Source organism: Aquarana catesbeiana, linkage group LG08, assembly GCF_042186555.1.
Source record: "Aquarana catesbeiana isolate 2022-GZ linkage group LG08, ASM4218655v1, whole genome shotgun sequence".
NCBI classification, from domain to species: Eukaryota; Metazoa; Chordata; class Amphibia; order Anura; family Ranidae; genus Aquarana; species Aquarana catesbeiana.
In genome coordinates this window covers 285,161,805-285,265,337 of record NC_133331.1, presented here as the reverse complement: position 1 = coordinate 285,265,337, position 103,533 = coordinate 285,161,805, and the positions used below count along the sequence as shown (strand labels likewise).

General features: G+C 44.9%; 5 protein-coding genes across 6 annotated transcripts; all 5 read left to right on the top strand.

Moving 5' to 3' along the window:
- The first annotated feature begins 13,973 nt into the window (after positions 1-13,973).
- LOC141104630 (gastrula zinc finger protein XlCGF66.1-like) lies at positions 13,974-17,885 on the top strand. The gene is made up of 7 exons (XM_073594284.1): positions 13,974-14,059; positions 14,777-14,890; positions 15,455-15,586; positions 15,673-15,796; positions 15,914-16,011; positions 16,122-16,278; positions 16,537-17,885. The coding sequence occupies exons 1-7, from the start codon at positions 14,030-14,032 to the stop codon at positions 17,253-17,255; spliced, it is 1,374 nt and encodes a 457-aa protein (XP_073450385.1). The 5' UTR covers positions 13,974-14,029; the 3' UTR covers positions 17,256-17,885.
- Positions 17,886-24,436: 6,551 nt separating this feature from the next.
- Positions 24,437-30,752, top strand: LOC141104627 (oocyte zinc finger protein XlCOF8.4-like). The gene is made up of 7 exons (XM_073594280.1): positions 24,437-24,508; positions 25,021-25,137; positions 25,546-25,668; positions 25,755-25,878; positions 25,995-26,092; positions 26,251-26,401; positions 29,330-30,752. Exons 2-7 carry the CDS (start codon positions 25,042-25,044, stop codon positions 30,142-30,144), a joined length of 1,407 nt encoding a protein of 468 aa, XP_073450381.1. The 5' UTR covers positions 24,437-24,508; positions 25,021-25,041; the 3' UTR covers positions 30,145-30,752.
- A 2,941-nt stretch (positions 30,753-33,693) lies between these two features.
- LOC141104638 (uncharacterized) lies at positions 33,694-39,820 on the top strand. The gene is made up of 4 exons (XM_073594298.1): positions 33,694-35,023; positions 35,565-35,649; positions 36,264-36,395; positions 36,472-39,820. Exons 2-4 carry the CDS (start codon positions 35,569-35,571, stop codon positions 37,198-37,200), a joined length of 942 nt encoding a protein of 313 aa, XP_073450399.1. The 5' UTR covers positions 33,694-35,023; positions 35,565-35,568; the 3' UTR covers positions 37,201-39,820.
- Positions 39,821-46,940: 7,120 nt separating this feature from the next.
- LOC141106767 (uncharacterized) lies at positions 46,941-103,288 on the top strand. Its single transcript, XM_073597694.1, has 15 exons — positions 46,941-47,007; positions 47,591-47,691; positions 48,183-48,314; positions 48,401-48,524; positions 82,003-82,100; positions 82,180-82,273; positions 84,686-84,822; positions 84,907-85,021; positions 86,627-88,466; positions 91,342-91,400; positions 99,356-99,477; positions 99,564-99,687; positions 99,809-99,906; positions 99,989-100,103; positions 102,020-103,288. The coding sequence occupies exons 1-15, from the start codon at positions 46,965-46,967 to the stop codon at positions 103,225-103,227; spliced, it is 4,410 nt and encodes a 1,469-aa protein (XP_073453795.1). The 5' UTR covers positions 46,941-46,964; the 3' UTR covers positions 103,228-103,288.
- On the top strand, positions 60,086-75,971 carry LOC141104602 (uncharacterized). 2 transcript variants are annotated; one of them, XM_073594236.1, is made up of 7 exons: positions 60,086-60,535; positions 60,720-60,896; positions 61,447-61,518; positions 72,066-72,137; positions 72,254-72,351; positions 72,456-72,663; positions 74,330-75,971. In XM_073594236.1, exons 2-7 carry the CDS (start codon positions 60,827-60,829, stop codon positions 75,538-75,540), a joined length of 1,731 nt encoding a protein of 576 aa, XP_073450337.1. In that variant the 5' UTR covers positions 60,086-60,535; positions 60,720-60,826; the 3' UTR covers positions 75,541-75,971. The 2 variants fall into 2 exon arrangements, with proteins under 2 accessions (XP_073450337.1, XP_073450336.1); XM_073594235.1 differs by having other exon boundaries at positions 60,087-60,423.
- Positions 103,289-103,533: the final 245 nt, after the last annotated feature.

Here is a 103,533-nt window from a genome sequence, read left to right as displayed (position 1 = left end):
CTCTCTGAGCAAAATCACATACCTGTGCGTGATCCACAATTGCAGGCAGCCCAACGCTGCTCTGATTCGGTTCAGAACTCTTTAATCTGCAGTGTTTTTTTTATATATTTTTCGGGTCTGTCAGGTCCGTGATTGAAGATGGATGGACATCGCGGGACACTTTTTTATTTTTTAATAAAGGAATTGTCAAAAACTGTGTATTGTGGTTTTTACTTTTTGACACTTTTTTGGTGAATGGGTAGGGGTACCCCATACCTATTCACATGGGGGGGCTTCCAGATTCTGGTAAGGCCCTTGCCAGCAGACCCCCACAACCACTGGGCAAGGGTTGTGGGGGTGAGGCCCTTGTCCCCATAATATCTATACCAGACCCGAGGGGGCTGGTATGGACTTGGGGGGTGGGACCCACACTGATTTTTTCCTCTATTTTTTTATCTGTATACGACAATACATTATAGCCACAAGCAATTTTACATGAAATTTTTTCCTTTTAGAAATGTCATTTTTCTGCGGCACAGTAAAACACACGAGGCAGATGCGCCACTTTATAGGCAGACTAAGGACACCCCCAGGCGCGATATTTAAAGGAATATTTCTTTTTTATTGTTTCACTTTATTATTAAAATTACTGCTCCTGAAAAAACAGCCATTTTAAAAACTTTATTTGCATTGATACATGTCCCCTGGGGCAGGACCCGGGTCCCCAAACACTTTTCATGGCAATAACTTGCATATAAGCCTTTAAAAGGAACACTTTTGATTTTTCACGTTCATACGGTGTTCACATGTTCGCACAAATTTTTTGTTTGTTCGCATGTTCTAGTGCGAACCGAACCGAGGGGTGCACGGCTCATCCCCATTCATATACAAGCACTCGATTCACAACTTCACATTGCTTTGCTCTTTATAATTTCATTTTTTGTTACTTGGACTGTTTCAGTACAGTTTGGACTTTTTCTGTCATTTTAGAATTTTTTTGCGGAACTTTTTCTGTTTCATTCTCTGTTAGAATTTACTGCACTGTTTCCCTGTTCATGTTCAACTCTTCTTCCGCCATTTGCACACTCAATCTTCGATCTGAGCATACGAAGGTTCACACTCTGTCCACATTTGCATCCGTCCTTTGTGGTTTTTGTTGCCCACTTCTTGTGTCATTGTGGAAATTTTCCTGCACCTCCTTAAACCGCCTTTGCCATTCACGAACACTTAATTTGTTCATGGAATGTTCCAAATAAGCCTGTTGTAACAAAGCAAAAATTTCACTCTCACTTTTGCCAATTTTCACTCAAAATTTTAACTCATTCTCCACCAACACGCAACCCACACACATTATTTCTTTTACTACTCTGTAAAGACTGAGTCAACTGGTCAGGGAGCAGGGGCGTACCAACAGGGGTCACAGGGGTTGCAATTGCGACCCGGTCCCCATGCTGCAGGGGGCCCACGTGGCCCCCTTGTACACATCGATAGGAGGAGCGGCTGGGGTGGCTACATATAGAAGAACCGATCTCTTCATTTTCTTCCTGCCACTGAATGCTTGTGAGAGGGAGAGGAGGAGAAGCGGTCATTCGGCTGAGGAAAACAGAGAGATCGACTCCTCCATATGCAGCCGCCCCCCCCCCCCCCACCTCTTCCTCTGTCCATCTTCTTTCTCCTACCCCCTGTACTCTCTCCTGCCCCCCCCCCCCCCCCCCCCCCCCGCTGCTGCAGAGGATGTGTCAGGATGAGGAATGGGCAGGGGTCGGTAATATGTCATTTACCAGCTTCTCTTTTTTTTTTTTTATTAAATTTTATATTTAACGAAACAAACAAAGTGGTGACACTCGCCATTGAGATGTCCACGCAGGGCCGTAAAACATACAACAATTTGGTAGGCATCCTAGAGAAAACAAAGACCTGCTGTTCTAATCGTACCAAAAGTAACCCCCCCCAGTGATCCATACCAATCACTGGCTCTGTTCATTCATAACTGAAACATAGTAAACAGTGTTTACTATGTTTCAGTTTATGAATGGAGGGAAGCCTCTGTACAGAGCTATTCCTGTCAATTCATTCAGTGTAGCTGAAGCTGCTGAGAAGGACATTGAGGGCTGTGTCCTCAATCTCCTTTTTTTTCGCAAAGGTGAAACATCAGAGGTCTGTTTAGACCCCTGATATTTCACCAAAGCCCCCCAAAAGGGTTCCTACATTTTTAAAAAAAATTAATATTGTAAAAAAAGAAATAAAATAAAAAAATTGTAAAAAAAAAAAAAGAAAATAAAAAAAATACTGACATCAGTGGTTAAACTACCAGGGTCACAAAGGTCGCACTTGCGACCATGCCCTGGCGTTCCACCACTGGTCTTAGAGGGAAGGGCCCCGGCTGGGGGTCAGGGGCGCCCTTCATGGTTTCTTGCACTTCTTGTGTCCTCATTCTCCTTTCTCTGTCTCAAAGGTGAAACATCAGAGGTCTGTTTAGACCCCTGATATTTCACCAAAGCCCCCCAAAGGGGCTCCTATTTTTTTTTTTAATTAATATTGTAAAAAAGAAATAAAATGAAAAAATGGTAAAAAAAAAAAAAAAAACATAAAAAAAACTACTGACATCAGTGGATGAACTACCAGGGTCATAAAGGCCGCACTTGCGACCATGCCCTGGCGTTCCACCACTGGTCTCAGAGGGAAAAGCCCCGGCTGGGGGTCAGGGGGGCCCTTCATGGTTTCTTGCACTTCTTGTGTCCTCAATCTCCTTTCCTGTCGCATCATGGCAGCATACACGTTGGGTTGTGACTCCGCCTCCACAACCTGATAGGACCACATAGCTATAAATTAGAGAGTAGACACCTGCCCCAGTATTCTCTTATTTTTCCTCACCTGTCAGGACGCACGGATCAGCACCCCCTTACCGCTTCGCCCCAGCCAGGTTCTAGCCTCTCCTGGATGGAAGTCCTTCTTGTACAGCCTCTAAACGAGCTAAATGGAAGGAGCCCCACTCTGGTGATCTCAGGGGCATACTCTCATCTCATTCAGCTGTCTGACCACAAGTATAAGCCTTAAACAGGCTTCAAGTGCAGCAGCCCACAAAAGCCTTAAACAGGCTTGCTGGAGGAATGGCCAGGAAAACTTCATTGTGGCCTCATGAAATAAGCCTTAAACAGGCTTAGTTGTGTGCAGCGGTCTCCCCCCCTCTTTCCCCCTCTCCTACCAGTGCCTCTGCCCGTCTGCTGGGCTCTGTGGTTCTCCTGATTTGCTCTCCGGAGCGCCGAGCGTTCTCGGCGTCCTCGCGCATGCGCGGTACGTCGTTTTGGGCACCGCTGGGCTGCTTTCCAGCTTCCAAGATGGCGCCGGGTGTCTCGCGGCGCTACTGCGCATGCGCGAGCGTCCGACGCTGATGGCGGCGGATTTAAAAGCCCAGCAGTAGCTGCATTTGCTGCTGCTGATTATGCATGACAGATTGTCTGTTTGGACTCCAAAGCGCTCTACAAAGGTAAGTGGCCTTCCTTTATACTGCCTTTAAGTCAGGATTCCTGCTCCCTCTGAAGCCTCCTCTGCATAGCGCTGTTTATTGTTTCTCACTGCAGGTTTCCAGTCCGCTTTCTCTCCATGGAGACCGCTGCCCCAGCAGATCACCGTCAGCCTATTAGGTAAGGGGGGGGAAGACAAATGTAAGTATTGAAGATCGAAAAAGAGAGCACTACTAACGCTGCCTAAATTGGTCAGCCCTACCAGGTCTTCAAGAACGTCTGCCTCAAGACAAAGAGAGTCCTCACGCAGGAGAAGTCGCTCCAGACATAGAAGGAGCCGCTCCTATCACAGAAGAAGCCGCTCGAGAGGAAGCCGCAGAAGAAGCCGCTCCCGGTCGCGCTCTAGACACGGCCGATCCCGCCACAGAAGATCGCCTTCACGCAGGCATCGTTCCCCCGCACGCCACTCCCGTCCTGCCGGGAACGCATGCTGGGTTTGCGGCGCAGCGGCTCTTCCAGGAAAACTGGTCTGTCAGACATGCCGGGAAGAGGCCGCAAGAGAGAGAATCTCGGAGGTCGGAGATTCAGCAGGGGCCGTAGCCCCCCAGGCCTCGGTATCCGAGGTGGATTTCTCTACCACTACCTCTCCAGCCCGGGCTAGCACATCGAAGGAGCAAGACTCCCTGTCGGATAATGAGGGTCTGGAGGTATCGGCCGGATTCGACTTCAGTCTGGTAGAACCGTTTATAAAATCGGTTAAGGAGGCGATAGGTTGGGAGGAACCCCAGCAAGCCCAACCGAAGCAGAGGAAGTATTTTCCTCAGCTTAGAAAGGATCCGGAATCCTTCCCGTTCATTGAAGAACTTGAGGACCTGATCAAAGAAGAATGGCAGAGACCAGAAAAGAAGTCTAGTCTGAATAACAGACTACTGAAGTTATACCCACTCAAGGAGCCTAAGGTGAACCCTCTGGTGCCCCCTCCGGTAGTGAATGCATCCTTGATGCGCCTAGCCAGACATGTTACCCTCCCGTTAGAAGACGCGGTAACGTTTAGAGATGTCCTCGACAGAAAGATCGACACGGATCTCAAGCGGGCTTACCTGTCGGCTGGAGGCGCCTGCAGACCTGCAATAGCACTTGCTGCAGTAGGAAGAGCCATCTCGAGCTGGTCCACAAGCACGGAAAAGCTTGTATCAGAGGGGGCAGACCAAGAATCAATAGTAAAGGCGTTGCAAGAGTTAAGCCTGGCGGGCGACTTTGTGGCTGAAGCTTCAGTCGACACTATCAGGTCTGCATCTAAATCTATGCTGGCTTCAGTAACAGCCAGAAGAGCATTATGGCTAAAGCCCTGGACGGCGGATCCAGCTTCCAAATCCAACTGGTGTCGTATTCCGTTTGATGGTGAGCACCTCTTCGGAACAAAACTAGACACAGCCATCTCCAAAGTAACCGGCGGAAAGTCCGGGCTCATCCCCTCAGACAGGAGACCCAAGCAACAGAGACCTCCTCCCTTTAAGCGGAACCTCCCAGAGAGGTATAGGGATGCGAGAGCATACAGACCAGGCAAGGAGTATAGAAGGAGCTGGAAGAACCCTCAAACCTCCTTCATGAAGTTTCAGAAGCCTAAGGCGCCTGCTTCCAGTGACCAGAAGCCCTTTTGAAGGTGCGCCCGTCCGACCAGCGGTAGTGGGAGCAAGACTCTCCAGTTTCAAGCTGGTCTGGGCGGAAACCATAAGGGATACCTGGACCCTGGCCACTATCACCTTCGGCCACAGGTGGTCCTTCAAAAACCAGCCCCCAGGGGATCAGTTCTACCCAACCCGTATTCCCCCATCTCGAGAAAAAAGGTTGTCGTTACTGAACTACATCCAAGATCTTCTCCAAAAACGAGCAATAGTAGAGGTTCCACTGGCACAACGAGGCAGAGGATTCTACTCTCCATTATTTCTCGTCAAGAAGAAGTCAGGAGACCTTCGTCCGGTTCTAGACCTAAAGAACCTCAACAGGTCCATCAGAGTGGAGTCATTCAGGATGGAGAGCTTGCAGTCTATCCTGCAGGCCATAAATCTGGGGGACTGGATGCTCTCCATAGATCTCCAGGACGCCTACCTGCATATTCCGATCCACGGGGCATTCCAGAAATTCCTACGATTCTCGGTGGGTCAGGGGCACTTCCAGTTTCGAAGCCTTCCCTTTGGCATCTCAACAGCCCCCAGAACATTCACGAAGGTGCTACTACCAGCAATAGCTTTTTTGAGGGAGAAAGGTCTAAGGGTCCACCATTACCTGGACGACATCCTCCTCCTCTCAAGCAGCCAGGAATCACTCGTCCAACATCGCGAGATCCTGGTTTCCACCCTAATGAGTTTAGGATGGATAATCAATTGGCAGAAAAGCAACACCCAACCTACCCAAAGGATGGTCTTCCTGGGAGCCGAACTGGACACCCGAGCGAACACAGTGGAGTTACCAAGGGAGAAATCGTCCCTACTCATTCAGAAAGTGAAAGAGGCTATCCCAGCGTCATGTCTGCCGGCCAGAGCATACCTCAGCCTCCTAGGTTCCCTATCAGCAACCATTCCAATGGTCAGATGGGCGCAATGGAATACCAGACCCCTACAAGCCTCCTTCCTGCGCCAGTGGGACGGATGGTCCATGTCCCAATTGATTCGCATCCCAGAGGAAGCCAGGCTATCTTTACGGTGGTGGACCCACCCCGACAACCTCAGCAGGTGCAAGCAGATAGTCACCCTCCACCAGGAGGTAGTAACTTCAGACGCCAGTCTGGAAGGATGGGGGGCACACTACCTACACTATGCAGCTCAGGGCCGCTGGCCCTTCAAAACCAAGGATGTAGTATCGAACATCCTAGAGATGAAGGCAGCCTTCCGAGCCCTCTTGGCATTCAGTTCACTCCTGAGAGGGAAACAAGTCCTCATTCAAATGGACAACCGAGTGGCGGTAGCTTATATCAACAGGCAGGGGGGTACCAAGAGCATCTCCATGATGCGGGAAGTCGGTCCGGTGATGCAATGGGCTCAACTGAACCTGTGGGACCTGAAGGCGACCTATATTCCGGGGGTTCAGAACTTACTGGCGGACTCCCTCAGCAGAACATTCGTTTCCAACAACGAGTGGTGTCTAAGCCCACAGGCCTTTGCCCTCATATGCCAGACATGGGGTCATCCAGACATAGACCTCGCAGCAACACCAGAGAACAAGAAGTGTCAGAGGTTTCTGTCGAGGAATCCCTTCCCCACAGCGGAGGGTACGGATTGTCTCCAGCACGCCTGGAACTTTCACCTAGGCTACATTTTTCCACCAACCCCACTGATAGCCAAGTTCCTTCTGAGGCTCAAACACTCAACAGCTCTAGTACTAGCCGTGATTCCCTTTTGGCCATGGAGGCCTTGGTTCACCACCCTCCTGCAACTGAGCACAGCGGATCCACTTCCACTCCCGGTAACAACGGATCTACTAACCCAGGGCCAGCTACTACATCCGAATCCAGAGAGATTGCACCTAGCGGCCTGGAGACTGAAAGGTCTAGGTTCCTAGAGCAAGGATGTTCTCAGAAGGTAGTCGATACCCTGCTTCAAGCCAGGAAATCCTCCACGAATAGCACCTACGAGAGAATCTGGGAAAGATTCTCTTCCTTTGCTCAGGAACAAGGTTGGGACCCGTCTTCCCCATCAGCAGTACAAGTGCTTGAGTTCCTTCAGTCAGGTCTAGACAAAGGCCTTAGGTCCAACACCCTGAAAGTCCAAGTCTCTGCCATCTCTGCCTTGACAGGGGTCAGATGGGCACTTAACCCTCTGGTGGTGCAATTTCAAAAAGCCTGCCTGAAGCTAAGACCACCCAGGAAACCTTCATTTCCAACATGGGACCTATCAACTGTCCTAGAGGTTTTATCCGGAGAACCATTCTTCCCCCTTGAGAATACCTCCCTCTGGGACCTGACTCTAAAGGTATCTTTCCTAATTGCCATCACATCAGCGAAGAGGGTCTCAGAAATGCAAGCCTTGCTGATCAAAGAACCGTATCTGATGGTTTACCCAGACAGACTAACCCTGAAGCCTTCAGACAGGTTTATCCCAAAGGTCTCCTCTGCGTTCCACTTTAACCAGGAGATTGACCTCCCGGCTTTGATCACGGATCAGGGCGTCCCTCATCCCTTGGATGTCAAGGGCAACATTCTCCATTACCTTTCGGTAACCAAGCCATTCAGGAAGTGCGAGAACCTTTTAGTCATCCCACATGGGTTCAGGAAGGGCCAGGCAGCTTCTGCCCGTACCATCGCCTCATGGCTCGTGAAAGCTATCAAGAAGGCCTACTCCTTAAGCACCTTGCAGATTCCGGGAGATCTAAGAGCGCATTCCACCAGGGCAATGGCTACTTCATGGGCAGCTTACTGTAAAGTCTCAGCGGAAACCATTTGTAGAGCGGCCACTTGGTCTTCGAGGAATACCTTCATTTCTCATTATAGAATAGACGCTGCACGTTTAGCAGCAGTTGAATTTGGGAGGGCCGTTATACAGGCCAATTCTTCTGTTTCTTGTCAATAAATTTTGATTTTGCATTCCCACCCAGTTTGGCGAGTTACTCCCCAACGTGTATGCTGCCATGATGCGACAGGAAAACGGAAAATTGTATACTCACCTTTCCGTAATTTTCCTTTCCTGTCGCATCTTCATGGCAGCATACAATCACCCACCCTCTAAGGTGACATGTGTATATATTTACAGAGAATACTGGGGCAGGTGTCTACTCTCTAATTTATAGCTATGTGGTCCTATCAGGTTGTGGAGGCGGAGTCACAACCCAACGTGTATGCTGCCATGAAGATGCGACAGGAAAGGAAAATTACGGAAAGGTGAGTATACAATTTTCCGTTTTCTCTGTCTCAAAGGTGAAACATCAGTACAGAGACCCATCAGTACAGAGACCCATGACCTAGTTGCATAGTTCGGGAGCGTGGAAGGAGTTAAGTGAGCTCACACATGAGGTCCACGCTAGTGTTGGGCAGCACCCCATTCTGTCACTGGTGAGGTGGCAGAGGTACACTGGACAGGTGGACAGGGCATAGGCTCAGCGGTATCCCTCCTAAATGCGACATTCAACAAAGGAGGTGTGTAGTGACATAGAATGGAACGCTTCACAGCGAACTCCGTAGGTCACACAGCTACACAGTGTACGGCCCATTTCTAAGTCAGGTACCACCATAATGTAGATTCCACATGCCTGTTGGGCATTGGTGAGCCCATGCACAGGCAAAAAAAAAGGTACCCCTACGTGCACAGGCACGATGGCCCCGCCTACAGGTACAGTGGTAAGATCACACCCTCCTTCTCTGCTACTCTGATCAGTGGTAGCAAAACTACAATGGTTCTTAGGGTATAGCTGTCCCTGGACCCAAGGCCATTGGTAAGAAATGTGCAATCAAAATACCTGGAGAATGCCATCTCTTCAACACACAATTTTTTCCTAACCATTGTAAAGAGATTTAACTATATTAAACTCCTCCTAGGAGGACAAGTGAAGGGTGGCTAATTCTCCATCATGACGTCCTTATTGAGATCCTTGTGTCCCTTTCTTTATACTCCCACTCCTCCATGGAGAAATAGACAGTGACATCCTGACACCTTATAGGAACCTGACACACACAATGATACAGTCACCATCCAGACACAGATCTCTGGTCTGTAAATTGGATATTATGAAATGTCCCATAATTCCCGACACAGTTTACCTCTCCAGTCAACAACTTCTATTGGTACTATTGCGGCCATTGTTTGTCATGGATTGAGGTGTGGCAATGTGATGGGGTTCAGTGTCCTTCTACATCCTCCTGACACATCTAACCTAACGTCTATGAAAAGAATCCAGGAAGTATGATTTTTCATTTTGACATGACATAATTGTGGATTATGAGGAATCCTAAGATTCTAAATGTCCTTAGAGGCCAGTTTCAAAAAAGCAGCTGCATTGTGATTGGAGCCAGGTGGGGGATACAGAGCTGACTTCTTTCTTTCGCTGGTGCCGTTCGTTTTCTGGGAGGTCCTTGTGGATGCTTGGTGGTCCGCTCTGGATGTCCTCCTTCACACCCTGGGAGGGGGCTACATATTAGCTCCATCCAGTAGGATATTAGTTGGTCCATTGGACCCTCTATGTATGTGTACCTAATCATTGTAAGTATTTGAAATGGCCTTAGCTGTGCATAATGTCTTCATATACATACTTTATATTTATAAACAATTACTATTTATGCAGTGATGTGTATGGGTTGTTAAATACAGTAAAACCTTGAATTGCAAGCATAATTTGTTCCGGAAACGTGCTTGTAATCCAAATGCACTCGTACTGTATATCAAATTTACACATAAGAAATAATGGAAACTCAGATGATTCGTTCCACAACCATTTATTCATATAAAAATGATTACAGCAATACAAAATACAGTATAAAGTAAAAATAATAATAAGACAAATTAACCTGCACTTTGCCTTTGAAAAGAATCGTGGCTGGTGTGGGGGAGATGAGAAAGAAGCGAGGAGGAGGTGGAGGAGGGTTTTTGTGTAGGACGTCTATCACTAATTTTAACAAGTAATCTATCCAATGACACTTGCTTTTGTCGCCTTTTGAGGATTTGGCGGAAATGTGACATTGCATTGTCGTTAAACAGATTTATCGTTTGCACTGCTACATCCTTATTCGGGTGGTACTTTTCGACAAAACTTTGCACTGTTTCCCACATTTTACACACCTCCTTAATCTCATTTGAAGTGAGGGATTCCTGTGCCCTTTTATCCTCCTCTTCAGAGGAGAACTCCTCTTTAACCTCTTGCTGTTGATCGCGATGCAGATCCATCAGTTCGTCGGTGGTCAGCTCCTGGCCATATTGCTCCACCAGTTCTTGAATGTCGTCCTCATTCACCTCCAGTCCCATAGTCTTTCCCAAGGACACAATTTCATCGACAACTGGCAGCTCCTGTTCCTGATCAAACCCGTTAAAGTCATGTCCAAGAACACAATCAGACCACAGATTTCCCCAAGCAGAATTGAGGGTTCTCTTGCTGACCCCATTCCAGGCGTTATCGATGAGGTTAAGGCAGTTTACGATGTTGAAATGATTTTTCCAAAACTCTCGGAGGCTAAGGTCTGTTCCTGCGGTAACCTCGAAGCATAGCTGAAATAGTGCTTTGGTGTAAAGCTTTTTAAAGTTGGAAATGACCTGCTGATCTATGGGCTGGAGTAAGTGAGTGGTATTGGGGGGAAGGAACTTGACCTTTATGAACTTGAATTCCTCCAGTAAGTCGTCCTGAAGGCCTGGGGGATGAGCAGGAGCATTATCCATTAGCAGCAAAGCTTTGAGTGGCAGATTATTTTCCAAAAGATAATTCTTCACTGTAGGACCGAAGACCTCATTGATCCACTCAATGAACAAGATACGAGTGACCCAAGCCTTGCTGTTGGACCTCCACATAACATTTAACTGGCTCTTCTGCACCTTGTATTTCTTGAAGGCTCGTGGATTCTCGGAATGATACACGAGCAGGGGCTTGATTTTGAAATCCCCGCTTGCATTAGCACAGAACAAGAGGGTGAGACGGTCTTTCATGGGCTTGTGACCAGGCATTGCATTCTCTTCTGCTGTAATGTAGGTCCTCTTTGGCATCTTTTTCCAAAAAAGCCCCGTCTCGTTGCAGTTAAAAACTTGCTGCGGCAGGTAACAATCGAAAACCATGAGCTTTTGGAACTCCGCGGCGAACGCCTCAGCTGCCTTAGCGTCAGAACTCGCAGCCTCTCCGTGCTTCACAACACTGTGGATGCCACTTCTCCTCTTAAAGTTATCAAACCATCCCCTGCTCGCCTTGAAGCCGTCTTCGTTTTCTTGCGATGTACATGGCAGTTTACTCACAAGGTCCCCATACAAGGCCTTTGCCTTCTCGCAGATTATGTTCTCGGACACATTATCACCTGCTCGTTTCTTCTCATTTATCCAGATGAGAAGCAACTTTTCGACATCTTCCAGAACACGTGGCCTTTGCTTTGATACTCGCGTGACTCCTTTTGCTGCATCTAGCCCCCTTATTTCTTCTTTCCTCTTTAATATCGTGCAAATCGTCGACGTAGACTTGTTATAAAATCTTGCGATGTCGGCCACTCGCATACCTCGTTCATGCTTCTCAATGATTTTCTTTTTAACTTCCACTGTAATCATCTCCTTCTTCTTACCGCCTTCCTTTTCCACCTTTTTTTTCTTACTCGGGGCCATTATTGGTGATGCACGCCGACGATCCTGCAGCGAGAAAGAGAGAGAAGAACCATCGGCTCAGTTGTGACTTGTATAAGGAAGCGCAAAAGATGATATTAATAATAGAAATACTTCTGTGGTGAAAAAAATGTCAATAGGGACACATAGCACACAACAGCTGTCTATATAGACAGTCCTCCGCGCCACCGGCTCTCACCGCTGTCAGTCTGCAATCATGACCGGGAAGACTACTCTGAAGCAGAGCGATCTGAAAGCGAGACTTAAAGCACTCGTGGAGCACAGCGTGGAAGGGAGGATGTCCATGGCGGTGCAGAGGACGGTCTATGTGGACAGCTTTACCCCGGATGCCTGCATACTTAGATGTGCCTGTTTTAATCATCAACCATGTAAATTGCTAAATGTTGTACCCTCATTAAATGTAACCATATTGCTACACCTAGAGGCACAAAAAACACAGGTTATTGGCGCACTCCAGCTTGGGTTGTTTCTGTTAAAAAGTCCTAATCAGGTGGTGATGTCACCACCAATACATTGTCCATAGGTCAACAATAGATCCCCCCCCCTGTGAGCAACAATAGATCCCCCCTTCTGAGCAACAATCGATCCCCAACCCTATGAGCAACAATAGATCCCCCCTTCCGAGCAACAATAGAACCCCCCTTCCGAGCAACAATAGATCCCCCCGTCCAAGCAACAATAGATCCCCCCGTCCGAGCAACAATAGATCCCCCTCTTCCGAGCAACAATAGATCCCCCTTCCGAGCAACAATAGATCCCCCTTCCGAGCAACAATAGATCCCCCTTCCGAGCAACAATAGATCCCCCTTCCGAGCAACAATAGACCCCCCCTTCCGAGCAACAAAAGATTCCCCTCCGAGCAACAATAGATCCCCCTTCTGAGCAACAATAGATCCCCCTTTCCGAGCAATAATAGACCCCCCTTCCGGACAACAATAAATCCCCCCTTCCGAGCAACGATAGATCCCCCCTTCCGAGCAACAATAGATCCCCCCTTCCGAGCAACAATAGATCCCCCCTTCCGAGCAACAATAGATCCCCAACCTTCCGAGCAACAATAGATCCCCCCTTCCGAGCAACAATAGATCCCCAACCTTCCGAGCAACAATAGATCCCCCTTTCCAAGCAACAAAATATCCCCCCTTCCGAGCAACTATAGACCCCCTTCCGAGCAACAATAGATCCCCAACCTTCCGAGCAACAATAGACCCCCTTCCGAGCAACAATAGATTCCCAACCTTCCGAGCAACAATAGATCCCCCCTTCTGAGCAACAATAGATCCCCCTTCTGAGCAATAACAATAGATCCCCCCTTCCGAGCAACAACAATAGATCCCCCCCTTCCGAGCAACAATAGACCCCCCCTTCCGAGCAACAATAGACCCCCCCCCCTTCCGAGCAACAATAGACCTCCCCCCTTCAGAGCAACAACAATAGATCCCCCAGCAGCTAGCATCATTGAACCCTCCAGCACACCTCACTACCCCTTGCCATTGCATACATTCAGTGCTGGAGATGTCGGAACTGCGTCCCCCCCACCCCGCGTTACCGCTGACAAAAAGCCCCGGCTATTCCTATATAATAACTACAGTACAAGGGCCATTAATACTGTAATAATAAAATATTATAACAACTACAAAAGTAAATAATAAATATGCACTGGTGGTATAATATGATGAATAGACAGACAAATAATAATAATATAAAACAAATAAAATATTAACAAGATAGCCATATTGAAAAAAAAAAAGTAATAATAAATGACTAAAGTATAATAAGGCAGGCATAAAATATTTGTAGATTGTGACAGACTAAAGCAGGGTTTCTCAACCTTTTAATCACGAAGGAACCCCCTCCAAATAACGTTCCAGTCTCAGGGAACCCCCGCTAAAAATGACTATATCTACAACTCCTGATACATTGGTGCGATGGTCAATGGGAAGAACGATCCTTACAGATCGCTAAAAAGATCAGTGGTGTCAGTGGGAACTTATCTGAGAGGCAGAAATTGCTCATGGCTCAGGGAACCTCTAGCAAACTCTGGAGGAACCCTAAGGTTCCATGGAACACTGGTTGAGAAACCCTGGACTAAAGTATGTAACATCATTACCTGCTCCGATATATAGCATAATCCCCCCTCTTTACTTCCTCCTGTTTCCCCTTTGACCCCCGCACTGCTGCTGTTCAGGAATCACTTCCTGTTTGTGCGTTCCAGAGACAGGAAGTCATGTGTTCTATCCATTATCAGCTTCCGGGTGAAAGGTGAACTGGGACGGAGTACAGAAGACATCAATGTTACTGGCAGCAGGTAACTATTTAATTGTATGTACTGTATTTATTGTATGTATCCTACTGAATTCTAATTTAAAGAATAACATTTAATATAATATAACAATATATATTTACCATATATTAATTATTTTGTATATATATATATATCGGTTATAGTATAATATATATAGATTGTAGCCTATGATAGAACATGCCAGGACTGTTGGGGGCTCAGAAAGTCCTTCATTAGGAAAAACAGGACAAGGATGGGGAAGAGCGGAGCAGTACGATATTGTAGATCGCCATCATCTGGTTATTATAATACGGGAAGTGGAGAGGGCCATTATATGTGTTCCTTATGACGTAGGAGTGTACCCCAGAGTCCAGTCATTATAATACCACCAGGAGGTTCACAAAGGGACTCTGATTTGGTGACCATAGTCCTCAGACTAGGGTTGGCACCTCATCCCTTTAAACCTGAACATATATGAATTACACAGGTTCTGAGGCTGATTAAGGTGGTAAATAAACTCACTTGGTGCAGATAAGGCACCAAGTGAGTTTAATTACCACCTTAATCAGCCACAGAACCTGTGTAATTCATATATGTTCAGGTTTAAAGGGATGAGGTGGCAACCCTACCTCAGACCCAGGTGAGCAATTCGTAAAGTGCATACCGGAACAATATATCTGCTTATGTAAAATGTCTGCCATATCAACAACTATCGTTTTCTTTGTTTTCATGGACCCCAACTTCTGAATAGAAAGAAATACCACGAAGATCACATGACAGCCTTAGCGATGATGGAGAAGGGCAAGGGTCACCTGCATGAGACACTATTAAACCTCACCCTGGAGATCATCTACCTGCTGACTGGAGAGGTGAGGAGGATACTGGGAGGTCACATGACATCACTCTTATCTCTATTAATAAAACACAGACCTGACTGGAGAGGTGAGGAGGATTCTGGGAGGTCACATGACATCACTCTTATCTCCAATAATAAAACACAGAGCTGACTGGAGAGGTGAGGAGGATTCTGGGAGGTCACATGACATCACTCCTATCTCTATTAATAAAACACAGACCTGACCAGAGAGGTGAGGAGGATTCTGGGAGGTCACATGACATGACTCTTATCTCCAATAATAAAACACAGAGCTGACTGGAGAGGTGAGGAGGATTCTGGGAGGTCACATGACATCACTCCTATCTCTATTAATAAAACACAGACCTGACCAGAGAGGTGAGGAGGATTCTGGGAGGTCACATGACATCACTCTTATCTCCAATAATAAAACACAGAGCTGACCAGAGAGGTGAGGAGGATTATTGGAGATCACATGACATCGCTCTTATCTCTATTATTAAAACACAGACCTGGCCGGAGAGGTGAGGAGGATTCTGGGAGATCACATGGCATCATTTTTACTGTATTTATACAGAGTTATCCAACACTGACATGTGGGGACCGTTTGACCATCAAGGTACTTCCATCTCATTCCCTGACACTGAGAAATAACAAGCAGAAGATTCTAGAGGTGACCAAAAGGATGACTACACTGCTGACAGGAGAGGTGAGGTGTGCCGGGAATTCTGGGACATTATCCAGTAACAGACAAGGGATGTGTCTGGATGGTGACTGTATCATTGTGTGTGTCAGGTTCCTATAAGGTGTCAGGATGTCACTGTCTATTTCTCCATGGAGGAGTGGGAGTATTTAGAAGGACACAAGGATCTCTACAAGGACGTCATGATGGAGAATCAGCCGCCCCTCACATCACCGGGTAAGAGGAGACTTAGGAGAGAAAGTGGGGGCAGTATGGAGGGTCAACCTAGATCCCCCCATCATCTGATAAACACATAGAAACAATGTATTCAGTCAGTGTGTGTGTTTCCTACAGATGGATCCAGTAATGGGAACCCACCAGAGAGATGTCCCCGTCCTCTGTATTCCTGGGATTCCACACAGGAAGATCACACCATCCCTCACCATCATCAGGTAGATGGGACTGAGGAACCTCAACAAATATTAAAATGGCTCCACACCTAAAATTCTAAATACTATAATGCTATGTGTTTTGTTTTTTTGTTTTTTTTTTTGTTTTTTAGACTAAAGGTGTGATTGCTATTAAAATTGAAGTTATGGATGAAGAAGAAGAAAATACATTGTATGATCAACAACATGCCAGGAAGGAGGAGAAGGAAGGTTTGAGTGCAGTAAAGGTGGAGGAGGAGGAGGAAGAAATTGCAACCAAGGCCCACACAGGTATATTAGAAACATTCAATACAGGAAAAGTGATGGAGAGGAGAGTTGGCCTTTTCGTAAATGTAACTCTAGTTCTAGGGATTTTGGAACTGGAGTTGGTTGGTCAGGATAAGTTTGAGGTCCAGAAAACATGTGGGTCCAGTGATGATAGCAAATGGGGGGATAATTTTGTGTTTTTAGGCAAAAAAAGATGTTGATGGAAAAAAATTAAGGATTCAAAAACATATTTTTGTAATATATATATTTTATTTTTGGCAGACAGAGATAACTTGAAAGGAATCCAAAGGAAACATGGGGATTGTAGTACAGGAGGTACTACAGAAGAACCTTCTCAAAATGGTCAGCCTGTCTACCAGAATGTTCAGGAACCCAAAATACCTTTTAAATGTTCTGACTGTGGGAAATATTTTTTGAAACGTTCAGAGTTTATCAAGCACGAAAGAGTCCACACTGGAGAGAAACCTTTTCGTTGTCTGGAGTGCGGGAAATGTTACACCAATCGGTCGGTTCTCATCAAACACCAGAAACTCCACACGGGAGAAAAGCCGTTCTCCTGCACGGATTGTGGCAAACGTTTCACCCAGAAGGCCCATCTCGTTCGCCACCAGATGCTCCACACCGGCGAGAAGCCTCTTACGTGTCCAGACTGCGGGAAAAGATTCTCACGTAAGTCGAATCTGATCGACCATCAAAGAATTCACACGGGAGAAAAGCCTTTCCCTTGTCCTGAGTGCAATAAAAGTTTCACCCAGAAGTCCATCCTGTTCCGTCACCAAAAGACTCATCGCGGTGAGAAGATTGTCATCTGCTCGGAGTGTGGGAAATATTTCACCAATAAGGCCTTTGTGATACACCAGCGCATTCACCGAGGGGAGAAACCATTTCCGTGTTATCAGTGTGGCCATTGTTTTACCCAGAAATCCGATCTTCTGGCACATCAAAGACATCACTCAGGAGAACACACTGGATTTTCTTGATGGCAAATTATTTTTTGAACTACTAGATAACATTTCTAACATTAATAAGGATGTGGAAATTGTAAAAATAGTGTAAAGGCAGCTAACGTATAAGCAAATCATTTGCTTGTACATCGACGACACTAAGCTGTACGTGAAGTAAACCTCCATTAATATATAGAAAATATATATGAATGTTATCATTAATGACCTTCCACCTTCACTTCTATTAAATTTCATCCTGACAGGTGCGATTCATTTAGTTACGAATCAAAATTTGGATGAAATTTGCATGATTCGGAGATTCGGATGTATCCGGGGGGAAAACAGCATTTGAGGCAATCGATGGGGCTTTGACCGTGGGGGGGAACTACCTTCAGGTGCCTCTGCCGTGCTGCTATTATTTATTGGTCTATCCGTATGACAATGATTGACTCCTCCTGAGGAAGCGGTCCAGACCGCGAAACATGTAGAGGACCATGTCAAGATCTACTACATTCGGAATCCCCAGTACTTATTGGGGATTATGGATCCTTTGAGTTCAGTAATAATGATGCACGGCTGTAACCACTGATTTTACATAGGGTTTGAACTTATATGTTTGTTTTTTTTAAAAATGTCTCTCCACAAATAAATTATTATATTTTTTAATGCTTTTGAATCATTATCAAATCTTTGGGTACCGAGATAGTCCCTTTTTTTCCTACTTTTGCCAAGGGCATGTTTGGGGCAGCCCCAGGCTTCTCTCCTTTCCGAATCACAATAGTAACAAATTTCAATTTATCTGAACTAATTTATAACAAAAATTACTAATACATTCGTATTAATTTGTTTAATTCGGATAATCATGGATGTGATAGTTTTGGCCTTTTGTTAATGTTTGAAGCATCCGAAATATCGTAACGTCATAATGAACAATCCGAACTGATTTGGATCCATTCGTTTTTATTTATGTGAGTGTAGCGTGAATATCCTAATAAGATTGTGATGGACTCACCCGGGACAGAGGCTTTTGGAGGGGACTGAATGCTGGCCTCTTGCCTACTGATTATGGGCCCTGTATTTTGGGGGAATGGTGCTCTTTGTGAACTGTATGCCTGGGGACCCTTGAGGTGGTGTTACTTTGGTTTCAGGTCCATGTTCAGCAACCAAACGAGTCTTGTCTTGTTTGTTGTTATCAGCGGTTGGAATATCTGATGTCTATATTCAGACTGGGAGGTAGCGGTATATGATGAAAGCACTCAAGTGGAGTGTGGGACGTTTCGTTACAAAGATTATATTTGTATCTGGGTTGAACTTGAGAGACTATTCAGTACATGCAGGGCCCAGCAAAGTCAGTTGGGAATGGGTAAATGAATTCAACTGAATAACATTACGAATGAATACGTATTAATTCGGATTCGGATGGGAGTGGCGTGGTAGTCTTGGATAATCAGCCAATTCTTTTTCTAAAAAAAATGCCCTACATATGAAATGGAAACATATTGCAATAAATACAGTAAGGAATAAAAGTAAAATAAGATGATTCCTATATATCGTGTTTGGGTTGGATGGAGGTGGACCCATCAGAATCCCTGAATCATAACATAACGAATGAATCCAAAATTAACTTTGTTCTATTCGTTACTTTCAGATGCAGTCGATATCGCCAAATCAGCTAAAAATTTAGTGGTAAAAAGATTAGTTACACCCAAGCACATAAAATCCCCGCCCTCCAAAAAAAATTGTAAGGCCCTCCCACCCCCACATTTACGCACGTACTGTCCCAAAATAACAAAAACGTTCTGAAAAGGAATCATTCTAACAACTATATATTGTAGTGAGTAAGATGAAACAAAATTTTGGATCATGCACATCTCTAATGTAATGTCATCAAATTTCATTGGATATTTATAACAATGCTGTAAATAGGAAGACTGCTTTTCTAAACTAGGCTCTGTTCCTGGATATCCGGGAGATACAGCAGAAAACTTGAACATTATTGTACTGTATAGAATATTTATACAACACTACAAGAGTACAAAAACCTCTGAAAAAAAAAAGTTTTAACGTGTTTTGCCTCTTGTTTTCTCACTTTATATCTCTGGGCTCGATCACTACTATTTTTGCTTACAGCTCAAAATCAATACAAATAAATAGGATTTTGGTACTCACTGTAAAAAGCCTTTTCTTGTAGTTTATTGAGGGGCCCAGGAATTCAGATACTGTTGCATTATGCTGCCACCTACCGGAGGACTGGACACAGGCAAACCAAAAAAAGTTTGGGTCAGACTAAGAATAACCCCTTTCCTACCCAGCATGCCTCAGTTTGTAAAAAGCAGTACTAAGTGCATACAACATAAACTTATAGTGGTTGTAAAGGCTGAAGGTTTTCTTTTTTTTTCCAATCTCTACTTGCAACCGGGACCTATTCGATCATGTGACTGATGTGACAGCTAATCGCATGATCAGAAATCCCACCTCCCGGCATCAGAAACCTTTTAAAGGCCTGGGAGGCGCCAGCGTTAAGGGGTAAAGAAAGAAAATGGTTTACAATTACTTTAACCCAAAAAGGGTGGACCCTGTGTTCCTTAATGAACTCCAAGAAAAGGATTTTTTACCAAATTCAAATTTTCTTGCTCATCTTTTGGGCGGCACAGGAACTTAGATACTGTTGGGACATCCAAATGCCATCCATCTGAGAGGTGGGCAAAACAGCAACAAGCACTAACAAGCCCAAAGGAACTGCGGACAACCTGCAGCCCCGAAGCCACCCAAGGAAATAATTCCTGAATCTGAACCAGATAAGGCCAAGGCATTTACCAGATGGGGCAGCCACCAACATGATCAGAGGGGGTAGAGCCTGGAGAATCAACCTGATGCTCAAGACCAGGGTAGAAACATCATTGCCACGGCAGAATGACTCCACACTGAAGGAAACACTAAAAATGTGTAGTGCTACCCCTGTATGGTCCACTGGTAACAGATGGATCTTCTATAATAGTACAGAGGCTATCAGTCACCCAAGCACCAGTCCATACACTCCGACTCAATTGAATCAGTCTAGGGGATGTCTTTTTGTAATTTATTGCATTAAGAACTTTAACAGCGGAGGGGGGGTTAGGGCATGGGATACTTCTAAATGATTAGCACTCAGTGATTAGAGGACAATTTTCTCCTTGAGTAATTGTGGATGTTCAACAGTCTAATGACTCACAGCTGGGGACCATAAGGCAAGTCCCTTTGGCATCTGGTTACCTTGCACTGATACACAACTGCTGGTACCCAGTGCAATCTCCAGAACACTGCACAGTCACGGGGATCAGTTCAGGATCTTTACCTACAAGTCCCCAGGACAGCTGCCACCTTTCAGTTTCCTCTTCCTACACGTTCCAGTGAGTGAGACAGTTCCTCACTGGACCAGATCCCGTGTGGTGAGGTTCTGTAATCAGCTTCTAGCATAGTCCATCCAGGCCCTCAGCCCTATCACCGCTGAGGCCTCTAGAATGGCGGTTCAGTCCATGGGCTGCCTGAGGGCATCAGCCCCTCCAGCTTTGGAACCCTCCTGGGGAGAAAGAACCCAGCTTTCCAGGGCTTCAGACTACTTACCTTCTGGACACTCCTCTCCAGGGATTGGCTGGAACCTGATAAATATTCAGGCTAGTTATTTTGAATCTCCCACCCTAAGCTCTAGAAGCTTCTTCCAGAGGAGGTAGGAAGCAATTAAACTCCCAGCCTGTGAAACCCTGAACAGAGCAGGACAAATAATCACTGCTCCCTTGACTGCAAAAGGAGCCAAAACTAAATTAACCTAGAATCCTACTCTATGAGGGTGCTACAAATGAATTAGTGAAACCCCATTAGCCAACACCCATCGAAACAGGTGGAACAACAACAATTTCCCAAGTAGAAAAAAATGACACGCAACCTGATGTGGTCAACAGAAAAAGTCCCAAGAGGAACCTAGGACAAAGCATGTCCAGGTGAGAAAGACCAGCCAGTTTACATAGGAAAGCCCAAGGCCTTCCACCCCTAACCCTTATGATCAAGGGAATGAAAACTCTGTCACTAGCCAGACATCCAATCCCACTAAGTGAGACAGAGTATTTTTCGGCAGCAGTACATGATGTGAAGTAACTGCAACTGCTACAGAATTCAAGGGCTTGATCCCACAAAGTCAGTGTGACTGAAGGGTAGGGTGCATGGGAGTCAGTCATCTCCACAAGGGCAGGCAAAAATTAAGATTAGACCTTAGCTCCCAGACTGTTAAGATAGGAATCACAAGAACAAACTGAGGATGAAGTTGATGCACCATCTCTGACGTTTCAATGTGTCACTTGGGCCTTGCATAACGATCCTGTTAAGCCTTCCCAACCTTTACCACCAGCCATGGATATAAGAAACTCCTGATTCCCCCAGATCCAGCACAGGGTCAACAGCCTTGGAGCAAGGGACATGAATCTTAGCAAAAATGCTAAGAGCATTCACCCAATTAAGGGTAGAACAAATTAAGGCATCCGGAGGACCTTCCTCAAAAGGCTGTTGATTAGCCAAAGCAGGAGGACCTACCCCCAAGTAGGCAGGTCTCATTAAGTCCTCTGGCTGAACCCTAGGGTTTTTCTGCCTGCTGATATTCAAGGAGATCCAGGGTCCTCCAGCCATGATTTCCACATGCCAGATAGGATCTAATGCCGTGTACACCCGAGCGGACTTCTCGTCCGCCTGAACTCCGAAGGACTTTTCAACGGAGTTGCGACGGAGTTCCAACGAAACGGACTTGCCTACACACGATCACCCCAAAGTCTGATCGTTTCAAACGTGATGATGTACGACCAGACTAGAATAAGGAAGTTCATAGCCAGTAGCCAATAGCTCCCCTTGCGTCCTTTTTTGTCCGTCGGACTAGCATACAGACGAACAAATTTTTTGATCGGACTCGAGTCCGTCGGAAAGATTTGAAACATGTTCTATTTCTAGGTCCGTCGGAATTTTCGACAGAAAAGGTCCGATGAAGGTCCGATGAAGCCCACACACGATCGGAATGTCCGATGGAATCGTTCCGTCTGACCTTTTCTGCCGGACAGTCCGCTTGTGTGTACGTGGCATATTATACACCTAAGTGTGCAAGTTTCTCCGCTTAGGGCTGAGGCTACTAGTTAGGAAGAGGCAGCTCCCAAGGCAATGTCCTTAGGGGAGAAAGTATGAGCAAAGCTAAAACTCTCAGCATTGTCCAGCACAGGGACCAGACAACCTCCCCTGTCACAGGGAGGACTCCTGCTACTTCCTAGAGGAGAAAGCTCAGCTAAACCTAGATGGTGACCACCCAAAATAGGATCTCTTGATGTTGAGGGGATTTGTTTAGAGCAGTGGTCTCCAAACCGTGGCCCAGGGACCAGATGTGGCCCTTTGCTTGCCTTTATCCGACCCTTGGGGCACCATACCTCCCACTGATACGAGAGACTATTGCTCCCACTGACACCAACAATGGGGCATAATTCCTGCCACTGATGCCAAAAATGGGGCGCTATTCCTCCCCCTAACATCAAAGGTGGGGCACTTTACTGCCACTGACACTAAGACAATTTCTACACCACTTGGCCACAGTCTTGCCCCCCTAAAGTTTGAAGGACAGTAAACTGGCCCTTTGTTTAGAAAGTTTAGAGACCCCTGTTTAAGAAGAACCAGATGGTAGCCCCTGGGATGGAGGTTCTATACCAAGTGACATACACTAGATACAGAAATAAGAAACTATACCAGTGGCCTGTAGAGGCTGAAAGATCATGCCAGGGACTACCTGGTCCACAGAGAAATGCCTTTTGATATGCCCAGAATACAAAACCCAAGACAAAGGGGGGGGGGGCTGAAATTGGCTGGAAGGAATTCTCTCTCTATCTGGTTACAAGGTCTCAAAGGGTATACAAAATGTGGACCTTTTCAGCAAGGGCCTAAACTTACCATCCTCTCCCAGCAGTGACAGGTTGGCTACAAACGCTGAAACCTGGTGAAGCCTGACCTGCCTGAATCTTGCAGGTGTTAGGCCGGTTGAGAAGGAAGGCTCTGGCTACATGGATCAATAAATATTACCCTCTTCACAGGAGATTGTCTAAACTTACCACAATGTAGATGCCATGAAAGGAAACTAGGCTGGACTCAAGATCCAGTGCTAACAAAAGCAGCAGGTATGCCCTGGAGAAACTGAAGATCCAGGTCCTTATCCAGGAAAGGGACAGTCAGAGCTAGTTGTGGTCAACCTTGTAGGTCAAGGAGTCCCACTGACGACTAAAATGTACTGGAGATTTTAGCCAACTAAATACAACTAAAACTAAAACAATTGCAGATGACTTAAATGGGACTAAATCTAAAATGGCATTTTAGTTAAAAGACTAGGACTAGAAGTAAATCGAAATTTGCTGCCAAAATTAACAATGGCGACGAAACGAAAATCCTCAATCAACGAATGCATTCGAAATGAAACATGTCTAAATATAGTAAGCAATATAATACTTGTAGATTGTGACAACAAGACTAAAGTATGTAATATGAGGTTATATTAACCACTTCGCGCAAATCGCCGTACCTGTACGTCGGTACTTTGACGCTAACTACCATTGTTATGGCAGCAGCTAGCTGCTATAACCACCGTATTTCCAGGAACGGCGTGTGTTTCTCTTTAAAATATAAGCTGTGTCTGCGGCGGATTCACCGTAAGATCACTTTTATCGGTGGCGGGAGAGGGCCCCCTTCCCTCCCGCCATGCTCCGATCGTCTTCGTCACTTACCAGAGCCTTCGGTAGCAGCAGAGATGCTGCTCCCCTCACTGCCTGGATTACTGTTGTCTTACTATTTAATTTAAATAAGTGTATTTTTGTATTTTTTTCCCAAAAAAAGTGCGCTTGTAAGACTGCTGCATAAATACGGTGTGACAGAAAGTATTGCAACGACTGCCATTTTATTCTTCAGGGTGTTAGAAAAAATATATATGTTTGGAGGTTCTAAGTAATTTTCTAGCAAAAAAAAAACTAATTTTAAATTTGAGTTAAAGTTTGAAAAATAGACCTGGTCCTTAAGTGGTTAAACAAATAATTGCGTGCTACAATGATAGCAACGCCCCCCTCCCCCCTTGCTTCTTCCTGATTCCCCACCCCGACCCAGAATTTCCTTTCTGAGCGTCTCAGGAGTCACTTCCTGTTTGTGCGTTCCAGAGACAGGAAGTCACGTGTTTTAACCATTATCAGCTTCTGGGTTAAAGGTGAACTGGGACGGAGTAAAGAAGACATCAATGTTACTGGCAGCAGGTAACTATTTTATTGTATGTATTGTATTGTATTTTTTGAATGTTTTCTATTGAATTTCAAATTAATGAAGCACATTTAACATAATATGACAATTTATATTTATCATATATTAAATATATATAGATGTATGTGTTATAGTATGTATTTGTAAATGTAGATTGTAGTCTGTGATAGAACGTGCCAGGACTGTTGGGGGCTCAGAAAGTTCTTCGTTATAAAATAGAATAAGGATTGAGGGGACCAGCTTAGTCTGGTATTGTAGATCACCGTCATCTGGTCATTATAATATGGGAAGTTGAGAGGACCATGTTCCTTATGACATAGGAGATGGGAATGGACCACAGAATCCAGTCATTATAATACCATCAAGGGGTTCACAAAGGAACTCCGATTTGGTGACCATAGTCCTCAGACACAGATAAGCCTGTCAGAAAGTGCAGACAAGAACAATGTCTCTGCAGTACCAACAACTGTCATTTGTTATATTTCCATGGCACTCAACTTCCGAATAGAAAAAATACCACGAAGAGCACATGACAGCCTCAGCGATGATGGATAATGTCAAGGTTCATCTGCATGAGATGCTATTAAACCTCACCCTGGAGATCATCTACCTGCTGACCGGAGAGGTGAGGAGAAATCTGGGAGGTCACATGACATCACTCTTATCTCTATTAATAAAACACAGACCTGACCAGAGAGGTGAGGAGGATTCTGGGAGGTCACATGACATCACTCTTATCTGTATTAATAAAACACTGACCTGAATGGAGAGGTGAGAAGGATTCTGGGAGGTCACATGACATCACTCTTATCTCTATTAATAAAACACTGACCTGAATGGAGAGGTGAGGAGGATTCTGGGAGGTCACATGACATCACTCTTATCTCTATTAAAAAAACACAGACCTGACCGGAGAGGTGAGGAGGATTCTGGGAGGTCACATGACATCACTCTTATCTCTATTAATAAAACACAGACCTGACTGGAGGGTTCTGGGAATGTCACATAACATTTTTTTTTTGTATTTATACAGAATTATCCACCAGTGATATCAGGTGACCATGTGGCCATCAAGGTACTTCCACCTCACTCCCTGATACCTGAGCAGAAGATTCTAGAAGTCACTAAGAAGATCACTGAGCTGCTGACAGGAGAGGTGAGCGGTGCCGGGAATTCTGGGACATTATCCAGTAACAGACAAGGGATGTGTCTGGATGGTGACTGTATCATTGTGTGTGTCAGGTTCCTATAAGGTGTCAGGATGTCACTGTCTATTTCTCCATGGAGGAGTGGGAGTATTTAGAAGGACACAAGGATCTCTACAAGGACATCATGATGGAGAATCAGCCGCCCCTCACATCACCAGGTAAGAGGAGACTTTATTGTAAAGGAGAGAGCAGTACGGAGGGTCCACCTAGATCCCCCATCATCTGATAAACACATAGAAACGATATACTCAGTCAGTGTGTGTGCTTTCTACAGATAGATCCAGTAATGGGAACCCACCAGAGAGATGTCCGCGTTCTCTCTATTCCAGGGAATCCTCACAGGAAGATCACACCATCCCTCACTTTGATCAGGTAGGTGGGACTGAGGGACCTCAACAAATACTAAAGTGTTTCCACACTGTATGATCTCTGAAGAAGCTAATTGGAGCCTTTAATTATATACTGTATTTTGTTTATTCATAGATTGAAAATACTATAATGTTATGTTTTTGCTTTTTTTTTTGGCTTAGGATAAAGATCTGATTACTATTAAAGTTGAATTTATCGACGAAGAGGAGCAAAATACATTGTATGATCAACAGCATGCTGAGAAGAAAAATAAGGAGGGCTTGAGTGCAATAAAAGTGGAGGAAGATGAAATTGCTATACAGGCCGACATAGGTAAACTAAATAGAACTAAATACAGGTAAAGTGATGGAGAGCAGATTTGGCATTCAGGAAAATATAGCTCCGGTTCTAGGGATACTGTATGTTTCACTGTATTACTGCATATCACTTTAGAGTACCGTTCTAGTTCAGTTTCAATGTGGGGGTCAAGGGGGCCTTAAATAGGGTCTGCCTGACCCAAGATGGCGGCTAGAGTCACTTGGATAGCTTCCCCAGTGACCCAGGAAACCATAGAGGAACCATATTCCTCTTGGCTTCCTCTCCCATTGCAGTGCCGTTGCAGAACAGCGCCACCTGCAGTGGAGAAAGTAGACTGCACCTGCCTACAGTCTTTGGAGTATAGAAAAATTATGGCTCCTGGAACCATAGCAAAAGGCTGGATTATTTATGCATCACAGCAAAAAGATGTTGATTGATGAAAATGAAGGATTCAAAAATGTACTTCTTTCTAGCCCATTGAGGGGCACTGGAATTCAGAGACTATTGGGTTATACTGCAACCTAAGATGGTGTTGAGACCCAGAACTTCCTTCTTCCTAAGGTATTTTCAGCCTTTCACCTCAATCAGGGCATCATTCCCTCACCCCTTTGTCTGGCTTCAGTTTATCAGAAGGAGATCTCGCTCTATGGTATGGATATGGTTTGGGATGTGGAAGATGACCTCACAGCCGCCACTTCCATTAGATGGACTCTTTCCTCATTTTTCATGGTCCCCATAAGCTTGAACTTGCCTCGAGTTCCATCTCTTTTTTTTGCCTTCATGCATTTCCTACATTAACCACTTCAATACCGGGCACTTTCACCTTATTCCTGCCCAGGCCAATTTTCAGCTTTGATCGCTGTTGCACTTTGAATGACAATTGCGCGGTCATGCAATGCTGTACCCAAACAAAATTTTTACCATTTTGTTGAGACAGAAAGAACTTTATTTCGGTGGTATTTAATCACCACTGTTTTTCTTATTCTTTGCTGAACAAATGAAAAAATACCGAAAATTTTGAAAAAAAAAAAGTTTTTCTTCTGTTATTAAATTTTGTAAATAAGTAAGTATTCTCCTTCATTGACGGGCACTGATGAGGCAGCACTGATGAGGTGGCACTGATATGCAGCACTGATGGGCATTGATAGGTGGCACTGATAATCAGCACTAATGGGCACTGATAGGTGGCATTGTTGGGCAGATTTTTATGGGCACTGATAGGCATCACTGATGTGCATAGAAGGGCGGCACTGATGGGCAATAATCGGCACTGATGAGGTAGCACTGATGAGGTGGCACTGATGAGGCATTGATATGCAGCACTGATGGGCACTGATAGGTGGCACTGATAATCAGCACTGATGGGCACTGATAGGTTGCACTGTTGGGCAGTCATTATGGGCACTGATAGGCGTCACTGATGTGCACAGAAGGACGGCACTGATGGGCAATAATCGGCACTGATGGGCAGCATTGATGGGCACCGATAGATGGTACTGATAGGCAGCACTTATGAGGAGGCACTGACAGGCATTACTGATGGGCACTGATTGGCATCGCTGAAGGGCACTAATTGGCATCACTGGTGGGCATCACAGTTGGGCACTAGTGGGCATCGCTGATCGGGCTGCACTGATAATCACTGCACTGATAATCAGTGCAGATCTCTCCCTTATCAGGAGAGCCACTTATTGGCTCTCCTCTACTCACGCCCTGTCAGCGTGACTAGAGGAAGGGCGATAACTGGCACTTCCTAGTAATGCTGTGATCAGCTGTGATTGGACACAGCTGATCACATGATAAAGAGCGAACATCATAGGCTCTTTACCATGATTAGAGATGCGGTGTGTTGGAGTGACACACTGCACCACCACTCGCCACGCTGTACTCCTTTTGGGGCACGTACGAGTGGCTTGTTCTACTGGATGTCATATGACTTCCAGTCAGAATGGGAGAGCACCTGCCCAGCTGTCATTGTGCTATAGGGAAGGTGTTAAGGTAAAAAACGTCTCACTAGTTATTGAGTCCCCCCTAGACACCTACCTGGCTCCTGCACTGATCCACTCGGCAGATAAAGAAGTGGAGAACACTGATGGGGGATTTCAGAAGAGCAGGTACAGGACCATTCAGTGCAATACCATTGCACAGAGCAGATAAATATAATATGTTTTTTGTTTTATTAATAAAAAAAATGCCTTTACAGCCACTATAAGGATTGAGTGCCTCTCTTTCCGGTCATTGTGCACTCTAGTAGATCTGTGGGAAATTCTTGGTCTTTTCAGCATCAAGCAACTGTTTCCTAGATTTGCAAGCCTGCCTTCTGGTCTTCTGTTTACATATTTTCCACATTTTATCAGGTGGATGTTCAGGCTTGATCTGATGTCAGTTTCAGACGTAAGTTCCTTCAGGCAGCACTTTGAGCTCTTAATGTATTGTTGCCATTGTCCAGCTTTTATTTGGACTGCTTTGGCTATCCCAAAAGCCTCTGAATTCCTATTCAACTCCCCGGAAGACATCATATGTGACGAAACGCATAGGGCGGAGCCGACGTCCATGACTTCATCACGCATCCCGAAAGCGGCCCATCTGAATTCCGGGACTGGCTGTTTAGTGGTGATAAATGTGCTATTGTTTTTATTTCTGTGAGTATTTTGATGATTTTAAATAATTTCTTGGAGTTCATTGAGGGACACAGATCCCACCTTCCCTGTGTTTATGGTCATAATTTTGGTATGTCTTTACCATAAAATGGAGGCATGCTCGAAGTAGGAGGGATTATACAGGATTGGGTTACAATTATTTGTTTGCCAGTGTCTGGTTCTCCTGTAGGCAGCAGTATAAAACGACAGTCTCTGAATTCCTGTGTGCTTCACATGGACTCCAAGAAATAGATTTTATGGTAAGTACAAAACTGATTATTTCTAAGATATATTTTATTTTTAGCAGACAGAGATAACAGAAAAATAACCCTGTGGAAACATGGAGACTGTAGTACAGAAAGTAAAGACATCATAAGGGATTTCCCTGGAGAAAATACTCTTACCCACAATATCGATCTAGGACTTCACAGTGTGCAGAGATCACCAGATCCCTCCATTCCAGAGGAATCTTCTGAAAATGGTCAATCTGTCCACCAGAATGTTCAGACAGCTAAAAAACGCTTTAAATGTCCTGACTGCGGGAAATGTTTTGTTAAACAATCAGAATTTATCAAGCATGAGAGAGTTCACACTGGAGAGAAACCATTTCGGTGTCTGGAGTGTGGGAAATGTTACACCAATCAGTCAGTTCTTGTGAAACACCAGAAACTCCATACGGGAGAAAAGCCTTTCTCCTGCTTGGATTGCGGCAAACGTTTCACCCAGAAGGCCCATGTACGTCGCCATCAGATGCTTCACACCGGCGAGAAGCCTCTTACATGTCCAGACTGCGGAAAAAGCTTCTCACGTAAGTCGAGTCTGATTGACCATCAAAGGACTCACACGGGAGAAAAGCCTTTCCCTTGTTCCGAGTGTGATAAAAGTTTCACCCAGAAGTCCAACCTGATCCGTCACCAAAGGACTCATCGAGATGAAAAGACAGTCATCTGTTCAGAGTGTGGGAAATATTTCACCCATAAGGCCTTTGTGATACACCAGAGCATTCACAGAGGGGAGGAGCCATTTCCTTGTTATCAGTGTGGTCAATGTTTTACCCAGAAATCCGATCTTCTGGCCCATCAAAGACGTCATGCAGGAGAACACACTGGACTTTCCTGACACCAAAAAAATGTTTTTGTGACTTTTTGGAAGCTGGAGATCTTCCTCCAGAGAGGGTTTTCCACTGAAACCTCATCCAATGAGACATTTTATAATTCCCAATGGTGGAAATAAAAATTCAACCAACATCAGAAAAGGAAAGAGGATAAAGAAATTCTACAAATACCGTAAAGGCACCTAATTTATTAGCAAACATTGTGTAGGTATATCGACGACACATTTCGTGACTAAAGATCATCCACCTACACAGCATTGCTGCACCCAATTTTGCTTTTTTTTAGATATTTATACCAGAACTGCAATGGGAGGACTTCATTTGTCTTTTATAAACTTGGTCCTGTTCCCAAATATCTGGGAGATACAGCAGAAAAAAAGAACACTGTGTTGTATTGTAGAATATTGTATGTACTGTATGTATAGAATATTTATATAGTGCCACATGTTTACACGAGCCTTGTAAAATTGTGTTCTGCCTATTGTTGTTTCTCTCTCTCTCTCTCTCTCTCTCTCTCTCTCTCTCTCTCTCCCTCTCTCTCTCTCTCTCTCTCTATATACTATATTACCAAACGTATTGGGACACCTGCCTTTACACGCACATGAACTTTAATGGCATATCAGTCTTAGTCCAAAAGGTTCAATATTGAGTTGGCCCACCCTTTGCAGCTATAACAGCTTCAACTCTTCTGGGAAAGCTGTTCACAAGGTTTAGGAGTGTGTCTATGGGAATGTTTGACCATTCTTCCAGAAGCGCATTTGTGAGGCCAAGCGCTGATGTTGAAGAAGAAGGCCTGGCTCGCAGTCACTGTTCTAATTCTATTCTGTTCGGGTTGAGGTCAGGACTCATCTGCACTATATTGGCAAAAGTATTGGGCCACCCCTCCAAATTATTTGCTGGAGGGGGGGTTATGGTGTGGGGTTGTTTTTCAGGGGTTGGGCTTGTCCCCTTAGTTCCAGTAAAGAGAACTCTTAAGGTATCGGCATACCAAGACATTTTGAACAATTTCATGCTCCCAAATTTGTGGGAACAGTTTGGGGATGGCCTCTTCCTGTTCGAACATGACTGCACACCAGTGCACAAAGCAAGGTCCAAAAAGACATGGATGAGCGAGCTTGGGGTGGAGGAACTTGACTGTCCTGCACAGAGTCCTGACCTCAACCCGATAGAACTCCTTTGGGATGAATTCGAGCGGAGACTGCAAGCCAGGCTTTCTCATCCAACATCAGTACCTGACCTCACAAATGTGCTTCTGGAAGAATGGTTAAACATTCCCATAGACACACTCCTAAACCTTGTGGACATCCTTCCCAGAAGAATTGAAGCTGTTATAGCTGCAAAGGGTGGGCCAACTCAATATTGAACCCTACAGGCTAAGATTGGGATGCCATTAAAGTTCATGTGTGTGTAAAGGCAGGTGTCCTAATACTTTTGGTAATATAGTGTATGTTGTTTGCGCAATAACAGCTATTTTTGCTAATGCCCCTGACTAGATACTTGTAGATAGCAATGATAAAAAAATGTTTTTCACTGGTTATTTAGGCTGAATTAAACATCTCAATCATTTTAGAATTAATTTGTATGGTTTACCACAATGTCTACACCATATATTTATTCATTTTGTATACAGTATACAACATGGGTCTCCAAGATTTCTAAACAGAGTGCCAATTTACTGTCTTTCAGACTTTGAGGGGGAAGGACTGTGGCCAGTGTTAGTAGAAAATGCCCTAGCATCAGTGGGAGTAATAATGCCCCATCATTAGTATTAGTAGGAGGAATAGTGCCCCATTGCTGGTGTTGGGGTGAAGGTATAGTGCCCCATCATTGGTATAAGTGGGAGGAATAGTGCCCCATTGTTGGTGTCAGTGTGAAGAATAGTGCCCCATATTGGTATTGGTGGGAGGAATAGTGCCCCATCATTGGTATAAGTGGGAGGAATAGTGCCCCATCGTTGGTATTAGTGGGAGGAATAGTGCCCCATCATTGGTATTAGTGGGAGGAATAGTGCTCCATCATTGGTATAAGTGTAAGGAATAGTGCCCCATCATTGGTATTAGTGGGAGGAACAGTGCCCCTTCATTGGTATTAGTGGGAGGAATAGTGTACCACCATTGGTATCAGTGGGAGAAATAGTGCCCCATCATTGGGATTAGTGGGAGAAATAGTGTCCCATTGTTGGTGTCAGTGGGAAGAATAGTGCCCCATATTCGTATTAGCAGGAGGAATAGTGCCCCATCATTGTTATCAGTGGGAAGAAAAGTGTCCCATCACTGATATTAGTGGGAGGAATAGTGCCCCATTATTGGTATTAGTGGGAGGAATAGTGCCCCATTGTTGGTGTTATTAGGATGAATAGTGTCCCATTATTGGTACTAGTGTGAGGAATAGTGCCCCATTGTTGGTGTCATTGGGAGGATAAGTGCCACATCATTGGTATCAGAGGGAGGAATAGTGCCACATCATTGGTATCAATGGTTCCAGGCCAAGTTCACTTGCAAGGTTGGGAGGGAAGGTGTTCCCCCACTTTTATAATTGAGGGATGTTTGTTAATTGTTGGAAGGTCCTAGGAAGTTTGACCTTCAGGCATTTAGATGCAAAAGGTGCTCCTTCAACATTACAGCTCTCCCTTCTGCTTCTTACTTCTACCTTCATGTGCCATCACACAGTCTAGCAGACCTACATCTGTCTCCTTGGGGTCTCCTGGCCCTGTATATCCATGCCCTAGCTTGGTCTTAATAGCTGCATCCCTACCTGTCCTTTGATTCTCTCTGTCTGAAAGGAGATCTGTTTTTTGGGAAATATAAGGCCAACAGTTTTGCATGGTATCCACTGCAGAAGACTTACCAGGAAGATGATCTCATAGTGGAGCACTTCAATAGAATAATGGATGGGAGTGGTACAATGAGTCCGGAAACGAGAATGGTGCCATCAATAGCTGAAACCCATAAGGTCTAAGAAAGTTGTTTTACCATCTTTCCCCTCTATACTTTGATATGTTTTAGCCAAACTAGAGCCCGGGAGTACACTGAGGGCAGTGGGAGTAAATGATGCCCCATCGTTAGTGTCGGTGGGAGTGAATTATGTCCCATCATTGGCGTCTGGAGGTTAAAATAAACCCCACCGATTGGTGTCAGTTGAAGGAAAATAAACCCCAAATCGTTGGTGTCAGCAGGAGCAAGAATATAAATTGGTATATTAAGTGGTTATTTACCTGGACGCACGCCCCCGCCTTGTTTTTATACCTCTGATGATGCCGCGACTTTACTGTGACTATCAAGCAGGAGATAACGTTTCACATTCCAGCAATTACCACCATGCTACCATTCTGCATAGTGCCACGTGTCCAGGATCCTGCGGGGTACAGGTACTGTGGAATCTTCTAGGACTGTGGATGGATTAGAACACCTGTCAGATTGTATTGCTGTCTGTGCCCTCATTAAGGAGACTCACCCTCTGTATTTGTCCTGTTTACCATTATCATTGAAAGTGAAAGTAAAAGAAAATCCCAAATTCTGGGTTGTCCCCAGAAAAGTGGAGAATTCTTTTAAAAGGAGACGCTAGTTCTGGTGACCCGGAATTCGCTTTCCCCGACTTGTTCATTCCCAGACTTAGTTGGGGTAGGCAGAACAAATTTGGTGGGGGTGGGTCAGCCACGCCTCTTGACCTTTGACCTCTGGGGACACGCCTGCTGACCTTTGACCTTTGGTGGAGGTCCCTATTCAAATCCATGGGTCCTAACCTTGTTCTTCAAGGGGAAACCCTACCCCTAACCCCAATCCCTAACCCCAACCGTAACTGACCTTTGACCTATGGATTTTAACCTAACTCTAAGTGCATCTCCACTTTGTGACTTCCCCACCCTAAAACCCATACCTTTCCCAGATCCCGCTCGGTTTGTCGGAAAAAGGGTAAAAAAAAAAATTGACTCTTTCTCGCCCCGTAGAAACTCGTAGGACGCGCGGGCTGACTCGCTCCGCTCGGTAGCCTTATAAAAAATATTTGCACGAAGCGCAAATGCGCTCGCGAAGCGCGTTCCCCGACTTGTTCATTCCCACGACTTATTTGGGGTAGGCGGAACACTTTGGTGGGGGTGGGTCAGTCACGCCTCTTGACCTTTGACCTCTGGGGACATGCCTGCTGACCTTTGACCTTTGGTGATGGTCCCTATTCCAATCCCTGAGTCCTAACCTTGTTCTTCAAAGGATTCCTTCTCATGTCCTGTTTGCCTATGGGACAGGAAGTCAAGGGAAATCTCCACAATAGGACACAGATGGTAAAAAAAATATGACAGGGGTTATAACACTTCCTTGCTCTATCCAAAATTAAAAAATACGTTTTGCCTAGAGTCCCTACTTTAAAGCGTTAGTTCACCTTTTCAGAAAAAAATGACGGGGTGGGGAGGTTGTACGTTGTTAGTTCACTTTTTAATTTTTTTTCTTCTGAAAAGGTGACTAACACTTTTTTTTTGTTTGTGTGGTGTAGTATTTATCTTAAAACTGGGCTCAACAAACCAATATAAAAGAAAGCGAACTAACACTTTAAGGGGCTTTATGCCTAAAAAACTGTATATGGGAGGCAGTAAAAAAAAAAAAAAAAAAACAACAGTTGAAAATAATTTCAGGGAGAAACATTTAAAATTCGGCAAAGTTAGGTTTAAAGCTTTATTGCCGATATATTATATATCACACTTTGACTAGCTGCTTCCATTTTGTTGTAGCCTGTCCATTGTAAAAAAAAAAAAAAAAAAAAAAAAAAAAAAGAAAAAAAAAACGCAGACAGGAAGTGAGGGACAGGAAGTAGTAGCTAATGGAACAGGAAGTTCCGGGTTAAAAGGAGACAAAAGAGGAAGTACAAAACAGACATTGAACTTGCTGGCAGCAGGTAATGGTGTTCCTTTAACAGCTTGTACTGTAGTTTTAGTTGATAATATGGGAATACTTTTGGGTTTTTATCATGTGGAAATGCTTGTAGGATCAGGAACCCAAAGAAAAAAATAATAAAATCTGAGCTTGCTCCAGATTACAGGAAAATACCCCAGAAATGGCTACTTTCAGATATATTTCGATGTTCATCTGTAAAAGTTATTAAAAGCTATAGACAGACATTCCTGCAATGCTTTTCTGCTGCTGAAAAAAAATCAATATGGTGGAATTTGGGCAAAGTTTACATCCAATAATTACGAAATTTAGCTGTTACCCCATCCCACTTCACTCGAAAAAACATCCATAAAGTTCTCAGAGGACCATTCTAAGTCCCTCTCCCCAAACGCCCAATGTTTCCCCAATATTGCCTTCATAGAACCCGATAGTGTCCACATATGATATCGTACAACAATAATGCTCCACATATCATCAGAATTCCCCCATAACATCCATGGAACAATGTCCGATCTTACTTACTCTTTACTTCTATCCATCTGCAGTGGCATGATGGAGGAGGAACGGAGTCACATGACTGAGAGGATATTAGACCTCACTCTGGAGATCATCTGCCTGCTGACCGGAGAGGTGAGGAGGATTCTGGGAGGTCACATGACATCACTCTTATCTCTATTAATAAAACACAGACCTGACCAGAGAGGTGAGGAGGATTCTGGGAGGTCACATGACATCACTCTTATCTCTATTAATAAAACACAGACCTGACTGGAGAGGTGAGGAGGATTCTGGGAGGTCACATGACATCACTCTTATCTCTATTAATAAAACACAAACCTGACCGAAGAGGTGAGGAGGATCCTGGGAGGTCACATGGCAGCACTCATATCTCTATTAAACAAAAACACAGACCTGACCGGAAAGGTGAGGAGGATTCTGGAAGGTGACATGACATCACTCTTTATTTATAAAACACAAAGATGACTGGAGAGGTGAGGAGGATTCTGGGAAGTCACATGACATCACTCTTTATTTATAAAACACAAAGATGACTGGAGAGGTGAGGAGGATTCTGGGAGGTCACATGACATCACTCTTTATTTATAAAACACAAAGATGACTGGAGAGGTGAGGAAGATTTTGGGAGGTCACATGACATCACTTTATAAAACACAAAGATGACTGGAGAGGTGAGGAGGATTCTTGGAGGGTCACCTGACATCAGTGTTGCTCTTTCAATGCAGAGTTTTCTCCTTACGAAATCTGGTGACCACGTGACCATCAACGTGCCTCCACCTGCTTCTCTAAAATCTTTGAGAAATAAGAGAAAGATTCTAGAAGTCACCAAGAAGATCACTGAGCTGCTGACAGGAGAGGTGAGTGGTGCCAGAAATTTTGGCACAATAACCGAATAATGACTGAATGGTGACATTGTCATTTTGTGTATCTCAGGTTCCTATAAGGTGTCAGGATGTCACTGTCTATTTCTCCATGGAGGAGTGGGAGTATTTAGAAGGACACCAGGATCTCTACAAGGACGTCATGATGGAGAATCAGCCGCCCCTCACATCAGCCAAGAAACCCTTTAAATGTCCAGACTGCGGAAAATGTTTTTTCAGACAATCAGAGTTTATCAAGCACGAGAGAGTTCACACTGGGGAGAAACCTTTTCGCTGTCTAGAGTGCGGGAAGTGTTTCACCTATCAGTCAGTTCTCGTCAAACACCAGAAACTGCACAAGGGAGAAAAGCCGTTCTCCTGTTCAGATTGTGGCAAATGCTTCGGCCAGAAGCCCCATCTTCTTCGCCATCAGATGCTTCATACCGGCGAGAAGCCTCTTACATGTTCGGACTGCGGGAAGAAGTTCTCCCGTAAATCGAGTCTGATCGACCATCAAAGAACTCACACAGGGGAGAAGCCTTTTTGTTGTCTTGAGTGCGATAAAAGTTACAACCATAAGTCCAACCTGATCCGTCACCAAAGGACTCATCGAGATAAAAAGACTGTAATCTGCTCAGAGTGTGGGAAACTATTTGCCCATGAGGACTTTGTGATACACCAGAACGTTCACCGAGGGGAGGAGCCATTTCCTTGTTCTCAGTGCGGCCAATATTTTACCCAGCAATCCGATCTTCTGGCCCACCAAAGATATCACGCAGGAGAACACACTGCACTTTGCTGATGCCCAAAATATGTTTAGAAGAGCTTGAGGCTTTTTGGAAGCTGGGGATTTCAGAGCCCGCCTCTTCAACTGGAGAATTTTTTCCACTGAAACGTCTTCAAATGAAAAAAAAGTCCAACCAACATCAGAAAAGGAGCAACGATATGGAAATCATAGTACTGCGAAGGGCAGTTTGTTTATTAGTAATTTCTATTTAGATACATTGACGACGTTTTATAAGCTGTAAATTATTATGTTAAAAGGGCTTTTTTTCCTCAGAAAATAGGTGCAAGTACAACCCCCTTTCCAAGTCACCCCTCGTCTCTGTCCCCTACCCACCTCCGAGCAACATCCCCTGGTTCCTTCTACCCACCTCCTAATGTTGCCCCTTTTACGGATTACAGAACCAAGTAAGCTAAGTGCCAAGTAATTTGTATGGAATTTGTTAATGATAACAAGAAAAGCAGTAAAATAGATCCCCTTCAGGCAGCAACAATAGAACCCCTGAAACAAAATAACCTCTTAGCAACAATAGATCTGTCCCCGCAACAATAGACCCCACCCGCAACAATAGATCCCCCATCAGCAACAATAGATCTCCCAGCAGCCAGCATCAATAGACTCTCCAGTAGCCAGCTACTATAGACTCCTTCTTCAACCGTAGATCCCTCCCAGCAACAAATGACCCCTTAGCAACAAGAGATCCCCACCAGCAACAATAGATCTCCCAGGAGCCAGCATTAATAGACTCTCCAGTAGCCAGCAACTATAGACTCCTTCCTCAACCGTAGATCCCTCCCAGCAACAAATGACCCCTCAGCAACAACAGATCCCCACCAGCAACAATAGATCTCCCAGTAGCCAGCATTAATAGACTCTCCAGTAGCCAGCAACTATAGACTCCTTCCTCAACAGTAGATCCCTCACAGAAACAAATGACCCCTCAGCAACAACAGATCCCCCACCAGCAACAATAGATCTACCAGCAGCCAGCATTAATACTCTCCAGTAGCCAGCAACTATGGACTCCTTCCTCAACAGTAGATCCCTCCCAGAAACAAATGACCCCTCAGCAACAACAGATCCCTCACCAGCAACAATAGATCTCCCAGCAGCCAGCATCAACAGATTCTCCTGTAGCCAGCAACTATAGACTCCTTCCTCAACAGTAGATCTCTCCCAGCAACAAATTACTCCTGAGCAACAATATATCCCCCACCAGCAACAATATATCTCCCAGCAGCCAGCATTAATAGACTCTCCAGTAGCCAGCAACTATATACTCCTTCCTCAACAGTAGAGCCCCCCAGAAACAAATGACCCCAGCAACAATATATCCCCTACCAGGAACAATAGATCTCCCAGCATCAATAGACCTTCCAGTAGCCAGCAACTTTAGACTCCTTCCTCAACCATAGATCCCTCCCAGCAACAAATGACCCCTCAGCAACAACAGATCCCCCAGCAGTAACAATAGATCTCCCAGCAGCCAGCATCAATAGACCCTCCAGTAGCCAGCAATTTTAGACTCCTTCCTCAACAGTAGATCCCTCCCAGCAACAAATGACCCCTCAACAACAACAGATCCCCCACCAGCAACATAGATCTTCCAGCAGCTGGCATCAATAGATTCTCCAGTAGCCAGCAAATATAGACTCCTTCCTCAACAGTAGATCCCTCCCAGCAACAAATTACTCCTCAGCAACAACATATCCCCCACCTGCAAAAATAGATCTCCCAGCAGCCAGCATTAATAGACTTTCCAGTAGCCAGCTACTATAGACTTCTTCCTCAACAGTAGATCCCTCCCAGCAACAAATGACCCCCAGCATTAATAGATCTCGCACCAGCAACAATAGATCTCCCAGCAGCCCTCCAGTAGCCAGCAACTTTAGACTCCTTCCTCAACAGTAAATCCCTCCCAGCAACAAATGACCCCTCAGCAACAACAGATCCCCCACCAGCAACAATAGATCTCCCAGCAGCCAGCATCAATAGACTCTCCAGTATCCAGCAACAATAGATGTTTCCCAAAAGGGAATGCCGCTCCCAAGACTTCCACACCTGAATTGATGCTCCTGCCCTACTCAAACTCTCGAGTGCTGGCTCTGCACTTTTGTGTAGGAAAAGGAAAAAGATCCTGGACTGCCGCACTCCATGAAAAATAGCATCTTTATTGGCAAAAATAGATAAAAATCCAAAATACAGTCACAGCAAGGGTGGATAAGACAGAAATAAATTGCTAACGCGTTTCACATAATTTCTGCTGTACCTCCCAGATATTCCATAGCAAGTTCATAAAAACCAAAATGCAGTCTTTCTGTCAGTGCCGGGACAATGTCATCCAGTGCCCGGGGCATGCGTAAGCATCAGTTGATGTGAAACGCGTCAGTCATTTATCTCTGTCTTATCCACCCTTGATGTGACTGTATTTTGGATTTTTATCTATTTTTGCCAATAAAGATGCTATTTTTCATGGAGTGCGGCAGTCCAGGATCTTTTTCCTTTTCCTAAACAGTAGATCTTTCCCAGCAACAGTTGACCCCTAGCAACATGTTATCTCTCGCCAGCAACAATAGATCCCTATATTCCCCAGTAGCCAGCGTCAATAGACCATCCAGCACTCCTGGAGCTGCCAGGACTACGTTCCCCAGCGTTCCCATGAAAAAAAGCCCTGGTTATAATTAATGACCTTCCACCTACACAGCTACAACATGTCCTCACTGCTCCTAATTTTATTTTGTTCCATATTTATGTCACTGCTGTAACAGGAAGCAGGGCCAGGACAAGGGGTGGGCGCAGTTTGGCAGCTTTGCTCCGGGCACTGGATGACATTGTCCCAGCACTGACAGGAAGACTGCATTTTGGTTTTTATGAACTTGCTATGGAATATCTGGGAGGTACAGCAGAAAACTAGAACATTATTGTATGTACTGTATGTATAGAATATTTATTTAGCACTACAAATGTACAAAGAGCCGTCTAAAAAAAATAAAAAAAAAGTTTTAACATGCTTTGCCTCTTTTCTTTTGATATATCTCTTCTTGATAACTGCTACTTCCAAGTAGATACATAAAATCAGGAATGATAAAACTATAATATATATTTTTTTCCACTAGTTGTTTAGGCTGAATAGAATATTTACAATTGTTTAAAATTAATTTGACTGCTTTATAATATCTAAACTACATCCCAACAAGTCATATTTTCAGGACATGATAGACCTCGCACAAGTGTTTTAACCACTTTACACCCAGGCCAACCCTGACATTTCTCTCCTACATGGAAAAATCATTTATACAGTATCTCACAAAAGTGAGTACACCCCTCACATTTTTGTAAATATTTTATTCTATCTTTTCATGTGACAACACTGAAGAAATTATACTTTGCTACAATGTAAAGTAGTGAGTGTACAGCTTGTATAACAGTGTAAATTTTCTGTCCCCTCAAAATAACTCAACGCACAATCATTAATGTCTAAACCGCTGGCAACAAAAGTGAGTACACCCCTAAGTAAAAATGTCCAAATTGGGCACAATTAGCCATTTTCCCTCCCCATTGTCATGTGACTCGTTAGTGTTACAACTGGTCTCAGGTGTGAATGGGGAGCAGGTGTGTTAAATTTGGTGTTATCGCTCTCACTCTCTCATACTGGTCACTGGAAGTTCAACCTGACACCTCATGGCAAAGAACTCTCTAAGGATCTGAAAAAAAGAATTGTTGCTCTACATAAAGAGGGTCTAGGCTATAAGAAGATTGCCAAGACCCTGAAACTGAGCTGCAGTACGGTGGCCAAGACCATACAACGGTTTAACAGGACAGGTTCCAATCAGAACAGGCCTCGCCATGGTCGACCAAAGAAGTTGAGTGCACGTGCTCAGCGTCATATCCAGAGGTTGTCTTTGGGAAATAGACATATGAGTGCTGCCAGCATTGCTGCAGAGGTTGAAGGGGTGGGGGGTCAGCCTGTCAGTGCTCAGACCATATGCTGCACACTGCATCAATTTGGTCTTCATGGCTGTCGTCCCAGAAGGAAGCCTCTTCTAAAGATGATGCACAAGAAAGCCCAAAAACAGTTTGCTGAAGACAAGCAGACTAAGGACATGGATTACTGGAACCAAGTTGTGTGGTCTGATGAGACCAAGATAAACTTATTTGGTTTAGATGGTGTCAAGCGTGTGCGGCAGGAACCAGACGAGGAGTACAAAGACAAGTGTGTCTTGTCTACAATCAAGCATGGTGGTGGGAGTGTCATGGTCTGGGGCTGTATGAGTGCTGCCGGCACTGGGAAGCTACAGTTCATTGAGGGAACCATGAATTCCAACATGTACTGTGATATACTGAAGCAGAGCATGATCCCCTCCCTTCGAAGACTGGGCCGCAGGGCAGTATTCCAACATGATAATGACCCCAAACACACCTCCAAGACGACCACTGCCTTGCTAAAGAAGCCAAGGGTAAAGGTGATGGACTGGCCAAGCATGTCTCCAGACCTAAACCCTAGTGACTATCTGTGGGGCATCCTCAAACGGAAGTTGGAGGAGCGCAAGGTCACTAACATCCACCAGCTTCATGATGTCATCATGGAGGAGTGGAAGAGGACTCCAGTGGCAACCTGTAAAGCTCTGGTGAACTCCATGCCCAAGAGGGTTAAGGCAGTGCTGGAAAATAATGGTGGCCACACAAAATATTGACACTTTGGGCCCAATTTGGACATTTCCACTTAGGGGTGTACTCACTTTTGTTGCCAGTGGTTTAGACATTAATGGCTGTGTGTTGAGTTATTTACACTCAACACAAATTTACAGCAAATTTACACTGTTATACAACCTGTACACTCACTACTTTACATTGTAGCAAAGCGTAATTTCTTCAGTGTTGTCACATGAGAAGATATAATAAAATATTTACATAAATGTGTGGGGTGTACTCACATTTGTGAGATACTATACTATATAAAAAAAATATATACCGTATTTATCGGCATATAACACACACTTTTTTCCCCTGAAAATCAGGGGAAAATCGTGGGTGCGTGTTATAGGCCGATCCCCCCCCAATTGTGTGTGATCGGAGCGATCGCGGCAATTGCCGCGATCGGCGCCGACATACACAGCCGTGTGGAAATTCAAATACGGCGCTGAGACTGCAGGGACTCGGCGGAGCGGAGCTACACATAGCCGAGAGTCCTCGGGTTTTCTCGGCGCCGCTTACAGTCCCGCCCATAGGGCGGAACTGGGCGGGACTGTAAGCGGCGCCGAGAAAACCCGAGGACTCTCGGCTATGTGTATCAGCGCTCCGCCGAGTCCCTGCAGTCTCGGCGCCATATTTAAATTTACACAGGGCTGTGTATGACGGCAGGGATCGCGGCGATCCCACAAAGCTGCACGGGGGCAAGGCTGCACAGGGGGGCAAGGCTGCACTGGGGCAAGGCTGCATGGGGGCAAAGCTGCGCTGGGGCAAGGCTGCACTGGAGAAAAGCTGCACTGACAAGGCTGCACTGACATGGCTGCACTGACATATCTGCACTGACAAGGCTGCACTGGGGCAAAGCTGCACTGACAAGGCTGCAATGGACACTGGGGCAAGGCTGCACTGACAATTCTGCACTGGGGCAAAGCTGCACTGACAAGGCTGCACTGACAAGGCTGCAATGGACACTGGGGCAAGGCTGCACTGACAATTCTGCACTGGGGCAAAGCTGCACTGACAAGGCTGCACTGACAAGGCTGCAATGGACACTGGGGCAAGGCTGCACTGACACTGACAAGGCTGCAGATGGACACCGATAACGCTGCATTGATGGGCATTTTAATGTAAGTTTTTCTTCCTTAAACTTTACTCCTAAAAGTTTTTTTCCTTAAAATTCCCTCCTTAACTTGGGTGCGTGTTATACGCCGGTGCGTGTTATACGCCGATAAATACGGTATATAATTTTTTTTTTGCTAGAAAATTACTTAGAACACCCAAACATTATATATTTTAGCAGAGGCCCTGGAGAATAAATTGTTGGGTGTTGCAATTTTTTTATGTTACACCAAGATCAGTTTGATCAGATGCTGTCCAAGCCGGTAACGGCTTGTCAACTTCCATTCCTTCCACTATTCCTAGGGAATGTGACCAAACCAGTTCGCCTTTAGTCTATGTGGGTGGACGTCATATGACAACCTCCCGGATCGTGTCTGGCTGCGGCGCGATCTGTCACAAGCTCAGTCAATGAGGCTGCGGCTTGTTGCTGGTACCATGTGGCCACTGTGATCAATCACAGCAGGTCACATGACAGTTGAATATAATGGATGGCTTCCTAGCTTGACAATTGTGTTGCTAGCTGTGACTGGTCAATGTGATCACACGGTACGAACAGGGCCAGTTACAGCCCATCTGTACCATGTGATTAGCTCTGGCCAATCACAGCTAATCACAACAAACCGAGCTGAATGAATCAGTTTCTTATAGCAATAAAATTCACTGCTAAAAGCCATAATAATGTGTAAAAAATAAAAATACTGATCAATTCCCCAGAGTAGTACAATGTAACTATGGTAATTTAATTACGCCCTGGTCACAGTGTGTTAAAAAAAAAAAGAATGTAAAAGAAAGTTTGAAAAAATTATTAAAACATCTTTTTTCTGTACTGTCACCAGTCAGTTTTCCTGATCACCACACCAGTTATATGATGACGCTGTACTGTACTAATGACAAAGAAAAAAAAAAATTGAGAATTTTTTTTTGTTTAATTTCTTCATTTTCCAAAAAAATATGACAAGAAATGACAACTTCAAAAATACTTGCCATGCCTCTTACTAAATCCCTTGGACTGTCTATTTTCCAAAAATGGGTCATTTGGGGGGCATTTGTACTGTCCTGGTGTTTTTTGGGCCTCAAGAACTGAGATGGGATAAACTTTCTGATAAAAATATTATAGTTTGTGGACTCTATAACTTTCCTACAGACTAAATAATATACACCTATTTTGGTTATTTTCACCAAAGAAATGTAACAGAATACATTTTGGCCTAAATTCATGAAGAATCATTTTTTATTTTTTTTAAAAAAACATTTTCAGTCTTTTTTTAGTTTATTTAGCAAAAAATAAAAAACCCCAGCCCCACTATAAGTCGCTGATTGCTGCCATTACTAGTATAAAATAAATAAATAAAAAATGCATAAATATACCCCATAGTTTGTAGACACTATGACGTTCACGTAAACCAATCAATATACGCTTATTGGGATTTTTTTTACCAAAAATATGTAGCAGAATACATGTTGGCTTAAATTTATGAAGAAATTAGATTTTTCAATTTTTTTTTATTGGATGTGTTTTAAAGCAGAAAGCAAAAATATGTTTTTTTTTTTTTTTTTATCAAAATTGTCGGTCTTTTTTTGTTTATAGCACAGAAAAAAAAAAACAGAGGTGATCAAGTACCATCAAAAGAAAGCACTATTTGTGGAAAAAAGGACATCAATTTTATTTGGATACAGTGTTGCATGACCGCACAATTGTCAGCTAAAGTAGCACAGTGCCGTAGCGAAAAAATGGACTGGTCAAGAAGGTCATGAAATCTTCTGGAGGTCAAGTGGATAACAAGAGGTTTTGTATTAGACTGATCTTCAGACAGGTGGCCCCTTTATTTGTTTTTCTTTATTTATCCCAGGTAGACTGTAAGCAGAGTTTTACTTTAGCTTTTGGGTACAGGTCCACTTTAATGGCAGGAGATTTTGTCTCATGGGAGTCAGACACTCATTTTTCTTGGCTCAGTTCCTCATAGATGTGTTAGGAAATGGACCGGAGTGCCTTATTGAATTCCTGGGATTTGACCTGGACTCCTCCTTAGTACTGTCCCGTGAACTGACCTGGGTTTCCACTTGCTGTTGTAAGAAGCAACATGGGCTCCTCATGGTTGACCTAGAAATTAACCTGGGCTCCTTACTACTGTTCTACGACTTGACCTGGGCTCCTCACTGCTGTTCTACGACTTGACCTGGGCTCCTCACTGCTATTCTACGACTTGACCTGGGCTCCTCACTGCTGTTCTACGACTTGACCTGGGCTCCTCACTGCTATTCTATAACTTGACCTTGGCTCCTCACTGCTGTTCTACAACTTGACCTGGGCTTTTCACTGCTATTGTACGACTTGACATGGGCTCCTCACTGCTGTTCTACAAGTTGACCTGGGCTCTTCACTGCTATTCTACAACTTGACCTGGGCTCCTCACTGCTATTCTATGACTTGACCTGGGCTCCTCACTGCTGTTCTACAACTTGACCTGGGCTCCTCACTGCTATTCCACGACTTGACCTGGGCTTCTCATTGCTATTCTATGACTTGACCTCAGACACTCATTTTTCTTTGCTCAGTTCCTCATAGATGTGTTAGGAAATGGACCGGAGTGCCTTGTTGCATTCCTGGGATTTGACCTGGGCTCCTCCTTAGTACTGTCCTGTGAACTGACCTGGGTTTCCAGTTGCTGTTGTAAGAAGCAACATGGGCTCCTCATGGTTGTCCTAGAAATTAACCTGGGCTCCTCACTACTGTTCTATGACTTGACTTGGGCTCCTCACTGCTGTTCTACGACTTGACCTGGGCTCCTCACTGCTATTCTACGACTTGACCTGGGCTCCTCACTGCTGTTCTACCACTTGACCTGGGCTCCTCGCTGCTATTCTACGACTTGACCTGGGCTCCTCACTGCTATTCTATGACTTGACCTGGGCTCCACACTGCTGTTCTACAACTTGACCTGGGCTCCTCACTGCTATTCTATGACTTGTCCTGGGCTCCTTACTGCTGTTCTACGACCTGTTTAATCTTGTGCTGTGACCAGAGCCCCAGGTTTTCTTTTTCAGGATGGTTCTTTTCTTTCCCAGCATCTTATGGAGCCACCCTTAGATGCAGGGAGTGAGCAGAAGCCAGCAGCATTGAAAGTTATAAACTGCAAGTGCTAGGGTAGGAATTTTAACAAGTTTACTGGTGGTGGTGGTGCTTATTTTTTTGTGCTCAGTAAGATAAACCTCTTAATTGGCATAACCACGATGCCTAATAAGGGGACTGCCTATATTTTTAGAGGTAGGCATACCATCTAAATCGGCTTTTCTCAACCTTTTCAACGCAGAGGAACCCTTGAGATAACTTTCCAGTATCAAAGAACCCCTCCTAAAAATTACTATATCCCCAACTCATGATATATTAGTGTGATGGTCAGTGGGAAGAATGTTCCTTACACTTGTGGTCATTGGGAAGAATGCTTCTTACAGATAGCTAACAAGATCAATGGTGTCAGTGGAAACTTATCTGAGAGGCATCAATTGCTCAAGGAACCCCTAGCAACCTCTGAAGGTTGAGAAACCCTGCTTTAGACTGTCGAAATGGAGTCCTAAGTGTAGTAAAACTTCTAACCTCAGTTTTCGAGCCAAATGGGAAAGTCAAACCAAAATCTATATTTGGCAGAGGCAGAAATTGCTCATGGTATCCCTTGCAAACTCTGGGGGAACCTTAGGGTTTCATGGAACCTTGGTTGAGAAACCCTGGTCTAAATAGTGCAAGGGGAGATGGGAAAATATATTTGCATTTTGGCAGCTTTTTAAAACAATCTTTAGGAACAAATCTGGGAAAAATCAGAAACAGCTGGGAGCTATACCACCAAATTATTAAAGTGACTCATTCATCAGCTGCTGCCATTTAGTTGTAGCCTGCCCAAGCACAGACAGGAAGTGAAGCCCCTAAAAACAGGAAGTAGTAGCTCTGTGGCAAAGGAAGTTCCGGGTTATAAGGTGACATGACAGGAAGTAGAAAGTGGACATTGAAGTTGCTGGCAGCAGGTAATGGTGTTCTTTTTACAGCCTGTACTCTAGTTTTAGTTTATAAGATGGTAATACTATCAGGTATTATTCATGTGGATATACTTGTAGAACCAGAGAACCAAAGAAACAAAAAATAAATATAGGATCTATGATTGACATAATTGGATGTGTTTAAAGGATAAGTACTGCATGAAGGAGGAGATATTTCACATTTATAATACTCGGTTCCCAGTTGTCCAGTTTGCAGGACAATTCCCTGAAAATGGTTGGTTTTGGATATCTTTTGATCTCATGAGACTTTTACGTGTTTATCTGTAATTGATGAATGTTACTAAAACCTGATACTCAATGTGGTGGAATTTCGGCACAGTTCGCATTTAAAAATGGTGAAATTTAGCACTTACCCCATCCCACACCACTGGAAAAAAGACATCCATAAAGTTCTCAGATGACCATTCTAAGTTCCTCTTCCCAAATGCCAAATGTTCTTCAACATTAACTTCATAGAACCACATAATGTCCACATGACCTCACAATTTCTCCATAACATTTGTGTAACAATTTCCAATCTTACTTATTCCTTACTTCTATCCATCTACAGAGGAACAAGGTCCTAGTGACACGATGGAAGATGACCAGAGTCACATGACAGAGAGGATAATAGACCTCACTCTGGAGATCATCTACCTGGTGACCGGAGAGGTGAGGAGGATTCTGGGAGGTTACATGACATCACTCATATCTCTATTGATAAAAGACAGACCTGACTGGAGAGGTGAGGAGGATTCTGGGAGGTCACATGACATCACACTTACCTCTATTAAGAAAACACATACCTGATCAGAGAGGTGAGGAGGATTCTGGGAGGTCATGTGACATCACTCTTATCTCTATTAATAAAACACAGACCTGGCCGGAGAGGTGAGGAGGATTTTGGGAGGTCACATGACATCACTCTTACCTCTATTAGGAAAACACAGACCTGATCAGAGAGGTGAGGAGGATTCTGGTAGGTCACATGACATCACTCATATCTCTATTGATAAAACGCAGACCTGACTGGAGAGGTGAGGAGGATTCTGGGAAGTCACGTGACATCACTCTTATCTCTATTAATAAAACACAGACCTGACTGGAGAGGTGAGGAGGATTTTGGGAGGTCATGTGACATCAGTTTTGTTCTTTCAATACAGAGTTTTCCCCTTTTGAAATCTGGTGACCATGTGACCATCAAGATGCCTCCACCTTGCTCCTTGACACCTGAAAGAATCAAGCAGAAGATTCTAGAAGTCACCCAGAAGATGATTGAGCTGCTGACAGGAGAGGTGAGCGGTGCCGGGAATTCTGGGACATTATCCAGTAACAGACAAGGGATGTGTCTGGATGGTGACTGTATCATTGTGTGTGTCAGGTTCCTATAAGGTGTCAGGATGTCACTGTCTATTTCTCCATGGAGGAGTGGGAGTATTTAGAAGGACACAAGGATCTCTACAAGGACGTCATGATGGAGAATCAGCCGCCCCTCACATCACCGGGTAAGAGGAGACTTAATTGTAAAGGAGAGAGCAGTATGGAGGGTCCACCTAGATTCCCCATCATCTGATAAACACATAGAAACAATGTATTCAGTCAGTGTGTGTGTTTCCTACAGATGGATCCAGTAATGGGAACCCACCAGAGAGATTTCCCTGTTCTCTGTCTTCCCAGGATTCCACACAGGAAGATCATGAGATCCCTCACTATGATCAGGTAGGAGTAACTTGGTCTCCCAAGATATCAGTATGACTCTACATTGTATGATCTGTACAGAAATTGTGAGAAATGTATAATCTATTAGTCATCTGTTCAATACATATATTTTTAGATGTTAAATTGGTTATCTTTGTGTTTTGCAGGTTGAAGACCAGATTGATATTAAAATTGAAGTTAAAGATGAAGATGAGATGTACATGTGGAGTGATGAACGATGTAAGGAGGAGGACGATCCTTCAGAGGTCGGCACAGGTGAGTGATAAACAATCAATGCAGAAAGGATAATCGGAGCCCATGTGTTTTGTATCTATATTATGTTACTCTTTCTAATATCCTTCCTGAAGTTGTACATAGTGATTTGTTTGCTCTGATTCTTTTTATATCTGATGGCTTCCACACAAACATTGATGGGCTCCAGTTCTTCTCTGATCTGTCTTTGATACTTGCTGGTCTTTCTTTGATGTCCTTGCCCTTTTTCTCCATTTCACATGGTTCTCCTCACTGGGACTCAACAATCCTAAGTTTTTTTTTTTTTGTTTTTTTGTTTTGTTTTTTTAACTTTGTTTCCTGAATCACCAACATGGTGGTATAAAACAGAACAGTGCTGGGTGAGATACATGGTTGACCAACACGGGCTCATGGTGCTCATTGGCTAATCTTGTCACTGGCCTAAAGGAAAGCAAAGAAAGTAAAAAAAAAAAAAAAACCTTTGGTTATTGGCTCTTACAGTATCTCACAAAAGTGAGTACACCCCTCACATTTTTTGTAATTATTTTATTATATCTTTTCATGTGACAACACTGAAGAAATGACACTTTGCTACAATGTAAAGTAGTGAGTGTACAGCTTGTATAACAGTGTAAATTTGCTGTCCCCTCAAAATAACTCAACACACAGCCATTAATGTCTAAACCGCTGGCAACAAAAGTGAGTACACCCCTAAGTGAAAATGTCCAAATTGGGACCAATTAGCCATTTTCCCTCCCCGGTGTCATGTGACTCGTTAGTGTTACAAGGTCTCAGGTGTGAATGGGGAGCAGGTGTGTTAAATTTGGTGTTATCGCTCTCACTCTCTCATACTGGTCACTGGAAGTTCAACATAGCACCTCATGGCAAAGAACTCTCTGAGGATCTGAAAAAAATAATTGTTGCTCTACAAAAAGTTGGTCTAGGCTATAAGAAGATTGCCAAGACCCTGAAACTGAGCTACAGCACGGTGGACAAGACCATACAGTGGTTTAACAGGACAGGTTCCATTCAGAACAGGCCTCACCATGGTCGACCTAAGAAGTTGATTGCACGTGCTCAGTGTCATATCCAGAGGTTGTCTTTGGGAAATAGACATATGAGTGCTGCCAGCATTGCTGCAGAGGTTGAAGGGGTGGGGGGACAGCCTGTCAGTGCTTAGACCATACGTGGCACAGTGCATCAAATTGGTCTGCATGGCTGTTGTCCCAGAAGGAAGCCTCTTCTAAAGATGATGCACAAGAAAGCCCACAAACAGTTTGCTGAAGACAAGCTGACTAAGGACATAGATTACTGGAACCATGTCCTGTGGTCTGATGAGACCAAGATAAACTTATTTGGTTCAGATGGTGTCAGGCGTGTGTGGCAGCAACCAGGTGAGGAGTACAAAGACAAGTGTGTCTTGCCTACAGTCAAGGTGGTGGGAGTGTCATGGTCTGGGGCTGCATGAGCCGGCACTGGGGAGCTACAGTTCATTGAGGGAACCATGAATGCCAACATGTACTGTGACATACTGAAGCAGAGCATGATCCCCTCCCTTTGGAGACTGGGCCACAGGGCAGTATTCCAACACAACGACCCTAAACACACCTCCAAGATAACCACTCCCTTGCTAACGAAGCTGAGGGTAAAGGTGATGGACTGACCAAGCATGTCTCCAGACCTAGAACCTATTGAGCATCTGTGGGACATCCTCAAATGGAAGATGGAGGAGCGCAACGTCTCTAACATCCACCAGCTTCGTGATGTCATCATGGAGGAGTGGAAGAGGACTCCAATGGCAACCTGTAAAGCTCTGGTGAACTCCATGCCCAAGAGGGTTAAGGCAGTGCTGGAAAATAATGGTGGCCACACAAAATATTGACACTTTGGGCCCAATTTGGACATTTTCACTTAGGGGTGCACTCACTTTTTTTGCCAGCAGTTTAGACATTAATGGCTGTGTGTTGAGTTATTTTGAGGGGACAGCAAATTTACACTGTTATACAAGCTGCACACTCACTACTTTACATTGTAGCAAAGTGTCATTTCTTCAGAAAGATAGAATATAGAAGAAGATATAGTAAAATATTTACAAAAATGTGAGAGGTGTACTCACTTTTGTGAGATACTGTATATGGCATTCATTTGGGTTTATTGAACCCCTGCTTTTAAAACAGACTTGGTTTTGCAGTCCTGCATTGGCTTTCATGAACCTTCTACTGTCTACACGTATCTCCTTGCTCTATGTCGAAGCTGTCGCTTTTGATTGTAATAGTGATGGGTTACGGTGACTGGAATGCTAGTTGAATACAACGAATGGAAAACTTTCTTGTGGTTGGAATTAGATCTGGGTGGAACTATTCTAGAGGGCAGGATTGGGCCTACATCAAGGGAGGACCTGTTCTAGAGGGCAGAGTTGGAGTTACATCAGGGGTGGACCTATTCTCGAGGACAGGGTTAGAACTTCATCAGGGGTGGACCTATTCTAGAGGGCAGGTTGGAGCTACATCAGGGGTGGACCTATTCTACAGGGCAGGGTTAGAACTTATTAAGGGGTGGACCTATTCTAGAGGGCAGGGTTGGAGCTACCTCAGGGTTGGATCTATTCTAGAGGGCAGGGTTAGAATTTAATTAAAGGTGGACCTGTTTTAGAGGGTAAGGTTGGAGCTACATCAGGGTTGGATCTATTCTAGGGGACAGGGTTATAACTACATCAAGAGTGGACCTATTCTAGATGGGAAGGGTTGGAGCTACATCAGGGGTGGACCTATTCTAGAGGGTAGGGTTGGAGCTACATCAAGTGTGGACATGTTCTAGAGGGCAGGGTTAGAACTTTATCAGGGCTGGACCTAATCTAGAGGGCAAGTTGGCGCTACATCAGGGGTGGACCTATTCTACAGGGCAGGGTTAGAACTAGATCAGGGGTGGACCTATTCCAGAGGGCAGGGTTGGAGCTACATCAGGGTTGGATCTATTCTAGAGGGCAGGGTTGGAGCTACATCAGGGTTTGATCTATTCTAGAAGGCAGGCATGGAGCTACATCAGGGGTGGACCTTTTCTAGAGAGCAGGGTTAGAACATAATTAGGGTTGGATCTATTCTAGAGGGCAGGGTTGGAGCTACATCAGTGATGGACCTATTCTAGAGGGCAGGGTTAGAACTTAATCAGAGGTGGACCTGTTTTAGAGGGTAAGGTTGGAGCTACATCAATCAGTTTTGGATCTATTCTAGGGGACAGGGTTATAACTACATCAAGAGTGGACCTATTCTAGATGGGAAGGGTTGGAGCTACATCAGGGGTGGACGTATTCTAGAGGGTAGGGTTGGAGCTACATCAGGGTGGACCTATTCTAGTGGGCAGGGTTGGAACTTCATCAAGTGTGGACATGTTCTAGAGGGCAGGGTGAGAACTTTATCAGGGGTGGACCTAATCTAGAGGGCAAGTTTGAGCTACATCAAGGGTGGACCTATTCTACAGGGCAGGGTTAGAACTAGATCAGGGGTGGACCTAGTCTAGAGGGCAGGGTTGGAGCTACATCAGGTTTGCAGCTATTCTAGAGGGCAGGGTTAGAGCTACATCAGGGTTGGATCTAGTCTAGAGGGCAGGGTTGGAGCTACATCAGGGGTGGACCTATTCTAGAGAGCAAGGTTGGAACATAATTAGGGGTGGACCTATTCTAGAGGGCAGGGTTGGAGCTACATCAGGGTTGGATCTAATCTAGAGGGCTTCATTAGAACTACATCAGGGGTGGACCTCTTCTAGAGGGCATGGTTAGAACTTCATTGGGGTGGACCTATTCTAGAGGGCAGGGTTGGAGTTATATCAGGAGTGGACCTATTCTAGAGAGCAGGGTTGGAACTATATCAGGTGATGGACCTACTCTAGAGGGCAGGGTTAGAACTTAATCAGAGGTGGACCTGTTTTAGAGGGCAAGGTTGGAGCTACATCAGGGTTGGATCTGTTCTAGAGGACAGGGATGGAGCCACATCAAGAGTGGACCTATTCTAGATGGGAAGGGTTGGAGCTACAGCAGGGGTGCACCTATTCTAGATGGCAGGGTTGGAGCTACATCAGGGTGGACCTATTCTAGAGGGCAAGGTTGGAACTTCCATCAAGTGTGGACATGTTCTAGAGGGCAGGGTTAGAACTTTATCAGGGGTGGACCTAATCTAGAGGGAAAGTTGGAGCTACATCAGGGGTGGACCTATTCTAGAGGGCAGTGTTGGAACTTAATCAGGGGTGGACCTATTCTAGAGGGCAGGGTTGGAGCTACATCAGGGTTGGATCTATTCTAGAGGGCAGGGTTGGAGCTACATCAGGGTTGGATCTATTCTAGAGGGCAGGGTTGGAGCTACACCAGGGTTGGATCTATTCTAGAGGGCAGGGATGGAGCTGCCATCAGGGGTGGACCTATTCTAGAGAGCAGGGTTAGAACATAATTAGAGTTGGATCTATTCTAGAGGACAGGGTTGGAGCTACATCAGGGTTGGATCTTTTCTAGAGGGTAGGGTTGGAGCTACATCAGGGTTGGATCTATTCTAGAGAGCAGGGTTAGAACATAATTAGGGGTGGACCTATTCAAGAGGGCAGGGTTGGAGCTACATCAGGGTTGGATCTAATCTAGAGGGCTTCGTTAGAACTACATCAGGGGTGGACCTATTCTAGAGGGCATGGTTAGAACTTCATTGGGGTGGACCTATTCTAGAGGGCAGGATTGGAGCTACATCAGGAGTGGACCTATTCTAGAGAGCAGGGTTGAAGCTATATCGGAGGTGGACCCATTTTAGAGGGCAAAGTTGGGACTTCTTGAGGGCATGGTATTTCGAGAAATAATATCTGGTGACCAGATTTACTAAGGTGTTTCTGTTGTCTGAAATGGATGATTGCGTTCCTTGGCCCTTTCGCGGCTCCTAAACGCTCCTATATTGTACTAACTGCTTATTGAATCCGATAAATTGAAGTTAAGATCCAAAAACAAGGAGCAGAATGCCAAGCCATGACAATAATTTACAGGTAGAAAACAAAAGCTGGTCAATGCCTCCAATGCAGATAATAAAATGTAACATCAACTTATGAATACCCGTACTACAAAACCAAATTACACAGTATTATCACCATGAGCATTACTCATTTTTATTTGTTATCTGACAGTCATGGCATATACTGTACATAGGGCCATAATTAAAGATTAACTAAATATAAATTTGTGAGTTCGTAACCCGCTACCCTGGGCCCCTTCATTCTGCATGTTCTTGAATAGAGGACAAAGCACCCTTGTTATAGATACAGTGGTTATGGTTTGGTATTGTGCTACAACGTGTCTGGTAGTATTGAAGAAGGTTGTGGGATGTGCATTCTGCCTTGGACATATCTGAACGTTAAACTTTAATCCTTATTGATTTGACACGGTGGTTGAAGATCCGTCTATTTGTAGTTATTTTGTGGTGTTACAATCTTTTCCTTGTTGTAATAAGAACCAAACTGACTTTCCTTCGTGTTAAAATATCACATACATCTTATTCCCAGCGAACGGGCAAAATTTCATGGGAACACCCCAAGAGGACAACGTCGTGCCAAGCTATCCAGTGGTAAATGTAATGCTGCCAAGCATCCATCCGGATTTCCATAGTGAAGATTCTTCTATCAGTGAGTCACATATTGCTACCTCAAGTTTCTACGAAGGACTTCATGGGTCGGAGAGGTCATTTGATCCTTGCAACCTTGAGGAGTCTGCTCCTAGTACATCCCATGCAGGCTTTCAAAGTGTGGATTGGTCACCAGATCTTTCTAACCCCGATGAACCTTTTTCTAGTCAATTATACGCCGAGATCCATGATTCAGAACTTACAAATGAAAAAAACTTTCCTTGTTCTGAGTGTGGGAGATGTTTTACTAGCCAAACAGATCTTTCGAGACACTATAGATCTCACATGGCGGAGAAGCCGTTTCGTTGCTCCAAATGCGGTAAACGCTTCTCCCGTCAATCCCACCTTAAGGAGCACAAGAAGGTTCATTCAGACGAGCGCCCCTTTCCGTGTCCCGACTGCGGCAAGCGTTTTCTGCGCCGATCGGGTCTTGCCGAACATAGGAACCTGCTGCACACGTTTCTCGCGGACAGTAAGCTGTTACTTTGTGTTGACTGTGGGGAATGTTTTCCGCATCAGTCAGAACTCACGCGGCATCAGTTAATTCACAAGCAACAAAAATCAAAGGACTTGGCTGTTTCCCACCGCCAGACAGATGACTCGGCCAAGAAGCCGTTTCAGTGTCTCGAATGTGGAAAATTTTTTGTCAGTAAAGATTACATCATTAAACATCAGAGGCACCATGCGGGCGAAGGTCTCCCTTGTCCGGAATGTGGGAAACGCTTTTTGCGCCAGTCTCACCTTAGTGCACACGTCCTAATTCACACCGGAGAGAAGCCATTCCTCTGCCCTGATTGCGGCAAGTGTTTTAACCAAAAGTCCTCCCTGACTAAGCACCGCCAGACTCACAAAGGTCAAACCTTTACCTGCCCACACTGTGGGAAATACTTCCCACAAAGAATGGACCTGAGGAACCACCTGAAGGTTCATACAGGCTTGAAGACGTTTGCGTGCTCGGAGTGTGAGAAGTGCTTTCTAAAGAAGTCACACCTGACCGAACACCAAAGGGTTCACACAGGTGAGCGGCCCTTCTCATGTCCGGACTGCGGGAAGAGCTTCAACCAGAAGTCTGCCATGACTAAGCACTGTAAGATTCACAAACGCGCAAGCTTTACCTGCCCACAGTGTGAGAGAAGTTTTCTGAAGAAATCAGAACTGAAGAACCACCTGAAGGTTCATGAAGGCTTGGAGACGTACACGTGTTTGGAGTGCGAGAAGTGCTTTCTAAAGGAGTCAGAGCTGATTGAACACCGGAGGGTTCACGCATCCGAGAGGCCTTTCTTGTGCCCAGACTGCGGAAAGTCTTTCTCCAAGATTACCTTCCTTATAGACCATGCCAGAGTCCACTTGGAAGAGAAGCCATACTCCTGCTCCGAGTGCGGGGAACACTTCGCTACAAAAGCATATGTAGTGGCTCATCAGAACCTTCACAAGGAGGAAGCAAGCTTTCCTGTAAGATAAAGTGATTTCCCTCTGCTAGTCAATTAGAATCCAATAAAAAATAAACTCTTTCAGGAGTAAGACCTTCCACCAACCTCAATGGTGGGCCAGTTCTGTTGAGTTTCTAAAGCTTTCTACCCAGGTATAGAAGGCTGTTAATACTTTGAAAGGTCTACCAGTTGGCCAGAGCCTTCCGAAAATGGGATACTGGATGTTGGTATTATTTCTCCATTTAAAAAGTTTTTCCGTTTATCCAGGCAGAACTTTTTTTTTCTTTATGGATAGACTGAAGAACAGTTAAAGCTTCTGTCAGGCCTAAGTGCTCTTTGTTTTGTCTTGTCCAATCCATCACACCTTCACAGCAAAAATCCCAATAAAGGTAACCCTCTCTATACTAGAAATTTATTTTTTATTGCTACCTGTTTAACCTTTGGTGAGATTCAACCTTTACAGAAGTTTGATTTACAGGCAATAAGACGTTGCCCAAGTTTTCACTGGAGTTGGGTTTTAGTAATAGTGCAGTAATGTTAGTATAGAGCAGGTCTTAATAAAACCAGACATGTGGGGCCATCCCTGCTTGTCTGTGGGCAGTGGAACCAGAAAGACGTCATGGCAAGGACAATAGGAGGACAGGCGTTTGTCCTTTCTTGAACTCAGCCATTATCACATCCATGTGACTTGCCAACTGTGTTGCTTCTACCCTCTTTTCTCCACAGAGAAGGACTGGAGCCCACATACATCTTTCCTTTATGCATACCTCCCAACTTTTTGAGATGGGAATGAGGGACACCTATCAGCAAAAGTATGCAGACATAGAACACACCCCTTGACACGCCCCCTTAAAGGAGAATTGTACAAAATACAAGATTGGTTAAACCCACAAGTGTTTTTTTTTTACCACTACTATTCCTTTATATTGGCTTTTGAAATTTACAAATGCAGCAATTTAGAAATCAGAAGAAAGGTTTAGCGCTGGGAAACACTTTTTGATAGCTAAAAAGTGCATTTTATATACAACTCTATAGATCAGACCAAAATGAGGGACAAATCAGGAGGAATGAGGGACAGAGGCACATTGCTCCAAATCAGGGACAGTCCCTCGAAATTGGGAGCTATGCTTTATGCTGAGTGACACTCCAGCACCAGCTTTTTGTGGAGGCCCTGAAGCTCACCCTGCCACCATGACAACAGCGAGTTTTGCATTCTGGTACATTGTAAACTTCTGTTTATTGAATTTTAAAGGGTATACAAAAATTTGCAGCATACACGCTGCCATGTAACAAGTATACAAAATTCAAAAAGAAAAACTAAACAAAGAATATAAAAACAGTACAATAGTAGCCTCATCAAGTTTGTCAGTGCCCCACCAGGTGAAAAAACCCTTGACCAGTAAAATGCGCTCCCCCTGCATGTCACTTACTGCAGGATACACATAATATCTCCACACCCATCCCCCCCCAACCAATCAGGACTAGGAATATACAGTCTACTACTGAGCTATGAAAAAACATCTGGGGAATATACCATAAATATACAGCGGAGAGAGTGAGTTCATACAGTAATTAGTCAGAAACAGTATCCGGAGAAGAGAACCATCCACCCCACACTTTATCAAACTTGGTAAATGCACCTCTACTTACATAAGTGGGGACAGCTTTGTTCACCAGTGATTTCCATGCTGCTACAGAGGGTGGTGACGATTTTTTTTTTTTAAAGCAACAATAGCGTAAGTAGGGTACGTGACATTCTGGTCCCAACATGGTGAACACCCAGTTAAAAACCAGATGCCATGTTGGAACTGTTAAGGGTACATCCTCAGGTAGTAACCTGTATTCAAGTGTTTTATTTTATTATTATCCTCCATGTGATACAATAAGGTTCTTCTCTGTGCCCCTCACGAGGCTCCTGGAACACGCAATAAACTGTTTTTAAAGTTACAAGATGTCTCCTCATCTGTGTGTCCAGTCCATTGGTTCGTCTTTGAGTGGCAGTTAGGTGTGGGGGCAGAAGAAGGTGAATGTCCATGTTAAGGGTCACGTTTCTGCTGGGCTTGTGTGGACGGTGAGGTTGTTAGGGTTGTGTTAGACATTAGGGTGAGGTCAAGGGTTACATTTTTGGGGCTGATTTGAGAGTGAGGCCAATGGTTACATTTTTGGGGTTAGTTTGATGGTGAGGTCAAGGGTTACATTTTTGGGGTTAATTGAGAGTGAGGTCAAAGGTTATGTTTTTAGGGTTAGTTGGAAAGGTAAGGTCAAACGTTATGTTTTTGGGGTTGATTTGAGAGTGAGGTCAAGGGTTATGTTTTTGGGGTTAGTTGGAGGGTGAGGTCAAGGGTTACGTTTTCAGGGTTGGTTTGAGAGTGAGGTCGGGGGTTACATTTTCGGGGTTAGTTTGATGGGGAGGTCAAGGGTTATGTTTTTGAATTAATTTGAGAGTGAGGTCAAGGGTTACATCTTTGTGGTTGATTTGATGGTGAGGTCAAGGTTTATGTTTTTTGGGGTTAGTTTGATGGTAAGGTCAAAGGGTAAATTTTTGGGGTTGATTTGATGGTGAGGTCAAGGGTTATGTTCTTGAATTAATTTGAGAGTGAGGTCAAGGGTTACATCTTTGGATTTGATTTGATGGTGAGGTCAAGGGTTATGTTTTTGGGGTTAGTTTGGTAAGGTCAAGGGGTAAATTTTTGGGGTTGATTTGATGGTGAGGTCAAGGGTTATGTTCTTGAATTAATTTGAGAGTGAGGTCAAGGGTTACATCTTTGGATTTGATTTGATGGTGAGGTCAAGGGTTATGTTTTTGGGGTTAGTTTGGTAAGGTCAAGGGGTACATTTTTTGGGGTTGATTTGATGGTGAGGTCAAGGGTTATGTTCTTAAATTAATTTGAGAGTGAGGTCAAGGGTTACATCTTTGGGGTTGAATTGAGAGCGAGGTCAAGGGTTATATTTTTGTGGTTAGGTGGAAGGCGAGGTCAACTGTTACATTTTTGTAGCTGATTTGAGAGTGAGGTCAAGGGTTAGGTTTTGGAGTTAATTTGAGAGTGAGGTCAAGGGTTACATTTTTTGGGGTTAGTTTGATGGTGAGATCAAGGGTTACGCTTTTGGGTTGATTTTTAAAGTGATGTCGAGGGTTATGTTTTTGGGGCTAGTTCGAGGGTTAGGTCAATGATTTCATTTTTTGAGGTTGATTTAACAGTGGGGTCAAGGGTTCGTTTTCGGGGCTAGCTTGAGGGTGAGGTCAAGGATTATGTTTTCGAGGCTAGCTTGAGGGTGAGGTCAAGGGTTACGTTTTGAGGTTTCTAGGCAAGGAGAACAGTCTGTTACCTCATACTACGTTTTTGGTCGCAGTGCGGTCCATTTTTGCATAATGCTATTTTATTTTATTTTTTTGGGTTTGACAGCTTAGGTGTATCAACTTTGCTGGCTGTAAATTGACTGAACAACTGACAATGTGTTTACAATCCCTCACAGCAAAACTCAGTTTACTCCGTTTTGTATTTGTTTTTCACAATGTGTCCATTGCCCTGATCAATAATGGCGGCTTTATCCACCATGCCCTCACCCAATATGGCCGCCTTCTTATTCTATGCCTCTGGAGATTGCTAGCTCGCGGTCACGGCGGGAAGCCACGCCCACCTAAGACCAATTCAGCGTCCAACGCTGAGTTAACTAGGTGTCGGCCATTTTGTTGTAGTCCACATTTACACACTTTGCGCAGTACCCCGAATTATTAAATCTCGCACTGCTGCCGCTTCCCAGGAGGTCGTCTATGGCCCCTTTTGAAATTCATTTTACAACCTTGAAACGCTCCGTTTCTATGGAAACGGCTGACGCGGCGGCCATGTTGGATCCGGGCAGCGGCGGAATCGGAAGTCGGGCGCTCCAGGACCTCTTGCCGGGTGTCCGCCGGGCGATTACGGGTGGCATTTTTCTTCACCCTGTCGGTCACGCGGCTGTAGAGACCAGTGAAAGCGTAACGCACGCTGCGCTTTGCTTATAGGGTGACTTCCGGTGGCAGGCGGCCATGTTGGATAAAGGCAGTAAAGCGGAAGTGGTCTGTGGAAGGTGGGGAGGGGGCTGGTGATGTGGTTTCCGGTTGTGGTGCTGAGGGGTAGGAGGAGGGGAGGTATTGGTGAGTGAGTGGGGTGAGGGAAGAGAAGTAGGGGATGAAATGGGTGTCATGGGATTATATTGGGGAATATACAGAGAGATGGATGGAGTGGAGCCTCTGACTTGCGTCTGGAGGAGATGAAGGATGCGGTGACACCAAGCCGGGGGTCACAGCACCATATTTACCCCCTTCAGCTGCGGAATTCGTACATTTCATCATGTGGAGCATAGGAGACGTGAGGTCAAGGTGGTGCCGCGCTTCGGAGGTTATTATTCATATATACACGGCATAATAATTTAATACTAAATCTATACATAACCCAGACGTTGATGTTGAACCCAGTGGATGGATCTGATTCAGCCAGGACAGGCGATCAGGTAGCCAATAACTAGCCGAGTTCAGTGGTAATTGTTTAGTCTTCGGATGTCTGTCAGTAAATGGAACGGGCTGAATCCCTGCCTACACTACTCAGCTGAGCCGGTCTTACGTTGATTTGTTAGAAGGTGTGAGGGATTCTGGGAGTGTTCCTGAACAAAGCTCCTTTTTATCCTCCCTGAGCAGGATTAAATCGTATCCGGGAGGTCCAACAACCGTCCTTGTGTGCCGCATCCATCGACCGGGAGCAGAGACCCAACACGGCTCCTTCACCTCACATCCGGAGAACCGAGATGAACACCGGCCCAAAGCTTCTGAGAGACCACGGCAATATGGCGTGCCAGCCGGCCCTCACATCACCGGGTAAGAGGAGATTTTACTGTAAAGGAGAGAGCAGTACTCTAACAATGTTAAAGCTGGATCTTTGTGGTGGTCTCACACTATCCCCCGAGGAAGCCATCATTGGCGAAACATGTTGGGATTAGAGTTGCCACCTCATCCCTTTAAACCCGAACACATATGAATTACACAGGTTCTGTGGCTGATTAAGGTGGTAATTAAACTCACTTGTTGCCTTATCTGCATTTAATTAGCCTCAGAACCCGTGTAATTCATATGTGTTCAGGTTTAAAGGGTTGAGGTGCCAACCCTAGTTGGGATTCAACTTCCACCTGTGACCACCTTTTTCCTTTCTTGTGGGTTACCAGCAACCCAATATATATATATTATGTATAGGCTTTACCCTTGATTTTAACTATTTTGATATCCTCATTTATTTTTGTATTAATAAAGAAACTATATTTTTTACCTTACGTGTTATGAACCATTTGTCAGTAGCACCCTTAGAATCCCATTCTTCTATATTTACATAGAAACAATGTATTCAGTCAGTGTGTGTGTGTTTCCTACACAGAGATGAACACCGACAAAACGGTTCTGGGAATCCCCAGCAATATGGCGAGCCAGACGCTCCTCACATCACCGGGTAAGTGGAGACCTTGCAAAGTGTATGTGGGGGGGGGTATGTAGTTAGTGTATCAGCAGCTGCTGCTAAGAGTGCTGACAGGGGGTGGAGCCCCATCTGGTTCAAGGAAGAAAGGGAGCGAACCCTGGAAGTCACACATCTATGGTGTCCTACAGAGATGAATGGAGTGGCAACCTCAGCCTGGACTCTGACCAGGCCACGCCACCAACGACCATCTAGTTCAACCAAAAAATACAATCCCATATACAGTGGAACCTTGGTTTATGAGTAACGCGGTTAACAAGTGTTTTGAAAGACGAGCAACTTTTTTTAAAAAAATCCTGACTCGGTTTGCGAGTGTTGTCTTGGAAAACGAGCAGGATTCAAGCCAATGGGGTGTGCAGTACCGCATTTGGCCAGAGCTGCAGCGGCGCCGGTGACACTCGGTACAGTTTGGAGCCATTCAGAATTACTCGGAATCACTCGGAAATACTTTGTTCCCGAGTGTTTCCGAGTTCAGCCGAGCTCGGGTTTGACATGCCACAGTTGGCATGTAATTTTTTTTGGGGGGGGGCTCGGTACCCAGTTTGGAGTGGGATTTCCTGTCCCACTTCCTCCTTCCGGGCTTCTAACTGCCTAGGCGAATCCTAGGTGGCCCCTCCCTCCCGGGAATGTTCTGGGACGCGTGACAGGTCCCAGTACATTGCCTGGCCATTGACGGAGCGCAGTGCGACTCGCGCATGCGCAGTGCACGCCCGGCTGTGAAGCCGCAAACTGTCACAGCCGGGCGCCCACACTCACAATGTCGGCGCCGGCAGAGAGGAGGGGGAGAGAACGGAGGCTTCCGGCGGCCGCATCGCTGGACCGTGGAACAGGTGAGTGTCTGTTTATTAAAAGTCAGCAGCTACACTTTTTGAGGCTGCTGACTTTTAATAAACTAAAAAAACAGTGGAACTCCGCTTTAAAATCTCGCATGCGTTACCTTTCCAAAGTATGCCATAAATACCGCATGAAACCGTATGGTAAGTTATCGCAAGTGTCTGGTATGATGCTTTTCCAAAAATGTGTAAGGCAGCCAGCAATTTAGTCATGGCTGGTATGGCATGGCTTCTCTGTGTTGAAGGCTTAAGGTACCCTATGAGTTAGTTATAAAGGTCCATGATAAGTGGCTTGGATAACCTGAACTTCTGCAGGGTATCAGCATGTGTGAACTGATCCAGCAATATGCACTCCTTTAAAGCTTCTTTCCTTTAAAAGGACCACTTGAGATCTTCTTCTCCTCCTCCTCTTCTGCATTGCTTTAAATTCCAGAAGACTGGATTCAAAGAGCTCCATTCTCCTTGCCATGCTGTCTGCCAGCCTCCAGATACCACTCCTGACTAAAAATCTAGCTGACCCCTGCTTCAGCTTACACTTTCCCACCTATTTTTTTAACCACTTCTGGGCCGCCCCACGCAGATATACTGCAGCAGGGCGGCCCTCCTGCTTCAAAATCGCATACATGTACGTGATTTCGTGCACTGGGTCTGGGGCGCACGCGGGTGCCACTAGCAAATCGCTCCCGCTGTGATTGAACACAGCGGGAGACAATCAGGCGGTCCGGCGGACCCGATGTTCGTCAGCACCTCGGGATCGTTCCTCAGGCAGAACGGCGGTCTGCCTGTGTAAACAAGGTAGGCTGCCGTTCTGTGAGAGGGGAAGATGGAGATCTTGTGTTCTTGCTAAACAGGAACACGGATCTTTGTCTTCCCCCAATCAAAGCACCCCCCCCGCACAGTTAGCAAGCACTTCCTAGGACAGGGATATGCAATTAGTGGACCTCCAGCTGTTGCAGAACTACAAGTCCCATGAGGCATAGCAAGGCTCTGACAGCCACAATCATGACACCCAAAGGCAGAGGCATGACGGGACTTGTAGTTTTGCAACAGCTGGAGGTCCACTAATTGCTTATCCCTGTCCTAGGAGCACATTTAACCCTTTGATCGCCCCTAATGTTAACCCCCTTCCCTGCCAGTGTCATTAGTACAGTGACAGTCCTTTATTTTTTAGCAATGATCACTGCATTGGTGTCACTGGTCCCCAAAAAGTGTCAGTGTCCGATTTGTCCGCCGCAATGTCGCAGTCCCGCTAGAAATCGCTGATCGCCACCATTACTTTTAAAAAAAGTAAAACACTTTTTATAAATATATCCCATAGTTTGTACCATAGACGCTATAAATTTTGCGCAAACCAATCAAAATACGCTTATTGGGATTTTTTTTACCAAAAACATGTGGAGGAATACATATTGGCCTAAGTTGATAAAGAAATTTGATTTTTAAAAAAAAAAATTATTGGATGTTTTGTTGCAGAAAGTAAAGAGTTTATTTATTTTATTTTTTCCAAAATTGTCGCTCTTTTTTAGTTTATAGCGCAAAAAATAAAACCCGCAGAGGTGATCAAATACCACCAAAAGAAAGCTCTATTTGTGGGAAGAAAAGGACGTCAATTTTCATTTGTGTACAGCGTTGCACGACCGCGCAATCAGTTAAAATAACGCAGTGCCGGGGCGTGGCCTGACGCAGCATGGAGTAGGGTGTGTGGACTCAGAGCTCCGTCCAATACTCCTGATAAAAGCAATAATCCTGCACAAATACCGCTGACAGTTTGGCTAGACTGACTCCCTGAGACACCTGAGACAGCTGGATCTCACCTCCGGAGGAACAGGACACCCGGCGGCCCGAACGGAGCGGCGATCTCCCGCTCGGCGGCAAGCACTAATTGAGACCGCGGCTTCGGCCTACACCCGGAGGCCGCGGCCATCTTGGTGCACCTCGGATTCGGCCCTACATGAAACCAGCCCCAACATTCCAGGTACCCAGCCATCAGACAACTCTCCGGAGGAGCTGGACTTTTGTCACCCCCCTGCTTCTGACCCGGCGGCCCGAACGGAGCGGCGATCTCCCGCTCGGCGGCAAGCACTAATTGAGGCCGCGGCTTCGGCCTACACCCGGAGGCCGCGGCCATCTTGGTACACCTCGGATTTGGCCCTGCATGAAACCAGCCCCAACATTCCAGGTACCCAGCCATCAGACAACTCTCCGGAGGAGCTGGACTTTTGTCACCCCCCTGCTTCTGACCTGTGTGCCCCCTTGAGACCCAGAGAGGCTGACGCTCCAAACCGGCCTAGATTGCGGCCTGGGCCTACACGTGCTGCCTGCCTCTGCATTATCCAGTGCCCACAGACCCCCTTTAAACAAGCGCAATAACCTCCCCCTTGTGACCGCTGAAACATCCAGACACGATGTCTCCCACAAAGGCTCAGAAAGCAGCGACAGCAGCGAAACTGGCTCAATACCGCCGACAAGAGGGAGAGGAGTTGGAGGAAAATGGAGCTGCAGAGAAGCCTGAGGAGGAACGTGCGACAGGAGACACAGAGCGGCTTCTAGAGGCAATCACATTCTGCAGAACCTCATTAACAGCCCAGATAGAGGAGGTAAAGGTAGATATATCTCTCATCCGGCAAGATTTACATAAACTACGAGACCGGGTTAAAACTACCGAAAACCGAATCAGCAATGTGGAAGACACCATCCCACCCCTGCAAGAGAGAACAGAACGTATGCAGCGCCAAATCCAGCAACTATTCTCAAAGCAGGATGAAATGGAGAACAGACTGAGGAGGTGCAACCTGCGATTAATCGGCCTCCCTGAAGGCACTGAGGGTAAAGACCCCACCACATTCCTGGAGCAGCTGCTCATCACGCACTATGGCAGAGAGGCCTTCTCCCCACTGCTAACTGTAGAAAGAGCCCACCGAATGCCTGCTAGACCACCTCCACAGGGAGCACCCCCGCGCACCTTTATAGCCAAGCTCCTTAATTATAAAGATCGAGATGCGGCCCTGAGAATGGCGCGAGAAAAAGGCAACATTCAAATAGGGAACAGCAAAATCGCCATATTTCCCGATTTCTCGACAGAAGTACAGCGCCGCAGACAGGGGTTCACGGAGGCCAAACGTAGGCTGAGAGTAAAGCAAATTAAGTACGCAATGCTGTTCCCAGCCCGACTTCGAGTGGAGCGGGATGGCAGAGTCCACTTCTTCGAGGAGCCAGAGGAGGTGATAACCTGGTTGGAACGCCAAGCGGCACCGGAGAGAGCAGACTGATACCGCTGTAAGTACGTTATTTGCCACCACTCACTACAATCAATACAACATACTACTCCCGATACTTTTCGCAGACCTGATTAGCGTTTAACAACTATGCGATGAGCACAGAAGTGGACATATACAGATCAAACTGCTAGATTTCAATGCTCTTCCCGCTAGCCCACCTATTTCTTTAGTGAGCCAGATGGGAAACCCACCAAGGAACTGTGAGTTGTATACTTACTGCGAGAGTCAAGTTTAGACCAACAGTCAACCCTTTTTACTTTTCCCCTTGCCCATGCGTTTTTTATTTCAATTTGTTTCCTCTGTTATATTATGTGGCTCACTATCTTTTTTGAGAAGACGGAGCTCGGGGATGACATAGTCCTGCCCCTTTATTGCAAAGTGCAGCGAGACTTTACCCCACTCAACACCAACGGATATGATTGTGGGATTGGGTGCCACTGCAATGAACATTTAAATGCCAATCCTCCAACGCGGAGTATATCCCGTTATCATTACCTAGTGCGGTGGCCCCGATTACACACGTGTTTATGGCTTTACCATGCAAAGTTTTTTATTTTCTTGTTGGGGAATTTCAATTGGTTTGGGGATGATGCCTGCAACAGTTGGGAGGGTTGTAAGGCGGGGTGGGGGGTGGTAGGGGGGATAATTCAACCGTTGAACAGATTTATATGTGCTGTATTCAGACTGTACACCAACCAAAGTTTGGCACTGTTGCTGCAGATATTAAAAGCTATGCTATATCTAGTAAAGTATACACTGAATATACAATACGAACTTATAGAAAGACTAACCAAAAAACTAGACAAACACATAATAGCTGAAACACGTAGCAGTATAAGAGGGTACACATGGGGACCTTAAAGTTTCTTACCTGGAACGTGAGGGGCTTGCGCGAGAAGATAAAACGCTCGACGGCCCTTGCGTTCCTTAAAAAACAACACGCTGACATACTGGTCTTAGTGGAGACTCACGTGGAGGGGAGATTGCAAATGGCTCTTCGCCGACCCTGGGTTGGATGGGCATTTCATTCGACCTACACATCGCACGCGCGTGGGGTATCAGTTTTGGTGGCCAAATCGGTACAATTTGAGCTTATAGAGGTTTCCACAGACCCGCAGGGACGATACGTCTTTTTATTTGTTAAATTATATGGGGAACCCTTTCTCATTCTGGCTCTCTACGTTCCTCCCCCATTCTCCATACCCATAATCTTAGAGGGATTTACATTCATGACCAAACATCCCACAGTCCAGGCGGTCTGGCTAGGGGATTTTAACACCACGCTAAACCCCTCGATTGATAGACTTCAACCCTCGAGTCCACATCCAATAACCAACAGAGAAACCAAATTTGCCAAGCTAATTTCCCCTTTTCACCTTGTGGATTCTTGGAGATATAAATACCCACACAAGCAATCATTCTCCTGTTTCTCCTCTTCCCACAACTCTATGTCTAGAATTGACATGATATTGCTATCACAAAGTCTCACACCTAGATTACTAGAGACAGTTTTCTCTCCCAGGTTGTTGTCTGACCATAGCCCATACTCGATTACATTAAACATGCCCATTGACAAACCAAAAAGGAGCTGGCGGTTAAACCCATTTTGGCTCTCGATACTCCCTGAGGATGATGAACTCATGAATGAATGGAAGTTATACTTTAGGAACAATGACCATTCAACCTCCATAGCAACAATCTGGGAATCTTTTAAATCTCATGTTCGCACGATACTTTCAGCTCGCATAAATAGAATCAAATCAGATTCCTCTAGGGAGCTAGACAGAGTGGTAACGGCGCTATCCCAATCTGAACAAAATTATACGAGCGACCCCTCTCCCGCAAATGCGGACTTACTTAAACTTCAAACCAGAGTAGTAGCCCAACTTCAATATGGGAAGGAACGACATAAAATGTTCTTTGCCAAACAAAAACTATTTGAGCACGGGGAAAAGGCTGGCAAACTCCTAGCATACCTGGTACACAATGAAGATAGACCTCCGGTGGTAATATCCCTATACGGTCCTGGCGGTCAATCCATTACTGATCCCCTCACAGTGACCTCTATGTTCCGGGGGTTCTTTATTGACCTCTACACCTCAAAAAGCCCTGAGGACAAGGGCCCAATGAACTCCTTTTTGGAGGAGACGGCGCTTCCTCAATTAACAGAAGACCAGGTTAACCTCCTCGAGGCACCCCTCACCGAGGAAGAAATAGCTGTGGCTATAGCTGGATTCGCCAGGTCCAAATCCCCAGGCTCGGACGGCCTACCTATAGAATTCTACTCTCAATTTAGGGATTTTTTGATCCCAAAACTTTTAACCTTATACAACCATTTATTTGAGACATTTTCACTTCCAGATTCTATGAGAGAGGCAACAATAGTCCTCATACCTAAACCGGGAAAAGATCCAGGATACCCCAAATCCTACCGCCCAATTTCCTTATTACAGGTAGATATCAAAATATTAGCCAAGGTACTTTCCCTCCGACTTAATCAAGTTATTCTCTCTCTGATTCATACAGATCAGGCGGGGTTTATGCCTGGTCGTAACACCTCGTTCAACTTACGGAAATTGTTTATAAATTTACAGGCCACACATGGAAATGTAGGATCCCGGGTGATTGTGACGCTTGACACGGCCAAGGCGTTTGACTCTGTAGAGTGGGATTACCTGTGGCAATGCCTGGGGAAATATGGTTTTGGCCCCAGGTTCCTTAAGTGGATCAAACTACTTTATCAACATCCTACAGCTAGAGTGGTGGCGAACGGGTGGCCGTCTCAAGAGTTTGACCTCAGTCGAGGCACGAGACAGGGTTGCCCTCTTTCCCCACTTCTCTACGCCCTGGCTGCAGAGCCGTTGGCCGTGTCTATCCGTGCAGACCCCGGGATTGTGGGTTTACAAATGGGGACCTTAACCGAAAAAATTAGCTTATACGCGGACGATACCCTACTTTATTTAGCTGACTCAGGTCCCTCCCTTCAAAAAGCATTACAGCTGATCGAACACTTCGGAACGTTTTCCGGTTTAAAGATAAATTGGGAAAAGTCCCAGATACTACCTATAGACAGTTTCCCACCACCTGAATCATGGACAGAGACCCCACTAAAAAGAGCAGATACAATCAAGTACCTAGGAATTCATATATCCAGAGATTCGGCTGATTATATTCCCCTCAATATAGAACCCCTCTTTACACTAGTCAAAACCAAAATACGCACTTGGGCCCGTTTACCACTAGGTGTATGGGGTCGCATAAATCTGATAAAAATGATCCTTCTCCCGAAAATCCTCTACATATTGTGGCATACCCCAATATATCTCTCACTAAAACACTTTAAATCTCTTGAGGCTCTACTCAAACCTTTTGTCTGGGGGACTAGCAGACATAAAATCGCATGGCCAGCGCTTAAAAACCCGACAGACATGGGGGGAATGGCCTTACCTGATCTGAACCTTTATTATATTGCATCACAATTATCACAACTATTCCACATAGACAAGACAGACAACGTACGCTTCCTGACCCTCCTTTGTTCTAAAAGAGTACAGCTTACCGGGGACTCACTATATGCAATATCAGCAGGATCCAGGAATACTGAGATGGGGGGAGACAAGAAGTCCTTGATATACCACTACAGACGTATTTGGGACCTTGCTTCCACTAAATTAGGAATACCCAGACTACACGACCATACACCGATATGGCACAACAGGGATATGACAGAATTTATAAACATACCGGACTCGGAACTGTGGGAGTCTAGGGGAATTTACTATATACATCATCTACTATCCAATGGAGTCCTCAAAACTTACAACATACTCAAAGAGGCATTTTCTCTTCCAAATTTCATGTTCTTCAGATACCTACAATTAAGACACGCGACCCAAACACAATTTTTGCGGGTTGAGGCTCCGCCCACTCTTCACCCCATTATGGCCATTGTTAAAAATACAGACCCACGCGGATTAATATCCACATTTTATAATATGCTCCTAACTCCCACTTCGTCAAAAATAGCGTTTGACCTGAAGCCTCGCTGGGAAAGAGAGGTGGGACAGATGGAAAATGAGGAGTGGGAGGAAGCCCTCGAGACATGCAAAGCAGTATCACCAAAACTTTCAGACAGACTCTCTCAGATTTACATAACTCATAGAACATACCTTACCCCAATTCGAATAGCCAGATACAAACGCAATCAGTCCACTCTATGTCCGATGTGTGGACAAGAAACAGGCACGTTCTTCCATTTAATATGGACATGTCACAAGATTCAATTACTTTGGAAACAGGTTACAACATTCCTACACGATACCATGGGCTCTCCAATAACGCTAGAACCAAAACAATGTCTCTTAGGGATATTTCCAGACACAGTAGACAAATTTACCAAGGTATTTCTACATGAAACCCTATTCTCTGTCAGGAAAATTATTGCAAGAAAATGGATGAGGCCAACCCCCCCCAGCGTGGTGGAATGGAAAACAGAAGTTAACGCAACCTTGCCATACAAAAAACATATTTACATCAATAGAGGTTGTCCGACAAAATACAACAAAATTTGGGATCGATGGTTGCAAGAATCTGACACCTGTACTTAATTATAGGATCATCCGACAATACACCACTTAGACCTACATAACTAAGATTGTATTCCAGTTACAAATAATGAAAGTATAAATCAGAAGGCACCATGGTTAATGTTGTTTTCCCATAATGGTCATGTCTGCACAGTGCATAACATATCCCATACAGATTTAGAGGTATGTAACATATATGAGAACGCCACGATATATATATATAGAGCACGTATACTAAAATAAAAAACAATAAATGTTCAACGGGGGTGGGGGGGGGGGGGGGGGAATAGTATTTCATAGTTGTATACACTCACATTTGGTGTTAGCACATGTTACTCCAAATCTTGACTATATAAACAGTGTATACTTCCCCTGTTTAACATGCATTTTATATACATGTATATTGGTATAACCCTGTGTTTATATGCACTATTTTTACTTAATAAAACCTTTGTTTAATGAAAAAAAATAACGCAGTGCCGGATCGCAAAAAATGGCCTGGTCATGAAGGGGGTAAATCTGAAGTGGTTAAACCAATTACTGGGGGGGTCTGACCATTGCCATAGTTATCGCAAGCTTGGACCAGTACTTACAGTGATTGTAAAATCTCACTTTTTTTTTCTATTAAAATAACAAACTTATTATACTTACCTGCTCTGTGTATTGCTTTTGCCTAGATCCTCCTCTTCTCCAGTTACTTGCTGGAGCTCCTGGTCCCTCCCTCCTGGTGAGTGCCCCCACAGCAAGCAGCTTGGTATGGGGGCACGCGAGACGAGCCGCAGCTCCGTGTACCCAATCAATCATGGAGCCCTGGTTCGGCCCCGTCCCCTCTGTCTCCTGATTGACAGCAGCGGGAGCCAATAGCGTCGCTGCTGTGTCATCCTATCAGGAGGGAGGGTCTCAGACTGACAAGCCACTCGTGGACATCGCTGGATAGAGATGTGGCTCAAGTAAGTATTAGGGGAGGCTGCTGCACACAGAAGGGTTTTCTATCTTAATGCAGAGAATGCACCTTCTGCCTTTACAATCACTTTCATTACTGCATGCATTTATTTATTTCCTTTTGTGAAATGACTTTAAAGCGAAGTTCCAGTCATAATTTTTTTTTTACATTATTCTGCTGCATTAAATCTAAATAACAACCTGTGGAAAAAAAATATTTTTTTTTACTCACCTTTTCTTGTCTGTTGCTAGGGGTTCCTTCGTAATCTGCCTCTTCCTCTCCAAGGCGCCTGACGTCACTTCCCTCCGCGCCCGTGCTCGCTAGTGCTCCTGGGAGATGTCTGTCATCATTTCCCAGGAGTCATTGGGCAGCGCCGAGGGCTTCGTTGCCATCACAACGGGGGGCGGGGACTTTCGACGATGCCGCCCGTTGTGATGGCAACGTCAGAAGTGTACGGTGCAGCGCCGTACATACGGCGCATGCGCGACAACGGGCGGTGCATGCTGGTTGCTCAGCTGCACCAGAGCCTGGAAGATAGTGCTTGTGGGCTTCACATGCTCACAAGCACTATGGAAACTTCTAGTAAAATCGTCATTCGAGCGCTGATTAATCTCACAAACGTGATTGCGCTAAATAAACCTAAAAAATAAAACTATGCATCCTAAAAAAAAAAAATGTTTAAACAGTGGGAACTCCGCTTCAATGCCTTCTTGTGCGGTATTTCACGATCGTTTTTGGGGTTTGCGCTAAATACGAGCAATAGTGAATTGACATTTTCATTATCGCATGCGCTAAGTGGTCACGTGACCGTCATAACGCATGCGATAACCTTTTAGTGCATTGTGCCCAATGTATTCAGTCAGTGTGTGTGTTTCCTACACAGAGATAAACGCAGACAAAAGGGTCGTGAGAGCCCCCAGCTATATGGCGAGCCAGCCGCCCCTCACATCACCGGGTAAGAGGAGACTTTATTGTAAAGGAGAGAGCAGTACGGAGGGTCCACCTAGATCCCCCATCATCTGATAAACACATAGAAACAATGTATTCAGTCAGTGTGTGTGTTTCCTACAGATGGATCCAGTAATGGGAACCCACCAGAGAGATGTCCCAGTCCTCTGTATTCCCAGGATTTCACACAGAAAGATCACACCATCCCTCACCATCATCAGGTAGGTGGGACTGAGCATTTAACATTAACCAATTGTGGTTAGCCTGCACATCTACCTCTTAGCTCATCCCAGGACCATGACTTTTCATTTATTTTTTAAAACAGAAGAAGGATCTAGGAGACATTAAGATCGACATTTTCGAAAAAGAGGCAAAGGGGGAGATTGTGATACCAATGACAGTAAAAGGAGAGGAGGATGTGATACCGGTAATCGTGAAAGGAGAAGAAGAAGTAAGACCAGTGATAAAGGAGGAGGATATGGTGATCCCAGTCATTGTGAAAGAGGAGGAAGATCCTCTAGAGACTGCAATGGGTAGGTATTCACCATTACAACCATCTCGTCTTCTCCTCTCTCCTCTGTGATGAAGCTGCATGTTCCCTGTAGGTGTTGTCTGAGGAGCCATCACTCCATGCTGGACTCTCTACCTTATATTATTACATTGCCAGTTGTCAAGAGACATACCCTTTTATTTTTTTTATTATTACAGTTATTTAGTGCCCACAATTTACACATATTGTACATTCACATCAGTCTCTGCCCTTAAAGTGGAGTTCCACCCAAAAGTGGAACTTCCACTCAGATGTCTCCTCTCCCCCTCGGGTGCCACAATTGGCACCTTTCATGGGGGAGGGGGGACATGATACCTGTCTTTGACAGGTAACCTGTTCCCACTTCCGGGAGTCCAGGCCACAGCCCGTGACATCACCGTGGGGCTCCCTCCTCCTCCTCCCTGTCGCCGGGCCAGTAGGAGAGAGGAGCGGGGCCTCGCGCATGCGCAGTAGGGTTCCCAGCGTGAAACCATAAGGCTACACTGCCGTGTACCCTTACCCGCAATGGCAACACCCAACAGCTGATGGAAACATCAGCTGCGGTGCCGACATCGTGGGTTCCAGGACAGGTAAGTGTCCTATTGTTAAAAGCCAGCAGCTGCAGTATGTGTAGCTGCTGGCTTTTAACTTTTTTTTTTTTTTTTTTTTTTTTTTTGGGCGGAACACCGCTTTAACCTCTTAGTGGCGCAAATATGCGGCCTTTCAGCTGGTGGGTCTTGATGCAGACAGGCCGCATATTTGCGTACCAAAATGTAAACCAACCTGTGCCAAGAGCGCGCGTCCTGCTCGCTCACGGCACACAGTTCCCACCCCAATTCATACCCCTTGAAAGTTTCCACAGTTTGTCATGTTACAACCAAAAACGTAAATGTATTTTATTGGGATTTTATGTCATAAACCAACACAAAGTGGCACATAATTGTGAAGTGGAAGGAAAATGATAAATAGGTTTCAAATTCTTTTACAAATAAATATGTGAAAAGTGTGGGGTGCATTTGTATTCAGCCCCCTTTACTCTGATACCCCTAACTAAAATCTAGTGGAACCAATTGCCTTCAGAAGTCACTTAATTAGTAAATAGAGTCCACCTGTGTGTAATTTAATCGCAGTATAAATACAGCTGTTCTGTGAAGCCCTCAGAGAACCTTGTTAGAGATCCTTAACGAATAAACAGCATCATGAAGGCCAAGGAACACACCAGACAGGTCATGGATAAAGTTGTGGAGAAGTTTAAAGCAGGGTTAGGTTATAAAATAATATCCCAAGCTTTGAACATCTCACGGAGCACTGTTCAATCCATCATCTGGAAATGGAAAAGTCACTGTTTGCTCTGGGGGCACTCGGCAGTAGGGAGGAGCCACGGCGGGGGACCTGAGAAGAGGAGGATCGGGGCTGCTCTGTGCAAAACCAACTGCACAGAGGAGGTAAGTATAACATGTTTGTTATTTTTAAAAAAACGTGACTTCAGTATGGTGATACAACAATGGATCAGAAGGGTTTTGGGTATCAGGGAGATGGAAAGTCTCACAAACTCCATTAAGAACACACAAAATTCAGAAATACATGGTTTTATTGGATTATGTTTATGTGCACATAATTGTTTATCATTGTTAACTCATTTGTAATTGTATTTTTATTTACCATAACAGGTGGCTCATCCAGCATGGACGCTTTGGAGGGTGGTGTCATATCATCTCCAAATTGCGACAATGAAGATAACGCCATCAGGGACGATTCCTCAGGAGAATATTTAGTAACTCAAATTATACACCCTGGCTATCACTATGCAAACTCACAAGTGTACCCCTCTAATTGTGAGGGTACATCAGATGCCTTTAACACAAATATCTATCGGCATCCGACCAATGCGGGCCTTTCCGAGCAGTCCTATTTCTATCAGCAGAGTAAAAGTCAGACAGCTACAAAGCTGTTTTCCTGCACGGAATGCGGGCGGGAGTTTGACGATAAGCGGAAGCTCATCCGGCACCAGCGACACCACACCGGGATAAAGCCCTTTTCTTGCCCGGAGTGCGGGAAGTGCTTCGCCGAAGCAGCCCAACTCCGGAAGCATCAGAAGACCCACACGGATGCAGAATTTTCCTGCCCGGAGTGCGGGAAGGGTTTTAGAGAGAGGTGCCGACTCGTCGCCCACCAGGCCGTCCACCGAGGCGAGAAGCCTTACGGCTGTATGGAGTGCGGAAAACGTTTCATGACCAAAGACAATCTGGCCAGCCACGAACGGGTGCACACTGGAGAGAAGCCGTTTTCCTGCTGTGAGTGCGGCAGAGCCTTCGCCTGGTCCTCACACCTCCGAAAACACATGAAGATTCATGGCGTGGAAATGCCGTTCTCCTGCTCCGAATGCGGCAGAGGATTTATGGCGGAAGCGACGCTCATCCGACACCAGGCCACACACGCCAACAAGAAACCTTACACCTGCACGGAGTGCGGGAAAGGCTTTTCCGACCGGTCGTACCTCTCGCGACATCACAGGATCCACACCGGCGAGAGGCCGTTCTCGTGCACGCTGTGCGGTAGGGAATTTGTGGACAAGTCAAACTTCATCAAACATCAGCAGCGTCACGCCGGGATCAAACCGTACTCGTGCTCAGAGTGTGGCAAAGAGTTTGCGGACAAATCAAGTTTAATCAGACATCAGCCGCTCCACACTGGGCTAAAACCGTTTTCCTGCGCAGAGTGCGGTAAAGAATTTATAGGCAAGTCAAATTTTCTTAGACACCAGCGACTCCATAGCGGAATTAAACCGTTTGCATGTTCGGAGTGCGGCAGAGAGCTGGCGGATAAATCAAGTTTAATTCGGCATCAGCAGATTCATGTTGCGGTTTTGCATTCAAACTAACATGGTCTCTATGTTGAGTAGCTCGATATTGCATCCCTTTCATTCAGTTGGCCGTCCCACTAGCTAAAGGCCATCGGCTGCCATAGAACAGCCCTGAACTTATGAAAGTGTAGGCTGGAGTGTTGCCTGGTTCAAGCACCAATCACTTTCGGTGGTCTGTTGCACGAGAGGCAGCAGTCCCTCTGAGGATAACCTAAACCAGACATCGGCCAGGGATCCATATGCTTATCTTCAAATGAGCTGATTATCACAAAGTGATGCGTGAAATTGAAGGCATCTAGTCCCCCAAATCCTACAGAGAATTGAAGAAAACGCAGATCAAGTTAAACTGATTGGACAGTTGCAGCAATTTCTGGATTGTGATTATGGTTGCCCAGAATTTTTCTGAAAGCCGTAGATCAGTTGTGGAATAAAGATCAAGAATGACCACATCACTGTCTGCTGTCGTTTCTCTTCTCTCAGTGTACAGGCCTAGAGTTTTAGGTTTCAGATAGGAAAATTACAAACTGAGCTTTGCTTCCCTAATTTCTCCGCAGGATGTGGAAACCTTGCAAGAAGATCTGAACAAATTAATGGGGTGGGCAACTACATGGCAAATGAAGTTTATTGTAGAAAAATGTAAAATAATGCATTTGGGTGGCAAACATATGAACTCTTTAAAAATCGAAAAATCTGCTCACTGGGGGGGGAACCTCTGGGGGAATCTAGGATGGAAAAGGACCTGTGGGTCCTAGTAGATGAGAGGCTCAGCAATGGCATGCAATGCCAAGCAAAGTAAGCAGAATATTGGCATGCATTAAAAAAGGGATTAACTCCAGAGATAAAACAATAATTCTCCCACTCTACAAGACTCTAGTCCGGCCGCACCTAGAGTATACTGTCCAGTTCTGGGCACCAGTCCTCAGGAAGGATATGCTGGACCTGGAGAGAGTCCAAAGAAGGGTAACAAAACGAATAAAGGGTCTGGAGGACATTAGTTATGAGGAAAGGTTACGAGCACTGAACTTGTTCTCTCTGGAGAAGAGACGCTTGAGAGGGGATATGATTTCAATGTACAAATACCGTACTGGTGACCCCACAATAGGGATAAAACTTTTTCGCGTAGGGGAGTTTAATAAGACACATGACTATTTACTAAAATTAGAAGAAAAGCGGTTTAACCGTAAACTGTTTAAAGGGTTCTTTACTGTAAGAGCAGTTAGGATGTGGAATTCCCTTCCACAAGCAGTGGTTTCAGCAGGGAGCAACGATAGTTTCAAAAAACTATTAGATAAGCACCTGAACAACCGCAACATACAGGGATATACAATATAATACTGACATATAATCACATACATAGGTTGGACTTGATGGACTTTTTTCAACCTCGCCTACTATGAAAGAACGTTTCTGCACAGTACTTACATCTGTCGTGATACCGATCCCGGGACTGCAGCAAAAGCATTCTCTGGATGAGGAGGAGAGCGTGATGTCACTGCCCCGCCTCTCCACTTTGTCCCGTCAGAGAAGGCATTGAATGGTGCGCATGCCTAGCAACTGATCTCCCGTGTTAACAATGCATCAGGCAAGCCGCTCAGTTTTGGACAAGGAATCAAGTGGAGAGCACTGGAGTAGCGGTGCCTACTTCAGTGATTTCCAGCTTCCAGGGGCATCAGCCAGGTATTATATATACATAGTTACCTTGGTCCAAGCTGGGCCAATGTAACTGTAAAAGTATACCATAGCTGGAATTCATCTCTAAGGCAGGCAGACCTACTAGTGCTTAGTTGCCCACGAGACTTAATACACAATGCCATAGTTGCTGGCCAAGTGGTACAAGAGGCAGAATTGGTCAGGAAAGGACTGATCCTGCAGCAGGTGAGTAGCCAGTAGTGAAATACAGTAACAGGCAGAGTTCAAGGCTGAAACCAGTCAGTAGCATAAATCAGGGACAGGCAGAGGGTAAGGCTGATGGCAGTAAGTAGCATAAACCAGGGACAGGCAGAGGTTGAGGCTGAAGACCGTAGCGTGAACCAGGGATGGACAGAGGTCGAGGCTGAAGACAGCTTAAACCAGGGACGGGCAGAGGTCGATGCTGAAGACAGTGTAACCCGGGGACGGGCAGAGGTCAAGGCTGAAGACAGTCAGTGAAAACCAGGGAAGGGCAGAGGTGGAGGCTGAAGACAGTAGCGTATACCAGGGACAGGCAGAGGTGGAGGCTAAAGACAGTCAGTAGCGTAACCCGGGGATGGACAGAGGTCGAGGCTGAAGACAGACAGTAGCGTAATCCCGGGATGGGCAGAGGTCGAGGCTGAAGACAGTATTGCAACCCGGGGACGGGCAGAGGTCGAGGCTGAAGACAGTCAGTAGCGTAAACCTGGGGACGGGCAGAGGTCGAGGCTGAAGACGGTAGCGTAAACCTGGGGATGGGAAGAGGTTGAGGCTGAAGACAGTCAGTAGCGTAAACCCGGGGACGGGCAGAGGTCGAGGCTGAAGACAGTCGGTAGCGTAAACCTGGGGACGGGCAGAGGTCGAGGCTGAAGACGGTAGCGTAAACCTGGGGACGGGCAGAGGTCGAGGCTGAAGACAGTCAGTAGCGTAAACCCGGGGACGGGCAGAGGTCGAGGCTGAAGACAGTAGCGTAAACCTGGGGACGGGCAGAGGTTGAGGCTGAAGACAATCAGTGGCATAACCCAGAGATGGGCAGAGGTTGAGGCTGAAGACAGTAGCGTAACCTGGGGACAGGCAGAGGTCGAGGCTGAAGGCAGTCAGTAGCGTAAACCGAGAACAGGCAGAGGCTGAAGTATTGTAAACCAGGGACAGAAAAAGGTCAGAGCAGGTGGCAAACAGTAAGTTTTATCCATGGACAGGTCAGGGCAGGCAGCAAACTAGACAGTAATCTATGGACCGGCTAGTTATAGTTGAAATTGAGGTTAAGAGTAATCAAGTATAGATCCAGTGTTGACCGAACTATCGCAAACAAGGTGCCCTTGGCTTTTGATGTTTAAATAAAGTGCCACAGCTCTGCTGGCCAACAAGAGCGGAGGAGGCTAGGTAGAAAGAGCTGACCCACTGTTTGTCTTGCAACAAGGCCTAACAGTGATTTGCTCAATGTGACAGTGCTGGGCCAATAACCAGTCCAATTACATGGGGAGCATCAATGGAGCTGTATAAGCTACGACTTCAGTGACTCATGGCTTCTACAGGGTGGATTCTTCGGGATCTGAATGGAGTGTCAGGAATGGAAGGAAGTGCAGCTGGTGGGATTAAAGTGAAACTGATACTTTGCCCCTGTCCAAGATATAGCAAGCATTGACAATGTTTCTCATTGCAGTAATAAATGTTTTCACTTTAGGGTTGCACTTGCACCTTAAGAATTGCAGCATTGTATTCCACAGCACCAAATGATAAATCATGTTATGCTAATCTGTCTGCAGAAGACTGAAATCATTATAGACTGGATAATGCACCTCAGAATGTTAAGTGTGAGGGGCTACAGGAGGGCAGGTGCCTGTTTGTGATGATGTAGGCATGCACCATGACCTGGAATTAGCCCAGCTTGTCTCAGTTAGACAATGGTAGCTTCTAATGCTGGATGGGAACCTTGCCTAGGATAGGATACACCCAACCTGTCCTGAGGGAAATTTGTGGGCTGCCATTGCTGAACATCAGATGTGAATGTTGCCTATAAAAGTGGCATTGAAAGGTAAGTGTTCTTAAATCTAATATCCCCCATAAGGCTCCACCATCAATGGAACTCCACACCTCAGTGAGCCTTCCCCGCTTCATGCTTCCTACTCATGGCTGACACCAATGGTAGCTTCTAATACTGGATGAGAACCTTGTCCAGCAATGACTAAATGGCCACCAGTCTCTAGCCCTCAGAGGACTGGTGGCTTATATACGCTGTGTTCACATTCTATTGGATATTCAGAATATGAGTTTTGCCCTGAACGCCCTTCAAACTCCTATCTCCAACTCAGACAATTCGGTCAAACAAATCCCTCCCAAATTTTCCAACCTGGAGCAGGAGGTCGTATTTACCATCCCTCTGATTTGTGAACGCATTAATAAATAGGTCTCCAGTACTGTTGTTACCTTAGGTGATGGACAGACAGCCCCTGAAGGCGACAGACGGGAGAATGTCTGTCCTCTACGGCAATGTTTCTCAACTCCAGTCCTCAAGTATCCCCAACAGGTCATGTTTTCAGGATTTCCCTTAGGTGAAACAGCTGTGGTAATTACTAAGGCAGTGAAACTGATCAACTAACCTGTGCAAAATAATGGAAAGCCTGAAAACATGACCTGTTGGGGGGTACTTGAGGACTGGAGTTGAGAAACATTGCTCCACAGGATCCTCTACTATCGCTGTAGGATTGCCCTGATGAGCCATGGTAATGTACGCTCAGATCTGTACCTCCAACCCCTGTAGCGTCACATATGGCGACCCATCACATTTCGCTACCCGCTGGAGTGCGCGACACCGCCATATGCGTTCCAACACTTTTACGACAAAACTCCACACCCCTCGCGGGCTCGCTTTGCTCGCCACGTTTCGGGCACAGCCTCGCTTCGCTCGGCGTAATTATAATCTAACTCTATTTTCACTTGGATGGTGGGGCTTGAACCTGGACTTAGGGGTGGAATTTTGTCGTAAAAGTGTTGGAACGCATATGGCTGCGGCGCGCATGCGCACTCCGGCGGGTAGCGAAATGTGATGGGTCGCCATATATGATGCTACACCCCATCTGACACAGGGCGCCATCGGCCAGGTCACCTGGGAAATTCACACCATGGGAACCCCTTTGAACGAGGACAAGCTGAGCGCTAAATCATCCAGTTTGCCCTGTAGTGTCTCCCAGTGGGTGTCAGACTGAGCCTTGTGTGGCCTACTAGGTTGTATATTGGTATCCATACCACCTGAGTTTGTGTTGGACTTCAGAAAAAAATGTATGCTGCGATATATCATTTGGACTCCAACAAAATGGCCACCTAATTGTTTCGTATACTATACAGTCTAGGACCACAATAGAATGGCCGATACCCCCCACAACGCACACTCCCTCTACTGCCCTATGGGTTACTTCCGGTTTCAGGGCGCCGTGGAACGCACAGGCCGGAAGTAAGTGATGCAGAGACCAGGACTTGTGTCGGGGGTCCGGTGTGCGGCTGACTTTGTTCCATTTACCCGGGGTGACTAGGTTTTAAAAAGAATGACGGGAGGTTCGCCACCGTTAATGGCTGTCACAGCGACTTCCGATAACGGCGCGGCCATGTTAGATGTGGGAAAGGGCAGTGGAGCGCACAGGGCGGAAATAGGGGCGGGGAAAATATGTGTGGGCGGGTCTGGCATTTCCTGTGCATCTCTAGAAGAGAGAAAAGTGGTGAGTATCTTCTATTGAGTTTTCTGTGCGCAGTATACAGTATAGGGCGGCCAATCAGAGGCCAGCTTTTGTAGTTCTGCTCCCAGACAGATGACATCTGATTGGTTGCTTATTCTTACTCCCGTTTTAGGTCAAAGAGTGGGTGGGGGACATAAAATGATCTCCAATCTGCAGCCAGGTAGTGTAATTACAATCAGTGTCAACTTTAGTCCATTTCAAGTGGACCTGTCACAGTATACAACAAAAGAATGTCTCCACCTTTTATCTATAAAAGCCATCATTGACCTCCGGGCAGTGACTGTGCCTGGGCGCCTCAGAATTAGATGGTGACCCCGGATGATGCCTGAACAAAGATGGGGCCGCCCTTCTGGAGAGAAAAGAAGATGAAGGCATTGTCAGGGGGAGTGATCTCTGTAAGGGGTAATAAATACCTGGAAGGTGGACATGGACACATTACCGAGCATGCTGAACCAAGATACATGTCTGATGACAGGTCAACTTTAACGAGAGGGTCACTCACTCTTATCTCTATTAATAAAACACAGACCTGACCGGAGAGGTGAGGAGGATTCTGGGAGGTCACATGACATCACTCTTATCTCTATTAATAAAACACAGACCTGACCGGAGAGGTGAGGAGGATTCTGGGAGGTCACATGACATCACTCCTATCTCTATTAATAAAACAGACCTGACCGGAGAGGTGAGGAGGATTCTGGGAGGTCACATGACATCACTGTTTCTGTTTTGTTCCAGAGTTCTCCTCTAGTGAAGTCAGATGACCCTCACCAGGCCTTCACCTCCCTCCATCATACAGGAACAAAGAGCAGAAGACTCTAGAAGCAACCCAGAAGATCGGGGGAGGTGTTGCCCTGTCATTGTGTGAAGAACCGGGGGCTCCAACCTGGTGATTCCACTTTACTCCCCAACCAGCTGAGCACCCAGCAATTATGACGAGCCAGCCAGACCTCACATCACCGGGTAAGAGGAGACTTTATTGTAAAGGAGAGAGCAGTATGGAGGGTCCACCTAGATCCCCCATCATCTGATAAACACATAGAAACAATGTATTCAGTCAGTGTGTGTGTGTTTCCTACAGATGGATCCAGTAATAGGAACCCACCAGAGAGATGTCCCCGTCCTCTGTATTCCCGGGATTCCACACAGGAAGGTCACACCATCCCTCACCATCATCAGGTAGGTGGAGTTGATGTCCTCTGTGTTGATTTTGAATGTTTCTTCGCATTTCTCACTTAGTACTTCTTTCCGTATCCAGATGGACATTCCAAGCAAAAATAAAGTGGAAGTAGAGGAGAGGTGTGTGGGGGATGGTCGTCCATTTAAGGAGGAGGAGCTTCCGATGGAGATCAGTGAGTAGTGTCCAGTTTCCATTGATATTTCCGGTTTGTGTTGAGTGTGTTTCTCTGATCTCCAGTGAGGAGCTCCACCTCAAACCTCATATACCAGCTTGTGACCATGTGACTTGTGGAGTTCCTTCAAAAACGAGTCTCTGTAGGTCAGTGGGGGAAGTTGATCTCCACAACTGCCATCCTTCGGGGGCCCCAGGTCCTCACCTGCTCCTGAACTCCAGATACTAACACAGGCCAGTCCGGGGCACTTACTGAAACATAGCCCCACCCAACTCTTCATACCAAGAAACAGGCCCTCCCACCTTTTCATAATAAGGAACACAGCCCCACCTACCTCTTATTAAATAAAAAACAGCTCCACCCACCTCTTTATAATAAGAAACACAGCCCTGCCTACCTGTTCATACCAAGATGATGCCCCTTCCACCTCTTCATAATGAGAAACACAGCCCCACCTACCTGTTCATACCAAGAAGATGCCCCTCCCACCTCTTCATAATAAGAAACACAGCCCCACATACCTCTTAATAAATAAGAAACAGCTCCACTCACCTCTTCATATTAGGAAACACAGCCCCACCCAACACTTATTAAATAGGAAACAGCCCCACCCAACTCTTCATACCAAGAAGACGCCCCTCCCCCGCCTACCCGTTATTAAATAAGAAACACAGCCCCACCCACCTCTTCATAATCAGAAACAGCCCCGCCTACCTGTTATTAAATAAGAAACACAGCCCCACCCACCACGTCATAATAAGAAACACATCCCCACCCATCTCTTATTAAATAAGAAACAACCACTCCCACTTCATAATAAAACATACAACCCCACCCACTTTTTAATAAAAAACATAGCCCCACCCAACTCTTCATACCAAGAAACAGGCCCTCCCACCTTTTCATAATAAGGAACACAGCCCCACCTACCTCTTATTAAATAAAAAACAGCTCCACCCACCTCTTTATAATAAGAAACACAGCCCTGCCTACCTGTTCATACCAAGATGATGCCCCTTCCACCTCTTCATAATGAGAAACACAGCCCCACCTACCTGTTCATACCAAGAAGATGCCCCTCCCACCTCTTCATAATAAGAAACACAGCCCCACATACCTCTTAATAAATAGGAAACAGCTCCACCCACCTCTTTTTAATAAGAAACACAGCCCCGCCTACCTGTTCATACCAAGAAGACGCCCCTCCCACCTCTTCATAATGAGAAACACAGCCCCACCTACCTGTTCATACCAAGAAGATGCCCCCCCCCCCACCTCTTCATAATAAGAAACACAGCCCCACATACCTCTTAATAAATAAGAAACAGCTCCACTCACCTCTTCATATTAGGAAACACAGCCCCACCCAACACTTATTAAATAGGAAACAGCCCCACCCAACTCTTCATACCAAGAAGACGCCCCTCCCCCGCCTACCCGTTATTAAATAAGAAACACAGCCCCACCCACCTCTTCATAATCAGAAACAGCCCCGCCTACCTGTTATTAAATAAGAAACACAGCCCCACCCACCACGTCATAATAAGAAACACATCCCCACCCATCTCTTATTAAATAAGAAACAACCACTCCCACTTCATAATAAAACATACAACCCCACCCACTTTTTAATAAAAAACATAGCCCCACTCAACTCTTCATACCAAGAAGACGCCCCTCCCACCTCTTATTAATAAAAAACACAACCCCACCCACTTCTTTATAATAAGAAACACATGTGCATCCACCTATTCTTAATAAAAGACACAGCCTGCCCACCTCTCTTTACCAAGAATTACAGCCCCACCCACATCTTCATAATAAAAAATACAGCTACGACCGCCTCTATATAATAAGCAATAAAGCCCCAGCCACCTCTTCATAATTAGAAACATAGCCCCGCCCACCTCTTCATACTAAGAAACAGTCGATCCCAGCTCTTCATAATAAGAAACACAGCCCCTCCTACCCCTTAATAAATAAGAAATGCAGCTCCACCCACCTCTTCATACCAAGAAACAGCCCCTCCCACCACCTCTTCCTAATAGGTAACATAGCTCTGTCCATTTCTTATTAAATAAGAAAAAAAGCCCCACCCACCGACTACTAATAACAAACACAGCCCCACCCACTTCATAATACAAAACACAGACACACCCACTGGTTTATAATAAGAAACACAGTCCCACCCACTTCCTCATAATCTTAAATACAGCCCCCCCACCTCTTCTCATCCCCATAGATGTGGATGTAGCCCACCAAAGACTCTCCCGGTGCTGTAAATCTGAGTACATGACCGGGGCTGACAATACTCCATGTCTGTACTTGGCCTGGGGGGGGGGAGAGACACTAAGCTAGGGACAGGAGCAGGGGGATGAGGGCTTTAAAGAAAGTTTTCTTCTTCCCCGGCAGGTGAAAACGATGTCCGGAAACCTGCAGCGAAATGTGGAAAATCTTGCGACTCCTCAAAAACTTCCACCAGAGAAAAAGCCGGCACCGCGCCTCGGAAGGGTCGTCCTTGGAAAAGTCCTCCCCACTATCAGGTGGATGTATGAGCACCTCTGTTGAGTCAGACCTCCAGATCCTCCGCTGACTGAGCCGAGGAGAAGATTTACTTTTCTTTCTCTGTCCAGAGCGAAGACCTGTCAGATTTCAAGATTGTCATTGTTAAAGACGAGGTGAAGGAAGAGGAGATCGAGGTGCCACTGATGATGAAGAAGGAGGAGACTCTGGCAGCCATTGGCTCAGGTTAGATACGGAGAAGAAGGGGTCGGGTAGGTCTTCTGGTGGTCAAATTCCCTCCTAATAAGGTGGAATATGCCTTTAAGATTTGCATTTCTCAGTGACCTTGTGATCTCATGCGGCGAAAAATTTTAAGGATGGCTTAGACAACTGGTGGGCGTGTCTGTAAATTGACCGTATGCAAAACAATCAGTCAGGCGTAGGTAAGTGGTCTCAGACCAGCCATCTCTGATAATAGGGGGTGTTATCTGTCTGCCACCACATAGTCACACATAGTTATCTGTCTGCCACCACATAGTCATGTCTGGGTCTTTCTAGAGAATACTAAGGCCATGTCTGAGTCCATATACAGAACCCATATACAGAAAACACTGAGCCATATCTGGGTTATATTCTAGTGACCACCGAGCCATATCTTCTATAGAACACTGAGCCATATCTGAATCCATCTAGAGGCCACAATGCCATATCTGAGTCCATCTATGGACCACCAAGCTATATCTGAGCCCATCTAGAGGCCCTTGAGTTATAGCTCAGTTATTCTACAGACCATTGAGCCATATCTGAATCCTGCTTTAGAACACTGAGTCATATCTGAGTCCATCTAGAAGCCACTGAACCATATCTGAGTCCGTCAAGAGAACACTGAGCTAAATCTGAGTCCATCAAGAAAACAGTAAGCCATATCTTAGTCCATCTAGAGACCACTGAGCCATTTTTGAGTCCTTCTAGAAAATGCTGAGTCCATCTAGAGGCCACCAAGCCATATCTGAGTTCTTCTAAAGAGCAATAAACCATTGCTCAGTTCATCTAGAGGTCCATCAAGAGAACACTGAGCCATATCTGAGTCCATCTAGAAGCCACAGGACTATATCTGAGCCCTTCTAGAGACCACCTAGCCATGTTTGAGTCCTAGAGAACATTGAGCCAAATCTGAGTCCTTTTGGAGAACACTGAACCATGTCTGAGTCCATATACAGAATTCATATATAGAACACTGAGCCATATCTGAGTCCATCAAGAAAACACTAAGCCATATCTGAGTCCTTCTAGAGACCACAAGCCATATCTGAGTCCATCTGGAGGCCACCAAGCCCTATGGAGAACACTGAGCCATATCTGAGTCTCTAAGTTCCTCTAGAGGTCATGGAGCCATAGGTCAGCTATTTCCTTTAGAGAACACCAAGCCTCAAATATGTTGAAGGGTTTTGGTACAATTTTCCTTATTGTATCTTGACACCTAACAGGTGAAAACCTGGACAGCCTATTCACCATGGTCTTGCTACCTCCACGGTGAGCTGAACTGTTTGACTAGGTAATCCATGCTAAGAAATCCCAGTGAGCCATATCTGGTATCATAAGCATTGAATCATATGGGTTGGCATCTAGAAAGCACTGAGCCATATCTTACGTACCATGTGAGATGTCAACTGTAGGCCATTGAGCCCAATATGCTGCATGCAGGTAGCATAATAAAGTCTATATTGGCAAGTCCTTGAAAATGAGGTGGCCTTGGTGCAGCCTCTTCTTATATTATGAGAATATTATCTGTCCTACTGTTTTAATACACTAAAATGTGGTTCTGCATAATTATATGGTGTTCTTTAACAGGTGAAGACATGCAGGAGCATCGCATTGTGTCCCAAGATTGTGACCTCGAAGAAGACAGCACCCCACAAGATTCCTCAGAAGATTCCTTCACCTCAGACAACCATCCAGAACTTCACAGTGAAGCCAGCTCACCAGCTTCCTCTAATCCCGAAGACGAATGTGTTGCCCCTAAGCCTCGGAAATATAAATGTCCCGAGTGCGGGAAGGGTTTGCTGCAGAGATCTCATTACCTGGCTCATTTGAGAGTTCACACAGGAGAAAAACCATTTGCGTGCTCAGTGTGCGGGAGATGTTTCCAAGGGAAGACCAACCGAGACCGGCACGAGCAGACTCACTCCAGCGAACGGCCTTTCACTTGCTCCAACTGCGGGAAGACCTTCAAAACGAAGTGGTGCCTCGCCGCTCACCAGAAAGTGCACAACGATAAGAAGTCCTTGTATAAATGTTCACAGTGTGGGAAATGCTTCACCACAAACTCTTCTCTTAGTCGACACTACTTGTCCCACAGCGGCGAGACCCCCTTCATGTGTCCAGAGTGCGGGAAGAAGTACAAACAGAAGTCTCAGCTCCTCCGGCACCAAAAAGTCCACACGGGGGAAAAGCCGTTTTCGTGTCAGGAGTGCGGGGAACGCTTTATATGGAAGTTCGCTCTGAGCGCTCATCAGAGGATTGTTCACACAGAGGAGGGCACATTTCCTTGTTCCGTGTGCGGGAAACGATACCCGTTTAAGTCGAGGCTCATCGAACATCTCAGAATCCACTCCGGCGACAAGCCTTTTCCCTGCCCCGACTGCGGAAAATGTTTTCCGAGCAGCAAAAAGTTGGCTTTGCACCAGAGGCTTCACACCGGTGATGGGGCGGTTCCCTGCCCAGACTGCAGCAAATGGTTCACAGGCCAGTCGCAGCTTCGAACTCACCGGCGCGTGCACACTGGAGAGAAGCCGTTCTCGTGCGCCGAGTGCGGGAAGGCCTTCAAACAGCTACCACCCCTTCAAAGACACCAGAAGCTCCACACGGGAGAGCGCCCTTTTGAGTGTACGGAGTGTGGGAAGCGGTTCATCACCAAGGCCGAGCTCATTAGTCACCAAAAGGTCCATTCGGGACTGAGGCCATTCTCGTGTGAAGAGTGCGGGAAATGTTTCACTCTAAAGGGACAGCTCAATGCTCACCTACGCAGCTTTCACGTGGACCAAAAGCCGTTTCCTTGTCTGGAGTGCGGGAAATGCTTCGTCCACCAGTCGCACCTCGCCACACATCAGAGGGTCCATACAAGAGAGAAATCTTTTCCCTGTTCGGAGTGCGGGAAAAGCTTCCTTCACCAGTCGTATCTGGCCTCGCACATGAGAGTCCATTCCCAGGAAAGGCCGTTCTCATGCGCTGATTGTGGGAAGAACTTCACGTTGAAGGTGTATCTGGAGAAACACCAGAAAACGCACACGGCAGAGGCCGGAGATAGGAAAATGCACACTGACAAGATCGGAGATAGGAAAACGCACACGGCCGAGGCCGGAGATAGGAAAACGCACGTGGCCGAGGCCGGAGATAGGAAAACGCATGAGGCCGGAGATAGGAAAACGCACAGGGCCGAGGCTGGAGATAGGAAAACGCATACGGCAGGAGATAGGAAAACGCACACTGCCGGAAATAGGAAAACGCAAACGGCCGAGGCCGGAGATAGGAAATCGCATACGGCCGAGGCCGGCGACCCGGATATACACAATGTAGATCCCAAGGATCGGAAAACACACAGCGATCAGGATACGCACGACCCGCACCCCAGCTTCCAGAATCCCGCTTCAGAGTCTGACGTAAAAATAATAAACGTTCTTATTTTACTTTAGTAGGAATTTTTATCCACAGAGTCTAATAAAGATAATTACCCCAAACTCTCTTCTGTTTTTTGGTTTGTCACCAATCTTCTCGTTCTTGGGTCTGGAAAGTTGGTGTACGTCTGAGCAAAGCGCAAGGGTAAATCCAAAGGAGAGTCCATGGAGAGGACTACAATAGTGTCAGATGAGTGAGGCCGCTAGCAAATGATGAGGGGGGACTTCCCTTTGTACCAACCGAAGGTCCAACCAACATTCATTGGGCAAGAATCACCAATACTGAAAATAGTCTATAGAAGCCGATACATACAAAGCCAAAATACAGGAATATTGTTATTACTATTATTATAAAACTCCCTATTTAGGCTGCAGTCCCTATTTATGGCTGCAGTCCACATAGTGACCACAAGGTGGCGCTCTTTGATGGCCTTGAGTGATTCTAAAGTTCTGATATTCACCCCTATGTCTACATTAACACTTGGCTCCTGTGTTTCCTTGATTTAAAGCAGCTGTAAAGGCAGAAGGTTTTTTATCTTAAAGTGATTGTAAAGGTTCATGTTTTTTTTTTTGTTGTTTTTTTTTTTTTAAAACAAACATGTTATACTTACCTGCTCTCTGTGCAGTTGGTTTTGCACAGAGCGACCCCGATCCTCCTTTTCTGGGGTCTCCTGGCTCCTCCTCCTCATCGAGGGCCCCCTCGGAGAGCTGCTTTCCATGGGGGCGCCCATTGACACAGACAGCTGGACTCGGCCCCGCCCCCCACTCCCGTGTCACTGGATTTGATTGACAGCAGCAGAAGCCAATGGCTCCAATCAATCAATCAAGCTATCAATCTATCCAATGAGGACCCGAGACAGAGGCTGGAGCTGCTGTGCTTGTCCTCGACACTGGAACGATCGAGTTTAGGTAAGTAAAAGGGGGGGGGGGCTGCTGCAGCACAGAAGGTTTATAACCCAAAAAAAATAAATAAATACAGATCTTGGTCCCTTAGAGCAGATTACACAGCACAGTGCTTGCGCTGTGTAATCTGCCCCCTCTAAACTAAAAAAAACCTCTCTGAATCTGCCACTTCCTGTATCCCCTCTCTATACTGACCACAAAAATCAGACCTGCTCAGCCCTGACCACCGTGGTCAGAGTACGTACCTCCATCATATGCAGCTGTCCCTTCTGCTCTCCGCTCTCCCCCTCACCCCCTCCTCCCTTCCTGTCAGTTTCCTATCTGTGTCTCTGCCCTGCCCCCACTGCTATTCTTAAAAAAATAAAATGTAAAATTGTCACTGCCAGCCCCTCTATTAGAGGCTGGCATAGCACACTATGTAAGTTGTTTTAAAAAAACAAACGTTCTAAATACCGATTTTGAGCTGTCTTCAGGCCGGTCACGTGACTTGCGGCCCCTTTTACAGCTCCGGTGGCTGGCTTCTGCGGAGGAGCTGAGTGGCCACGTGATCTCCCCGGCTGACGTCAGAGGGTGATCACGGCCCCTCCTGCAGAATCCATCCATCGGAGCTGTAAAGCGGCCACGAGTCACGTGACCGGCCTGAAGACAGCTGAAATTCGGTATTTACAACGCTCGTTTTTTAAAACAACTTACATAGTGTGCTATGCCTCAGTCATCCGGGACTCTCCCTCCTGATTGGCTGAGACACAGCAGCGGCGCAATTGGCTCCCGTAGCTGTCAATCAAACTCAGCCAATCAGGGGAGAGAGGAGGGGGCAGAGCCGAACTGCAGCTCCATGTCTGAATGGATACGCGGAGCTGCAGCTGGGCTCGGGTGCCCCCATAGCAAGCTGCTTGCTGTGGGGGCACTCAACAGGAGGGAGGGGCCAGGAGCTCCAGCTAGGGACCCCAGAAGAGGAGGATCCGGGGTGCTCTGTGCAAATCCACTGCAACAGAGGAGTTAAGTATAACATGTTTGTTATTGTAATAGAAAAAAAATGATACTTTACAATCACTTTAAATGCAAATAAATTATTTGAGACGCAAAAAAAAACTTCCTGCTTCCCAGATCAATTTCTCTTGTGTTTACACGCATTTAGACAATGAGTAAGGCCTCGTTCATATAGGGTGTATGCATGGAATACAGGTGTGTGCCTGTATTCCATAGTCTATTCAGCCTGAGGCAAGAGGTAGCCTGTGACTGGGAACGGGGTTTGTCCCCAGGGTGTGTTCGGGGGCCACATTGGGAGCAGCGGCCGTGTCCCAATTTACTTCAATGGGATTTCCCACATGGGGATGCACGATACACCTGTGCAGGTAAAAACGGCCCTCCCATGGGACATGGATGTGACAACTGTAGTTCTGACAATGACCACAAGGACATGCTACAATCTAGTAAACATAATAGCATTCTCTGTATTATGTATAATTAGGAAAAAACAAAAAGGAAAATTCGGACTATACAGGCCAAACAAGGAGCAAAGGTTTGTATATAAAATCACAGAATTTTATTGTATAACAAAATTGTTAAAAACAATTCATACAAAAATGTATAAAACCCATTGAGCAGTAGTATTGATCTATTGTACTCTGTGAAGGCACACGAAGACCATCTTTTACCAGCACTAACAGACACAAGGTATACTAACATTCTGGTGTATCTACAGAGTACAATAGCTCAATGGGTTTTATTCATTTTTGTATGAATTGTTTTTAACATTTTTTGTTATACAATAAAATTCTGTGATTTTATATACAAACCTTTGCTCCTTGTTTGGCCTGTATAGTTTGAATTCTTCCCATTTTGTTTTTCCTAATAATACAACCTAGTAAACAATGTCTGATAGTCACAAAAAGGAGTGCAGTTCTAACAATGACCACAAGATGGTGCCATTGGGTTTTATGAATGATATTGATATAATTATAGCGATATAACAATTCATAACTGCAGTTCTCACGCCAGCACAATTAGAACTGCAGAGTATGAAGTGTATCTGTCGCCACCTTGTGGTAAATACCAGAACTGTAGTTGCAATTATAAATATGTAATTACAGCCGCCACTGCATGGACATTGACTCGATATTTATTACTTATGTGCAGTTTTCAGAACTGCGGCCCTTCACGAAAACTGCACATAAGCAATAAATATCGAGTCGATGGCTATCCAGTGGCGGTTGTAATTACATAATGATATTTGCACCTACAGTTCCCGTATTTACCACAAGGTGGCGGCAGATAAACTTAATGCACTGCAGTTCTAATTAAGGCCACAAGGTGGCGGCCTTTCATGTTAAATTATTATGCTTGTAATTTTGACCTTTACCACAAGGTGGCGCATATTCATAATGGATTGTTTGGAGCTGCAGTTGCCATGCAGTAGCGCTTTCTTTAACTAAGAACTAAAGGCATACCTTTTTTTTTTTCATTATGGATAGTGTTGAAGGGTTATAAACCCTGTCAGTTTTTTTTATTTGCAATCTATTGACATTATGGTCATGGTAGTATTTTTAGCATAACTATTATTTTATATGCCCATTTATTATTACTTTGTTTAATATTTATTTTTATTTAATGAAGTGCTTTATTAATAATGAGTTACTGATAATAACAGATGTAGTTCTGATATCCTCCACAATAATGTCACAAATAATAATAAAAAACAAAAATGATTAATCATAATAATGATTAATGCTGATAATAATTATAATTATGATAGTAATCATAATAATAATAATAATTAGTACAGTTCTAACATTGACCACACGGTGGCGCTTTTGCAAATTTGTCATTTAGACTGCAGTTCTGATATTCGACCACAAGGCGGCACACGTATTAAATATCACCAGCTGCAGTTCCAACAGTGTCCACACAGTAGCGCTCTAACAAACGAACAATTACTTCTGCAGTTCTGATAATCACCACAAGGCGGAGGACTATATTAGTAACTGCAGTTCTAAGCATGGCCACACGGTGCCGCACCATTTTTTTTGCAATCTATTGCATTATGGTCAATTAATGTATTATTGTTATTACTATTTTACATGCTCATTTATTATTACTTTGTTTAATTTTATTTAATGAAGTACTTTATTATTAATTAATTACTGATAACGACAGAAGTAGTTCTGAAGTCCTCCACATGGTGGCGCAAATAATAATAATTATTAATACTTAGTGATAATAATAATGATGATGATGATAATAATTATTGATAATAAAAAATAATAATAATAATTAGTGCAGTTCTAACATTGACCACACGGTGGCGCTCTTGCAAAATGGTAATTTTGATTGTAGTTCTGGTATCGTCCACATGGTGTCGCAAATAATAATAATTATCACTAATAATAGTTAATGATAATAATGATAGAGATGATGATAATAATTAATGCTAATAATAATAATTAGTACAGTTCCAAGGTTGACCACACGGTGGCGTTTTGGCACATTGGTCATTTTTTACTGCAGTTCTGATATTCAACCACAAGGCGGCACACGTATTAAATATTACGAGCTGCAGTTCCAACAGTGTCCACACAGTGGCGTTCTAACATACGAAAAATGGTTGCAGTTCTGATAGTCACCACAAAGGGAGGACTACATTAGTAACTGCATTTCTAAGCATGGCCACACGGTGGCGCTTTTGCAAATTGGTCCTTTTAACTGCAGTTCTGATATGCAACCACAAGGCGGCACACGTATTAAATATTACCAGCTGCAGTTCCAACAGTGTCCACACAGTAGAGCTCTAACAAACGAATAATTACTTCTGCAGTTTTAATAATCACCACAGGGCGGAGGACAATATCAGTAACTGCAGTTCTAAGCACGGCCACACGGTGCCGCACTTTTTTTTTTGCAATCTGTTGCATTATGGTCAATTAATGTATTATTATTATTATTATTTTACATGCTCATTTATTATTACTTTGTTTATTTTTATTTAATGAAGTACTTTATTATTAATTAATTATTAATAACGAGAGATGTAGTTCTGATATCCTCCACAAGGATAATAATAATGATGATGATAATAATTATTGATAATAATAATATTAATAAGAATAATAATAATTAGTACAGTTCTAACATGCTGCCCTCTTGTGGTAAATAAACTACAGTTCTGGTATTTACCACAAGGTGGCGGCAGATAAACTTCATACGCTGCAGTTCTAATTAAGGCCACAAGGTGGCGGCCTTTCATGTTTAATTATTATGCTTGTAATTTTGACACTTACTAAACTAAACTAGAACTAAAGGCATACCTTTTTTTTCCATTGTGGATAGATTAGTGCAGTTCTAACAGTGACCACACGGTGGCGCTCTTGCAAAATAGTCATTTTGATTGTAGTTCTGGTATCGTCCACATGGTGTCGCAAATAATAATAATAATTATCACTAATAATAGTTAATGATAATAATAATGATAGAGATGATGATAATAATTCATGCTAATAATAATAATAATTAATACAGTTCCAAGGTTGACCACACGGTGGCGTTTTGGCACATTGGTCATTTTTTACTGCAGTTCTGATATTCAACCACAAGGCGGCACACGTATTAAATATTACGAGCTGCAGTTCCAACAGTGTCCACATAGTGGCGTTCTAACATACGAACAATTATGGTTGCAGTTCTGATAATCGACACAAGGCGGAGGACTAGATTAGTAACTGCAGTTCCAAGCATTGCCACACGGAGGCGCACCTTTTTTTTTGCAATCTTTTGCATTATGGTTAATTAATGTGTTATTATTATTATTATTACTTTTATTTTACATGCTCATTTATTATTAATTTGCTTAATTTTTTTTATTTAATGAAGTACTTTATTATTAATGAATTACTGATAACGACAGACGTAGTTCTGATATCCTCCACAAGGTGGCGCAAATAATAAAAAATAAATAATAATAATAATAATTAGGGATAATAATATTGATGATGATAATAATTATTGATAATAAAAATAATAATTAGTACAGTTCTTACATTGACCACACGGTGGTGCTTTTGCAAAATGGTCATTTTGATTGTAGTCCCAGTATCATCCACATGGTGGTGCAAATAATAATAATTATCACCAATAATAGTTAATGATAATAATGATAGAGATGATGATAATAATAAATGGCAATAATAATAATAATAATTAGTACAGTTCCAACATTGACCACACGATGGCGCTTTGTCACATTGGTCATTTTTTACTGCAGTTCTGATATTCAACCACAAGGCGGCACACGTATTAAATATTACGAGCTGCAGTTCCAACAGTGTCCACACAGTAGAGCTCTAACAAACGAATAATTACTTCTGCAGTTTTAATAATCACCACAAGGCGGAGGACTATATCAGTAACTGCAGTTCTAAGCATGGCCACACGGTGCCGCACTTTTTTTTTGCAATCTGTTGCATTATGGTCAATTAATGTATCATTATTATTATTTTACATGCTCATTTATTATTACTTTGCTTATTTTTATTTAATGAAGTATTTTATTATTAATTAATTACTAATAACGAGAGATGTAGTTCTGATATCCTCCACAAGGATAATAATAATGATGATGATAATAATTATTGATAATAATAATAATATTAATAATAATAATTAGTACAGTTCTAACATGCTGCCCTCTTGTGGTAAATAAACTACAGTTCTGGTATTTACCACAAGGTGGCGGCAGATAAACTTCATACGCTGCAGTTCTAATTAAGGCCACAAGGTGGCGGCCTTTCATGTTAAATTATTATGCTTGTAATTTTGACACTTACCACAAGGTGGCGCATATTCATAATGAATTGTTTGGAGCTGCAGTTGCCATGCAGCAGCGCTTTCTTTAACTTAGAACTAAATGCATACCTTTTTTTCCCCATTATGGATAGAGTATTGAAGGGTTATAACCCCTGTCAGTTTTTATTTTATTTGCAATCTATTGACATTATGGTCATGGTAGTATTTTTAGTATTACTATTATTTTAAATGCTAATTTATTATTACGTTGTTTAATATTTATTTTTATTTAATGAAGTGCTTTATTATTAATGAATTACTGATAGGACAGATGTAGTTCTGATATCCTCCACAATAATGTCACAAATAATAATAATTATTAATCATAATAATGATTAATGATGATACTTATAACTATGATAGTAATAGTAATCATAATAATAATAATAATAATTAGTACAGTTCTAACATTTACCACACGGTGGCGCTTTTGCAAAATTGTCATTTAGACTGCAGTTCTGATATACAACCACAAGGCGGCACACGTATTAAATATTACCGGCTGCAGTTCTAACAGTGTCCACACAGTAGCGCTCTAACAAACGAACAATTACTTCTGCAGTTCTAATAATCACCACAAGGCGGAAGACTATATCAGTAACTGCAGTTCTAAGCATGGCCACACGGTGCCGCACTTTTTTTTGCAATCTATTGCCTTATGGTCAATTAATGTATTATTATTATTTGACATGCTCATTTATTATTACTTTGTTTAATTTTATTTAATGAAGTACTTTATTATTAATTAATTACTGATAACGAGAAACGTAGTTCTGATATCCTCCACAAGGTGGTGCAAATAATAAATAATAACAATTAGTGTTAATAATAATGATGATGATAATAACTATTGATAATAATAATAATAATGAGTACAGTTCTAACATTGACCACACGGTGGCGCTTTTCCAAAATGATAATTTTGATTGTAGTTCTGGTATCGTCCACATGGTGGCGCAAATAATAATAATGATAATTATCATTAATAATACCGAATGATAATAATAATCATGGTGATGATGGTAATAATAATTAATGCGAATAATAGTAATATTAATAATTAGTACAGTTCCAACATTGACCACACGGTGGCTCTTTTGCACATTGGTCATCTTTTACTGCAGTTCTGATATACAACCACAAGGCGGCACACGTATAAATATTACCAGTTGCAGTTCCAACAGTGTCCACACATTAGCGCTCTAACATATGAATAATTTCGACTGCAGTTCTGATAGTCACCACAAGGGGAGAACTATATTAGTAACTGCAGTTCTAGGCATGGCCATACGGTGGCGTATTGGTAATTACAGCTGCAGTGCTTATAATATTTCACAAGCTGGCGAGCATTAAAAATAATGTTTGCAATACTGAAGATGACCACTAGATGTCCTTTATTAGTAATGCGGAAATTGCAGTTTTAAATATGAGCACACGGTGGCGCTATTGTACTATACAGTAAGCTCAGTGGAACGCAAGGAAGTAAGGGCTGGTGGAACGCATGGACCGGAAGAGGAAGGAAAAGACAGATTAGTGTCTCGCTCACACTTATTCGGACCTGCCAGGACTTTGGCCCTAACCAAGATGGCCGCCCGGGTACCAGAAGTCGCTGTCTAATAGGAAAACCCCTCATATGAGCCCGTCCTTCCTTCACACCGTGGACCCCCCGGAGGGGAGAACCCCCCCCCTACACTGAGCTCGCCGGGATTCTCCCGGACTACGCTCTTCCTTCACTTCCGGTCTGTGCGTTCCACGCCCCTGACACATCCATCATGGCCGCCAGCGCCGACCGGAAGTGGGGGCTGAGCACCGGAAGTGGTGCAGATGTTTCCTGTGCTGGTGGAGTAAGCAGAGGGGAGGTTGGTGAGTTTATTGTCCTCATGGGCGGAGTTGGGAGGATTTTATCTCTTTTCCAGGGACAGGTCTTTATAATGTGGGGCTGTCCCAAAAAATCAACCCCCTGCAGTGTGGCCTGTCTGTGTGCCAATCCCAGGAAAGGTGGGTGGATGGGGGGGGGGTTCTGTCTCTGGAAGAGATTAATCCCACCGTGGTTAGTCGGAGTTCCTCCCGCCTCCTCCATACAGCGCCGTGTTCACCATGTCGTGGAATAATGGAGCGGAGCGTTGGGTTCCATTATTGGCGGAGGAGATTTATAATAAATTATTTAATATAAGCTTCTGTCCACCTTACAGGTGGCTCCGCCCTCCCCCCCCCCCCCGGGCCCTGCCATTATGGCGCATGCGCCCAGCTTTCCTCTCCGAGAATGCCCATCATCACCGCTACACAGGTGCAGGTGATTTTCTACGCATGCGCAAATAAAGGAACTGAAGTTACCTGGCGCGCGTGTGCTGGAACCGGTGCATGTGCCGCAAAGCTCTTTTGGGACCCGAGCCCTACTGCTCATCTGCGTGTGGTCGCTAAAGGGTGAACATTTAGGTGTCCTAGTAGTAAGTAGATTGGTAACCTCAGCTTGGACGCTAACCAGGCCACGCCCCCCAATACATTTCACTCCGAACCCCCCCCCCCCAGAGCTTAGATAACGTTTTACCAGGGGAAGTATAGGTATATAGATGTGCCTGGAAACAGGAGATCCTGGCCTTCATTTTGTTGGAGTTACAACCATCACAACCCTTGCCAGATCAGGAGAACAATACTTAGTGCTGTGACATGGCCAGTTCTAGCTAGATCATGGCTATCATTGTTTAAGCCACAAGCAACCCAACCCTAAGCAGACGAGGGCCACCATATATAGGTGACCAGACACCTCTAGTTGGATCATGGCCACCATCATTTGAGTTACAGCCCACACAACTCTGGCCAGAGTTGGTCCACCTTAGATACCTTAGATAAGGCTGTAACCAGGGGAAGACTAGCTATGTAGATGGGTCTGGGAACATTACCAGTTAGATCATGGCCATCATTGCTGAGCTTCAAGAAACCCAGTCCTAAGCAGACAAGGTCCATCATACATAGGCTGTGACAGCTCTAGTTGGATTAGGGCCACCATTGTTTGAGTTACAGCCTGCACAACCCTGGCCAGAGTTGATCAACCTTAGATAAGGCTGTAACCAGGGAAAGTCTAGTTATTTAGATGGGCCTGGGAACAGGACCAGTTAGATCAGGGCCTTCATTGTTTGAGTTACCACCATCACAACCCTGGCCAAATCAGGGGAACCATACTTAGTGCTATGACTTGGGCAAGTCTGGCTAGATGATGGCCATCATTGCTGGAGCTTCATGAAACCCAACCCTAAGCAGACGAGGGCCACCATACATAGGCCATGACCAGACAACTCTAGTTGGATCATGGCATTGGCAACCATCGTTGGGTTACAGTCAACGCAACCCTGGTCAGAGTTGGTCCACCATAGATCAAGCTGCAACCATGGAAAGTCTAACTAGATAGATAGGCCTGGAAACAGGGCCAGTTAGATCCAGGTCTTAATTGTTGGAGTTACTACCATCACAACTCTGGCCGGATCAGGGGAACCATACTTAGTGCTTTGACTTTGGGCAAGTCTGGCTAGGTCATGGCCACCATTGCTGAAATTTGAGGAAGCCCAACCCCAACCCTAAGCAGACAAGGACCACCATCATTGGAGTTACAGCCAACACAAGCCTCATCAGAGTTGGTCGACCATAGATCAAGCTGTAACCAGGGAAAGTCTAACTAGTTGATAGGCCTGCAAACAGGGCCAGTTAGAGCATGGCCTTCATTGTTGGAGTTACTACCATGACAACCCTGGCAAGATCAGGTAAACCGAACTTAGTGCTGTGACTTGGGCAAGTCTGGCTAGCTCATGGCCTTCATTGTTGGAGTTACAAGCAACACAATCCTGGCCAGATCAGGGTCACGATAGTGAAGATCATGACCTCTGGTTATAGCCCTATTATGGCCACCACTTCTGGAGTCACAACTCTAGCCAGACTAGTCAGCTGCAGCTTTAGGTGGTGATAGAGGGAAAGTTCAGACTATGTTTTGCTGTATTTTATTACTTATGGAACATGTTTGAACCCCTCTACATCCTATCATAGGAGAGCATAACATGGTCAATAACTGATAAAGAACTCTTTAAAATCTGAACATGGCAATTCTGCTATCTACATTTTCTTCATTCGGAATTCTCCATACACAGGTTTCAAAAGAGGAGCGGAAAGAAGAGGTGACCTCAAGCGTCCCGAGAACCTAAGCAGGAGCCATCAGCATCACAGTGCCTACATCTCACTTCTTTAGACAAGACAATTCTAGAAGGCACCCAGAAGATCAATGAGCTGCTGACAGGAGAGGTGAGCGGTGCCGGGAATTCTGGGACATTATCCAGTAACAGACAAGGGATGTGTCTGGATGGTGACTGTATCATTGTGTGTGTCAGGTTCCTATAAGGTGTCAGGATGCCACTGTCTATTTCTCCATGGAGGAGTGGGAGAATTTAATAGGACACAAGGATCTCTACAAGGACGTCATGATGGAGAATGCGCCGCCCGTCAAATCACAGAGTAAGTGGAGTCTTTATTGTAAAGGAGAGAGCAGTATGGAGGGTCCACCTAGATCCCCCCCCCCATCATCTGATAAACACATAGAAACAATGTATTCAGTCAGTGTGTGTGTTTCCTACAGATGGATCCAGTAATGGGAACCCACCAGAGAGATGTCCATGTCCTCTATATTCCCGGGATTCCACACAGGAAGGTCACACCACCCCTTACCGTGATCAGGTAGGTGGACTTGAGTACCACATTAGCAATAAGCAGGTATACATTATACTAATATTTATGTTTACATTTCCTAAAATTTTAGGCTGAAAACCTGATGGACATCAATGTTCTGGTGAAAGAGGAATCAGAAGAGGAGGAGATCATAATCCCGGTGGTGGTGAAGGAGGAGGAAGACATTCCTACAGAGAGCAGCACAGGTGAGTAATAAACATGACATTCAGAGAAGATTCACAGAGTTCTGTCTCTGCAGCAGTTCATTGCTCTTCTTCTGTCAGCAGACAGCAATGAGGATGCTATGTGCTCAGCGGAGAAGTCCAAGACCTCATCAAATCCCCACATGTCCGCTACACATTATTAAATTGTGTGTTGCTAGTCCAGAGATGGAACCACCTTCCTATCTACCACACATATCCACCTATTATCCTTATGGGTTCTTTAAAAGAGAAGAGATTTGCTTGCATAATAATCAGCATAACATATACACAGATCAGCCATAGCATTATTACCACCCACCATAACCCATTGAGGTCCACTAGACCTCTGAAGGTATGCTGAGGTTTCTGTCATCAAGCTGTCAGTAGCAGATCCTTTAACTAAGTTGCAAGGTGGGGTCTCCATGGATTGGAATTGTTTTTCCAGCACATCCCACAGATGCTTGATTAGATTGAAATCTGGAGAATTTGGAGGCCAAATTAATACCTCAAACTCGTGTTCCTCAAACCATTCTTCAAATTCATCAGACCAGGCCACCTTCTTCCATTGCTCCCTGGTCCAGTTCTGATGCTCACATGCCCATTGTAGGAGCTTTTGGCTGTGGACAGTATAGCAACCCTGTCGGTCTGCTGCTCTACAGCCCCCATACACAACAAATCTGTGTTCTGACACCTTTCTATCAGAACCAGTATTAATGTTTTCAGCAAATTGAGTTCCAGTAGCTCTTCTATTGGATCAGACTATACAGGCCAGCCTTCGCTCCCCATGTGCATCAACGAGCCTTGCCCTCCTATGACCCTGTCTGCGATTTGCTGGTTTTCCTTCCTTGGACCACTTTTGGTCGGTCCTGACCACTGCAGACCGGGAACATCCCACAAGAGCTGCAGTGTTGGAGTTGCTCTGACCCAGTCGTCTAGACATTACAATTTGGTCATTGTCAAAGTCACGCAAATCCTTACGCTAACTAATATTTTTCTGCTTTCAACACATCAACTTCAAGGACAACATGTTCACCTAATGCCTAATATATCCCACCCGCTTTCAGTGCCATTTTAAAGAGATAATGTTAATCCCTTTACCTGTCATAATGTTATGGCTAATCGATGCATATAGGTAAGACCCTTGAAGGAACCCCGGACCCTTTTCCTTGCCACCAGGCAGTATTTCCCTCCCTCGCTCCAGGGATATATATATAAAGCGAACCAGAGAAGCAGCCTCCAATAGTGTTACACTGCTTAATTAAAGCAATTTTTAAAAACAATAATACACTTACAGTAATGTGTGGCTTGCATAGATACACAAGCACATTCACATGTGTCCGGGATACTCCTGCTTTCCGCCAACCAGAAATGAGGTACCGGAAGTGCCGTAGGAGGCTCCACCCAACGTGTTTCGTCCCTGTGACGTCATCTGGAGCTTATATATGCTTATATACATATATGCTTCTATTTAATTTTTTTTGTATTAATCAGGGAGGTGTATTGTAGTTCAGCATCTAATACTTCTTTAGCAGAAGGCCTCTGATTTGGCCTGAAATGTGGCTTTTGGCTGTTTCAGAACTTTCAGCCTCTTTTTTTAACAGCCTCAATGACGGTTTGTTTCTGGCACATTACTGTGGTTATGGTTGAGGTTTAGCTTTTGCATCCTGTTACATATCTCAGGACGTTTTGGCCTGAGCATTGTTTCAGTTGCCTGTAAAACATACTACAATGGAAAGGTCCTCCAGCATCCCCTCCTTCAGAATGAACCTGTCCATGCAGGGTGGAGAAACAGGTGCACTTAACGTGGACCTTCACTCAAACTTAACTGTACTGTTATGTAAATGATATTGTTTTAGTTGTTGGCCTCCACTATTTTCCCATGGCTTTCTCCATAATTCTGTTTTTTCCCTTGCTTGCAGGCAGAGCAGTACTTAGGAAACCTCAGAAAGGGAGAACTTTTTCATCTCTAGTTTGTAAACAGAACGCTGTCTCTCAAAAATCTTCAGGAAGAGGACCTGATCACTGTAACCCCGAGGAACCTTGTCCTGGTCAATCAGCGCTGGACGCGTTTCCCTGTTCAGAATGCGGAATGTGTTTTTCAGGATTGTCCGCTCTTATCTCCCACCATGAAACTCACATGGACGAGGGTCCCTTGATATGTTCCAAGTGCGGGAAATGTTTCACAGCAAAAACAGAGCTCGTCTTGACGGGCCAGAACCAGTTTTTATGCTCCGCTTGCAGCGAAAGCTTGGGGCAAGAATCCAGTCCTGGACAGAAGGCTGCCGTGGAGAAGCCGTATTCTTGTGCGGAGTGCGGGAGGTGCTTTGCAAGTCAGCCTTCTCTCGACAGGCATCAGCTGACTCACTCTGGGCAGATGAAATTTGAGTGTGTGGACTGCGGCAAACATTTCCCCTTCCGGTCCAAGCTTTTACAGCACCGCAGGATGCACACCGGGGAAAGACCTTACGTGTGTTTGGAGTGTGGCCAGTGTTTTGCCTGGTCCTCCCACCTCCGCGCTCACCAGAGAAACCATGAAGGCGTGACTTTTCCTTGCATTGAGTGTGGTAAGTGTTTTAAAGAAAGGTCACGGCTGCTCGCTCACCAGAAAATTCACGCAGGAGAGGCACCATTTACCTGCTCGGAGTGCGGGAAAGGATTCATCACAAAGACTGACCTCAGCAGTCACAACAGGGTTCACACAGGGGAGAAGCCATATTCCTGCGCAGAGTGTGGTCAGAGGTTCGCCTGGTCGTCGCTGCTCCGTAGTCATCAGAAAATGCACTCGGAGGAGATGCCTTTCTCCTGCACTGAGTGCGGTGAAGGCTTCCTGGACAAGTCCTCGCTTGTGAGACACAGGGCAGCGCACACAGGCCAGACGCCCTTCACCTGCTCCGACTGTGGCAAGGAGTTCTTGGACAAGTCGTACCTTAACAGACATCGGAGGATACACACGGGGGAAAAGCCTTTTTCCTGCTCGGAGTGCGGGAAGGAGTTCATAGATAGATCAAATTTTATTAGACACAAGCGACTTCATACTGGGGAAAAACCATTTATTTGTATTGAGTGCGGAAAGGCCTTCGCCCAAACCACCCATCTGATCAAACACCAGAAAGTTCACTCTCGTTAACTCACCTTCAGATCATGTGTGTGGGAAAATGTTTCCAGTGGAATAAATGTAATAAACTCCAGCTGTGGTCTGGTCTCCGTCTTCATTTTCTTAGTTTTTCTCAGTGTGCCGTATTGTTGCTAGTGTATTATTAATATAAGTTGTAACCTGGAGGCATTGCTGGACACCTTTGGCCTAGTTAAAATCCCATAGCTAAAAGTAATCAGGGATTTAGACATCATATTTATAAAAGAGTCAGTAGGCAGGTTTAACTTCTTGAAGACCAGGGATGTCCTCTTCCTCCATCCCACCCGGAGACTTGTCCTC

Bases quoted from the DNA above. Each gene is read 5' to 3' on its own strand.
- LOC141104602 (XM_073594236.1), top strand. From the start codon at position 60,827: ATGAACACCGGCCCAAAGCTTCTGAGAGACCACGGCAATATGGCGTGC. The intron at 61,519-72,065 runs GTAAGTGGAGAC...TTTCCTACACAG, and splicing joins GACGCTCCTCACATCACCGG to AGATAAACGCAGACAAAAGG. The intron at 72,138-72,253 runs GTAAGAGGAGAC...TGTTTCCTACAG, and splicing joins GCCGCCCCTCACATCACCGG to ATGGATCCAGTAATGGGAAC.
- LOC141104630 (XM_073594284.1), top strand. From the start codon at position 14,030: ATGTTACTGGCAGCAGGTAACTATTTAATT. The intron at 15,797-15,913 runs GTAAGAGGAGAC...TGTTTCCTACAG, and splicing joins GCCGCCCCTCACATCACCGG to ATGGATCCAGTAATGGGAAC. The intron at 16,012-16,121 runs GTAGATGGGACT...TTTGTTTTTTAG, and splicing joins CCATCCCTCACCATCATCAG to ACTAAAGGTGTGATTGCTAT.
- LOC141106767 (XM_073597694.1), top strand. From the start codon at position 46,965: ATGACAGGAAGTAGAAAGTGGACATTGAAGTTGCTGGCAGCAG. The intron at 82,274-84,685 runs GTGAGTAGTGTC...CTTCCCCGGCAG, and splicing joins GGAGCTTCCGATGGAGATCA to GTGAAAACGATGTCCGGAAA. The intron at 88,467-91,341 runs GTAGGAATTTTT...TCATAACTGCAG, and splicing joins AACGTTCTTATTTTACTTTA to TTCTCACGCCAGCACAATTA.
- LOC141104638 (XM_073594298.1), top strand. From the start codon at position 35,569: ATGATGGAGGAGGAACGGAGTCACATGACTGAGAGGATATTAGACCTC. The intron at 35,650-36,263 runs GTGAGGAGGATT...CTTTCAATGCAG, and splicing joins TCTGCCTGCTGACCGGAGAG to AGTTTTCTCCTTACGAAATC. The intron at 36,396-36,471 runs GTGAGTGGTGCC...TGTGTATCTCAG, and splicing joins CTGAGCTGCTGACAGGAGAG to GTTCCTATAAGGTGTCAGGA.
- LOC141104627 (XM_073594280.1), top strand. From the start codon at position 25,042: ATGACAGCCTCAGCGATGATGGATAATGTCAAGGTTCATCTGCATGAG. The intron at 25,669-25,754 runs GTGAGCGGTGCC...TGTGTGTGTCAG, and splicing joins CTGAGCTGCTGACAGGAGAG to GTTCCTATAAGGTGTCAGGA. The intron at 25,879-25,994 runs GTAAGAGGAGAC...TGCTTTCTACAG, and splicing joins GCCGCCCCTCACATCACCAG to ATAGATCCAGTAATGGGAAC.